At 39.8% G+C, this 121896-nt stretch overlaps 3 protein-coding genes across 3 annotated transcripts in view; all 3 read right to left on the bottom strand.

Annotated features, from left to right (window-relative positions):
• Window positions 1-889: 889 nt before the first annotated feature.
• IPO8 (importin 8) lies at window positions 890-48070 on the bottom strand. The gene is made up of 25 exons (XM_030469096.1): window positions 47925-48070; window positions 39241-39322; window positions 36987-37143; window positions 35619-35777; window positions 34594-34750; window positions 33503-33592; window positions 32637-32731; window positions 32004-32088; window positions 29393-29527; window positions 28463-28562; window positions 26662-26738; window positions 25366-25482; window positions 22517-22606; window positions 21683-21848; window positions 20945-21105; window positions 20376-20501; window positions 18354-18420; window positions 17643-17768; window positions 17054-17151; window positions 15953-16048; window positions 14241-14461; window positions 6963-7168; window positions 5263-5496; window positions 4469-4585; window positions 890-3764 (listed from the first exon to the last, which is right to left on the bottom strand). Exons 1-25 carry the CDS (start codon window positions 48006-48008, stop codon window positions 3667-3669), a joined length of 3144 nt encoding a protein of 1047 aa, XP_030324956.1. The 5' UTR covers window positions 48009-48070; the 3' UTR covers window positions 890-3666.
• An 8296-nt stretch (window positions 48071-56366) lies between these two features.
• Window positions 56367-89790, bottom strand: CAPRIN2 (caprin family member 2). The gene is made up of 21 exons (XM_030452837.1): window positions 89721-89790; window positions 88221-88483; window positions 86238-86300; window positions 83484-83570; window positions 80793-81031; window positions 79416-79498; window positions 77657-77821; window positions 77094-77137; window positions 74970-75815; window positions 74044-74085; window positions 69383-69514; window positions 69114-69201; window positions 68453-68508; window positions 67910-68029; window positions 65996-66106; window positions 65215-65367; window positions 63128-63311; window positions 60527-60712; window positions 59307-59407; window positions 58500-58566; window positions 56367-57084 (listed from the first exon to the last, which is right to left on the bottom strand). The coding sequence occupies exons 1-21, from the start codon at window positions 89767-89769 to the stop codon at window positions 56516-56518; spliced, it is 3648 nt and encodes a 1215-aa protein (XP_030308697.1). The 5' UTR covers window positions 89770-89790; the 3' UTR covers window positions 56367-56515.
• Window positions 89791-118358: 28568 nt separating this feature from the next.
• Window positions 118359-121896, bottom strand: part of SINHCAF (SIN3-HDAC complex associated factor) — a 5768-nt gene continuing 2230 nt past the window's right edge. Inside the window, exons 3-5 of the mRNA XM_030460604.1 lie at window positions 121000-121126; window positions 119597-119747; window positions 118359-118722 (exon numbers count right to left, since the gene is read on the bottom strand). Coding sequence (XP_030316464.1) covers window positions 118560-118722; window positions 119597-119747; window positions 121000-121126 — 441 coding nt within the window. The 3' untranslated portion in view covers window positions 118359-118559. The remainder of the gene's footprint in view (window positions 118723-119596; window positions 119748-120999; window positions 121127-121896) is intronic.

Raw genomic sequence — 121896 nt, 5'->3', positions numbered from 1 at the left:
AGGAAGGGAAGGAAGAAAAGAGACTGAGTACTGCTTTGGAAGCAAGGCAGTTAATCATTCATGTTGTCTACAATTCCTTTGGCTCACAGAAGTCTCAAGACAGACTCTTGCTTTATAGTAAAAAAAAAAAAAAAATAATCCTTTACAGTTCTCCCTTCTCTCCTCTATAATGTATGATGTAATCCAGAGTCACAAACAGGCTGGACTTCACAGGCAAAGGGCACGTCCTTAAGCAATTCTTTTCACTGACATCCCTGCAGGCAGCCTCCCCCCCTAAAGCAAAGCAGCTCACTGTATCATTTTGTACAACATTCTTAACACATTTTGACTTACATTCCCAAAGCACAGTTATTTCAATAACACTGTGCACATGAGGGTTTGGGGGAATTTTTGGTGTTTGGGTTTTTTTTTAGTTTTTTCCTTTGCTTGATATTCTTCACTCTTCCTGGAGCTGGCCACTTAAAGATTTTTCCTTTGCAATGAAAGCAAAGCAGGTACTTGAACTTCAAAAGAGAGAGAACAAAAAGAAGCAGCCAAAAGATGTGATCCTTTCAAGAGTGACAAAACAGTGTGTGCAATTCAACATCCAGGATCAGTTAATTTTATCTGAAAGAAGCAGCTTATGCCATAAATTAACATTTGCTATGATTACCTACATAATGTTAATTTCCTATGTAAAGCTCCCATGATGCCCCTACAAGTCACCTTCACACTTTGAGAACACAGGCATGGGGCAATATAGGTCACCAGTTATCAACCTTTGTTTTATTTTACAATACATTCACAATTCTCTGTACTTCCAATGGCAAATACAGCATGCTTGGTTGGCCAGTGCTGGTATCTGATATTCCATGATTACCTTGGCTTCAAAGTGAGACAGCAATGCAGATTGGTGTTGCTCTCCCTTGAATGTAGTTATACAAAGCTGGACACAGCTCAGAAAGAAATCCCTAAAATCCATTACCTATTTATGATCATGTACAAACAGATATTTATCATGTTAAAAGAGAACCATATGTTAAAGTGGAGGCTAGAGCCCAGTAAATCTTTTTGGATGAAAACCCTTTTCAAAAAAAAGGAATAAAATAATTAACATTTGCTTTTGCCAGTAGAAACATTTGCTCATGAATCTCGGGGGAAGGGAAGGGCATTTAACCTTTTTACATGCCATCCCCTCAGACATCTCTGACCCCCAACTGCAAAACAGACAATAAAGATTCCTGACTCCACACTGCTGATTAAACCCCTTGTAAGAAACATCTGGATGAAATTTTCTTGGCAGTTGATTTCAAAAGTACACAAGAAACAGAACTAGGGAGCAGCCATAGTTCAGCTGAGTGACACAAAGATGATGCTATGCAAAAGCAGATTTTTCCTTCAACACATTAACTCTTAAATATTAGCTTGTGACTGTGCAAGCAGCCTCATTAGCAGAAAAAAAAAGTAAATCCCTCTTCTACGCTGCATACCAGTGTAGAGAAGGCAAATGGGCTTTAGAAGTAGCCCAACTTGACAATTTCTTTCTTTCAAATAAAATAGTAAAGGGCTTAGACAGTTTACCTGCCTAATACTTAACTTCCATTGACAGGTAAGAGACGTCACCCACGTCCTTAACTTCCAAAAAAGCATTTAAATTTATGAAGGATTTCAAAACCTCTATGGTTTCTGAGAAGCTCACCAACAAACCACACAGAATCCCCTTCCTACTACCTCAGTCAATACTCCTCCAGGCCTAAATTACCAAAAATTACCTATAATTTGCATTTGAAATAAGCATCCATGATAAAGGATGCCCCAGGCCTCTACTGCTTTAGCCTGCCCAATGCAGCTCAATGGATTGTTCCCTTTTGGAAATGCAGACCTTGGAATTCTCATTTTTTTCACATCCACCAGTCTTAAAAGTGAGAAATTTTCACTGTTGCTATTAGTGAGTAGCAGCAGTGACAAACCTGCATGAACCAGGCCAACTCTGCAGCTGCTGTTGGGGGCTGGGGGGGAAACCAACAAAACCAAAGCAGCATGAGGGAACAGTGCCAGAGGTACTCTGACACAAAGGTGCAGGACAAAGGAAAGCAGCAGGTAATGTTCTGCCCACAGCTGCCAGGCTGAGAAAATGCCAGGGAATGGGGCAAGGAATGGGCAGAGACACTTTGGCCTTTCTGAGAAGCAAAGGTCCAGAGCACTTTGGATTTATCAGACTGAATTCTAATTACTCTGACATATAAAAAAATGAAAGCTTCAGCACAGTGCAGGGCCAGCAATCTGTAATTTGCAACAGTCACTGAAAATTTGGTGGGGTATGGGAGGGACTTAAGACTTTTCAGTTGAGGCACTGCTCTAAAGACATATACTATCAGTATGTGCTTGAAATTGCTTGGTAAATATTTTTAAGTTCTAAGGAAATCAGTACATAGAGACAAAATCTGATCTAAATATTTTATCTCCAATCCAAACCTTACATTCTAAAGCCCCCCTGCTTATACTGGCTACACCACTGTGATCCCAATAGATCTAAAGGAGGGGTAGCTATTCAAATTACCACAGCTACCAGTCTCTCACTAAATAAACATATTCACAAACATCTTGCTTGGTGTGTTTGAATTTATGAGAAACCAGTCTTTGAAACTGAGGGAAAAAACCTGGTAGACAATAAAATTTCAGCATGGGACAAGAACAGTCAGATGGAATGAAGACCAGAAATTCAATCACAGAAGCATTAGAGTAGGAAGTAAGTTTGGAGCTGTTTTTCCTCTGAAAAGGTAAACAAAATATTGTAAATATTTTGTACCACCATTATTCAGTTCTATCGCTGGAATGGTAATGAATTAAAAAAAAAACAACCCATAAAATAAGTTTCTAGAAACCCAAGTAATATCCAATATTCATCAAAAATAATGGAGATAATAAGTTGTCATGTAGAATATCTGGATACAAGGGCCACACCATTTGTCCAGGCAGGAGGTAATTTAGGATAGATATCTGCCACAAGTGCAATCATAACTCAAGCAAGGTGATTTCACAGCTACGAGAAATAATTTAAGACTATTGCATCAAGGGAAAATCTGCAATTTTAAGACCATTTGGTGTAACCAGCATATGCTTTGCAGCTCTAACAGACACCTCTGCTCGTTTGTCTGCACCAAACAGGGAAGATGAGATAATATTCTGAATCCAGCAATGTGTATGCAACCAACAAACAATTAAACAGAGTTATAAAAAGCAGGTGACTGGAAAACATGGAACCAAGACTTACAGTGTATCAAGAAATGTCCTTTCACTTAGAAAAATGATAATGCACTCCAGCATCCATTTGTTCAGGCAATCCATGTACAACAGAAGGCACTGTTATCCATACAAATCTATCGATTCTGCACAGCAAAAACCTGAGAAGTGCAACTCCATTAGATGCAGCCTGGCCCCTCCCAGTCATTCAGGTTCCTTGAGGACAAATGTTTCCTTTCAGTCCATCAAATTATAAGAACACCACAAAAATTTGTACATTACAGTAGCTGGTTAGAAAGACCATTCTGGTGGGGGAAGCACACTGCTATTTTCCAGAAAACCTTCAGCAGCATTAAATTACCCTCCCCTATCACTCAGAAGTCACGATGATTTCAAGAAAATGTAATGATGAGACCCTTCCCATTGACCTTTGCAGCTGATTCTTCAGTTGCCACCAGGAGTACCTCCAGCAAAGTTAAATGCTGTGATCAGTCCTTTGTTGTCAAATGTGTAGCCACTTTGTTGTTCTATTGTCTTAGTCTCTAGAATTCAAAGAAGGGAAAATATATGAAAAATAATCAATAGAGAACACTTCTGCCAAAGCAATACAGCTCAGCTAAAAAAAGCACAGTTGTGGAAAAAACTCTTGGTGGAGTCAAAATGTCATTCTCTAAATGCAGTGACAGTAATGCATTACATTCAGATTTTCTCTAGATGTATAAACATACACACTTCTACAAAAGAGCTGTGAAATTAATCCTCTGCAGAATCAGTCTATGTTGCACTATTCTGCTTACTTTTTTATTAAATCTGCATTTTTTTTCCACAACGCAAGCTTTCTTAACATAGAAAACTTTGCACTGACTGTGAAGGCAATGTTAGCAATTTAAAAGTTAGAAAATTGTTAAACACATAATAATCTACAGTAATCTTCATCATATGACTGGATGACAACTAGGTATTGCATTAATTGGCTCTTCATTTCAAATGTCAGATTGTGCAAAACTAGTTTGTATTCTATTCAAAGATCAATACATGTCAATGAGAAGGCCACTAATTAGAAGCAAGAGTAATCTCTTTGAGTAACATTCACTTCCAGGCAAGGGATAACATTAAGTGCAAAATCCCACCCGTCCTTCTCACGAAATGTTAATTAGCACAGAGATTTATTCCCTCTGTTTTTTAATACCAGATGCAGTTCCAACATCCCTGCAAGAGATCCGATGGCCCCAGAGAGGTGACTCACGTGCAGCATTCCGTCGGTGTTCTGCTAATGTATAGATTTCCTGCAGCTGCTTCTTCTGATCCTCACTCAGCGGCGCTGTCAGGGAATGGTACCAGGCTGCATCTCGGCTCTGCACCGCTGCCCAAACAGGAATGGATGGAAAGTGATTATCAGGTTACCATGCAAGCTAATTTCAGCAGAAATTGAAACACGTGGAATCCCTTGTTGGTTTTAAAAGAGCATTTGTACTACAAAACAGGTTCAGTATTCCTGTCAGTTTTCTTACCACACAATCCCTACTGTAATAGAGGCAATCCATTTGGGGGAACTTAATTACATCCTGTGCTTTCTGAAATAGAAAGTTAACCATGAGGCCATTATTCATGGACAATGATGAAGTGAATCTTCTAATTTAAAACTCATGTCAAAACTAAAAGGAAGAGGGTAAGTCAAACAGGAAAGGCAGAATATAATTTCTCCATTAGGATTTTAACATATAGAAAGCGACAAATATTTTTCTATATAGGAGTTCCTCTGGTGACTGAGTCCCACTTAGTTAGGCTGTGATTGAAAAGTTCTGAAAGAGAACATGAAGAGGATTAATTTCTGTCTGTGCTTCCTACCATTTGTTTATTTGCAGTACTTGTAAGTCAAAAAATCTTAAGACTAACATGAGAAAGCAAGATCACATTTTCCAGTTTCAATAATGTAAATTATTCCTTGTAACACAAAGAGGGCTTTTCACCGTGATCACCATAAACATCTCTGAACTATTTCATCATGTTATATCATTCTGCCAACTAGCAAACACATACCTAAAAGTGCTTGTGTAAAAAACTGGTATTCATCAACACCATTTTCAAGATCAAGAGGTGTGCTGAACCCTTCAAGAGCAGTCTCTTCCAAAGCATCTTCATCCCAGTCATCATCATCATCATCTTCATCCTCTTCCTCGCCACCTCCACCACCACCTCCTCCTCCTCCACCATGGTTCTCTTGCATTGCCTGGCTCACTTCATTTGTCTCCTCCTCATCACTCGGTATCTCTTCTGCAAAAGCATTGATGTGTTTAGTAAAACAAAGTTTAAAAAGTATAAGGAGACTGGCTTAAGAATGAAAAACAATGCATCTAGGTTTGGGCTGGAAAGGGGATATTCTGTTAACGACCTTCCCTCAAAATCTTAGAACTGGGAAAATGAAGCTGTTAAAATGTTTCCTACTTTCAAGATCAATTAAACTTTTGTTTCTAAGTACATCTGGAGAATGTGAAAATGCCATCTTTTTTCTTCATTTATACAGTCATAGTACAATTGTAGGATGGAAATTTTCTGAGGAAATGTGTCTTAGGCAAAGTGCTTCATCACAGTAGTTTCAAAATTATGAACAAATAGAGGCTTGCATAGACTTCACAAATTACCAAAAAAATAAAACAAAAAAAGAAAATTGGATGTAGACCAAACATCATTTGATTGCTATACTTCAGACTGCATTTGAACAAACTTAAAATAGCATTTTTTCCTTAGCTTTACCTCCCATTTCGCTTCTGAAACAACTAATACAACCTGAATAAAATACAACTCCAATGTGCAATTCTAAACACTGCTACTTCCTAATTAAGGAGAAATATTTCTGACTTACAATCAAGATTTTAAAAATTCCCCTCCATTCCAAAACTTCATCTTTTTCTCTTATTTCCTCTTATTAGAAAGAATAAAGGGGACTGTATCTTCACCATGCAGGGATTGAATTAGAGGACAGAAACTTGAAAATTACTGTGCTCTTTCCATACTGTACTCCTGCGCATTGAGAGTAACTCTGTAATTCCATTACTGAAGAATCATGTGTGAAATTTGAGTGGATTACATAACCTGCTTACATCCAATCTAATTTTCAGACCTCAAACCATCTACCTCCTGTTCCAAGCCAAATACAGCCACACATATCTGCCTGCAATGCTCCGTAAAATTCACTCCCCACAATTCCCTCCAGAAGCTGTTCTTTGATGTTTTTTTTCTCTTTCAGCAGACACAGCAGTAAAAAGTTTGTCTATTCCAGGAACCTCAGCTGTCTCACACCCCACTTTGCAAATCACAAAATGGACAAAGGAGACTTGCTAGAATTTCCTTCAAAGTTCAGCCAAACGGGTCTCTCAAATAGATGGGCACTAGGAACAGCTTCTTTCCATGGAACGAGAATACAACCACTGCAGTCCTGGAAAATTCCTGCTGCCTGCGTGAGAAGACAGAGCACATTCATACCCTTGAAGAGCAGACTTGCAAGCTTTATTGTTACTCTTAAACCAATACCACCTTTTCATAGAGTGTTAGCTCTTACAAATTGAAACGCTTTGATTATGTTTGGGGAGGAAAAATCAATTCCTAAGATGATCTTTGAATCACCTAGTAAGCCGAGCTATTTTCAGCAGACTAATGAGTCTTAAAAACGAACTGCAATTTCTTACCCCCTTTAAATTAAATCCAGACAAAATCCACAATGTGAAAAGGGGAGATTTTACCATTATCTTCTGCAACGTGTTTTTCATCTTTAGCATGATCCTCGTGTTCTGTGAGTTCTCGTGAGGCGCAAACTTGTTTTAAGCCCAGGAAGAGGAGGAGGATAGAAGGGACAATCTGGGCAGCCACAGCATCCACTGCAGGAGGCCGGTTCTGCAATTCCATTAGGATGCTTAGTCCTATTATGCACATTTTTCTGTCATGGAGTCTGAAACAAACACACGCTTGTTAGACAATGGATTTTTCACTGCAAGGATATGTAGAGAGTGGTGCTTGACACGGCAGAAGACAGTGTCACAGGGACTACGTTCAAAGTCCCCAGACACATTCTTTCATTTGTTTTGGATGCAAATCCCCCACTGAAAAGTTCTTGTTCATTAACAATTAAATACCTTTCACACACCAGTCAAATTCCTGTAACAACTGTTTCTGATTACCAAATGCAAAGTTAGTAATACCAAATAAATACTTTTTCATAATTATGTAGAATAACTTGTCTTTAATAAAGCCTTTAACACAGAGTAACATCATTAAATAGGATGGAAAATTAATTTGCCTTGGCTTCAACAGCAATACAGTTGCAGGGATTGAAATTAACAAAAACACTATTAATGAAGAGTAATGACAAACACAAATGCATTGAATTGCAGGGTGCATTTATAGAGTGCCACAGGGCTAGCTGTATCTAAACATGTTTATTAAAAGCCCATCAGAAAGGCTGTATTATGCATCCAATTTCTGACTATTACTTGAGACACATTGGTAACTACAACTCCCTGCAAATGCAGGGAAATAATTCCACTGTATCAAGAGTATCTGTCAGTACACTCAGAAAGGGAACTTACAAGTGAGTAGACCTTCAGTAAAACAAACTATAGATAATTGAAGGGAAAGTGAACAATGAAGTAAGTAGCAGCAAGATTTTTATGTGTCCATAGCCAGGAAACTAGGTAAGAATCTATGCCTTTAAAAATAAGAATTGATTTTGACTTTTAGAAATAGCAGTTATTTGCAAACAAGACAGGGAAAAATTCTCTAACTGCCTCTGCAAACACCCTCTGGATCTCCTTTACTGGAAACATCAGTAGTATTCAACTGTCCTTGACCATTACAGTGTTTTTTTTCTCGAGGGCTTGAGAGGAGCTTGTTTTGTTTGAACAATGCAATTTGATGATGACAGATTCTGTGCAAGCCTTCTTAAGACAAGGAGTTCCAGAAAGAAGATTCAGCAAGACCTACAGAAACCAAGAAAATCTCCATAGCTGACAGAAAATGGCCATCCTCCAGATTCCTGGTAGATACTTCCATTACTGAATCAGTTTTAACTTTGAACTTAAGAGAATCCAAGTTGAGAGAGAAGAAACTAATAAGATGAGCATCACAGACTGCAATAAAACTTACAGGGTAACAGCCAGCTCAATCCATCACTTCAAAAATTGCTATAAAGACACAATTTTAAAAGTGTTTACAATTTTATTACCAAAGATCACGTATAACATGTTGATGAACATGCTAGCCTTCCTTAAGTAATACAAGTGAATGTGTATTACAGCTTCCTGACCTTCACATTTTCTTAAACAAGGCTGGGGATCTGGAGGGATTTCATTACACCTCCCACATTGTTAGTCCTGCTAGCACTTAGTAAAGTGATTCCATTCTCAGAGTAGTTGACAACAACAATAAATTATACATGACCATGTGTAACACTATGATCACATTCTTCCAAGAAAAACAAAGTCAACTAGCAAAACAAATGACATGCTTTGTCGTGTTGGCTTTGGCTGCTCCATTACATGTGTTGAAAAATGGACCAAAACTCAAGTAGGTGAATACTGTCCTTCCATCACTGCTGACTGTAATGCCTTCTTTTCAGAAGGAATGGGGCACAAAAGAGGGCATACAAATCAGGCAAGGAAACTGAGTCACAGGAACAGGGTCTGCTTTCATGAGAAAGAATTAAACCCCTTACTCCTGTTAGTTTATCAATGTTGAAAACAAGCTCATCACCCTTTGCCCTCATGCCAACACTCTGAAGACCAAAATCCAAACTAAAGATGACGCCACCTATGAACAAAGCACAACTTTTTTTGGGACAGCTCTCCCTGCTGCAAGTATCAAAGGAAAGAACTTGCTCTACCTCCTCTTTTTGCTAGCACCTTTACCCAAGTTTGACCAAAGCTCTGTAATCTATGCACAGGACTTCTATCCTGCATCTTGACACTGAGAAGCCATGAAATTTCTTCAAGGCCCAAATGTATAATGAAGCAATTTCAGTGTACATGTGCCAGAGTAGTTAATGACATTTGGCATTACCTTTTATAATCCATTTGGAAAAGCTACCATTACACAATGCCAATCAAAATTACAAATTACAATTACAAAATACAACACAGTATAATTAAAAAAATAAAAAACCTTAGTAATGACTGGCTTAGCTTCATACTAAATTATCTTTTCTGCACAGCCAACAAAGGTGCAAGAACCAAGTGCTGCTGTTTAAAAGGGAGTCACCATCAGGAAATGATCCAAATGGCCAAAAAATACAAAATATGTGTCATGCTCCACTTTCAAGCTTGCAAATGGAGAAGCTGTAAGAATGAATACATCCCTTAGAACATGCACGTTACTAGAAGGCCCAGCATGACAGCAGAAATCAAGGCATAAAGCCATCAAACCACCTTTAGTGAACCTGAGCCAAAAGGAGGCTTCTTCCTTCCACCTGCCAGCAGAGCCAAACACAGGATAAGCAATTGCCTTGTCTGAAATTCGCGTTCTAGGACACCCCAGCTGTACCACGCACTCACAGAATGGAACAAGCAAAACAGCGTTTTATTCCATTTACAGATTTTCATAATGGCAAAGCAAGGTTTTGGGACCACTCCTCTGCTGTTAAAAGGTTTGTTATTTCAGCACCCTTCTGTCTGCACATGGGAGCCTGGATTCCATTCTCCTCAGTGCTTTGTTCTTCGAGATGTGTACTTACTTGCTCAGCTCCACACCACAGTCCTCCCTAACAATCAAGGACTCTGTTTGCTCCCCCAATGGTGTATCAAGCCTAGAATGCTAAACATGCAACACATGGCAGTGCAATGCACAACTCCTAGGCAAGTCTATTTTTAACAAGCTGCGTGTGGTCTTCATAATGTGCAAGACCTTTTCTTGCTAATACACTTCCTTCCAATACAGGACAAAAAGATCTAAGAATCTTTTATATTTTAAAGCGAACTGAATGTATTTCTAAAGGAAATAACAGAGCCTTTACTGGTTTGCTGTGCTCCTTTATGTGAGGATCAAGTTGCTTTCTATTACATCAATACAGTTCCTGGACAAAGTGCAAATAATTAGCCATTTCCTTGTAGTTGCAAGGTTGGAACCAACCCTGCTTTCCGATATGAGGCTGGGATTTCATATGCAAGTCTGAGAATAGTACGATTCTAACTATTTAAACTCCTATCAAATAAACCTCCCTATTCACCTCCTAAAAAAATAAAATCACTTACTGAGGTGTTTTTTTTTTAAAGCAAGTTTAAAATAGTTTCCATATTTTTAATAACATGGAAAACCAGTTACTTATCTTACTGCAACTGCTTTTCCTCCTCCAAGATGTATTATTCCCATGGATTTCATCTCATGCATTCAAGAAATGCTCATTCTTTTGGCAAAAATCACTGGCTCCAGTCTGAGAGCACGCAGACACACACAACCCTACTGCTGGCACAACAGGACCAATGGGGAATAAGAGCTTACAGAAGCAGAAGGAGGACAGAGAGGTGTGAGATTCATCTGGACAAAGAATCTTGACGAGGCACTGTTACCACTAAGTCACTAATTCCCTGCATGGCTGACAAAGAAATGGCAGTAAGACTGACATGGTCCTTCACACTTGGACTGACTTTGATGTTCTACAGTTTCCCTAGGATCTGTAAATCTCTCAACTGATTTGAATTTAAGCCTAAAACTTCCTCTTCGTGGAGAAGAATCCAACTGTAAACCAAAGCAGCAGTGAATGATGGGTGGTGAGAAAAAGGACTGTACAAATCAGAGTGTACTTCACTGATGAAAATGCAAAGTCTGCAGGGCATTGACCCAAGAAAGGGTTTCAAGAAAGGCACATTTTCTTTTTATTTCTGTCTTTTCCTGTTCAGTTAGGCCTCTCAATATCTGGCTCCCTTTCAGATGATGACCCTTACAACTGGTACTTCAAAGGAGTCTATAGGAAAGATGAAGACAAACATTAATCAGGGCCTGTAGTGCTAGAGCAAGAGGTAACCATTTTAAATTGAAAGGATGTAGATTTAGACTAGATAGAAGGAAGAAACACCTTACAATGAGGGTGGTGAAACACTGCAACAGGTTTCCCAGAGAGGTGGGAGAAGACCCATCCCTGGAAACATTCAAGATCATGTTGGATGGGGCTTTGAGCAACCTGATCTACTTGAAAATGTCCCTCTCAGCAGAGGTTGGACTAGATGGCCTTTCAAGATTCCTTCCAATCTGAGTCATTCTGTGGTGCTAAACAAACTGCCTTCTAGAAGCAGCTGAGGGAAAGGAAGAAAGTCCCTTACATCACATCACAATCATATCACATCACAGTGCCTGAAGACAGTACTATAGCAAAAACTCCACAGCTGAAAGCCACATACTGGGGAGACAGCACTGAAAGAAGATTTTTAGACTTAAGCAATATTATAGATATTTATTTCAGTGTTGGTAGCAGCCAGTCAAAGAGATACATTTTAATTTTCTGCTGCCCTTCAAGTGCAGTGTGAACAGAATCTAGTGGGATGACATCCGTGTTTCATTTTCACAGGCTTTGTCAAATTTCATCTCAGCTCTGCAGAAGTTATTTGAACAGTAGTAGGAGCAGCTGATGCTTTTTGAAAAGCCACACAAAAAACCTGAAAGTATGCTGCTCACTGGAGATCTTGAAGTTGGAGTCTAGTCAGATCTGTGGCATTTTTCCCCTCTGGATCTGGCTGGTTTCTCATTCAAGGCTCCTGAATGAACTGTTTAAGGCTATAAATCTGTTGCCTTTTTTATTTCTTTTAAAAAAGGAATGACAAGTTTACCACCTATAGGGAATATCATCTTTCATACTGTCTCTGTATGCATTCAGCATTTGGTATGCAGTAGAAAAAAAATGACAGCACAAGGAGCTCAATCTTGAGAACTTTGCTTCAGCTGTAAAAAGTAAAAAAACCCCATGCATAGAAAGCTTAGAATGTCTTGTTCTTTTCTGAAGTCAGTAAATATAAAAATAATTCATTAACTAACAATACGATTAGCACAAGTGTGAGAGAGGTAGACTTAAAGGTGCCATTTTTCAGCCACTGGCATGCCAAAAGAAATGAGGGACACTGGGTCCCTCGTGCCATCTTTGTCACTGATTCAAATAACACCTCTAATTGATACGGTGGGTATTTACGTTAAGATACAGCATTTGCTGTAGATATTTTGTATACGCAGCAGGTGGAAGTCAGAACACTTGTGATAATATGAAGTATCATTTTTGCTATAATGAATAAGAGACACTTTAACCACTTTTTATCTCTTTAATTTAGAACTTCTAAATTTTTTTTTCTTCATGGAGAGACTGCTATAGTAATACTTTCAAATTGAGACACAAATGAGGAATCTGCACAAAGCCTGCATACATGAAATCAGTCAATATCTCTTGTATCTCCAAGTGATCTTCATTCCAGTAGAACAGCCAGAATTAACATGCAGACCTGAAATAAGGCAGTCTATGCTGCAGTTCCACAAAATACTGCACTTCTATCCTCATCTCACTGAATTATGTACTTAGAGGAGGGAGGAAAACAATTTTTACCATGTATACTTGGTATGTGCTTTAAAAATACCACAGAGGACATGCTGAGAGCAAAACCTGCATATGCCAGTTGGTTGTTGATTGATATGGATTCATTATTACTGTTATGAAAAAGGTAATGAAGTGCTATAATGCACAACACACAGTTCTAAATTCAGGATGGACTCTGAGAAATAATGAAGCCCTCCCAAGATGGCAGACAATTCTGTTCAGGGAAGATTAACTCAAATAAGAATTGTTATGGAGAAAAGCTGTTCGGATGACTGAGGAGTGGATAAACCATCTATAAGAAGCCCCCTAGAGACTTGTTCAGAATTGGAAAGACAGGACTGTACCAGTAGGAACCAGACAGGAAACCTAAAATTTGGAATGTATCTATGGGTCAAGAGCTGCCTGTCTCAGCCCATCCTCATTCATGGCCTGACTCCTAACACGCTGACACTTCACTTAGTCTGTTGGTATAGACTATGCACAGAGAAGACGTGTTCTAAGCCCATCTGTACACCTGCAGGCAGATGTCAGCCTCTGATGACAAAACATAATTCACAGCAGGAAGGTGAGAGGTAGCTGTTAACTACATCTGGCTGTCTGCTTTGCCCTTAAGTGGATTGGAATTTCACAGTCAGACACATCTCAGCTGAGAGGCAAGCACTGTCAAGCACTGGGCTTCCCATCCTCCCAGCATCAAGTGCAGGCTGAGCTATGCCATGACAGGCTTTGTCCACATTCATTTATTTTACCAATGTTCATCTCTGGCCCAAGTTCACACTAGTGCAGTGTACCCACATGTTCAAGGGAGGTCTGAATGAAGTTTAGGTTCAGGGGTATGCTGAACAGTCAGTCCATCAGTGCCATAATGATTAATATGCAACTTATCACAAACAGCTGACAGGGATTAAAATTGGACTGTGGGACTGGACAGAATAACTTTTTTTTTTTTACATTAAATAGAGCAGTTAAATATAAAATAAGTTAAATATAAAATAAGTTTTTATATTTAATAAGTTAAATATAAAATGAAGAACAGAAGATATCTGTACAGTGTTTCAGAAAAAGAAGCTAACATCTTTCTGAAGTCTTGCTGGTCAGCTCTGAATACTACCCTCAATGCATGCTGGACCTTCTCTTGGAGAAGCAGACAGTTTGTGATTAAGAATTTTAAAAGAATTCTCAAAAATGTATGTATTATAACCTTGTATCCTCACAACACAGAAAGTTAAGCATATAGCTCAACACAACCTGGAAAAGTTTATGGACATAAGTCACCTTTAATGGCATCACAACAATTAGGCCTGGTGTGGACTACTGTAACCAAAGACTGAAAGTCTTTCACCAACATGACTAGAGATATAAACAGAAGTGAACAAAAAAAAAACCAAAAAACCAACAACAAACCAAATCGAGGACTTTTAAAAGAAAAAAAAACCACAAAACCAACCACAATGCTTACCCAAGAAAACAGTCTGTGTCATTCATCCACTGGTTTATGAACTGTGCAGTGATGGGCTCAGGATTGTGTGGAAATCTGATGTTTTCCAAGGTGTGCAGAAGTAGGTCAGGATTGTAGTAGAGTGCAGCTATGGCAACCTGAAGACACATGGTACGAAGCTCACTTGTTTTCACTCCTCTGGTTAACCGCTCCAGAACAGCCTCCACGAAGAGTGGAATACACTGGGCATGTAAATTTAAAGGAGAAAGAAAGAAACAAACAAATGAGCATTATATATAGGATCACAGAAGCACAGAGTATCAGGTTGGAAGGGACCTTTCTTGACAGAAGTACAGCTACCAGATTATACAAAAGTTTAAAACACTTTTATCAGAACTGATCTCCAGAGTTAAAATAAGTCCAGCTATAACCTGGGAACCCATTCTGTTCACTTCCCAGTATAACAGCATTTTAAGCCTCTGATTACATGCTTTTAAATCTTCCCCAACACATCTGAGCTAAAAATTGCCAATGTTATTCTCAGCACAGAGGAGAATATTTGTGGCCACTTGGAAGAATTTGTTCTAGCTGGTATAAGAGATTTAGAAAAGAAACCAAAGTTATTCTCATCTTTGAAGAAAGATACTCAGTAATTTCAAAACTAGCAGGTCTTAAAAATAAAATTACCCAAATATGCTAGAAAAAGATGTAATAAAACGTAAAGTGATGTTAAATATCTTACAAAGGTATGAAATGAGTGAGTTTATTCAGGTAAGAGCCAGTATACAAATTTCTACACAAATAAACATCTAGGTATATTTCAACATGCAGATTTATGCCTTATGATAGTTTAGGAAGCATTATGAATGTTTTAGATTATGAGTTCCAGCTCAGTGTGCAACTTTTGTAGTTCACAGAGTTGTGAAGCTCATGTAAGCATTCCAACACATACTTATTTCAGTGCAAATGCATATAATTCACTTCAATGTCTTCCAGTTTTCTTTTAAAAGTAGAATCTTCCAAGGAACTTTATCTCCAATGACTTGAGTTCTACATTAGTGAAGTTAAATTAGTTTCAGTGAAATTAACTGAAAAATTATCACTGAAGACTATGGATTGAACTATGGCAACATCAAATATGGTATGCTAAAGTATTTTAGGCTGGAGTGCTATGCAAAACATGAGACCAGAATTTAGCCATTTATAAGAAAAAGACTGCTTAAAAGCATGTTCTAAGAAACTAAGAAATTGTGATTGTGATTTTTCCAGCAATCACAATCCAACCACACTAAAATTCTTCACTTCCCAATGCACCAAGTAATTAAAAAATATTAAAAAGGACCCAGTTCAAATTTCTTGGAAAAGTAACTTCAGTAGCTGCATATGTATAGTTAACCTCTCAGCCACAATAATTTTACTTATGTATATTTTGCATGAAAAGAGAAATCCTACTTGAAAAAAAAAGAAAAAACCACAACCCTGTACACCATACTCTATATCCTTATCGTTCACTCTACATTCACTCTGTCATGCCCAGTAACCTCAAACACATCAAAAATCAACAAATCAACTAACCAAAAAAACATCTTACAAACTCTCCTCAGCTGATTTACTTCTTCCTACTTTACTTCTCCCTATTTCCACTCTTTACTTTTACCTCAAATTCTCTCATTTCAACTGCTTTTCTCAGGAATCATATACATAAAAGAGAAAACCTGCTCAATATATATCACCTGGTCAATACCCCGCCCTTTGCATTGAAGAACAATTACTTCCAGGAGTTTGGCTGCATGGCACTCTGCATCTTCTCCTGCATCTCCTGTTAATACCTAAAGAGGATAACAATTTAGTTAACCAGTTATTAATCACTAAAACAACTTTGAAAGCAAGTGCACCAGTACCTGCATACATCAAAAACTTCTACATGGCATGTACGTATCTATTCATGCTACATTTTGTGAGGAATTTAGACACATAAAAAAATTATCTCTACAGGACCTAAACAAGGATAAGTGGCTAAAGATTAAATAAAAAACTTAGAGGGAATTCCTATAGTTCTGTTAGTATTCTTCACATGTCATCTCCTTCCCTTTTTTAAAGGAAATGTTACTTATAAAAATAATTTATGTTTTCCAAAATTTTTTTTTAACTTCAGTTCTAATAGACACTAGCAGATTAAGAACCTGGCAAAGTGAAGTCCCATCTCTAGGCTAGGTTCTGATTAAAAACCAAGATGTATGAAATCACTATGTGAAACCACTTCTTCTCAGTACTTTTCAACCCTATGGTCAGTGTCAATCAAACCTGACAAAGAAGCAGAATTCACAAGCATAATCAAATTCCGTAAGTTACTTTAAAAAAAAGCAGGTAGGCAGGTGCCTTACACTTTAAAATGCCCAAAAGCAGGGAAAGGCAGCAGAGTGACCTCATACTTCACTATACAATACGGAATCAGCATAAAAGAGAAACATCATAAAAGTAGGAAGAACTTCAGATGAGTTCTCACCTTAGCTGACAGCTAGAGAATGCAATCACAAGATACACTTTACATGGAAATCAGGCTTCATTAATTCCTTACTTACCAAAATAGCTGTTTCATAGGAGAGAGTCAAGACAAACAGCAACTTTCTCCCACACAGCTCTGTGCATGTAATGTTTTAAAAAGCACGTCACTTTAAAAGTGTGAAGGTGCTATGTGTACTCAGAACTGAGCCAAGACCAAATTTCATTTTGTTCTGAAGTGACTGGCCACCACCTGGCATGTGCAGGTTGCTCTGCTACTCTGAGTCTGAAGCACCAGTGATAAGCACAAGGGTAAGAATCAGAGGCCTTACCTTTTTACACATGGCGTAAATGATTTCTAAGTGCTTTGGGTTAGACAGTAAAGTATCAGTGTCAATGGTCACATAATTATGCAAGAGAGGCATCATATCTGCAGAAAAGGGAATGCAAAACAGAAAAAATTATAAACTCATCGATGAAAGTGCTAACCAGTGAGGCTACAGTCCTGTAACAGAATTCATTAACTCAGATTCTTGGCTAAAGTTGGAAATTCAAACTCTGAAAAAGTCTTTTCTAGCAAAATTCTTCATGAAATACACCACGTAGGATGCGTTCTCAGAAGAGGAAAGTAGAACAGGATTGTGTTTTAATGAATTAATTTGTAGTTTCACATTTTCTACTTCAGCTTCCTCTGAGTTCACGACCTCCTACAATAGCTGATCACACCGACAGATTTGAACACACTTGTCCTACTTAAATATGCTCCTCTTACACTCCCACACTAAACAGACGGTCAGGGCATGACTCAAATACATGACAATTTTAAACCAAGGCACTAAATGGAAGCAACCCTTATTAAGGTGGGTTTTAGAGATGAATTCCCAAACAGTGGAAATACCAATAGAATAGAAGTGATCATACCTGCAAAGTACTCAAAGCAATCCTGTTGGAAAACCTCATACAGAACGCCTAAAAGCTGCCACATCTGAGGTGAAATCATCTGGCATGTCAAGCTGTAGGCCAAGGAGAGAATTTCTTCATAAAACTCTAGAAAGGAGAAACAATTTGAAGTAGGGTGTTTTAAAAACAAAGTTAGCTTGCAAATACCCTGAAATCTGAAAAAAAGCAATTGGTAACTAAATCAATAGTTACTAATTATACTAGCAGTAAATAGTATATATGTATAGTATATATATATTTATATAACTATAGCTATATATATAGTTACTAATTATTATTACTAATAATATAGGGCAAACTGGAAAATGCTCTTTTTAGATGGGACTTATGTTGGAAATAGTTGCAATAACATGTGTAATTTTTTTTTTATAAATGCACACCAGAAGGACATATTGGCATCATATCAAAGACATTCTTCTAAATTATTTACTGGAAAACAATTTTATTCTCTCAACCCCTGTATTTTCTTAAAGGCCTTACTGGTTTCTCCTGATCTCTTCTGGTTCACAAGTCATAACTGAAAATTAATGTATTTTTTTTCTTTAAAGAAACACACACACACAAAAGAAGATTAAGTTCTCTTCAGGATGATAGTATGGTTTGTAATAATAGAAGGATTTTGTAAATGCAAAAACATGTAATGTTTTTCTAAGAATCATCACTAAAACATACCAATAACATGTTTCTGTAAAACAAGACCAATGATCTGTAAACAAATGCTCTCCAGCTGTTGAGTTATCTGAAATAAAAACATAAAGAAGTTTATTTGAAAACATAGAAATGCACTAATTTAGTCAATGTATTTGACTTAGTCTAAGAAGTTCTTCAAAGCAAAAAGGTCTTTATCACTTTTTAAATGCTGCATTATTACAATATTACACAATACGGTCTCACAATGTTAGTACTCAAATTTTAAATAAGGGTATTGCTTGAAAACTTGTCACAGCATTTTCAATTTTTTAAAAAAATAAAATTAAAAAAATATTATTTTATGGTTGTTCTATGGGTTCTAGCAAAAACTGTATCTGTTGTCCTGCCTGGATATAAAGTAACACTGTAGTCCAAGTGTTTGAGATAAAGCGTCTGTCCAAAATCTTTGAAGTAGAATAGATTAAAAGGAAGAAAGGGAGAGAAGATTTTGTCTAAGGTCTATGGAGAGCTTCCCAGAGTAGGCTCAGCAAGAGGAATGCCTGCAGAAACTGGGAGCATGTAAGTGTCCAAGACAGGATTCAGCCTTGCCATGTTGGACACAGACACTGTATTTATGAATTAAACTAAATCACAAGCAGAACTAAATTGATACATCATAAGCCTAATTAAAACAAGCAAATACAGAAAATTGATGTAATTACTACAGGTCACCCATTCCAGACATAATCTTGTAGGATATCAGACTTTCTGGTCTAATTCTAGCAAACGGATGAAGTATGTTGATGGAAGACTCCTCCACTTACCAACAGACCCTTAACTCAAATGTTACCTTCTCCTAAACTCTCCCCATGCTTAATGGTGACAGGAAAATTAATTTCTAAGGACTTTTCAGCCTCATGTATCATTTCTATAACATTTAGATCAATTCCAAAATTATTTAAGAGCCTCAGATGAAGAACACAATATTTTAGTTTGCACTTCACACAACAGACAAGCAAGCCACAAAGTTTATACCAAGAATCCTCAGCCCCAAAGGTTTTTCTAGGCTAAAACTTGAAGATCTACTTTAGACTATTATTCCTGGTGCTCAGCTTAGCTACCAGATTTCATTTTAGGTTTCAAAAGATGCAGAGGCTTTTTGTGAAGAAATGAAAGATGTTTTGAAATCCAGAAGGACAATACGGCCTTATGAGAAAATAATTAGTATTTTAATTATAAGCTTCGTTTAAAAATTTCAAACTTACAATGAAACATTCTTATTTTACATCGAGAAAACAGAAGAATCTGGGACACAGAACTTCTGTGCCAACTGAGCTTAAAGTTACTGAGAGACTTTGCCTCTCTGGTGAGTCACAGAATTTCCTACCTCAGTCAGCCCAGTTACTATGAGCAGAAATACAGACTTACATTGCACCACAACTGGGAAACTAATTCCTAGGAATTCTATTCAAGAAACTGCTGGGCAAACAACAAAATATGAGTCACCAATGTAACAAATCAGCCTTATGCAAAATATTCAGGTTTAGGTTAGATATCAGGAATTCTTTATTATGAGGGTAGTAAGACATTGGAAGAGGTTTTCTAGGGAGGTTGTTGACACTCCCTTCCCAGATGTATTTAAGGCCATGTTGGATGAGGCCTTCTGCAGCCTGGTCTAGTGGGAGTTGTTCCTGCCCATGCATGGGGGTTGGATTTTGATGCTCTTTAAGGTCCCTTCCAACCCTAACCATTCTATGATTCTGTGATTTCTCCCTAAAATTCATTTTAACAGCCTGTAATACAATTATCTGATTAAGTGTTTATCAGAATAAGGGCTAAAGATTTTACCTTCAGGTTATAAATTCCCCTTGAAGATAAGAGCTAAACAGCTAACTGGGCTTTAAATTCAAATTTTTCAGAGATGACTTGGTATTAACTCATTTTTCTGCTGTAGTAAATGCACATTTATGTCAACTCAAATGATGCAATATACAGAGAAGTGCCTGTCATGTATGAAAGGCATGAGAGAACAGCAGGAAAAAAGACAAACGAGAAAAATCTCACCTCCTTGTGATCTTCCACAACTGTAAGGATAGTATCAATTGTGTGCAAGATGCCCATGGCCATAACTGTTTTGTCTTCCACTTCCTCATATTCCTCACTCTGAAGTACTTTACCAAATATTTCAGCCTGAGAAAAAAAAAAAAGAGCCAATTTGACATTCAAGAGCAAACTCACATTTTTAATTTCTCATGCAAACCCCAGAAAGTAACAGCAGCAATGCCTTATCTCTAAGAGCTGTCAGCACTGAACAAGATGTTCCTTACTTTTGAAAGGGGAAAAGAGAAAATTAAAAATCTTCTTTTTTTGAGAAGTCTGGCTAGGTGAAATCATCTGAAATGTTAAATATTAGAGCTTGGCTTATTAAAACCAGTGACAAAATTTAGTATCTTTGAGAAATCTGAGGGTTTTAAAGATGCTCCATAGAGGAAAAAAAAATAATAATGTGAATACTATAGAGGGATCTTTACAGAGAGTACTTTAAACAGTGTGCACTTCCAAGAAGTTAATGAAATGTTTACAAATTGGCCATGTGCTTCTGACTAGAATGCTATTTTACTGTTGCCTCTTACCAGATGCTGAGTCATGTCTATGGCGATAGTAGCTACTTCCTGACTGTACTCACAGATCATCTTCTGGATTACATTAGTAAGATCATCATTTTCTGTCTCTCTAACAATGTGTAAGAGCTCCTGCATAACTGGCCTTACATAAGGCTTCACATATTCCTTGGCTGAAAAAAAAAACAATTGAAACTAGGTTAAGTCAACCATCCGTGAACACAAATTTACAGTAATGACTAGGTAATTGCTGACTCTTGAACCAAACAATTTTGTAAATCTCAAATTGCTAAGAAAAACCCCAAAAAACCCCCTGTAACAAGTAGATTAACAGAATAAATAAACTGTACATTTACCACCTGCAATACTAAAATGTCATTTACAGCAAAAATCCACTGCTTTGGGGGAATATATACCCTCATGCTCATACAGCATTTGTTCTTAAGCATACACACTACTTCACTTTAATAAAGAAAACCCAAGACAGGTGCTATTTACTTTATTCAAAGAAATATGTTGATTCTAAGTTCTTTTGTTCAGAAAACTGCCCTAAAAACTTGAAGTCACAATTCTGGGATGTACACAGTAACAAATGATCAAGTTAAGATGTCTAAACATGAGATGTTCTGAAATATTTATCTTTAAATTACAGCAATTCTTACGTAAATCTTCACCAACATCCTCATCTAAGAAATAAACACAAACAAACAAAAAATCAGTGTACACAGCTGATGAATACCTGTAGCTTACCTTGCTCTTGGTTGCTTATTAATGTCTGAAGAGCTATTGCTGCCTCTACTTTCACAGGCATTTCCTTATCATCAATCAGGCTCTTCTTTGCCAACTCCACTGCATTCCTCAAATTTAGCTCATTGTGAAATTTCAAAGCACTGAATGAATGAAGTACCCAACAGGACTGAATAACAAGAACAAAAGGCAAGTTAAGGACTACTGCAATTTTTAGCATTTTTTAACCAGTTCAAACCCAGTGTTAACTATGTCTCTGTTTTCATGCATTACTTTTTTTCCCCTCCTAATTATGGTGTATTCCTACAGGAAATGTAACAGTTTTTGCACCCAAGCAATTTTTGGGGTTTTTTTGCCCAAATTCCAATAAATTCAGTATCTACATAACTGGAATTCATAGTTTTGTCCCTCCTGGAAAAAAATATCATAACAAAAATGAAGGTAAATTAGCTGTTTGTTTATGACTGACATGAGCACCCTCAGATCTTCACCAAGCTAAAATCAAACTGGCATTATCTACTCTGTGGAAATCCTACCTATTCTTCACAGCCATCCAACGACTCTCATAACTGAGATCTGCTAATGAAAAATGGTCACAACCACTGCTCAAATTCTCCAGTCTGATTGAAGAGGTAAACAATAACACAACAGACTTTCCATCAATTCATTTAGCTGACAACTCATTTTTTAACTCAAAAAGGCTGAAAAATGAACATACAAGGTCAGTATTTGAAATTTTACTATGTATTTCCTTTGTTTCTTTCATTAACATACATAATGAAATCAAACTGAAAGAAATATGGAAAATATTGACATTGATGTAAGTGGTAAACTTACTCTAGCTCTGAGGTACCCCAAGTTAGACATGAACAATGGAAATACATGATTCTGTAACATCAGCTCCATTTGATCCCTGAAGACACTCTTCTGTTGGTGTAAAAAAATTCAGTTTTGGAGACCATTCAATTTACATATATCATTATAGCAAATAACTGATTTCATATCTCAACCACAGGGAATAAAATTATTTGCCTATGTAGTAAAAGTTAAAATAAGCGAAAGAACTGTACATATTAATGTTCAACTCTATGTTACTCATTACAACACTGTATACTGGCATTTCATTGTCTTTAAGCAAAATTATTCCAGATGATTTCTGTTAAAAATTAATTATGATCAATTACCTAGTACCTCCAATCTTCCTACAAAGGAGTACATTCATATCTGCAGATAAATATAAGCTTAGTATGAAACGGATCTGAGTTTCAAATGACCTGCTGTTACTGTAAGCATCAAAACTAATTATTTTATCCACTACAACAATAACTCGCATCTTTTTTCCTGTTTCTTAATGAACTAAGATAATTCCTTTGTGATCAAAATCTCTTTGGTTGGAGAAGTATACTGGATGAAAATTTTCTTTCACTACTCAAATCTTTCACTGACAAATCCCACAGTATACATAGGAAGCCAGGATGGTCAGCATGGACCATCCTGGGGCTTTCCTAGCATCTATAGACCCAGGATACTAGAGAAATTATATTCTGGGAACTGTGTTACTATCTAAAAGAATGTTTCATTGGTTAAGATAGGAAGAAGGTGAACAGGGGCATTCAATGCATTCAACCACAAATACAGGTTGGTAGGAGAAAGGATTGATGGCAGCCCTTAGGAGAAGTACTTGAGGGAAATGACAGACCAGAAGCTCAACATGAGCTGCCAGTGTGTGCTTGTAGCCCAGAAAGCCAACCATGTCCTGGGTTGCAACAAAAGAAGCACAGACAGCAGGTCAAGGGGGGTGATTCTCCCCCTCTACTCTGCTCTTGTGAGACCCCACCTGGAGTGCTGTGTCCAGTGCTGGAGTCCCCAGCATAAGAAGGACATGGAGCTCCTGGAATGTGTCCAGAGGAGAGTCACCAAACAATCAGAGGCCTGAAGCACCCCCCCTGTGAAGACAGGCTGAGGAACCTGGGGTTGTTCAGCCTGAAGGAGATTCCAAGTTGACCTTACAGCAGCCTTCCAATACCAGAAGAAGGCCTACAAGAAAGGTGGGGTAGGACTTTTTGCACCTGTGTGTGTAGTGAGAGGACACAAGGCAGTGGTTTTAAACTTCAAGAGGGGAGATTTAGATTAAATATTAGAAGGAAATCCTTTACTGTGAGGGTTGCCCAGGGAGGTTGTGGATGCCTCCTCACTGGAAGTGTTCAAGGCCAGATAGGATGGGGCCCTCAGCAACCTGATCTAGAGGAAGGTGCCTCTGGTCATGGCAGTAGGGCTGGAACTAGATGATCTTTAAGGTCCCTTTCAACCCAAACCATTCTATGATTTTATTATCACCAATGCCTACATCCTTTTTTCCCCACACTGATTCCCCAGCCTTCAGAGAGGCAGATCAAGAGTTAAGCAGACAAAAAACAGAGAGAAGGAAAAAGTATTCTACCTAGTACACACAGGGCAGAGGTTTGCATGTATTAAACTGGAACCACTCTGGAGAGCCAGGTAGCTAAGGCAAGGTGTGTCTATGAGCTCCTTACAGTCTATACCTCAGTCACCTCACCAGCCAGAAAACACTTACAAAGTAAGTATTTTATGCAGAAACACTTCATGGAATTTTTCAACCAGCCAAATCCCAAACAAGAGATTCAGAGTTGAGACAAGTCTGCAGTGTCTGGGGATTATTAATCTCCTTTAAAGTATAGTAAAAGCTCATGTTTCAAGACTGAAAAGATTCAAATGGGAGCTGTATATTGGAATAAATCCCTTTTTCTCTCAGGACAGATATAAATGGCTTTTGAAAATGCCAGTCTATATGAAAGGCTCCTAACAACACAAACAATGCCTCCCTCTTTCACACTGCTGTACTCCGGCACAAGGGTTACAATCCAATATAATGTAAACAAATTTAGGAACAGTTACTGATGTTTTGGGATTTTAGATCAGACAGTGGATTGGTACCTTAGCTAAAAATAGATGGCAAATGTAGGCAAGATGTTGCTCGTAAATGTACATCCTGCACAGAGACACCACTCACATAAAATAAATTACTTTGAAAAGGAAACTTCCAGCACAAGGCTGCCATTCTTACATTAAAAGTGATGACTTTTTGGCAGTTACTTTTGACATGGAGAGAGGGCAAAAATGAAGGAAGGACAGAAACTCTGTGCTCTTTCCATTTAAACTCCCAACTGGCTGATGAAATAAGACTTAAAGGCACACACTGCAGGTAACAAAGCTGGAAAGTTAGACAAAACATTCCTGCAACATGGTAAGTAAACACTTTTCTGGAACCAGAAGAAGCCCACAATAGTGCAGGCTGTTGGGGGTGGGGAGTGTTGTTTGCTGAAGAACCATAGGCAATGTTACTGATGGAATGCATGTTTGCTTTTTTAACACCCTTTTTAACATCGGGAGAGGACCAGGAGACTGTTCTGTAGCAAACAAACAGAGCTTTGGAGAAACTTGAGAAGAAAAATCTGCCTACAAAATGGGACTATAAAACCCAGGAAAGAATGTTAATAATTTTAAAGAAACAAACCCTCACATTCATATTGCACAGCACGATCTCTTTCCAGACTTTATAAACATGGCTAAGGGGTAGCCATGCTTTATATGTTAAGATTTTTTTTATTGGAAATGGCAGTTGATAATAAGAATTACAATAATTTTTCACTTCTTTATCCACTTACCTTCAGTAAAATATCTGCTAGGGATCCTATAACATGCAAAGCTCCATCTTTTTTCCTTGGGTCAATGTTTGGCTCTGTCAGAATCTGGTAGCAATAAGCCATCATTTTTGGTAATACCTACGTGAGACAGAAAATACACAATCTCCTTTTGTCAAATTATTTTAATAGCATTGTTTATGCTAAAAAATTCATATGATGTGTTAAAATAGAAATTTTATGGGGCTGATGCAAGTGTGAGGCACTATGTGCATCTTTTCATAGTTAAAATTCAGAAGTTCCTTTTTCAAACTTTTCAGCCAAACTTGTCAAACTTAAATTAATATCCTTGAAATTTCACACTAGTGATAGTAAATAAGGTGCTTTTGGTTTTGCCTTGAGGCAAATCAAAAAAGGTGATGAAAAGGGAAGAGGCTCAAACAGTACCTCACTCATTTTTTTTTCCCTTAACTTCTCTTCTGGCTTGTCTCACACATATATAAATAAATATGAATGTATACATAAGTGTATAAACACATGCATATTCAAGAACAGCTTGGACTAAAACCTCATAAACTTATTTTAATCTGTTGATTTTGGCAGTATGACATTTTTATGTTCTCAGTACCAATTATGAAAATGAGAAGGTTGGTGGGGAAGGACTGTTTTGACAATAAAGCAGTGGAAAGGTCATAGGCTATTCCACCTGATGTAAGGACTGTGCTCTTCTCTGAAAACACATCTGGAAATGGAGCTCCATGTTTACTAGATGTTGAAGCAGTACCCAGAGAAAAAGTCTGCAGCTTTACCAAACCAACCTATGCTTTCCAGGGCTTGTCCAAGTACTTCCTATACTGTAAGTATACTGTAAGTATAGAGAGATCTACAAAAAAGTTATGCCCTCAGCTAAAGAGCAGTTGTATGAAACTGGTTTCAGTCTTGCTAATTTCAGTGCTGTCAACAATAGCATCAGTGAAAATTAGTAAGAATCAGGGTCACTTTTCCCACTGCTACAGTTTGGGAAGCTCAGAACAGTCCTGACAGACACTGTTTGTAAACTTGGGAAAATACCAGTACATCCAGTATTACTCAGTTCATATGTGGCAGGTCAATTTTAAACCTACAAGAGGAATTCAGATTTATTTATACATACACACATATTTTAATTCTCCCAAAATTGATAGCACTGAGCCTGGAAAGAGTAAACTAAACATTAGCATGTAGATTCTTCACAATTAGCTTCCTGCAGTATCTTCAAATTTAAGGGAAAATAACATTACTAAGGAAACTTCAAGTAATTAAAACCCACTAGTTCCATACCTCTTTTCTCTTCTTTGCAGCTGTATAAAGGAGATTCTGTGCTGCTGTGGTAGTGGATGCATAATCCTCAAATACATCTAACAATTAAGAAAAAAAGAAAAAAAGCCAAAAAACCATATTTTGCTTTCTGAATGAGCCTGTACTAAAATTTTCATAAACCACCTTGGTTTTGTGATATCACAAAGTTAGAGTGAATACATAACCTCAAAACTAATGACACAGTTGTCTTCACTTCATGGTTAAAGAGTCAGACCCAAGGCTTATGTCATGCAGCTTGTGAAGGCATTTACTTCTTGCATTTCAAATCTACTGAACACTCATCATTCCCTTTATTAGGAATGCATTATTTATTCATTAATTCTCTTGAGACCACGTATTTAAGGAATGAAAAAAACTGGCTTTTTTAATTAAAAACACTATAGGAAGAACAACAATACATTCCAGTACCATCTGCATACCATATGTACACATTTCTGGCTTGATTTTATTAAAACCTCATGGGAAACTTTTTGTATGCAAAAACTACTTGGATCTGGGGTAGCATGAAATCTGCTGAAAGCTGAAGCTTTTAGCTTCACTCATTAAAAGAAAACCTCCTTTAATCATATTGAAAACAAAATGTATATTTTAGGAAAAAAATCTTTGCTGTCATGTTTTAAAGATGTTTTAATTCAAACATTCCTACACAGATTTAATTAAATGTAAAGATCTAAAAAGGTGATCCTGAAATGGGGTCAAAATTGCACGTGAAATTGTCCTGAGAACTTGAAGACAAAACATGATTAAGAAATACTACCAGACTACTGGAATTCTTATTCCAAACCCTAATGTGTCTCACTAAACTCCAATTTAATGTTCTTTCCTGCTTTATTGGTTTTTTTTACTTTCCACAATGTAACTTAGATCTGTATTTAACTGTCTCAGCTACATATCCAAATAGGATTCAGTATTCACACAAAAAGAAGTGAATTCATACAAGAAACATCAGCAACTTATTTGTACCCCAGTGATCAACTATGGATCTGGATTTTTTGTGTAACAACTCTCCAAATTTAAAAAATTACTCCACAAGCATTTAAATTCTATTTTCATATTTATTAATCCCAAATCAAGTAATTAAAAACTTCCAAATGCTATGTATCTCTGTGGTGCCTGGTTTACAGGGTTTTCTTAGCTAAATTTTTAAATTATGCTTCTCTTTTTCAATGACATCTTTTAATAAAAGTAATTATTCACAATATAGTCCATAATGTAGACATACATATATATATATATATATATATAAAATAAATATATAATATATATATTATATTCACAAGATTTGCACTACATCTTTTGATATATTACATAAATCTAATCTTACAATTTAGTAATAACTGGCGAATAAAATGTTGAAGTCATTAACAATTTTCAATACAGAAAGAGCAAGTCAGGCCTCTTCTGGTCAAAGTGAGAGCTGCAAGAAGCTGCAGACAACTGGCACACCTACAATTCACCATTCTGAAACTGGCATTAAAAAGTGAACAAGCAAGTCTATTTGCACTGAGCACATGACAAGTAGAAAAAAAAAAACAATTAGGAGAATTAGGAGAATTTTTAGTTTAAAGCTAATAGCCAAATGGACAAAACTCATTTGATCTGCCTTCTTCCTTTAACTACAGACTGATGAGATTTAAGAAACAAAAAATTTCTTCTTCCTACTGTTCAACACACACACTAATAATGTGGTCAGGCTGTTAATTGGGACTACATCATATAGTTATGATGAATGAAAAAATAAATGTTAAACACAAATATTTACCAAATTTCATACGGATATATTCATATGGATCCTCTTGCCAGAGCTCTTCATCCTCATCTTTGTAGCACATTAGAGAGAATATCACTTCTTCTGTTATACTCTAATGTTAGAGAAGTCAAATATACATAAGTACCCATAAAATCAAAGTCCAGCACAGCTTCCCTCCACTGTGCACTCCCTCACTAAGCCTACTTTACAAAAGAGTAAAATTCTTTAAACGGTGCTCTTTTATTTTGGCTAACAGAAATAGGCTTACAATATAAATACTTTCCTTCTGCAACAGTCCCAGACAGCAGTAATTACATGATCTATCTTTATAATAATACAGTAACACATGCAAAATATACTTCGGGACATAGTCTATAAACAGCAGAACATCACATTCTGGAGAAGGATCTCACCAATGTAACACTTAACATGAAAATGGATTCGAGTCCTTCCACTTAATCATTGGCTGGGGAACTTAAGACATGAAAAAATAAATTAATGAAAGTCACATCTCACTTTTCCTTACTTCATTTATAATAATACATCCTAAAAACAGAGTTCAGTTCCCCATAGCTTATAGTTCCCCCCTGTATCTGCACTACCATCAACTATGAATTTCCAGGTTCCAAATTCTGAACACTTTCTAGAAGTCAAAACATTATGACTGTCAGGCAAACTTAAAAAATAATTAAAGAAAAGAACTTATGGAGCAGAATCTTTAATATGGTTAACAGTATTTGAAATCAAATGTAGTCATAATACTGGAAAAAAACCCATACTGAACATTCATATTGAAACATTGTTTTTTTTACCCAAATGGATTGCTTCTTGAAAGATTCATGAAGCCTTCTTTAAAACTGCAAATTGGTGGGGTTTTTCAGTTTTTTTAAAAAAATCAATCTGATGACTTGCAGTGTTTATAACTGGGTTTTATACACTGACCTGGATGTGTGGCTTCATTTGCTTCCATGTTACGGAGTGAATAACCCCTTGGTTCAGATAATTTAATATTTGCTGAAGAACACGTGGAGCAACATAGTCTTTTTGCCTGTACTGGTCTAAGATTCTTAACAGAACCTAAAGAAATGACAAATTGGTATTTTTAAATGAAGAATGAAAAAATCTCTCTTCATGCATAGACATGCACCTCTTCAGTGGATGTACATGGACAGATTAGTTTTACAGCAAAGTAAAACTACTAGTGGTACTAATCAATGTAATGCCTTTGATCCAACAACCAAATATCTAATCCTGCAGGCATTTAACTGTGCATCAACTTTACCACCAGCCTCACCATGTGATCACCTGTGACTGTAAGCCAAAGACACACTTCAGTGTTCACAAGCTCACAGTTTATACATGCCTTAAAAAAACTTGGAATAAATAAGGAAAAGGCACAGTGAGCTTTTCAAACTGTTTGGCTTCTAAACCTGTTAGTGGTATCTGCTCAATTTTTTAAGGACAGGCCCCTCAAGAAAAATTACTTTGGAAGAACAGTGATAAAAATACAAAAAGTCAACTAGAAAAGAAAAATGTGTTAGCACATAAATCTCTGCATCAGAAGAGATACAAACCCCTTAACTTCAATTACCTGTTGTAATTTTCAGATCACCTAGCACAAACTATTACAAACTCTGTTACACAAAGCTTCCTTAATATAATGCTTCCTCTACTAAGGAAAAACTACAGCACAAAGCCCTTATCTGCACTAATGGCAGATGAACTATTAAGTGTTGACAAGTGTAAAGAATTGGTATGTACATGAATAACAATAATATCAAGGGCAATGCATAGTAAAAGATGGAGTTATGTATTTTCAGAAGGAAAATTCTGCTTCACAATTCTAAACGATAGCATAATAAATCTTATTTTCAACATAACTCTTTCAGTAGGAGTACCAAGTTTGACCTTAAGTCTTTTATACAATATGGTCCTTGAGTAAGAATTGTCTGTATCTCCTATAGACCCTAGCATGACTACAGCACTTAACAACTAATGTAAATTTCACACTAGAATTCTTACTAACTATTCAAGTAAAGAAGACAAACCTGATTTAAGAGCCAGAAATGGAAGAATTGTGCAGATTGGTCAGTTCATTTATCTTGAAAGCTAAACTGCTCTCTGTTCTATACCCTAATCTCTTAACAGACAAACTTACAACAAGTATTTCAAACAACAGCTGCCCACAGGATTCTATTTTTTACTCAGGAGTTAAACACAGCACATTGTTTAGAAGAGATTCTAGACTGTTTCCCTTTTCATTCAATGCTTACAGCCTTACCACAACAATTCCTCTCCTTAGTTCTTAACACACACTTGCACAGAATGAATACACTGATGGCTAAATTATTCTGTTGTCACACTCTATGGAGAAAACCAATTTTGCTTTGCAGACAACCCTGGTACTTTGAAATCTTGTTTAAATTTAACCTGAAGTGACAATAACAGCCTGGCACCCAGCATCAAAGACACTGGAAATTTAAAATGCAAGAAGCTTGCAGATGCCATGTCAGGGATATTTCATCTGGCAGCATGCTGGGTAGAGCCAAATATTTTGGAAATACACATTATCCAAGCACTTGACACTTGGAAAACAGCATTCCCAGGTGTTTTTCAAGGTTCACAGGCGAAGAGTCCAGAATCATGAGCAGAAGAGTGTACTGCATTCTCCTGGCATCTTATGAGCCTGTTTGGAATATGGAACCCAAAAGCCTGGAGACTCAAGAGCTTTGGCTAAGCCAAAAACCTGGGAAATATCACTCCCAGTCATCTCACATATGGCAGGGTGAATGAGAAACAGGAGGAGTTGTGCCAAAAACATCTGAGTTTGGAAGCCAGCACTCTCAGTGTTTTCAGGCATGCAGTTGCTACAGCCACTCCACCAAACCTGGGAGATGCTGGAAGCCTGAATGCCCCCATTTCCAGGGGGCCACAGCTGAGCTGGTTGAAGAACACAAAAAAACTTTTGACAAGAATTGCCTCCCTTCTATGTAACTTTATCAGAACTGCACTGTCTCCACAACACCATGTTAATCACAAATAGTTGGCATTCCCCAGCAAAAATAATTTCCTTTCAAACTGTGAATTTATGCTGTACTTTCATAAAATATGCTTTCCAGGAATAAAATAACTTTTATTGCTCTTCTCCAGACCCCTTCTAATCTGCTTGTACCTTCCTGAAATAAAACACTATCAATGGATTACTTTGCCTAAGCTTGTCTACTGAAGACTGACCTGAAAACACACCCTTCTATGATATGAGGCCTCTGTAGCAATAGTTTTTTCTTTCAGCTGTATCTAGGATGTTTATTCATGGTGATGATGATACTGGTTTACCAGCACTCACCTTTTCTGAGAATTTTCCTGTAGCACTTTAAAAAAAACCAAACATTTGTACAGCACTGAGTTGTGAAGAACTTCTCAATCACTAAAAGGAAAAGTTGCCTGACCATTTTTATATAGATGAATGAATTAGATATGAGAACACTGTTGAAAAGCAATACATTTATGCAGCCAGTATGATCTAATTCAGAAACAAATGAACTGTACTTACCTGTTGTATGCCCACAGCATAGGTTTTTAAAAAAAACTCTGAGAATTCAAAGTATTCTTTTGTTACGTTTCCAGGACTTCCATACCTTTCAAAAGATGACAACACAGATATTAAACTTTGGAGAAGTCTACAGTGTCAGGAAAACACAGCACTTCCTAAAATACAAAGGACCCTGAGTAGTCTTCCAGCCCCAAAGGTATTATCTCCCACAAGTTCCTTTAAGCCATTATTTCCCATATAATGTCTCACTTCCTTTTTCTCTTCTTAGATTATCATAAGGTACAATATTACAGCCCTATAACTATAGCTGCCATTTGTCTGCAAGCTCTATAACTTCCATGTTTATGGCTTTCTTTTCAAATCTGTCCCTGCCTTTATATTTGAGAATGTAAAGCACTTGTAGCTGGACATAGTAAAAAATAAAATAAAATAATTAAAAATGTACTTTTTCCTGTGGGGTTAGCTTCTTATCATCTCAGAGTGTCAAATCATTTCACTAAGAGCTCAGACCGGTGGAAGGCAGCAAACAGCAGCAGGAATAACTTCTTCAGTGACCAAGAGCTGTTAAAATTGACTGATCTTGTCTAATTGCACCTGAAGTAATGTTACAGTTTTTTGTAACCAGTTTGTTACCGTTCAAAGAGGCGAGCTACAATATGCAATGCCCACTTCTTGCATTTCCACCACACCAGCTCCGGTCTGTCATCTTCATCAATTTGCAAAGTCTCCTGTAAATAAATATATTTCTTTTAAATTAGCTACGTGTATTGTTGAGAGAAATTATGCTTTATACATTCCTTGCTGAGTAAACTAATACAAATGCAAATTGCTGACTAAATCTTTGGTTCTATTAACAGTTATGTAGCATTTGGGAACCCTCAAAAATCTTCACTACTCCATATAACTGTATATGTGCCAATGCCTATACCTTAATTTTCAATATTATGCATATTTTTAAAAAGAAACCTCCCACATATACCTGAATACTACACAGTAGCTTGCACTCTGGCTTAAGAATTAAGCATGATACTAACTCCTTCAAATATATACACCCTAACCATATATTAATGCAAAATATACTAAAAGAATACTAAGGTTGTGAAATAAATTTATGAAAATCTTAGGAAATGCCAGCTAATATTTTACACACACAAACAAGAATTTAATTGCTGTTTTTATTTTGTTCTTCAAGAAATATGAAAAGGTAAAAGAAAAAGAGGAACAGAGACAAATTATGGGATTGTGATGAGCTTTTGATTCTTGTTTGAAAGAAATTGGCTGAAATATTTGGAAACCTCCAAAATACCCCTAACTGGAGTTTACATGGTGTCACTACTCCAATTAAATTCTGGCAGCTCATGCGATCTTCCCATGTTTCTGTCAGAAACACCACTTATTCCAAGATTAAGAATCTTAAATAGTTGCCATCTTAAAAAAGAGCTCTGTTCCTCAAATGCCAACAAACAATTATCAGAGGTCTTTACAAAACTAAAACTTACAGGAGGTACATTTCTATCAATGACAGTACGGAAAATCTCCATCCACTGGGTCATAGTCTGGTTATTCACCAATTGCAGAGGCAGTGCATACTTAAATAAGAAAAAAAAAACAAACCACACAGTCATGAAATACTGATTTTCTCTGAAAAAGATATTTGTTTCTACAGTAGTTACGTTATGAAGAAGATGAGGTTTTAATTAAAATTAATCAGGTGAGATAGCAATACCAGTCATAACCTTCTTAGGTTCACAGCTAACGCTATTTGAGGGAAGTTCCCTGGTCATGCTAACTCCCTTTCTGTCTTCCTCTACTTTATATCAGCTCACCTAAATTTTAGGGACCACAGTAGTGTCCATAGTATAGGGTCTGGGTAACTCAATAGCATTTTGTAAGTGAAATGGACTCCTAATTACTACCTAGCTACTATCTAGTAAATCTTTCTTCTCTACGAAGTAGAGAGAATATTCAGGCAATTTATTGAAAAGTAAAATAGGAACTTGGGACCTTTTAAATCCTCCCCCATCTAATAACAAACTATTTTAGTTTTTTAACTCCCAGTAAGAATTTTCAGGCTGCCTCTCATGTAGGATCTTGTTTTGTTTCTCATTCTATGGAAGTACCTCCTCACCAAGCTCATCCCAGTAAAGAGTCAAATTCATCTCTGTAAAATGCATATGTGACAATGAATAATTTCTGCCAGCTCTTCAGAAGATGAGAAATACCACCTACTGACGTGCACTATTTGACAATTATACTACAATATCCACTACTGACACTTTCAGAGGCCAGCTAGCACAGCCTAGATATCCATACAGTTTATATCAAAATAGAAGCATTTCTCTAGTAAGCTTTCAAATAGGATGTGCAGAAGTATGAAGGTTCATTAAAAATTTAACTTAGGGGACCATGTGACCAGTTTTTAAGTAGAAAAACCTATAAAGATAACATTTATAGAACGGGTATTTATATTGTTCATTATTTTTCCCATTAAAATTGTTATTCCTATTCAATCACACCCGTAAGTGTACTGAAAGGGGTCACTGTGCCCAGCAAAGTAAAAGTTCTGGTTTTCCTCAACAGAGATGCCAACCTGAACAAGAGCATAGAAGATTTTTAAGATTTGTTTCTGAAGCAGTACAGAGTAATGGGAGTTATCAGGCAGAAGCTGGATCATCTGCTGCTGAATCCGAGGCAAAAATATTTGCATTGCGGCTATGAGAGGATCTCGCTCCTCTGCTTTTTTGTATCTGCAAAGGAAACAAGAACGTTGGTTCCAGATCTACACACTGCAGATTCTAATGCCTATTCCCCACCAGCAATTAATTTCCATACCATAAAAAAATTTAAAAAATTAATACAGAGCACTCACTCACTCTTCCCTCCTCTAGCCCCCATCAGAACAATTTGCCAATTTGCTAACCTGTAAATGGAACAACAACCCAACAAATGTCACCTTCTATAAATGCAGCTACTGGGAGAAAGAATTAATTTCTTTACTACTGAATTGTGTGTAACAGGGATTTCACTTTCTCTGACGTTTATATGAAGGCCAAACCCAAGCTGGATGCTAAACAAATAGGAGTGACCAGCCATTGAAAGGGAAAGACAATTCCTATGTTTAGAAAAGATTATCTCTTTCTCCATTTACATTTCTTTTGTAATATTTATCAATATGTTTCTACCAGCAGAGTTTTTTTTTTTAATGAGAGAGCTCACTACACTTCTCCTAATGTATGGTTTGTGGATTTAGATTTAGACTATCAGGAGGATGGTACAGGTAACAATATGCAGTATGATAATATGACAATTTTATAATATGACAATTAATATACCATATTAATTACACAAAAGTAGAAAATAATTTTTATTCATGCATCCTGCATTTGGGAAATCTTCAAAAAAAAGAAGTTATAAACATGTAAGAAATTTTTCAAAGGTGGGTTAAATCAGATCAAATATACAAAGCCTCACTGAAAAAATGTCAGTTAAATCATACAAATTATTTTTCTATCTGAATTCCTTTTAGAGCTGACAGTGCTCTTAAGAATATCATTCTCAGTAATCAGCTGAGACTAAACGTACTGATTCCTCATCTACTGAGGGACATCAACTTACTCATAAGTCTTCACCAGCTGATATAGGCACAAGAGGCTCCCAAGCCAACTCCCACTGTTCTGAGACTGCAAGTAGTAGCCTATCTTGTCTACCACAGCTGTCCAGTGGCCAGGAAAATCATGTTTAATGATAGCACGGAGGCACATTGTCAGCTGAGCTCTGTAGCAGGAGGGAAAAAAGAAATGCATTGTAAGTAAATAAGATCATGGCACAGTGTTTAATATTAAAGGATAGATCCAAAATATTGGTTGGTTGGCCACAATACACACATTACATTATTAAGCATCACCCAGATTTTGATAGCACTAAAAGGGAAGTGGCAGAGGAAAAGCAAGAAAAAAAAATCCCAGGTGATTTAACTTTAAGGAATAAACTAATTTCAGAACATTTTAGCTACTTTTCTCCTTTCCCCCTCCCTCTGCACACCCATCAGTGGAGATGTGTGACAAGAGGAGTCCCTCAAGGATCAGTATTGGGACTGCTCTTGTTTAACATCTCCATCAGCAATATGGACGGTGACACTGAGTGCACCCTCAGCAAGCTTGCTGATGACACCAAACTGTGTGGTGTGGCTGACACACTGGAGGGAAGGGATGCCATCCAGAGGCCCAAGCATTCCTGGCAGGTGTTTGTCTAATCTATTCATAAAGAACTCCAGTGACAGCAGTGCTATTGCAGTCTTGGGCATTCTGGTGTTGGTGGGTTTTTTCCAAGTGTTTAATCTCAATTTTAATCTGTAGTCAATCAGTCCTCTTCTGGATATGACTACTGACGAAAAAAAAAAGTCTAGAACATCTACACAATACAGTCTAATCCTATTGTATCAGCCTCACTAATTAGAAGGGTGAACAGTCAAAAGACTGTAGCCTGCCTGTGAACCTTAAGTATTCTTCCGGCGAAACAAAAACATTTCTTCAATCTTTTAACATCTTAAATCCATGAATGCTAATGCACATTTAAATACGGGGATTACATGTAAAAAAAATGCAGAAGTAATTGAGAGAAGGGCTACTGGAAAAAAGAAAACAGCTCTTGGGCAGTTCTTCTCTGAATGGTTAATTCTGTACTCCAGACAGCCCCCTATAGTGTCAGCCTTGGATCAGCCAAACAAACAGGCTCTCACTACAGCAAGTGTTGTAAGACACTTTAAGCCACACTATAAAATGATATATCACATCACACCACACAGCTCTTAGATGGGTTACTACATTTCTAAAAAACAAGTGCACATAAATATGTTGAAATGGATTATTACTGCATTTTCAAACCAAGTACTTGCATCACCTCCCAAGAAACCAAGATTCTCACATTAACTACACCCATACTAGCAGGTCTGAAAACCTGAGCTATAGGAATATCTCTCCACACCTCACTAAGTCAGGAGAACGAATAATTCCTTCTACAATGTTATCACGGATCTGCTGACGATCATTTTCATGAATGTTGAATGGAAATACTGCTTCTCCAGGGGGTGGCTCACGGTCTGGCCAGTACTGTGTCACCATGTTCTTCAGGTAAATGGCAGCTAAGGATAAACAACAGGGAAATAATAATTTAATTCTAATACATCTCCACATTACTTTGCGCTCAGCCTGTGGTAAAGTTGACATTAGAACAAAGAGCTGAAAAGACAACTGAAAATGACTGCATGAATTTTTAATAATTAGAGACACTAAGCACAGCTGAGCTAGAAAAACCTGGTTTTTTATGATTCCACACAAACAGAGCAGGGTAGTATTTTAGTCAGCTTCTATCAAGGTACATTCTTTATTATAGCAGCCTTCCATATGGATATAATATTTCACCATTTTAAGCAAGCCAACAAAAATCCAATTACATGCTTTTTTTTCACCCCTAAAAAAAACCTATCCAAGCTTGGTAAGTGAAGCTTTGGAAAGCTCGTGTAAACAAATCATTGCACATGCAGATGGGACACTCTGCTTGGGGATATGCCCAGTATGAAACTGGCATGTGGCCTACCTTCTATTCAGCCAGAAATGTTTGTTGTGAATTCCCTAAGCTTTATCTCACTAGTAGGATTTCCCATAATCCCTTAGAATTGTTCCCCTCTGTCTCACATGAAAAACCATGAAAAATAAAGTTAATCTTCAGCTGAAAATAAAGCAGCATTTGTGCCTCAATACTAAAATGCCTATAGGCATTCTTTAAGAAATGTAGGGAATATGGTGTGAGACATTAAAGGAGTGTTCTTAATAAATTCTTATCCTTGTACTATTCTGGTTGCTTGCTAACTAGGGTTTTAAAATATAAATAAGTTATCCTTGGGTAAAATCGTTTTTCTTGGTGATGACAAATTACAAAGTACAAAAATATGTACTTTGTAAAATACTTTATAGGAGCACAAGGAAAAATTGGGTTTGTCCATGACTTGCCAGAATACTCAGACAAGAAACAGGTCCAGAAAGACCAACCCAAGATGTTAATTTATTTTACTCTTAGATCTTGTTGCTATACAAATTCTTGGCTTTTAAAAAATTCCCAGGGAAATCTGTGGATTTCCAAATATGATTGAAATGTATTTTTCTATTTTATACTGCTACTCTGTAAAAAATAACAACTAAATAAACACTGAAAAAACTATGTTCTATATATTTTTTTCCCTGAAACACATTCTCACAAAGTGAGAGATTAATTTATAAAATTGACAGACAGAGTGTAGATTAGGCATCAAACTACAGAATGGTTTAACAATGCCATTCAATGCTGGATTATCTTTGAAAAAATCAATGCAAGCATGACAAACAGCATATGTCAGCATGCCTCAGTGCACTCAGGGGATTAATAGGATCTGTATGAAAAAAACAACAGTGCTTCTATGGGAAATGCTGTTCCATAGGATAAAAACAGAGCTGTGAACAAAACAGCATTCATGATTTTTTTGAAAACACTGAGTATTTTCTGTACCTGTCAGAAAATATTGTATAGGACCAGTTAAAATAGGTTCTGAGAATTTAGAATCTGATCTTACACAAATGTTTACCCAAAAGTTAAGCGCATCATCATACCTGAACTCACAAACACAGCTGTGCAATCTTTCCAGACATGCTGAGACAATAAATGTGTAATTTATCAGTGATGTGACCTTCCTCCATATCTGCTTTTGTGAGTGGACACCACAGATACTGATGAAACACATATGGCTGCCCTTGACCTAGGGAACTATCAGGTTTTCTCATTTTTCAGAAACTTTCATTTTTCAGGAAAAGGGACTCAAACAGAGAAACATATTCAAATAAGATGCCTTTTTTTAAAATTCCCACTTGTCTTGTCATCACTATTTCTTCACCACCAGGAGAAAGAATACCTAGGGCTCCCTGCAACTCAGTTTTGAGTAGAGAACCTTCTCTTTTTGTTTTTGTCTTAGTATAACAGCAATCCAGTAGGGATCACTACAAACACAGGGAAGCCAATGCAGGACTCTACCCTATACCCATGGTTTGACCTGATCCTCATGTAGCAAAGAAACAGCAAAGATAGATCCTTTCAATTTCCACATTCAGAACAAAGGTGAACTTACATTGCAACAGCTTGATACCTGGTTGAAATAACTATCAGAATGACTTTCTAAGTGAAAGAAAGAGAAACAAGGAATTACTCTCACCTGCTTGACGCACTGGAAATTCAACTTGATCTGATACTATAATCTGCAGTAGACTTGGTGCAAAATTGATGATCTTATAGGACTGAAATACATGTAAAATACAGTTAGCAAATCACAATGCTTAAAAAAGGCTGTATTACCAAGAGCTGAATGAGAAATACAAACAAAGAGTTTCGCAATGTTCTTTGGCCCCCATCATGAAATATGAAAGGTTTTAGCACTTGGATATTTACCCAGATCTCTAGCAACCCGAACAACTGCTTGTAAAAGCTGATCATATGGATGGAACAGGTAATGTGACAAGGCTTTCTCTTAGACAGTAGTGAGAATGAACATTTAAATAATTCTGAGAATGTATAATGAGAAGCACTACATATCTGTCTTTGAATTGGCTTGATAAATCAAATAGATACTGACATCCTCCATCAATACACGATTTATTTGTGAAATTGATTGTGGTATAACAGCAATACTGCATTTTGAAGAGAATAAGAAAAACATTTAAAATTATTTTCAAGTGTAAACATCACCTACATTAGCCATACATTACACAGCTATCTGCATCTTAACAGAAAAAAAAAAATTGGGGAAAGACATTAGAATAATAATTTTTAATTAAAGTCAAACACAGATAACATTTCAAAACCAAAAGCCTTCCTGGGAACTTTTCATGCACTATATTAGCCATGAAGCTGAAGAATTTCAAAGAGAAAACAATGTTCACTGAACTTCTGAGCAAAGCATGCCAGATTTAAAAGATGAGAAAATCTGATAGCATTATACTCCTGTCATTCAGCAGGAGTGCTTCGACGTGAAGAATTGTTGACTCAGCATGGTGCAGTTACTGCTAAGCCTTGGCAACATCACAAGTTACTAGTAGGTCAGATCTTCCATCTCATAGATCTGTGTGCTTTATGTTCAAAGAGAGATGTTGCTTGGGGCTAGATGGCAGAAGCTTTCTGTATTTAATCTTTCACAGAATTGCTTTCAAAATGGATTACACCTGGCAGTTCTGTGGCTGTTTCCAGAGCTGTCCTTCAGGTACAAGTATATTACATCCTCCTGTAAACTTTGCCTCATTCAAAGCTGTGAAATAAGAGGTGCACAATGCTCTTCATGTACCCAGTTTCCTGATCTAACATTTCCATAATGAGGTGAAATTGCATTGCTTTCATGATACCTAAGTGTAACAGCTGCATCACAACACTACCATTCAATAATTTTGCCAGATCACTTAACTTTCTGGCCCCCATTTCATTCATTATAATGATGGTGTAATTCTAACCTCCTCCGTGTTCAGACACTCATTTGATGTTTATAGCATAATGTGAAATCTCAGATAAAAGCAGTAATGGCAAATCAAAGGCATACTCTCCTGTAATTCCCTTCTCTATAAACTTTAATTATCCATAAGAAATGCTCCAAATAAAGTAAAAGCTGCAGCAGACAGCAGAGGAACTCCATTCATCTACAGACATACCAAAATACCAGCTTTACACGTCAACTGTTTGAAGTGAACTGGATTCCAAAGATCCCCTTTTAATCAATATTCTGGGATCTAAAGTTTGCCTTTAAATCGGTACTGGACAGAATCTCTACAATATTGGTGGGTTCTGATGCAGCAGGCCACAGCATCTGCCTGCACTCAACACCCAAATCTGAGGGAGATGAAGAAAGCACGAGGATTCCCAGCAGCACAGAAAACCAAAAACGTGCCTAAACTCTAATCGTCCTGTTTCGTTCAACAGTGCCAATAGGCTGTTCTCAGATCAAATCTGCACACAGCTTTTATCACTACAAACACACTGATTAACAATGCTTTGTTGTTGTTTTCCTGCAGCAATCCTAGCAGTATCATATTTAGGGTGAACACAGTGATTACAACACAAATCATTTCCCCTTTCTCTGTGCAAACAGCTTTTAGTCAATCTGCACTGAAGTCACTGCTACCCCAGGGAGCTTTATTGGTACCACTGGTGCTGGCATACAGCTGCTATCCCTGAAGTTTTGCCAGGATATACACAAATACAGTCACTTGGCCTGCTCAGCAGGATTGATGAGAGGATTCTCTCAGCAAACGCCTGGAGTGACAAAGGACACGTTGGGCAGAAAGTACACACAGTGCCTCAGAGGGGGTCCCATCCCTGTCGGAGAGCTTCTTTACACTTTACATGCTGACACCTGAAGAAACCGAAGGGACACAGTATCATAGAATCATAGATTTGGCTGGGTTGGAAGGGACCTCAGAGATCATCGAGTCCAACCCTTGATCCACTACCGCTGCAGTTACCAGACCATGGCACTGAGTGCCACATCCAGTCTCTTCCTAAATATCTCCAGGGATGGAGAATCCACTACTTCCCTGGGCAGCCCATTCCAATGTCTGATCACCCTCTCCATAAAGAAATTCTAATATCTAACCTAAACTTCCCCTGGCACAACTTAAGACCGTGCCCTCTTGTCTTGTTGAAAGTCGTCTGGGAAAAGAGTCCAACACCCCCCTGGCTACACCCTCCTTTCAGGGAGTTGTAGAGAGTGATGAGGTCTCCCCTGAGCCTCCTCTTCTCCAGGCTGAACACCCCCAGCTCCCTCAGCCTCACCTCATAGGCTCTGTGCTCGAGTCAAGCTCCCAATACATCCTCCTACTCTGTACTATTGTCATTACCATAATTCCCATTATCACAGAGCTTCGTTTTCCACTCAATATCAGAAACATGAAAGCTGGAGAGATCAGCAGAGATTGTGTGCCCATTTTTGGAAAAAAAAAAAAAAAAAAAAAAATTCTGTAGTATTTGTTAAGCTCAGATGCCATCCTGCTCACTTGTGCAGCAACAAAACCAGTCAGGAAAACTACATGCTGCTTGCAATTTTTAGAACAGAGGACTTTTTAAAAAGCTGCATGCAGCAACATTTTTCCTATACCAGCACATTCTCGTTTGTTTAGTTGTCATGCTAATTGTGATCTTGGGACATATCCTCTCCCTGCTTGGGAAACCATACAGCAGGTTCCTGGACACCAGCAGGTAAAGCTGTACAAATCACATGAACAGGTGCAGAGCCGCTGCCAGGTGTGCACTGTATCAACAGAAAGAGACAAGGAGGAGACCTCAGGGCTGGAAGAATTCAGCAAGCTAGTTATTTACTACAGCTGCACCTGAATTTTTACAAAGGGAGAGCAGGAATATTGTCAGTCCCACGGAAGGGATGGAAAGCTATCTGCTGAGTTGGAAGAGCCGTGCCCAGGAGCCGCAGGGAGGCACCAGATGGCTGGGAAAGACCTTCAGCCCAACTCCTGTAACACAGCACCCTGCTTGCTGCAGTTTCTGAATATTTATGTTCACAATTGTTGATTGAATTCACGCTGTTGTGAGTTTGTAAAGGTGTTGATCAGCAGGGACAGGTGTTTATTTTGAAGGATAAAGTAAAAGTTTCTGAAAAATAAACTTTCACTGACTGCTTCTAAAGAATGGTTACTTTAAAGCCGTGTAAAACATGCTGACTGCTCTGCAATCACAGACCAGAGCATTTATGCTAAGAAATAATTTAATTTCCACTGGGACTGAGGATGGGATACAGCAATGTGTGCAAGGTTAACAGCTAAAATGGGAGAGGCATACAGCACTGGTAAGACACAACTAGGTAAATTTACAGCAATAGAGAAGAGATGCATGTGTCTCCACAAAACTTGTTCTCCCATGTCCACTGCCTCAGGATTTGTGCATTGCGGCTGTACAGCTTTCTGCATTGTACTTTCTCCTCTGGCCTATCACATATTCTCCTCCATCTCAGCATCACAGCTACAGTCTTCAAAAAAACCTGAGAACACATAATTTTTTGCCTATTTCCTTTTCTACTTGACAAGCTATAGAACAGATGACACCCAAGAAAGGGTCACTGAAAAACAGCAAGATGAAGATCACATGTAAAGGACTAGAATGCAAGAAGAGGTAAGCAGGAAAAAATATGTAAAAATTTCCCCAAATAGATCCTACTGGAACAAATACTTTCCACATCTAACATTCAGATATGGCTCCCAGGTTATCAGGCATTATGTACAACTAAACTAATTGAATATATACAACTAAACTAATTGAATAATAAGCATTACTCATGTGCCTTATTTGCCACTGCATTTAAAGCCCACAGCAAGCAACTGCTCTATTAACACATTTGTCAATCACCTTCCTATTGCACTGATGGCAACCACGGTGGCAGTACACAGTGCACTGGAAGGCACTTCTCCTGCACCACTATCACAGGATAATCCAAGACAACAGACAGAGAAAATTAGAGCCTTCCCTCAGGTTCTGCAAGCAAAGCCAAGACCATCTTTCTTCACAAGCAGTAAACACCTATTTCTCTGTGCCTCTGAATCCAAGTATGGAATGTAAAAATTGCTGAAAACTCAGGGCACTACATCGTTGTTTGCAAAGACAAGCACAAAGATGAGATTTGTACCTTGAATACATGTGCAATTAACTTTTTAAAAAAGCTTACATACATTTGATCTGAATCTGGTTTACGACGCTTTACTTCCTGTTTGCTCTGCACTGAAAATGTATTACTTAGAAATTTCATCACTGTTTATCAAACTAGGGAATATTTTTGCAGTTGTTAGTAATATTTTCTCTCTTGGTTTTTACACTGTCAGTCAGACAGCTGTTAAACTACAACTTCAAAAGACACTTTCTTCTTTCTCTGTCTGCAAAGGTATTGTTTGGGGAGGTGAAAAGACACAGTATTTCCATACACAGTGAAAATAAGCCTGCCTAAGAACCTACCTGACCTTGTTTGCTGTGTGGGTTCTGCTGCCAGTATCATCCACTCTCAAACGCTGCTTTCCTTAGAACTTCTAATCATGCAAATCAACTTCCTCCTCAAATTGGTCTTCAATACAAACACCTGAGATTCCTTCCTCTGTGTACCATAAAGTGCTCATTGTCACTTAAGCTCCCAACATACTACTTCAGATAGCTCAACAAAGATGTGGAAGATAAAGGAGGAAGTCAAACATTACTCTGAACTCTTTGGGGAATTTTTTCTCACACTTCTTTTTATTCTTCCAGCACTGCTACTCAGTTCCCATCAAAGCCGAATTCTACTTTCAACGTTTAAAAACACAGCTATATTTCAGCAATTGTGTTCTTATTTTCCCCTTTTTAACAGGGCAAAAAAATGCATTACAGCAGCTTACTGCTGTATCTGAATTGGAATCAGAATGACTTTGTATGCTCACATCACTAGACAGTACATTCCAAAACACTCCAAGAAGTGGCACATGAAAGCAGTATTAAGCCGTTAAAAAACTAAACCTTGCACCTGATGTTGGTGGGACAGACCTAGCAAGAATAACAGCCTAGAACAGATACACAGAAATTGAGTATCTTTCTTCATATAATAATTGACTATTCCAGTAAGTACAGTGTGATTGATATATATGAACACGAAGTGCACATTGATTATGATGTGCTGGAGCTGAATTAAAAAATGCAGGGGGTGGGGGAAGAAAAAAAGAGAAGGATGGAAGGATGTGTACCCAAAGAAAACCAATAGGCTAAAAGGGAAATGACAGCAGTTACACAACAGAAATTACTAACCTGGCAGGAAACTACTGCTCTCATTTATCAAGAATCACATTTCAAAGAAATCCCACACTTAGATTTGTGTTCAAGTCACTAAGAGAACTTTGTTGATGACTCAGAGGTAGCATGCACCATCCAAGGAGAATGATCAGAGTGGAGTAATAGGACAAAGTACATGCTTGTGCACCCTGGGATAATAGCAATTTCTCCTGAAAGCCTGAAGAACTTTCCTAGTGAGGAACAACCATAGGGTTAAAGAAACTCAGTATATTAAGTAATATGCTGGCATTGGGCATGATAAAGATAACCATAGTTTTAGGATGTATCAAATGAGGTATTAGTGAGAGTGGAACTTTCTGGAATGCAGCAAACTCAAATGATCGGATTGTACAAGAAAGATTAATTCAAAGGGACACACGTGAAGAGCTTGTGCTTTCCTATTACTATATCTAGTAAATTCAGTTTTATGATAAGGTAAAGGAAACACAGACTGTTGAGGCCAGTAGGACTGGCCTTTGAAAAAATAGAGAAGGTATGAAGAAACATAATCAAGAGGTAAGATTGGCACAGATGGATAGAAATTAATTTCAGATAAAAATTAATTTCAGATGTAATGCAGCATTTGTTTCTAGCTGCAGAAGAAAGGAAATTCACAAACAGCCTTCCAACATATATCATAAGGACAAAAAAGGGAACCTTGATTCCATTTCTAAATGCAGTTAGATGATAGCCCAGGAAGCAGATAACTGATTTAGCTCTATTTATACACAGGTGCATGAACATACAGAAGAGGCATTTTCAAACATGCTGGGACTTTGTACAGGTAGGCAAAGTTTCTTTTATTTTGACTCCATTCCCCAGGCTCTACACTGTAAGCAAGTTATGGGCTTAGGACTATTATGGGTTGTGAAAGACTGTATTGGTAGAGGCAATGAGGTGCCTACAGAGAAGTGTGGCATTAGTGGACTAGCAGGATTTATGGTCTCTGGGAAACTCCTGTCAGTATTTGGATCCAGACTTGAAAGCAAGTGTACACAGCTGGTGGGCTAACATAAGAGACTGATACCCATTAGTGTGTATCAGCAGCAGCATCACTTCAGCTATTGCATAGAATAAAGGTGACCCCTTGCTCTGTTTGGCCAAGTGTTGTATTACCACTTCAAGCACTGATTGTTGGAGAGTTTTCTGTTTTGTTAGTGGATTAGTTCCTTTGCTAGAAAAAGATAAATGCCAGAAAAGCATCTGGATTCCAGTACTTGCAGGAACACAGTGACAAGTCAACGCTATCATTAGATACACAAGAGTCTGACATGTCACTTTGAAGTCTTGCTTCAAAAGCACTGAAAGGCTTCAAGATGTCAAAGGCCCACATTAAGCCACATTCCTCAGGAGCACTTTTGTTCCACTCATCCAGAGTCACGTCAAACCCAGTGCATTAAGTCAGCCAGATACATCACGTTTCATCTAGTAACAGGAAGCCTGTACAATAATAGGTATGTCTTAATTTCAAGTACCATTTTTATAATGGAAAAGAAAAAAATGTCAGCTATTTAAATAAAAATCTGTATCACCTTCTGCTCCCAATAAATATACTTGCACTCTTGACTAAAACCTGTGTCTTTCATGAGAACTGCATTATCATCTACCACTTGAACTAAAAACATTTTACAGATCTCAGTCTTAAAATGCTTTCAAAACTTTCCCTGAAGCTTCACAGTACTTATTGGTGGTGAAAATGACAGTGTTAGGAGCAGGACCAAAGAATCCAGATGGCTGCCCCTTTGTTTTGAGCCTGCCAAACATGCAGCAGTTTATTATTCTAGTTTTGACTCCTGTGTAACAGGCTGCTTACAAATATTTATAATGTTCCTCTCAGGCCTTACTAGCTGGGATAAAAATAGGTGCTGATGAACTTTCAAAAGTAACTACGCCACATAAAAGGTTCTGCATTTTATCTAACTATTCCCAAGTACATTCTCAATGTCCTGTACTTAATCCAGTGATTTAGTAAAGGAACTTGCCAACTGCTAAAGCAAGGATTAACTATATCCAAATCAGGAGTTTTTCAGTTGCCTAAATAGAAAACTAAGCTGGAGTAGCAATCCTGAAGCAGCACTAATTCCTGACAGTTCTCATTGACCACTACATTAATACCTCAACGCAACCTAAAATCCCAGTCCTCCAACAGAACTGATCAAACATTCCACTGAAGCACAGGGGTTCGAGCTTTACTACTAGTGTTGTGCAAGGGAACTTCCTTCACATGTCCCGATCGAGGTCACCGTTTTGATTCAGACACTGCCGCTGCATGAAGCTCTTGGGATGCTGCGGTAAACACCACCCACAAAAACCTCACGTGCTTCCCTCTAAGTTTTACCAGCTCGCTGCCGAACGGGGCAAAAATGACCCCCTCGAGGGTCACCGCTCCCTAACCTCTGACAGAGCAACGGAGAGAGGAGAGCAGAGGGCAGCTCTCTGTGGTCACGCCTTCCCGCACCGCACACCGACCGGCACTGGATCGCCGCGCTTCGCTCCGGTTCGCCCCGGTTCGCCCCGCTCCCGGGGGTCACAAACCCACGGACAAAACCGAGCGACGAGAGCAGCGATCCCGCCGGACACGGACATGGGGGCCGCCGCGCTCATCGCCCGCCACCCGCAGGCTCCGAGCGCCGACGGGTCCCGCAGCGGCACGGCACGGCACGGCGCACCCCGGCCCGGGGGTCCCGGCAGCCCGGGGGAGGCCCTGCCTCCCGCTGCCAGGCCCTACAGCTGAGAGAGCCCGGGCAGAGCGGCCGCTGACAGCCGGCGCGGAAGGGCCCGCTCCAGCGGGGGATGCTACCGCCGGCCGCGGCCCCGCTTGCCGCTGCAGCCCGCTAAGGGGGAAGGAAGGCAGAGGCGGGGAACTGCGGAGCGGGCGGCCCCGGCGCGGAGGAGTGGGCGCACCCCGACACCCATCCCCTCACCCCCCCAACACCCCCGACCCCAGCCCTTGGCGGCGGGGTCCGGCGGCCCCGTGCCGTGCGGCGGCCGTGTGAGGCGCAGCGGGGCGGGGGCGGGGCAGGGCCGCCGGCGGGTCCCGGCTGGGGCCGTCCTCCCCCTCACCTGATTAAGCTCGTTTTCGGCGGCGATGCGCAGCTTGGGGTCTATGGTGCCCTTCAGAGCCTGGATGATCCTGTTGGGATCCATCTTGCCCTTCTCTCGCCGGCAGGCAGCGCTTCCCTGGGGGCAGGAGGAGGGAGAGGAGCCCTCGCCGCTAGCACTGCCGCCGCCCCCCCGTGCCACAGCCACAGGCTCCCGGCCCCCACACCCCCCCGGTCCCTCTCCGCAGCCATTCACCGGTTTACGACAGCTAGGTATCGGGAAGCGGGCGCTGCTTTACGGCCGCTGCGCCTCCTGCTGGCTTCGTGCAGAAAGCGGCCGGCGGTGGCCGCCATCTTGTTGTACGGACGAGAGTCAGCCCGGAGGAGCCGTTTCCGCGCCGCACCCCTGTCAGGGCCGCCATGTCACGGTACGGAACGCAGCCCGTGGTAGCTCGCCTCGCACCTTGCCCGTGGGGAGGGAGCGGGGAGGCCGCTGTCCCCACAGTGCGTCAGTGGCTGCGGGCTCCTCCACTGCATACTTCGTATCGCCTGTTCCTTGCTCCATCCCAAACCGCCGCCGTCACGGCGATGGGGGAAAGCGCAGCGCCCCGGGAAGCAGCGGGGCCCGGGACGGCTTCGCCAGTGTCCAGCGCTGCTGCCAGGCTACAGCTGAGGGAGGCGGAGGGACGCTGCTTGGTGGCCCTTTGTGGTACCTGGGAGTGAGTGGCAGCGCTGCCTGAGGCACACCAGACCCACAGACATTTGGTTGTCCAACCCACGGGATGGATGCTTCGTAAGTAGATTTCTGCTCTAGGTTTGCAAACACATACTTTTCATTGGTATAAAACAAAACCAAAAACACACACAAAAAAACCCACCCCAAAACCAAACAAAAGAAACCCCAAACCAAACAAAAACCCCTACTTTTCCTTAATACTTGAATCCTTTTCCTAGTACTTTCCCGGCTTTTATACCAGGCTTGATCAAACGGGTTCAAGTTGTGCTGGTGGAGGTTCAGCTTGAATATAGGAAAAATTTCCAGACTGAAAGAATGTTGGATCATTGGAACAGGCTGCCCAGGGAGGTGGTGGGGTTGTCATCCCTGGTGGTATTCAAACAAAAAGGTAGACGTGATGGTTTGTGAGATGATTTAGTGGTTACAGTGGTGCAGGACTGATGGTTAGACGTGAGGATCTTGAAGGTCCTTCCCAGCCATGATGATTTTATGTTCTGTATTTGCTACCACGTGAGACGTTTGCCCAAGAATTAAAGCGAGAACACCAAGACTGAATGGTGGCAATGGTCAAATTGGTGGTGGAGAATCAACATTACTTACCTAAGTTGGCACCAAAGGTGTGTGCAGATGGGACAAGAAAGACCAGCAACATGCAGGAAGACAGAAATTTGCTGTGGGGTGCTGCCTGAAGTGTAGAGTTGGGACACACATTATCATTCCTGCTATGCTCTGAGAATGTTTCTTTGTGTTACTTGTCCTCACCATTACATGGATTAGTAGACACTGGAAATGGTTTGCATCTCTTAATGGTGTTTGTGTTTGAAAGTGGGTGGAAAAGTGCTTACCACTCAGGTTTTCAGAGATAAAAAACCACCACATCTTACTGCCAGCAGTTGTCCAACTGTGATTCTCCACCCCTGTCATCCTATTTTATCCTTAATTCCTAGAACTAACGGAAGATTTAAACAACCATGGAGATGTAAAGATGCCTATCAAAGCTACAGTTCACAGGCCAACATCATGCCAGAAAAACTTCATGAATAATATGATCTTAGTGAGTAAAATCCTTTGGCTCCTCCTTCAGGTGATGTTTTACATAAACATTTACAACCCAGAGAAAGCAGGAAGAACAGAAAGACCATTTACTATGTTCTGGAAGAGCAAAACACAAGGGCAATAACAAGATCACCCCTTCATATATATGCCTTAAAAATACAGCTGGACAGTATGTAATTTGCTCATTGTAGTTACAGTATATAACAACATCTCTCATTACTACTCTCCCATTATGAAAACAGCAGTACTTTCCACAACTTACATACCCCCTGACCTGTACTGAAGGATATCCTTCTTAACAACACACAGGAGTGCCACTCGTGGTAGGGTTATCCTTCTCTAGCCTCTATGGTAATACCTACCACAACATCTTTACTACCACTAAATAATTTAAGTTCCTAAATTGATTACAAAGAAAATGTTAGAGCAGCTAGTACTATAATGATTCCATTAAAAAAAAAAAAAAGGTCCTTGAATTGCTATGCTTGTAATTAAAAAATAATCTAGCTCAAAAGTTAGTACCTGTCTACTTAGTGTTTGGAAACTCTGCACTCCTGTGGTTTTCATGAGTTGAAGTGCTGCAGAACACCTGACTATTGTAACTCAAGAAGGGTCTGTCCTCCAGTAACACAGCTCCATGGCATCTAGCAAAAAAATACAAGCACTTTCACCTTTTAATTTCTTCTTCTTCTTAGAAGCAGGCTTGAGTATGTTCAGTAATCATAAAATATAAACAAAACCAGTGTAAGTGAAGGAAGTATATACTGTCAACTATGGTGATTCTTTGTAATTTTCCCATTTTGGTTAAAATAGCAAATAAAGCATTCCAGTGAAAACTGCCCATTTTAAAGGTCTTGAAACAGGTATCGTACTCAAAGCAAATTACAAAAAGATTTGTACTACTTCCTTTTTCCAAATTAGCATGCTATAGACAGCTTAAAAGCAGTTCTGGTTTACTCTCTTTCTGCCTATTCATCTGTGGTAGGAAAACTTAAAAGTTACAAAATGCTTTTGTTGAAGGACTTCAGTCTTGTGGAGCTGGTTATGTAGAATGTATCGATAAAGAACAAAACATGCTTTAAGTGTATTTTTAACACCTTTCTAAATTTTTTCTTCATAGTTTTATTGCTCTTACCACTTGTATTTCAAATGGCTCTTTTAAACACAGAAAATTCACTACAAAAAGTGGCAAAAGTTTTACACCTGAAATTTTGCTTTCAAGACCTCCTTTTTGTGCACACAGCCATCAATGAGGCAATGACAGCAGCTCTCCGAATCAAGTAACATCCAGTTCAATTATGCTTATTTCCTTTGTACCCTCAGCAGTGATTTCATTGTGGAATTACTGGCCAAAGCATTTTAGTATACACGTGTGCTGGGTTTGATATATACCTGATACTTCTTTCCATAAAACATGAGCCTCCATAAATACCAGTGGCCATGTTATTCTGAAAATAAGCTTGGTCACTAACTGAAATATCTTTATGTAACTTCAAAATACTTATGAGCAAGAACCAGCATGCCTTTTTTGTTAAAGATTCTGTCACTATTTTTGGCTTCCCTTACTACAAAATAACACATCTGAAAATTAATTGGAATTTCAAAAGAAAATTTAAAAAAATCTCTTTTACTACTCTGCCAAAGAAAAAATCTGAGATAAAATAGATAATATTCTGAGATCTTTTTGTCAGCTAACACTGCTGTTGAGAGAACACCCAATTGAAAGAGAAGTGAGATAACAAAGTAGCTAAAAATAAGTAAATCAAATTTGCCCAAGCATAAAAGTACAGAAAAAAGGATAGCAATTAAAGGGAGGTGGGCACATATGGGAAAACAGATTATTATTGTTTCAAGCTTCAAACTTCTTCAGGTGCACTACAAGAACAGTTTTGTGAAGTATTCAGAACAAGCAATCATATTTTGAAACTCAGTGGCTGAAATCAAGGATTTTTAGAGCAATGGAAGTTTTACTTCACGGAGAAATAGAGCAAGTTTCTGACAGAGTTGCTATCAAGGTAACTTGATTAAGTTCAAGATCTATGGGAGGTGAAGACAGACCCGGGAAGCCTTATGTATTGCAGGTTACTTAAAATGAGCCCTTTACTTTTGGTTGCTCTGAAATTCAGGCAGTATTTTAGCATCCATTTTAGCTGGATGCTGTGCCACATCCTTTCTGCTGGCATAGAACAACTTGTTCCATTAGCACACCAAGCAAGTTCCTGATTGTAAGCTGCAGTTAATGACATACTCATGGAAAAGAATGAGAAAGAAGACAATAATCCTTTCTGTAAGATGCTGAGCTAAAAGTGGTCCAGTTTTCAGTACAGGATTTACCTCATTGTAGTAGGTGAATGACAAAGTGATTGCATCCATACTTTGCATAAAGCCTTCATTTCTCACCAACCACAGCCCTTGCTCATCTCAGACCCAAACAGTCCAAACGCTGCATGAACCTGTGCTGTCTACCCAAATTAGTACTTAGCAATTTTTTTTTTAAGTACACCACCACCTGGAAATGCTCAGTCAGCAGATACAAAGTCACAAGCTTTTTCATTCTTAATAAATTGTTTATAGTTGGGAGACAAGACACAAAATGAAGTTGATCAGAGACCTGTGAACAAGTGCATAACTCCAGTTAACTCCAGTACAACAGGACAGTGACATTCTCTGCATCACCGCTGTAGCCTGGAGGTTTCCTTAGCTGCAGGAGATCACCTGTGACAATTCTGGCAGATCATTCATGGTCTCCTCTCACCTCCACAACCTGAAAAAAACACAAAAGTCACAAATCCATTTTAACTTCATGAAAACTTTGCCATGGTTGAGCCCTGTGAGTAGGTGGCTCAGCACAGCACAGCTGCTCCTCCTCCCAGCCCTCTCATCCTGGTGGTGTGGAAGAGAGAACTGGGAGGGCAAAAATGAGAAAACTCTGGGTTGAGATAACCATCGTTTAATAAGTAAAGCAAAAACTGCACACTCAAGCAAAGCAGAAGAAGGAATTCATTTATCACTTCCCATCAGCAGGCGGGTGTTTTGCAGGATGGAAAGCTGAGTCCATCACATGCAACAGTTACTTGGGATGTCAGGTGCCTTAACTTGGACATCCCTCCTTCTTATTCATCCAGCTGGGACTGGTGAGCACTTTGACTGAGGTACTCCTTTGGTCCAGTGGGATCAGCAGTCCCAGCTGTGTCCCTCTCACCTTCTTGTGATCCCTATCCCACTCACTGGCAAGGCAGTGTGAGAAACAGACAAGGCCATGAGGCTTGTAAATCAATGCTTAGTGCTAACTTCAGCATTCCTACTTTATCAGCAATCTTTTGTTCAAAAATTAAAAACATAGCACCTTACCAGCTACTCTGAAAAAAAATAACTATCCCAGCCAAAGCCAGTGCACCCTCTCATTTCAGGGTTATTTCAGTATTTCATAGCACTCAGACAAGGAAACAGAAATTGCCCCACTCCAAATGAAAGATGAGTGTTAGTTCCTTACCCATGTTGCTTACCTTCTGCAGGCTGCACAAGATCACTAAACCAGAGAAAATTTAGGTGGTAACTAATTTGTATAGCAAAGACAGCAACAGGAAGCTAGCAGAACTATGATATCCCTTTGCATGTTTTAATTAGATCTGATTATCATCATTATAGAGTTGAGGCATGTTACCTAGTGAAACAATTTAATAAACTTTGTTTTACAGCTACTGAGGAGAAGTGCTGGCAGGCAGTATTTCTATCAAGTCTATACCAGTGTAACCCCAAATATTTTCAAGCTGTGAAACTCAACTGTTAAATGCTTTGCCTCAGAAGAATAATATGGATCTAGGTCTTTAATCTGGACATACTGATGCAGATTAAAATTGTACCAGTGAGTAACACACTGAAATGGTTTGAAATACTTGGAGAAGCTTTAAAAAACACATCAATCTAGAAGCATAAAGAATGAGGTATGAGATAACAGTAGCCTAGTGTTTTGCATTATGGGAAACCATACTAAGTCATGTTGTTAGGTATATTGAGGATGAGAACACAAATTTTCTGCTGGTGGATTTTGGCCAGGTTTTGGTGCTTTGGTCTTTTAAAGTTGCTTTTTTTTTTTTTTTTTTTTTTTTTTTTAAACACAGCCTTAGCAGACAAGTTTCAGTACTTTTGAGTCACATCTAGTCTCTAAACTTTTATGATAGTACTGGTTCCTGGTTCCATTGTACTTACATGCCACTTTGTAAGAGGTGAGCTAGAGCTGTGTCTGTGGCTCTGACTTGGAAGCACAAGTACACAAGTAGTTATAGGCACATAATTTTAGAAACCAACAACTCTAGCCCCAGTACTACATGAGAAACCTATTGGATATCATTGGTTATATTTTCAGTTACTTTACAGGAAGAGAATTGTTTGAGTTGTTTTGGGTTTTTTTTTTAAATAATTATCAGGGAAAGACAGTAGATATTTTATTTTAAAGTAGCTGATAATGTAGACATTATTATGATTAGACATAATAATGTAGATATTATTATGATTCATTATTATGATCATGTATTCACTTAATATGGTGTGTTAAAGCCATGCATCGTATGATTTATGGTCAACCTTGCTGCTGGAGAATAGCACAATGATTAGATCTCATTTCATCTGCAAGATGTAAACTAAGTCTCAAATGGTTCCAAACAGTTGTCCAGATTTGATTAAACTAGAGCATTGTAAAAACCTGTGCTTCATGTATTCACTGTAATTGTATCAGAAGCTGCCAAAGACCAAGCTCATTAGCAATGCTTAAAAGTATTGGTAACTTGTTCTTAAAACAAAGAAATTCACCATACAAGTACATGTGGCAAAACCAGGTAGGATAAACTCTGTGCTAGAGCAAGACACCATCACTGAGGCAGGCTGAAGCACAAGGGTTACCCTGCTCAGAAGCCAGCCCTACACAGAAAGCTCATTTATTTAATTATCCCTATGCAGGCAGCATGGGAGAGGAGGGACTGGGTCAGTGCTCAGGACATATGAAAATGTAGTTGCAGGTCTGTTAGAAAAGTAATTCCATTTGTCCACAGCTGTCAAGCTACTGCAATTTTATCTAAAATATAACCCTATTATAAAAGTTAAACAGTTTCAGAAAAAAAGTATTATGTAAACTCCTGTCACTTATGCCTTGAGTGTTCCAGAAAAACCCTCTTTATTGGCTGAAGTCAGAATCAGCACATTTAAAAATAAAAATACAAGCTTAAGTATTCAATGGGCTTCACATTCATCCCTACAGCTTTATTCTATCTAAACTTGTCTCAGAACTTGCTAAAGGAATTAAACTAAGAAAACTAAGACTTGAGTATGATCACCCTGAAAATCTACATGAAACAGAAATCTAAGCTTGGAGTAAAACCATGATCTTTACAGCAGTAACTTCATGAAGTCATACTAGACAACATATATTAGCATCTGCATGGCAGCAGGGAAGAACTGATGGAAGTTGAGAAGCCAGTTACCAAGAAGCAGCAGCTTTGTATTAGATCTGCAGTATATTCCATTTCAGTTTTTATTTTCATTTAATTTAACAGAAAGCTGAATAGCTTTTATTTTGCCCAGTTCTAGTTCTAATATACTTGTCAGGCTTTTGCTCTAGCTACCATAGTACACTGAAAATACTTTCCACTGCTAAAACAAATTACTGGAGCCCTTAATAGTAGAAAGAGCTTGTGGTTATACAAAGACATACATCATGGCTCTTCAGTTCGGGTCAAGAGATTGCTGAAGACTGGTGGCACTGCCTGCTTACCTGTAAGAAAGGAATTTCATAAATGCTTCCTAGTACTTGTATTCAGGTTTAAAATGCAAGCAGCAGGCTTCAACTACAGATACCAAGTTACTCAACTGTTCCCTGAAAGGAAGAAGTAACTTGCATTGTAAGCCATTTCAAGGCTCTCAAGAATAAAGTCATGTTTATGCTTCAAAAAGGTGAATTTTAAGATACATTGCAGCTGAATACCACTGTGAGCCAGCCAGCCCTTCAGTGATTTTCAGGTTTAAGAATTTCAGCTGCATTGCTACTAGAGGACAGGTGATGTGATGCGAAGTGCTCTAGGTGGCCCTGCTCTGGCAGGGGGGGTTGGACTAGATGATCTTTCGAGGTCCCTTCCAACCCCAAGGATTCTATGATTCTATGATATGATTCTATGATAGGATATCTATTTAAAATAATTAGTCCTAATGAATTACATAGCATTTCACTTCTAATTTCTTCACCTTTGTTAGGAAGGAAGCAGATACATAACAATCTTGTATTCATTTCCATCAATGCAGCACTCTTGAGAATGGCAACAAACAAGTACTAAATGAACAAGGAATCCCATTTGAACTGTACTGTTTACCCTGAATTATTTCACCTTGAAGACCAGCTCTATGTGTTAGGATGCATGCACACCCCACATCAGGAATACCCTCAGTTTGTTATATTTTAACAAAGACCACTGGCAAGATTAATACTAAAATGCATATTAACTTGTTTTATTGAGGCACAACAAGGCATTGTGAATAGCCCATACTTGAGGCAATCAATAGTGTAGTAAGCTGGACATTAATACAGTTTAGGGTAAGTGCAAACAATATACATTCACAGCTTTACTAGCAAGGCTACATCACAACTGATAAAGTGCCAAATTAGTGCTGATTCAGTACCCCAACTCCATGATTTCACCTTGCACCAGGACCATCATTCCCCTCAATAATGGAACCACTTATCTTCTATAAAGTCAGTATTAAGTGCAAAGCTAATCCCACCCCCATCCACCAAAGTGTTTGGAGTAGCTCTTTTGTAAACATCACACTGGATTTTAGTCCTGATAAAGGAGGTATCCCGAAAAGGTGGAGTATTTCCAGCTACTTCCATAGATGGCTCCCCGGTGCAGACGCAGCCAGATCTGATCTCCCTGGAAGAGCTGCAGGACTGCATGGTTACTTGCTGTTTCATGATCAGGAGCCCCATCATTTGCATAAGCTGACACTAGGACCTCTTCGTTCTTCATGAGATTCACATACAGGGGAACATTTACAGCCAGTTTCAGCATGTGGAAGATGAAGACGTAGGTACCATTCACTGGACAGTTGAACCTCCCAAGCTGGATATCAAAAGTTTCTCCTAGGTTGTTCAGCAACAGATCAAACACAATTGGCTGGTCTAGTGTTCCAGGTGCTAAGTTAGATGTTCTAGCAGCTGAAAAGGCAACTCTCATCTGCTGCAGGAGTGGGTAGACGTGCACTGGTAGTATGGTGGCAGCTTGGCTTGTCACTGGCACATCAACAGGGGTGATGCTGCGGGAGTCACCCTGCCCAGAGTCCCCACTGTTAAAGGTTTCACTGTCTCGTTCAGGACTGCTCACCTGGGAGGAATCACTCCACCCTGCTGTTAAAGACCATGAGCAATAATAAGTATTGTAGCAGAAGCAGCATGCCCTTAAATCAGCAGGCATAATCTTAAGCAACAAGTGTATGGGCTTTGCAACACGTTTGCCTTCCAGTTACAGAAAAAGGACCCAAGTGAGGACAGAACTTTGAAGCTGGTTTACGTTTATGACATGTTAAGTTATGGTACATCTTGCTGAATTGAACTACAAACAATGACTTCTCTTGTTTTTAAAGTAGAAGAGAGAAGTACCTCAATAACTTAAGTATTTGCCACATACATAACCATAAAAAAATGTGCTAACTCCTAAGAGGAAAGAAAATGTAATTTCTGAAAAGAAATGACCAAATTACCAAGACCCAGGTAGTTACTTAGTCATCCTCAAGACCTGAAATTCTACTTCAGCTTACCTCAATACTGCTCTTCTGGAGTTGCATCCTTAGTCATATCAACCTATGACACTAGAATATTTTAATTCTGAAGAACCAGAATTGCTTTTAAAAGCTTTCTACACCCTACTTCCCAAAATGAAGAAGTTTACTCTTCAAATATCCAGGTTAACAGTCTAGATTGACAACATTATTAGATCAGAGAAATTTAAAGCAGTCACCCTCAAGCTGCAAACCATTATTTCCACTGCAAAAGAAGCCCTAAGATACCAACTTGGTTTTATTGGCTTAGTGCTAAGGAATCAGGTCAGTGCTAAGGTCAGCTGTTAACTAACCACAGCCTTGCTTTTAATTCTCTTCTAAGGTATATTCAGAGTTCTCTCAGACTGAGAGGATCTGCTTGTCCCCAGAAGCTTCCACATGCCACGATTTCCCTTTATTCTTCAAAGTAGCAATCCACAGTTTCTATTAATCTCACTTTTCACTGATAGCACTCTAAATCCATCTTTTCCCAACATATGCAGTAGGATTAAATAGTTTTTTTCACAGCTTCTCAAAATACATGCTATTCATGCTTGGATTCAAACATTGTCTTGTGTATTTCTTTAGGTTTCATTCTCCAGCATGGAAATATAAGAAGAAAGCTGTATTTCCACACAAACTACTATAACATAGAAAAAGTTACCTGGCAAAGTTTCCAGGATCTGACAGCTTACCCAGAATCATGCAATCAAAGGAAGAAGCAAAACAACATCAGAACCACCCTGTATTTTTCTAGTCAGTTTGTGAAGAAAATTTAGTAAGGTGCCACTATGTCATGACTGACATGCTACAACAAATTGAGAACAGTGAAATTAAATCTGCAGCTATGCACTGCTGTGTAAGAACAGTCCTTCAGCTTCCATCTAGCTTAATTTACATCAAGCTTGATTTCTGTGGCTGCCAGTATACTTTTATTCACTCTTCACAACACTCCACTTGAGCATCTGCTTCATCCAAGCACCTATGTACCACTGGGTACCTTACCTCTTGAATTTGCTCGAGGACCACTAGTTATCCCTCCTCTTTTATAGCACTGCTGGTAATTAACATCCTGAAAAGGAAAGAAGTATTAGCAAGATGGCTATAAGCAAATCTGAAAACAAGCATTCTTTCATTTGCATAAGTAATTCAAGCTGTAGCATAGACAATGATGAAGCTCAGAATTCAGATGTAGATGAACAGTCTTATTTATGGAAAATTTACTTTTACAACAGCTTGCATGAAATAAGAGCTACTTCAATGCCAGTTCTAGCAAGGTTCTTCTGAACAACACATTCTGTTCAGTTCTTGAAGCAATATATTAAGTCTCAGGTCTGTCAGAAGTCCATGAGTCTGAAATAAAATACATTATTTTATACAAAGCTGAAGACCCTCCCCCCAGCAGGAACGTTTGCTTTCTTGAATATTTTTTGGGATTTTTTTTTTTGCCTAACCCCTTTCTCAGCCAGTCCATTTAGTAGTTCATTGTTTTAGACTATAGAGACATGTACTGAGAACCACCTTTAAAAAACATAGTAAAATTGGCTACTTATACTACATCCTATTTGTAATTTGTTTGCATTTCAGAGATTCCCTTCACACTAAAATAAACCTGTCACATCAACATTACCTGTCTGAACATACTTGATATTTTAACTATTGTTTACTGTTCAAAAGTGTTTTGACTAAGAAACAAAACCTCTAGCTTGTAAGGCATAGTTGACCTGTGAAAATAATGAGAAGCTGCAGTATTATGAGACTTAATTCCTGTACAGTGCTCAAAAGGTTACTGCAAACAACGTGAGTACTCACCCTCTGAGAATATGGCATCCCAGCATAATCTCTACCAGGGAACTGCAGCTGGCCATAGCTGCCATTAGTTATTGAGGGTGAGCCTCTGTAAGCATCAAAACCTGTTCCAATAAAATTGATTAGTCAGTATCCTTTTGTTTACAGCACAAGTCCAGAATACAACAAGAGCTCTCTTTTGGCAATTATAATGTGTGTTAACATGTGTAATTGCACACCTATTTATGCATAATTTGGAGCAAAGTTTCTCTACTCCTATAAAGAATGCATTTCATTAGCTATTCAGCTATTTCATCAGCTATACCCACTGTTTATCAAAATTAATTTATAAAAGTACAACATCAGACCTTACCAATTGCCTGTGATTCTAATGGGACTTCACATAACAGCTGAAAAACATGCTACATCCTGAGACAGGATTTAACATAGGCTTAAGATATTTTCTTTTGCTATTAGAGATGCTTCACCATTACATTTTGACATTTAGATGCTATTATATCTAGCCTCTTTAGCTAATAGACTACTACTAAAGTGGAGTTGCAAACAATTTAGTACCAGACACTACCAAAGCTTTAACTGCTGTTAAGTTAGAACTATACAACTCACTGTCTGGTACATATTCCTACAAAGTACTGAGCAGTCTCAGTAACTGCAACAACTATCACAGACTAAGTTCCCTTGCATTCCAAAGTGGAACAGGCAACAGATACCAACAACCTTTAGCTAGTGTCTGCTTCAAGTCAGCTGAAACTTCCTGTAGTACTTCAGTCAGTAGCAGGATAGCAATTTATTTGCAGACCAAATAATTTTCCTCTTAAAACTCTTCAGTTAAACCAGAAGGGTTATCCACTACTGCCAACCTCTCCTCCATCCTTGGTTCAGCTGATAATATTAAAGTCAAAGCTAGCCAAAGAGTAACTTGTTTGGGCAAATACTAAGCAGTAACTTGAGAAAGTACTTGCCCCAAATGTTGGCAAGACTGATACCAAAAAGAAAATGTAAAGTTTGGAATTATAAAAGAAATAGCAAGCAGAAAAGTCTATACTATTAATTTAATAACCTATTATTTCTTTCATAATCCAAAAAGCTATGAAACTGCTCTGCAGTTCAGCTGACATCCAAAGTATAAGGACTACAAACAGAAGTCAAAATAGACTTGTAACTGGAGATCTTATTTCTGTGCACATTACTCTTAGAAGTCTTAATATAAAAACTGAATTTACCTTTGTAGCCACCAGGGGAACGATATGAATTAGCCAGTGACCTTCCACCTCTTGCAGATCCTCTGACAGACCCACGGCTGTTAAGGTAAGGCTGAGAGGGTCTGGGAATAACATTAGTCTGTGCTGGATAAAAGGTAAGGCTACCATTGCTAACAGGAACAGCTCCTTCAGGTTGATAATTCACTGCTTAAAACAGAAAGTACAGATTAATTCAAAACTTTTAGAACTGTAACAAGTTACCACAACTAGAAGGAAGCAGTTCAGAGACTAAGATGCTCTGAATATCCTATTCTTGGGACCCTTCATTACTCTAAGTAGGGATCCCCTCCCCTTTGTTCTGTGGAGTGTAATGCTTGCTGAAATATGCTGTAGATGGCCCAAGCCCAGCGTAAGCCCCTAATGCATTCAGCTACATCCAGTTGCACAGCAGCAGAGCAGGATTTAACTTATTTATATTCTTGATGCTGCTAGCAAATCAAGTAACACCCAATTCAGAATTTTCACACAGAACCAACACTTGTATTAGCAAGACCTCAGTGGTCTATGTGATAAATAAGACCACCTCAGTGTTGGCATCCTTCAAAATGAGACAGACTCAGTCTTACCTAGATATGCAATAAGACAGCTGTAGAAAGTTGATACTTGTGTTCAAGTCTCTTCAGACATTCCTACTGTATGTTATTAGGCAGTTCACCCCCAAGCAGGTATTCCAGAACACTATGGTTTAGTGGTTACTTTACATACCTTACAACCATGAACATGTTTCCACAGGACTGCACTTTGTATCCTTCTAAAAGCTTAAAACTGATCCAGTGTGACATTCTAACCCCCCTTCTGAAGTCTGTGCAGAGCCACTGCACAAGACTAATCAAAAAAAATCAGGATGTTACATCAAAAAACTGCAGGCTGATCACCTGTAGTCAATGATAAGGAGCATTCAAGCTTAAAGTTTTTTTGACTGCTATGTTTATATTGTTCTTTGGAGCTCTTCTTGTGTCCCACTGACTTCACATAGTGTGGGTCTATTCCTACAATAATTTCAAACAACAGTAATTTTAAGTGAACTTGAGTCACATGATTAGATGAAGTCCTACAAGTCCAGATTCCTGTCAGTTTCCTCTCATCCTGGCACCTGTTTCAAGCAAATTTAGGGGCTAGTCTCATTTAAAATTTAGTGTCAGCTACACAAATTCACTTGGTACAGTCTCTGAATATCAAACAGGTCAGTGTGTTGAATATGAAGCTTAGTATTCCTCAGGTCAGACAGACCCAACCAGCTAATGAAGTCAGCCTTGGTAAGGACTCAGAGCTATATAAAGAGAAGTAAAAGCAGGATTATCTTTTGCTGCAGGTTGTGCTGTCATCAGCTTGCACCTGCTTCAGACAAAAAGCACATGCATGAACAGTTCCTGCAGCTCAGCTGATTCAGTATCTCCCTGAATTACAGTAACTTGTGACCGAGACCTCCTAGTTAGGAAACAAGCCTTCTTAGGTAACAAACACATGACAAATTTAGGGCCACATTAAGAACAACTCGATCTGTTACATTTTTTTAATTACAAGAGGGTTCATTTAGATGAGGTATTAAGAAATTCTTTACTGTGAGGGTGATGAGACACTGGAACAAGTTGCCCAGCGAAACTATGAATGCTCACCACCCTGGGAGTGTTCAAGGCCAGATTGGATGGGGCTTTGAGTAACCAGGTCTAGTGGGAAGTGTCCCTGCCCAGGGCAGGGGGGTTGGAACAAGATGATCTTGAAGGTTTCTTCCAGCCCAAACCATTCTGTGGTTCTATGAACTTCAACATCACAAGATACAGCTGGAGTGATAAGCATGAGTGGCAGACATGATCTGTCAGCAGCATCTAGAATGCCTCTCTTAGCTCTTACACTAAGGTGTAACATTTACATGAAGAATGTGGCAAGTACCTGTACAATCAATCAAGATCAGTCATGCTTTACAGTCATTTTATTGTGAGTTTTAATTTCAAAGTAAAGATACTAACCTGTTCTTAAACAAAAAATTTGAATCCTAAACAGCTCCTAGATGACACATCTTAGTTTGTAACAGTTTGTACCAGTAGCACAAAATACTCATCACTTTGGGCAATTCACTCCAGCACTGAAAGCTTATTCTGGCTTTCTTATTTAGCATTCTGCAACTCCAAGCACTACAGCAACACTCATGTCTGTCAGAGGCCAAATTAATGGCTCCAAATGAAGTGTTTCACCACTGCTTCAATTCCAAGCAAACAGTTGTATCAGAAGTATCAGTGCAAACATGAGTTTTCCAGTGGGTGGGAAATCCTTTTATCAGACCTATAGGGAAGGCTCTCTCTATAACTAGTACAGAAACCAGTTTGAAGCAGCCTTTCATCCTGCTAGCAGTTTTGAAGTTAAGTTTACATACCACAGCACCAGCTAAGGTTAGACCTGAAGTAACCCTGAAGTTAACAGGTGCTGTATGACAGTGGTTCAGAATGTCACTGAGTTAGAAGAACCTGAATACACTCACAGCACATTTTAATAAATTCAAATACTATTATAACCTGAAGAACTTCAAAGACTACTTGAAACAGAGACACAAATAACAGTTCTCACCTGAAGACAGAGGTTCTTGTGAAAGAGAGCTTTGTTCTGCAACATGAGAAGATGGTAACTGGCATTGAGGAGGAGTCTGTGTACTTGCTGTGGAGTAACTCTGGTTATATCCTGATGAATATGAAGAATCCTCTTTAATTTCCTGGTCTTTACGTGGAGGCAGTGGTGCATTCACTTTAAATACCTAGGATATATTTAAAGAAAAGTGCTTAACACTCCCATCTAAAGTCTCTGCCTAATTCCACCACCCTGCTATGATGTGGTTTACATCCATATGCCTAGATCAGTTCCTAGAACACCAACTGTCTCTTAGAATGAGGAAGACTGGTTTAGAACCCATCCTTTTCTCAGCAAGCTTTTAGAACTTACTCTTATTTTTATAGCTACTGCTCAAGAAATGTGTCTTGACTGATCATAGCTGCCATGTTTGATCAAAAGTACAGCTACCATACTGTAAGATGTTTTACTTCTATGGGAACTCAACTGCTGGATTGCCTTTGTCCTATGCCTTTGACCTGAAGACAGTCTGTACTGAGAGGAGATTTCATGTTTGGGAAGAATTTGGGTCTTTATGCCCATCTTGGGATACCTGGTGTAACACGACTATTCCCTCAGATAAATACCATATTAGATTCACTTTCATCCCTTTAAGAAATTGAGCCTCAACTTCCTAATTTCTTTTTTAAGTTACTTAGGTCACATGCTTACTGTAAGGGAAGAATCTTGTAATTCAATTTTTTAATGTCTGAACAGTTGGGTGGTACACAGATATTAGTTAAATCTACTCAAATAGAGTTTAGTCCCTTCAGCAACCATTTCCTTATAGTTAATAACCCAAAATTATCAGAACTGATTTTGTCAAGTGACAACTAGTAGCAAGATCAACTAGCAAAGAAGTCTGAGTAAAAAGATCTAAATTTTGTATAAAGACCTTCGAGAAGTACCAAGTCTAAAGGTGTATCTAACTTTTTTCCACTACTATAAACTGTCCATACAGACCAGGGCAAGATCAGCTACATCTAGATCCCAGCAAAACTTCACAACTTGACAATTCTTGTCATTTACAGAAGTCTATGAATATAAGAGGAAATTAACATTTATTTTTCAGGGTCAGGAAGCTAATTGTTTCCTCTAGCAGGCCAGCACAAGACCCACTTATGACACTACTATCTGTATCTCAGTACTGCAAGATGCAGATAGTCTTACAAGCTGTGGAACTGTACTGTACATTTGTTAAAATGGAAAATGCCTTTGAAGAATTTCAGTGACTTCTTTTCTAAGCTTGCTGTTGAGCAAAACCATTAAATGAAGGTTTCCAGCAACTTCTGAACAAGGTATCATAGGATTAAATAAGTACATGAAAGTGAACATGAATAACTGAGAGGAGACCCTTACTCTGAGTCCCTCTAAGCCTGTACTACATATTACTAGACAATAGCAATGCTTTAGAGAACATTCCTATGATGTATGGCCTGAAAAACATAACACCTATTTGCAAGAAACACTATTCTTACCCTGTGGGGAGTATTCCCTACATATCTATATTGAGTACTTGTTAACAAGATAAAGACTACTATTCAAGGACATATTTTCCATGATTCCAGGGGACCAACTTTTACTCCACTAAAGCAAAGACTTTAAAAAGCAGCAAGACATTTTTCAGGCTTCAGCAAGCTTTTAGTCCTAACAGCTATACACTTGAGTATTCCCTTTCCTCTGCAGTCTATTATTTGAAATCTACACAGAAGAACAGTTTAAGGAGAATCCACTTTACCTTGGGGCACAGCTATAAATCTCTTGATTTCAGGTCTGACTTCTTAGTTCCTTTAGGCTACTAAGATATCCCCATATTAGATTTTGGGACTATGTATACAGAACAAAAGCAGGATCTCTGTTCTTAGATGATGTGCCTTACGTTCTGAAAGCACTGGAGAAGCAGAATTCTAATCTAGGCTTGCAACATTAAAACATCAAAATGATCTACTAAGTTCTCTACTCCATCAAGGGGCACCAGTTCCCCAGTATTAGGACTAAGTTATTACCATTAATATCAATTATTTGTCTGTGGCCCCAAGCTGCATACTTACAGTCTGCATAGCCTGAAAGGGAGCTGCTGTTATTGTAACAGAGCTGCTACTTGCTGGAGGAGACTGAAAGCTTTGTGCTGGTGGTACTGGAGACATGGAAGTGCTTGAAGTAGGCAATGGTGACTGTGGCTCACTTGGGAGGGGAATAGTAGCCTGAGGGATGAACAAATGTCATGAAAGGTCACTTGATAGGTATCAGACAGCAACAGAAGCAGTTAATTTGTTCTAAAGCCTAGACTGACAGAAGTCAGCGGTTTCTACACGATGACATGTGGACATAGTAAAGCCACAAAATAGCTTTTGCTTACAATTTCAAATCTTGCTGTGCATTCTCAGCAAACAGTACTTCCATTGCCCTCTCTGCTGATTAAGTGAAATGGTGCCTCAGCTACTATACATACTACTCATTGTAATAATTTCACAATGAAGAGACATTAGCTATTTTCCCCACCACCAAGGAAACAAAGTTACTTCTACTCTGTTTATTGGAAGGTGATTCTCTACCTGATATGAAAAAAGTCACTTTGCTTTTCTAAAGGAACTCAGGAAGTTGCCTTTTTTTCCCCTCCCAACTTAATCAATTATGTTTCAGATTAGAAACAATGCTGAGTTGCCCAAACAAGTATTAACCAGCATTAAGTCTCATCTGTGCAGATAGCAAAATGAAGTGTTGATTTAGAATACCAATACTTACAGGAATCAGATGTCAAAAGGAATATAAGACACTAAACACATTCCAACAACAAATGTATCTCACTTACCTGCATTTGTAATAGCTCACCTGGGCAATTTCAATCTTCTTAGGTATCAGTGGCTCAGAAACACATGAACTGGTCTGATATAGTGACTGGGAAGTGTATTTTTCAGTCTCTTGAGAAAGCGATGCTGATGCCTAAAAAGCCATACATGCACCTGCTGTTACAAGTAGTATTGCAGAAAGGACAGAAGTCTGGTAGAGCTGACACAGCAGTGCCTAAGTTGAAACTAGGGGATTTTGAAAGGCTGACAAAGTCCAAAGTAAATGTAGTAAATAGAGTAAATAGTCATCCTAGCCAAAAGCTTCAAGTAATTAGCTGTAGAGAGTCAGACTTAGATTATCCTTCCTACACAACAGGCTGCACAACAAGCCCTGCAAAATCAGATGATTTTAAGAACTGTAGATTGCCTCAGGCATTTATTTGCAGTGACATCTGTGACACACACATTGAACTATATGGGAAGACATGCCTGATGTTAAACTTCTGGTCAGCTCTGTCAAACAAGCCTTCAGAGCCAAACTCTGGTTTGCCTTTTCAGAACCTGTGCACTCTACAGTTAAACTTAGCATTTCAAATGTAAGCTAAGAGTTGATGACACTTAGCTACACAGCCCAGGACTAAAGACTCTGTACCGTTCTTGCTATGTGCAGACAGAACTGCACTTGCATACCAGAAGAGTGCACTGTCACCATGGAGTGTGTTCCCTGGTTGTGCTGGGACCAAACAAAGCTGATGTACTGCTTTCCATGGGAAGCAAGACTGGAAAAGAATACCATCACACTTTCAGCCTAAGGTGCTAGAGATACACTGGGCACAAGTAACCCTGATTCCAAAGAGTAAATTTACCAAAAAAACTGGGAGCATTTAATAAAATGTTCCATGTATCATGTTCCACATGATAGCACAGCACAAGTCTTCTGGATACATAATAAACAGTAAAATTATTTAATCCTTGTCAACACAAGGTCTTATGACACTGTACAAGTAAGAGAAGGTAACAAGAACCAGGTCAAAACTGCCAATTCAGGAGGCAGCAAGACTATAATACCCTTGTCAAGGCTGTTACATTCAAGTATTCAGTATACTAAGGAATAGTAAATATTACATACACAATATACTAACAGCACATATATCAATAAAAACTATTTTAAAAGCATGAAAACTTCCCCATTACAATGTACATACACTGTTTTAGAATCCAACACATCAGACCCAGCTCTGAACACAGCAACACTTAGCAAGAGATACTTAAGACCACAATCTGCATAAATTGAAATACTTAAGCTGTAAACAATATCAGAACACTGAGATTAACTGCACTTTAATACAGTTAAGAAAGCAAAGACCAAGGTTCTGGCTGAACATCAGGATACAAGATTTCCAGTACTTCTTTAGTTAGTGCTTGAGAAAAATCTGTCTTCAGCTTGCACTGAAGTCTGCTATTTCATGAGAATATCCATCCTGATTTATGACCCTCTGTGCTGTCATTAGAGGGAGTATTCTACACTACAACCAAATCAAATAATTATGCTGCACATACACTGCCATACAAATATGTACCACACATTCTAGCATGCATTTTTCACCCCACATCCTTCCCTTTTCAAGAGTCAGATAGTTTGCTTCGCATTCATACAACATTAGAAAGACTTTTCCCAATCAATACAATGTATTGGGTTGTAGGGGATACTAAAGATGATCCAGTTGCAACCCCCCTGCATGGACAGGGACACCTCCCACTAGATCAGGTTGCTCAAAGCTCCATCCAGCCTAGCCTTGATGCTCTACATAATCCAGGATGTAGATTCTACTAGTGCTGTTACTTGCATTCTGTCCCTGAATGCTGTTAAGTTATTCAGGAAAGACCCTTCCACAGTTTTGTTAGGACTGGCTAACACACAGGTTTTTGAATGCCAATGAAGGCAAGGGTATATTACCTGTGGTGTCACCTGTGGCTGAGGTGTCACCAAATCTTCAGTTTCAGAGCCAGAAAGAGCTGGATCAGCAGATGCTAGGGAAGTATTGGAACCACGCAGTGTCATGGATGAAGCAGCAGCCTTGCAGGTAGAGAAAATTGAGATAAGGTTTTGAAATATCTTAGATATTCAGTTTCACTGAAACTCACTTTGGGCATTTCCAAAAAACCTCAGAATGAGGCAGGAGATGAAGCAGCAGCAGGTTCTCCTGCACACACCTCTGAACTATGACTTGAATCTATGGGTTAAACATTCAAACTATTTCAAGATGTCTTCAGCCTACTGTTTTGCTTTCAGAAATTTCTAACATTTGCTGCTACATTTCAAGCCAAAGGGCAGACAGCTTCATCAGCATTTGAGTAATCTTAGTAGTTTGCTAATTTAAGATACATGGAATTTCTTACAGAACTACTTACAACAGGAAAAAAATTAACACTAAGCTGATTCTAGTGAATAATGCTTATTATTCCTTGGCTAAAGCTCTGTTCTTTAACTCCTACTTACTTGAAGGGGCTGTTGAAGAAAATCACTCTGACTTGGAAGTTTCTGTTCTTTTGAAGCTGTAAAAAAAAAAAGCATTAATCAACATTAATTTTTCAATTTAAACACTAAATACAATTTCAGTGAAACTTCAGGTTTTTTTGTAAAAGAACAGATATTCTATACCAAAAGTATTCCTACCAGAGATACCCACTTCCCAGATTAAAAAAATTACCAATAAACTGGGTAATTGTGTTTTACAGCCCAAGAGTCACCAAAAAGGTATAACATGTCCCATTGTAAAAAACTCCATTTTTCTAAGTGCAACTAAAAAATTGCTCTTCATCCTGAGCTCATTCACAGCTTATGTCATATACATTATATCTAGACAAGGTTATTACACAGATACAGCATGCCAGATTTATAGCTGGGTGCATATCTGCATGCCAGTCAGCAATTATATAAGCATCCTATTTCCAGGCACACACACACCAATTTAAGCCACCTCCAGCAACAAATAAGGAGGTAAGCTGTTCAAGCTGCTTGGTTTTCAGTCAGCCATTGATATTTTGATTGGTAATTATAATTAGACAAGCTGTCTTCACCACACCTACTATCTACAGCCCAAACAAAACCTGCTAATGTTTGCAAAATGTTACATACAATTTACATTTACATTACCTACCTACAGGGCTACTTGCTGGAGTAACTGAAGGTGGCTGGGATGAACCAATGGCACTTGGTGAAGCTTTATCAAAATCCAGAATGGACTCCTTTTGTAAAAAAGATCATCAGTTGGGGAAAAAAATTAAATTCTAAGTACAAATGAAACACTAATTTAACAACTTTAACTAATTAGAGCTAGTTCCATTCATTGGAAACACACACTGTCAGCACTGTCTTCCCTGACTTAGTAAGAATTGAAGCTTTGTGCTACAACAGAGAAAAACATACCTGCATGAAGTTGTAAGTCCCTTGTATCTGAGTCATCAAATCCTGAAGTTTTTCCCTTCTCAATACTGGATCTTTTGGAAGAGTTGAAGTAGAGCAAAATTCTGCAGCTGGCTGATGTACAGGTTTAGGCACCTAATAATAAGAAAAGATATTAAATCTAATACTGGAAAGCAAGACAAGCTGCCTTATCCAATGTACTTCTAGAGTAACCTATAGGTTTCAGACACTGTCAGCCAGGGAATTCTGTGCTAATACTGGTATTTCCTGAAATACTTTGTTAAAAATCAGCTTACTGTTGCCACAACTTTTTCAGCCACAAAATTCAGTTCACTCAATTTCTCAGTCAAATATGCAAAAGACAGTAAAAGTTGCCTGCATTTAGTACAAAATGAGGCATCTCCATCTAGAGTAAACCCACATATTTAAGGTGAACACCAGAACAAACTGAAAAATCAAAGGTGTCTCACTCAATGTTTTAAATATATTTCCTCCCAGTAGAAGCCATGTCATTAAGTACAGATCTTTTATTAAGACGTCATTTCCAGAAATTCTGAAAAAACTGCACCCAAGAGATATATTGCAAACAGGCTAATCAGGATTAAACCCAAATGCATCCACTAACAACCCAGACACTCTTAAAGCACCAGCTCCTGCATAAAGTATTAAACTTTTCCAAGCTTGGTGTGAAAACTATCTTTGTAACTATATGACTTCTGTGAGGTCTTATTCCTTGATTGTTGCAGATTGTACCTCAACAGTTCATTGCAACTGATTCTCACTTCACTTCCAGAGGTGGGAATGTTTTATCAGACAACAGGCAAGTCTAAGGTATCAGAAAAATCACAAGAGTAAACTCCTTAAATATCAGAGGCTCTGTTATGTACAGAATGACAATGACATTAGCATGTCTAGATAGTTTAACATCTTTTGCAAGCAGCTTAAGGAAGAGGTAGGCTTGTTGTAGATATTTTTAAAACAAATTTTGGTGAATCTCTGAAGTTTTGCTGGTTTTATGCTTAACTATGCATTCAGAGGGGGACAAATCAAAAGACATTAAGTGGTTGTATTATTTCAACTGGCCTGAATATTGAGACACAAAGGAACATGTGAAAGCCTTTACTTTCCTACAATACTAACATTTGTCTAAAAGAAGGGTTACTATTTCAATACACTGTGCAGTTGAGTATTTGTATGAAGTCATTAGATTATATGGCAGAAGGATTTGTGTCATGACACTCATAACACTAAATTCAGAACAAATATATGAAGTGCTCTTTGTCTAGTGTTAGGACAACAAGCCCAAATATACTTCCATTTTCTCTTCAACAGTTACCTGCAACTCATCACTAGCATTTACAGAAACTTCAATAGCATGCACAAGGAAGAAGCTTATAGGGTTTAGTGAGCTTCACAAGGCATAATCCACATATATGCAGGACATCATTAACTCTGAAGGACTCAGTTTCTAAAAATCCATGGCCTAGACACCTACTTGTTGAGCTCTAAGTTTTATTTTACAATAAAGACAGAGTAGGGTAAAGGTGTACTCTTCTAGCTCTAAAATAAAGTCTGATGCACAAGCACTACAGTTAGCTACTGACTATCCAAATTTATATTTTTGTATAGATTCCAGTACTGAGAAGTAACTAAAGCTATCAAGGACCTAAGTGTGGGACAAAAGGTACAGTTGAATAAAGTTAAACCTCAGCAAATTTAAGATTCAGATTCCTAGCACTTTAATCTTAGTCCATCACTTCATTAGACCTCACTTAAAAGCAGACTTACATTTTAAAAACACCTACTGTCAAAGTCAATTCATTATAGGTCAAACTGATTAATGCTTCTATTACTCTTCCTCCTCAATATAGTTTACCAAGATAAAATTACACTACCATATGAGTTCTGAATGTTTGCAAATGGGTCACAGAACCTTGACACTTTGTCATCTAACCAGATCATCTGGCAATACATGAAGCTATTAAGACTGTCCTCTAGCTACATAAGTTAGACCTCCAAATGCAAACAAGTAAATAGACTTAAGAGCATGGAAGCAGAAGAGACTGCAGTGCTTCACTTGTGGTTGCAAAGATGATACAAATCTTCCCTATGATTTCACAACCTGTTAGTCTTCATTTCATCCCCCAGCTCATACTCTGTGCTGTATGCTGGTAGCATTCTGTACTTCAACTAGAAGAGCCAGCATACAGAGTTACATACACGGTATTAGGGCTTTAAGTTAGGATTGAAAGATGGAGACTCTCCACTGCATAGAAGTTATTTTCTAGTTCCTGCAGATAGATATTAACACTAGCCAGAAATAACTGTAGTGATGTTCTCATACTGGTTTGCTGGTAGTTAGGTGTTCAAAATTAGAATATTTAAGTGCAATTAAAATAACATTAAAAATAATCAAATTTAAAATGCTTCAGGTTTTATGCCTTTATAAAGGTGATGCTTTGAAAAAGAGCAAGTACATGACATCCTTAAGATGGTTTTAAACCAGGTTTTCTTTCTAGCCAACACTTAAATGCTGTTTCTGGAAGTCATTACAAGCTTGTGGCAGATTCCAAGTTTGGCTAGCTTACATCAGACTTATACATGCTGAGATCTCTTAACACTAGTGGTTCAAGCAACATGAATCTAAGTTTGACACAGCACATAAGTTTAGGGTTTAATTCATCCTAACAATGTTTGAAACCTAGCTTCACTGTCTGTACATTCAGCAAGAAGTATTCCAACATGTATCAAGAGAATAGGGTAAAAGTAGTGGGTTTTAGGACCTGTTAAACCATTGCAAATAAACCTACATAAAGGCACACTGCCAGCTTTGGAATTTTGTTAGTCAAAGTGCTATTTATATACTAGGCACTCCTGTTAAAGCTTGATTTTTATTTTAAGACTGAAGGACTACTTATACATAACACTAACATACATTTCAACCACCTCATATACTAGTAAAATTCTATTCTATGATACAGAACCTCAATTCCTCTTCAGGTTTGCCATCTGTGGAATATTCAATGAGCTGGAATGGTGATACCTACACTGTAACCCCAGCAGTGATCACCAGTTGTACCATGTAGATATCCATCTACTTTTTAATCAGGGCAGCATTCCCAGTGGGAATTAAATGGCCCTGCATAACAAAAAGCCAAACTGTTCTTTACAGCACAAACTGAGCTCCAGCCAAGTTTACTGGTCCATAAGAGTGGCTGAGGGAGCTGGGGCTGTTCAGCCTGGAGAAGAGGAGGCTCAGGGGAGACCTCATCACTCTCTACAACTCCCTGAAAGGAGGGGGTAGCCAGGGGGGGGTTGGTCTCTTTTCCCAGACGACTTTCAACAAGACAAGAGGGCATGGTCTTAAATTGTGCTGGGGAAGGTTTAGGTTGGATATTAGAAAGAATTTCTTTACGGAGAGGGTGATCAGACATTGGAATGGGCTGCCCAGGGAAGCAGTGGATTCTCCATCCCTGGAGATATTTAAAAAGAGACTGGATGTGGCACTCAGTGCCATGGTCTAGCAACCGCAACGGTGGTTCAAGGGTTGGACTCGATGATCTGAGGTCCCTTCCAACCCAGCCAGTTCTATGATTCTATGATAAGTTGTTAAACTGGAATAACAGTTCAACAGGTTTTAACTGTTTATTCAGCTCACTCAGCTGTCTTAGGTATTGCAATTTATAGCACACTATGTTGAATCATCAGATTAAGATCACAAAACTGAACAGCTTATTAAAAAGATGTCTCGGAGCTCTGAATTATTTCAAGGGAGTAGAGGCTGATTTCAGCCCCAGAAGCCTACCACGGCCAGATACCTGTACAAGGTCATTTTTACATTCTCCCTAAAAGCAAAATAAATTCCACTGTAGCTCTGCATTGTCTCCTTTCTTCATGTTAACAAAGGCAACAAAGTTTCATTATCTTAAGTAGTTTAAAATATGGCTCGTTGCTCTTTATATTCACTTCACAAGTTAAATTAAGACTTTAAAAAGTGGTTACTGGAACCAGATAGGCTGAGACTATGCTTGTACTCAAAATTCATTCAATGTATGTTTGGTATTAGGATTTGTCAGGAGGTACTAAGCAAAAATACAGGGAGCTGGTGTTTCATTATGGTATACTATAAAAATCAAACTTTGAATACTTAAAAGAAATACACTCTTTTTGCTTAAATGCATAATCTATCTCAAGCAACCTTACATTCCAACATGCAGTTTAGTTTAATTTGGCTGACCCACACACCTGCACACTACTATGAAGATTCCTGGACAGTTTACAGATCTCCAAGTGATTGGAGACCCTCCTTTTCCCTTACTGTATCAAAGTAAGAGAATCCACCTTTCCATCCTATACAAAAATAAAAGCCCCATCTCATTTGGAATCATCTTGCTTTTAAGCTTTATCTGACACCAGAAATTCCAAGGCATATTAAAATGCTTGAAAATAACCCAATATAATCTGATAGTTTCAGTTACAGGAATGTTACACATAATGAGTGCACAACACCTACCTGTGCTCAGAGCTACTTATCGTGAGGCTACCAGGTTTTGCACCTGTACCACCACCACTAGACACAAGTTTGTACTCAGCTTCAGTGTAAAGATGAACCAAGTTGAAACACCTTAACCCCATTTTGCTACCCAGTGCTGCATGTTACCTACTCTTTTAATTTCATGTTCAATCTTCTGTTTGCGATCCCGCCTCTAGGCACACAAAAATGTTTTGGTTATGTCAAGTTTACTGACAAGATTTCAGCTTAACCATTTGTTATGAATAGTAAGGGACTAATAGATTTCTACTTTCTTGCAGGAACAAGGTAGTAGTGCTGACAACACTGTAGAGAAAAACTGCCCAGTTGCCCATATTCTCTTTCTGAAACCTAAATCAATGCCTCTTAATGGCATAACTGATCTGCTTTGCATACCATCTTACTGATTTTCCCAGTAAGAGAACTGTTACTACCCAAATCCAGGTGAGAAAGAAGGTAATGTAACCAGAGGCTAGCAGCCTGCTCAGCTGTAAGCTCTGCAATAACTTTCATTTTACATTTCTAAAAGTAACTACGCTATTGTTACTCTCCAGGACAGCAGTATAGCTTGTGCATTCATCTGGAAAAACATATTTAAGCCCCTGTACGGTTGGTATTGCTTCATCTAGATGTTAGATCTCTCTTGAATCAGCAGCTATTTTAATCAAAAGCCTAAAAAATTACTGAAGTGCTATTTGCATGCAGCCACCGACAAAGTATTTGATCCCTGGATGAGTCATACCTGCTTTGTATTGATAAGAGCAGACAGAGCCAATAGCTGGGGATGAACCAAGTTAATTCTTCTGTCTTATGCATGCAGCAGTTATTCAAGGCTCAAACACAGCAATACTGTGTTGATGTAAAAAGCAAAGCAGACCATCTTGCTACTCAAAAATAAAGTTTAACTGCCAGAATTATTTCCCCCAAGAAAGAGTGAAATAGGAGGCTAAGTACAGGCCTATAAAATGCATCTAATAAAGCTTCTGCTAATAAGTAGCTTTAGTCCAATACACTAGCAAGAAAAGCTTATGACAGGTAATACTACATATGCCAACTCACTTCTTTGGGTTCCGTATCAAACTTCTTTGGCCCCATCTGCTCCTTTGGCCCAACACTTGCAGGTCCCCAGGACTTCGTAGGGTTCTGTAGCTGCTGTGATGGCACTTGCTGCTGCCTGTCAGCTTTTTCCCAAGCCTCTCGAGTCTCCTGCTTCTTTTGCTCTGGCTCCTCTCTAACATGTGCAGCAGCCCAAGCCTTCACAGGCTCCTGCTTCTTTTGCTCTGGCTCTTCCCTAACAGGGATTTCCCATGGTTTCACAGGCTCTGGCTTCTTCTGTCCTGGTTGCTCCCTAGTTTGAGTTACCCAAGGTTTTGGAGATTCTTGCTTTTGTTCTGGTTCTTCCTTAACTTTGGTTACCCAAGGTTTCAGGGACTCCTGCTTTTTCTGTTCCTGCTCTTCCCTAACTTTTGATACCCATGGCTTAGGCAATTCTTGTTTCTTCTGGTCCTGCTCTTCCCTAACCTTTGCTACCCAAGGTCTGGGGGACTCCTGCTCTTCTTGGACACGTGCTACCCAGGCCTTTGGCACTTCTTGCTTCTTCTGTTCTTCCTCCTCAACATGGGTCTCCCAAGGCTTTGTAGACTCACACTTCTGTTCCTCCTCCTTAACATGAGCTTCCCAAGACTTCGGAGACTCCGCTCTTTTTTCTTCTTGCTGCCTAACATGAGTTTCCCAAGGTTTAAAGGTCTCTTTCTGCTTCTGTTCCTGCTCTTGAATATCAGCAAGCATTTCCCAGGACTTTGGAGGATCTTGCTTTCTAGCACACTCAGCTTCCCAAGGTTTGGGCTCTTCTGGCTTCTTCTTGACAGAGTATTCTGCTTCAGGCAAATAACGCCTGTTGAGAAACTATATAGACCAAAGAAACTTAATGGCTCCCAAGAAAACATTTTGCTACTACAGTTCAGGTCATTTAGGTCACAGAAAAATTAACTAAAAGCAGAACACAGATAGTCTAAGCACTGGCCATTGAAACTATGTGGACAGCCATGGCTTTCTCCTACAACACTACAGGTTAGCTTTGCTAATCTTAACATGAAACAGTCCTGAACAGCACAAGTGAAATATACTTGATGTGAGTTAACCATTACTCTTATCCTCCATGCTAATGGTGTTCCTAAGCAGTAACAGTATCAAGTTCAGTTGTGATTTTCAGAGGCAGCTCTCCTCCTAGTCATCTAAAACACTGTGGGACTGTATTAGTAGACACTCTAAGTGCTGCAGCACCACCTTACACCAATATCTTCGGTTATTGGAGTTCCAAGGGGCCAAATATAACCATTAGTCTTAATGGAGTTTAAATACTAAAAAGTCACCAGTTTCTAAGATAATAGTATCACTAGACTTCAACCCCAGGCTGAGTTTACTGGCAATACTTTGTCATAAACTGGAAGCAAATGTGAAGCAGAGAATGTGCAAGGCTCACTGTCTGAGATTTTTCCTAACAAGTCACCAGAAAAGCTTTAGAGTCAGGTAACAGCACAACCAGCAGGTTATAAAAACTTGTTCTGGAGTAGACCCTCTAGTGGGATTCCTGGGCAATAGGGATCCAGCATATTAAGAACAAGGATCTCCACTTAATGGACATGCCCTTCCACCTTTTGAAGCAAGTCTAAAAGCTTTTATGCTATCAAAGGTTGAAGCTTGAGTACTCAGAAGTCCAAAAGGCTATTGAAACAGATCTACACACCCCTATGAAGATGAGTTTGTCTTGGGATACCTACTTTTCTGACAAACCAGAGCAAGACCTACATCAGTCTCAAGCCCACCAATATCAAGCCTACTGCAAAAGCTTAGTATTCAGAGGCAGCTTCAGTAGAGGTGTATTTTCTCTACTACACAGAACACAAGATCATGGTTTTTGTCTTAAAGGCTGATGCTTTGGTTTACTCAGGGAAGTGCCAAAGCATTTAAGTACTGCTTCAAATAATCTTACCCCATTTATCCAAACATACTCCAGAGAAACCATGAATTTGAGGTTAGAACTAGGAATGCAAACAGTTCTTTTTGCTTCTACATAACACCTAGGTTGCTGTTCAGGCTCTTTAAAAAAAGGGCTGAAGAAACGCAGTTGTTTCTGATAAGTTACAGTAATAAAGGAAAGCAATCAGTAGTGGAGTATCTTACCTCCTGTGGCTGTATTTCAGACTTCATGAGCTCCATAATGGATTCTAGAGAAAGAAAGTTAAATTGTTTCAATGAATGAAATGCAGAAAGACATACCAAACAGTAGCAAGTCTTTAATTCTATTTAAGTAGTAGTGCCAATAGCTAAACCAGATATTCTGAAGGCTCAGCTTGTTGTTCAACATGCTATTTTTTAGACAAGGTTTTACTTTGACTCAATTTTACATTTGCAGGAAGCTGAGTTAAAGAAGAAACATTTTGTAGTGCCCATAATTTGGTTATTGTACTATGTAACATTCCCCATACGAGACAATTCTCACATCTTCAATATGGCAGCTTACTCAGAAGGCAAAAATATCCTATTATATATATATATGAACCAGACTTTTTTCTACAATATTAGCCAGAATAGGGCTGCAATACTTGCAGGTTCTATTTTAGTTACTACATTGCAAACAAGTTACAGCACAGGATTAAGCTTAGCATCAAGCTATTCAAAGCCAATGCTCAGTTCAAGCTTATACCATCATTACAATACAGCAATTGAACCCTGTAATACTCCACCTGGTTCTTTGACAGGCTCTCCTTTTGACATCCGTCTTGTTCTCTCAGATTTTCTATTTACTTCTTCTTCCAATTCTTTTACTGGGACACTGGTGCGAGGAGTCGGGATACTTTCAAAGTAGCCAGAGTCTAGAAGTTTGGATAACAGGTCCTTCATGTGTTTATCTGAAGAGTAAAAATCCATGAAGACATGAAAATTTAAAAATTAAGGAGTATTGAGATTACAGAGTTAGACTCCTTGATTCCTCCCTTTATATAAATTGCAAGTTGTCCAAATCCACACACCTCACTGAGTTACAGCAATAACATTTTAATGGAAGTATTTTTCAAACTGCTTTATGTATGAGATGAAAATATCTTTGCAGTCCACAGGTAAGACTGCAGCCTGTGTTTAAATGCACACAAGGTAAACACTGAGCCATCTGGTCTCCTACATACCTAGAAAAGGATTTGTTTACCTTTAGAAACTAGGCAGAACTGATATGAAAAGTATGTTGGGCAAATGATAGCATAGGCAAACCTAAACAAAGTGACTGCTGACTACCCTGCAAGGCCCCCTTCCCAGTACAGAATGGCAAATCTCAGAAGATAAAATTAAGAACTGCAAAAACAAGCAGGGGGAAAGAAAGCAAGAATAAAGTTAACATGGTTGAAGCCAAATTTAACTGTGTACCCTTTCCAATGAGGCCTGTCCAGTTCCCTTATTTTAATCAGAAAAACAACTTAGAGTAGACACAAAGGCCTCAGAAGAAGCAGTGATACTAGAAATTGTTTCAGAGGGGCTAGAGACAGGGCAGCCTCGAGAACAGGAAGAACATTCAGCAAAAGATCACTCCTACCAGTGAAAACTACATAAACAAGAATAGTAGATAGAATTTAATAAAGTTGACTTCCAAGGCAATGAATGCTAATAACATAGACAGCTTTATCTGAAGTTCAGCTTGCACATAGGAGGGAAGACTAACATCAAGGGGATAGACATACTGACAAAATAGTCCTAAAAGCTTAGATTATAGTAAAAAAGTTACAAAAAACTGAAGATAACTAGGCAACTATTAGGTCATATCAACACAAATACAAGGCTAAAATTATCAGCTTGTTCCACTACAAGGCCAGCTTGCGCTCCATCCATAACTACATGAAGACTTAACACTTAGCTGTCAGTTCAAGTATCTGTATGTGGAAATTAGGGTACATCAGTGCTCTTATCTAACAGTTTAAATGGCATTGCTGTCAATGACAAATGAAAGATTACTGCCACACAACCATTACAAGGCTGGAGTAAATGGGACAAGCAAGATCTGTTTGCAATAGAAAAGACACTGTAGTCAGACCTGAATTCCTGCAGGGGAGACAGTTCAAAGTGGGACCTTCAGTCTGAGGCCATGAAGCTTTGTAATGCACATCAGTATACTCAAGCAAACATTTCATGGCTGGGAACAGAGGTCCCCCATCCAAAGAACTTCCCCCTGCTGGTTTTGTAAGGTATTCATGCATCACCTTTTTTTCCTACCATCATTTTTTCTCAAAAAGGTGCAGGTACATTGGTAGAAGAACACATTTTTCCAGGGAAAGATTTCCTGTACTGTTTTGATCTATACTTAAAAAACAACTTAGAACAAACAGCAGATCATCCTTGAATCACTGCATTAACACACGCTTAAAAGTGCTTTGCTTAGTAGCCTGTATATTCATTTTAAGATATTTAAATAGCACCCAAGTTTAAGATCTAAGTTATTTCTCTAGATGAGACACTCACATGTTGTTCCAACCACAGGTTTCTCACTTCCTTCTAGAAGGTCCCAGAAGTAAAGAGATGATTGTTCCATCTGATCTTCCACACTAAAACAAATGAGTTTTACCAGGTAGAACCACAGTCAAGATCAAGTCTTGTAGTATTCCAATAACCTCTCATTTTAAGGCACTTTTAGCTTTTCTAATTCAGGCTGTATACAGAGTGAATCCTAAACTCATTATCTACTACTGAAAGCAATTCAGCTGTGTCTTGTTTGTACATGATTCAGTCTAGCAAATGTAAACTCTTTTGCTGCAAATTAAGACAGATTAGGGAGCCCAGCTGTCCCACAATTCCAAGCCAGGACTTCTAGACTGGAAAACAACTGCTGCTTCATCAGCTGTTCACCTTGTTTATTGGATACACATGCAGGGGCAACCATCAACAGTTCCTGCCACTCTGCTAGTTATTGGGAAGCTTTGACAAAGGTTCATGATCCACTCCACATTCTCCAGACAATGGATATTAAAGTCCACCATGATGACATTTAGTATCCCATAGGAAAGGATTATGCTCCTTATGGAAGTGTAATATAGTAAGAATTAAGCTAGGAATAAAGTTATTACACTGTTACAAGAGACTTATTTTGTGGCTTTTTGTAAGCAGCTGTTATTTAGACATTCACTTACTTAACATTATTAGAAGTTTTAGGAACTTGTCAGGCTTGAATACAGAAATAATTACTCCTATCCATAGTGTTTCAATTTCCCACCCCATAACTTTTTCCATATTTAAATACAATTCTTACTGTATTATCTTAAAGTATACAGGTTGTTGGGCTAAACATAAGCCACCACAGAACAATGCCAAGTTAATACTGACATATACCTGCTGACAACCTAGTACCTTAAAATATATGATATTCAGAACAGAGGTATAAAACCTTCAGTCAGTTTTTTAAAACTTCTTCAAAGCTAACAGCAAGAGAGTCTCAGGACCACTTTACATTCCTTTGGAAAACAAGCATATCTGGATCATCACGTGAATGGAATTTAGAACAGTTCTCCTGCGTTCACCACACTTTTAAAATTTCATGAACCTTAGAAACAGCACACCAGATTCTGTTGTTTATGTTTAGACTGGACTATTCCCCTCAGTTCACAAGGAGACATACAATGGCAGGGCTTGTGTGTAACATTCACAACCGAGACTCATCACTGCAGCTTTTCTTTAATACTCAGAGTGAGATAAACTTGCTACACTCCTAGCCTCAGACTAAAGAAAGTGTACTGAACAGAATTCTAACTAGTGTCAAAAACATTATTTCAAGACATGGCAGTCTGACACAACTTTTACTGTAATGAATGAAGCCCATCAGCTAGACAAAAACCTTTAACTTACCTCAAGTTCTCATTTCTTTCTGGACATGTCAGTTTTGCAAATCTTATGAGGTAGTCTAGTTCTTTAGAAGGCAAGTATATTGCACCATTCATACCACTTTTGAAATCTTTCTGAACATGCTCTTGAGTGAAGTTCTGCAACACATACTGGACTTGAAGTATTGTACGCAGCTTTTTCTTCTCTGCTTCAAGCTTCAACAGGCTCTCCCTTCGCTGAGCCTTCCTCTGAGCCTTCAGCAGCTATTTCAATACATTAATTCAAGAGTTAAACAGCGGGTTAGTAACAGGATTCCAGGATAAAACACCTCAAGTTTAGTATTGATCATCCTATGTTGATCAAAATAACTAATTATTCTGGGTTAGATGATCTTTCAAGCTTTTCCTCCAGAAGCTCTCCCCATTTATCTACCAAGTCTCAACTCATCTAGCTTTAAGTCAAACTGGATATTGGTAACTTCACTTCTGATATGCCTTTATGATACTTAAATCCTGATTAGGCCTGTTAGTTGCCTCATTACAGCTTTCAAAAACAAATGCAAGGAATTAAAAGAATTGCTACCAGTGCACAAATCCAAGCCTAGCTGACCTTCAACAATAGCACCACTAACTTCATGTGATAAAAGTGGTCTCAAATTTCTCATGGTGAGACAACCACCTTTTTCCTTCCAAGTTATCCAATTTAAATGACACTAGAATCCTATAGTTACTCCTGTTCTGCTGGGGAAAGACTGAAGCCTTCATTAAATAAACAACAAACACAACTCACAGAACACACATAGCCCTCAGGCAACTGAGGAGGAATTATGTACTAGTAGAATTATGTAGAAAAAGCTATCCAAGTGACTGCAAGAACTATGAATAAGTAGTTTTCTAGAATGCTCTGTAAAGGATATAAGGATGTTGCTGCCAGAATGGCCCATAGTGTTCCAGTAATGGGTATTGTCTGTAGAATCCATACTGGGAGAAGTGGAGCCAAGGGAAAAACCAAGTGGGTTAGCCATTAAATTTAGCATAAATTAAGAAGAAACATGAACAGGTAGGATTTAATGCTGAATTACTAAACACACCTACAGAAAGATATACTAGGTCAGTCCTTCATTTCTGGTACATAGAACATGAGCAGCTACAGAGAGGAAAACAGCAAGCAATCTAAGATTTACATACAGCACAATAGTTTATGTTCAACATAGAAAGGCTGAGAAACAACAACTGCTGGAAAGGCTCTTGAATCCCTGTTCACATAATACTTTGAGAGATTTACTGCACTAGCAGGAATTACTACATATGCAAGAAAGCATCTCTAACAAAATTGTTTGGGTCTCAGTCGAAACTTAGACATTTTACCAGTCCTCCAGCATACTAAAAGAGGCATGAAATAATGCCACAGCTGTGCCAGTGACTAATCATGTTTAGCACCCTCAGCACCAGCATGGATCCCATCTTTTCATAACAAAAGTATCTGCCTGAGCCAAGAGACCAGTTTCCCCAAAAACACTTGCTTACATAAAAATATAGGTAGTGCTTTAAACCCTGAATAAATGCCTAAATGTAGCACTAAATCCATGACTTGCCACAAGCAGAGAAAACTACAGCAGAATAAATGACAAACTCGATGAGCTTCAGTAAAATTTTACTGAGAACTGTAATTCTCAGTAAAGCCAAAGTGATTTAACCCCAGCACTTTCCCTCACTGGAAATATCAAAACATTCAGTTTGGAAGGGATCTTGGTATGTCATCTAGTCTGGCCTCAGGAACAAAGGTTGCACTGAATCAAGACCAAATTGCTTGAAGCTTCATACAATCAGGTCTTGAAAAGATCCAAGAACAGTTTCACTACTTCTCTAGGCAGTACATTTTAGTGCTCAATCATCTTCTTAGTGACTATTTAATGACTAATTTGAACCTACTACTTCAGTTTAGGATTATTCCTTCTGCTACTACAGCAAAAAGCCAGCTCCATCCTTTCAGTAAACTCTTTGGTCTCTGAAGGGCAATATTGCACCTCCTGTCAAGCCTTCACTTCAGCAGGCCCAGCATGCCCAGTTCTGTCAGGCTCTCCTCTCAGGTCCCATGCTCCAGCCCCCAGCCATTCCGAGGCACACCACTGGACTCACTGAAGTTTATCTGTGACATTTGTGTCAGGCCACGTGACCAGAAATAGAGAACTGGTTAACAAGTACCAAATTATCAGTTCTCCTTAATCTATCAGTCCTCAGTCTAAGTCCAGCCTTCAGTGCTCCAGGGATACCCTTAACTTTTTCTCTCTGCTGCTCAGAACTACCCACATGTCCTTTCCAGTAGAGCTGCTCCCCCATATGTCTGCACCTATGCAGGGGATGAGTCCACCTCAGGCACAAGCTACCAGCAAGATGGTTAACTGTTTCAAAACTAAGTAAACTGGAGTTATCAAACAATGCTGAGTTCAAATGACTCAATTTACTTGGGTATAAGCTCTTGCAGGGATACACACTGAATAACCATATTGAGGTCAGTGTTACACAAAACTCAATGTTTACTCTGCTCTAGTCACTACAAGACAGTTTAAGCATATTGGTCCCTCAAGTTCCAAGATTGAAACTTCCTAGTATTCTGCATATTGGCATATAAAAGTAGCTATTAGAAGAGGAACAAGTATAAAACAAACTTTGCACTTACCTCCTGACAACATAGGGAAGAGTATTTTATACTTACATCTTGGCTAAGTCCAGAAAAAGTCTTCTGAAGTTCCTTGGCAAATTCCAAGTTGTGTACTACTTCATCATATTTCTCTACTGCCTCCTGCAAATTAAGATAAAAATCTATTTTTGATGTTTAGGACTACTGGTTGCATCTCAATCCTGTTGTAGTCACCTTCTCATTGAGAACTACTCATTTTGTGTATACTTCTCTGAAACTTTTTTTTAAAAAAATCCTGTCTGTAACTGGCACTTTAAATTTAGCTGTCTGAGTACAAAGCCAGCTCACATCACTACAGATATCCTACAAATTTGTCTTCCCAGGCAATTTCTTGTGCAATACTTGATATTCTAATACTGAAACAGGAAAGCCTGGACACCAGTTATTTTTCCTTCTGCTCCCATAGGTCAAAAGGAGTAAGAGGTAAACAGTTGCTCTCACACAGTTTATCAAGTAACTTAGGAACTAATTAGCAAGTTCACTTGGGAGAATGAATTCTAAGACCCCAATGCCCACACATTTAATATGTAAGGAAGACTCAATTTAACACCAACAACTTACTAGACAGAAGGCAGTAATTGTGCTTTTAACCATGCAAATCCCCAAGTGAAACTCCCTACATGAAAACACCAAGAACAGTTATGACCGCTCTGATGACAAGCTATAACTCACCTTGCAGGAGGGTAATAGCTTTCTTTTGTCACACCTGTTATTAACATTCTTTAACAGCACAGTGGAGTAACAGTAATAAGGGAACTCTCCTCAGCTTGCAGAATAGCACAATATTGCCAGGAAGAACATTCAACTTGCTGAAAGCTCATTTTTGAAACAAATGTTTCCTAAAGTAAGGCTAGCACACACAGCAGCTCTGACAGGCACCATAAATAATTACAATTTACTCCAAACTGATTGCAAAATGAGTTCATCACCAGATGTGCACTTCTTCCTTTGTGTGATAAACAATGAAAAATATAGATGACATCAAGTTACATTAGAGCTCCACTGTATCACAGTCAGTCAGGTTTCTTTAGGTAAGTGTCCAAAGTATTAAGCTCTGCTCTAGCATCAATCACCAGCTCCTGGTATTTGTATATACATTAGGAAATTTGTATCTGAAAGGTACAAATCCAGCATTTTTGTTGTATCTTAACTCCTGAAAAAAAAGTGGTTAAGATACAATAGTCTGGACTAGACTATTAGTTAATACAGAGTTCATGTGTGTTTCTACAGTAGTCATCTGAACATGGAACACATGTGATTAATTAGCTCACTACCAAGCCTGAATCTAATTCCTCTTCTTAGAAGCCTGAGGTATCCCAGGGAAATTGGGATAAAATACCAATACTTAAAAAGCCAAGCTCTGCTGAAAGCCAGTAGCCACATTAATTGCCTATAAATTTTCTAAAATTAATGTTGTTGGATGCAACAGTGACAGAAGAAAATATGTTGTACTTAACACCTAGGATCCAAATTAAAAAACCCACCTGACTCTTGCCCACCTGATTCCAGGTTAAGGAATTTAGTTTAAAAGAACTAAAAGGTCATCCTACTTCAATTCATCAAATTTAATTCTACTTCTGTACTTGTGATGGCAAGAGACTACATTAGATTTAATAGTTGTGATGAATGATTATACACTTCAACAGGTCTACTCTACTTTTAAGTAAGAAGTTATCACTTCCCCTCTTGCCCCATTTATGTCTAGTTCTTATTTACAAATGATTCAGAGTAAAGAAACAGCATTTGTGTTCTCATATTACTGTGCTGTGATAAAGCTAACCAGCCAATGAAGTATTTTTCCAACTGGTTCATTAGTGGGATCTGCACTACATAGAAGTGCCAGTGCCCTTTATCACTATTATGTACGTTTTTAAAATGTGACTGTTACCTGACTAGAGCAATAAACCCCTTGGATTAAGTAACACTGCTCCTCACACACACCTAAGCAGCAATAGCTTTCATGTTACAAAAACCTGGTTTCAGCTCTAGAATCCATTCTAGTGCAAGACAGAAAAAAGCCAGAACCACTGCTTTAACATCGGACAAGTTTAAGGTCACTCCACAAAGTGCATCCCATTTGTTGAGGCATTCCAAACTCTAGCAACCTTAGGTACAAAACAGTGTTCTAGGAGCATTTGAGAGTGCTGGTAACTCCTAGTCATCTAATAGCAGCAACAAAAAGCCACAAGTATTCTCAATGAAGTCATTGACTCCTAGACAGATTTTTGTACTAGGGAAGCCCTTGGATCCCGTGCAAGTTAAACCAGTGTCTTCCTTGGTACCAACAGGGGACTGTTTATCATGTACATTTTAACAGCTACTTCTAAACAACAGGACTCCACAGCCAATAGGCTATTTCAACTAACATCTATTAATGAAGAGGTCATGAGGATTAATTAGCTACCCCAGAAGTCTTGAGGTTTGTGTTTAAACACTTCAATGCCTTGTAGATAAGCTGCATACTGACACCTCATCAAGAAAAACAGTCCAGGAGCACTGAAGCTGGAACTGTACACAGCAAAGATAAGCAAGGACCTTCTATGACTTCAGTACATAACATGAAGGCTAAAGTGGGAGACTTCAAGCCTGGGGGCTCATCATTCAGCTTAATTACCAACAATATGTCTATTTGGTTTTGTGAAAAAATACTAGTGCAAGCCTGCAGGCATTCCTCTGTAAAACTATACCACCATGACCATCTTCAGCACACTATCCCTTCTGACACATTTGAAGACTGAGACTGCCCACTCCTGCATTAAGCAAACTTACCAACTGGTCTTGATTGAGGGCTTCTCCCTTCTTCAGGCGATCTTTATAGTCTTCTAATTTAAGCTGTAGGAAAATTTAAAGTAGTTTTTTTATATTGATTTCTGATGAATATGGAGTATGGCATACAAGTCATACCCATCGTTCTTTCCATATTTTACCTCCATAATGCAACAGAATAGGAATTTTACTCTCCTTTTCAGAAGAGATTAACATTAAAAGTTTAACCAAATGAAAGGCATCTCAGTCTCCAGGACTGCCTACTTCCCTTTCTTATCTTTGATCTTTTATTTCTTACTCACTACCTTCGTTTTATACAAGTACTAATGCATTGACCCTAGATCTTTAAGGAGCTCCAAACACATTCAGTGCCCTCATTTTAAACTAGTTTTTTTTAAGATTTTCCAGGTAAATGCTGAACTTTAGCCATTTATTCTTGAATAACTCTATTTAAATTTTCCAGACAGTCTTTCAAAATCTGGCTTCAGTTAAGCTATCACAATTTTATAGCACTGTTTTAAAAAGTGAATTACTACATTTATGGAATAAATAAGATTTCTAATATACTGCAAAAGGTCTTTAAAGCTGATGTAAACTATACAAAACAAAACTATTAGGTATGACAAACTTCTTTATAAACACAAGTAAAAGAAAGAGGAAGTTGGATATTATTTCATTTGTGTATCTTCTCACACAGAATTACTGTTACTATTTACACAGAATTACTGTTACTACTACCAATACCTACAGAAGCCTAGAAATAGGGATATTTCTTATTCATTCTATTAGGTCACACTTTCATTTGCTGTTGAGGTCATACTGTCATTCACTGGAAGAACCAAAGATACTTGGGAAATCCACAACAAGCAGCTTCCTGGTACCTTGGTTAATCACACTAGGAAAACATGCTTATCTGGCACTATTCAAAGTTACATCATGATGCATGACATGAGACAGCAGTAATACTGCATCTACTGCAGGTGGATCAAGTCCCCTAGCCACATGGCTAGAACACTGATCTATTCCCTCTTCACTTCCCAAGACATAACAAAGCTTTTCAGAAATTTAAAAGCACAACATATTCATACTTCTTCTTTACCTGTAATCCTGCCAAAAGTAACTGCACCATTACTTACTTTCTTACAGAAAATAGCATTTTCCCAATTAATATTCATGCACATAACCTTCAGTCACCCACTAATCCACTGAGAAGTCTTAGAATGCAAAAGCCTGCAATACCCACAATATTTTAGGTGTATCATTACATCAGTTCTTACTAACACTGCTCTGACCCCCACCCTCCCATCCCAGAAAAGCACAATTCAAAGCAAGAAAGCAGGCACTGGATACTTTGTTTAAAAGCTTTCTAGTGAGTAACAGTACTTAACATACACAAGTTTTTTGCAAAATAAAGTGCAATACATACTTACTAAATTTGACATTTCCATGAGTTAGAGGGAACACTGTTCCTAATTTCCAATGTTACATGCATAACTACATCCTAATATTAGATGCATGCAATCAATAGAAGAAATACAAAGATTTCCACAAGGCTATAAGCCACCTCCAAATCCAAGTCAGTTTTGAACTGATTCAGTCTACTCGAAGAGTATCCCCAGTTTTTATGACCATTCAAATTCTTTTCTTAATAACTGGACATGCACTGTAAAACTGGCAGCTGAGAACAGGTTTATAGGGAGCTGCACTCCTGATTCCCTTAAGCAATAGTGTTACACTCATACAATGTCAAATGCAAGTAGCCCATCTCAGAACATTAAAGAATACCACTCTTAATTACACGGGAATAAAAATGATAAAAAAGCATTAGCAAAACCACATTTAAGTCCTTTCACAGGTTACTTTAAAAACCCATCATACTACTCCCCATAGACACACACCACATAACCCCAGCTATTACACAACAGGTACCGAGTTCCAATATTAGCAATTTAAATACATGGCATAGCAAAGAAAAACAAAAGTTACCTTCTTTTTCTCAATGTTCCTTATCTTATGCTTGAGGCAGATAAGTCCATTATCAATGTAAGTCTCATACGCCTGGGAAGGAGAGGCTGCCGAGCCGAGCGCAGACTGCAGGGGGCTGGAGAGAGGCTGGCTCTCCCCAGACGGGTTCACCTGCTGCTTGGCCGCCTTCATCCTCTTATCCTCCCCCTCCTCCGACCGGCCTGAAGGTGACGATGGGCGACGGAAAGGGGCTTGGGAAAGCTGCACCATTGAAATGGATGGAGCTGCATAGAAACGTCGTTTATTTAGTTCTCTGTCGGCCGTCCTCTCCCTCCCCCACCCTTTTTTTTTTTTTTTAGATATATCTTTTCCTCTCCCACATTCAGAAAATGAAGCCACAGAATTGAACCTCAGACAGAATTCATGACCATCTTTCACTCCCCTCCCTCCCCCTTTTGATATATCTGTAGCACGAATTTCAAAGCAAGGCAAACTTTGTATTGTTCAAGTCTCCCCACCCATCGAGACGCCACAAAATCTTTACATAGGCAGAATCAGACAGCACAGGGGATGATTCCAGAAACCCAATATAGTGCCCATATAAAACTAGGCGGGTTTCCCGCAAACATCACCCACAAGGGAAAAAAAACTGCAAGCAAGCAATTGCAAATCATGCCGCCAGCCTCGCATCCAGGCTGCAGCCTGAATGAAGATTTAAGAGTAGCAAGCCTGAAGGCATTGCCTCTCTTCTTTTCACTCCCATTAAATCAGTTTTAACCCTTCATGACCTTTGCAGCAATCCAAGCAAGAATTTACACTAAGAACAGATCAATTTAAAAAGTGAAGAGAAAAAAATGCTTAATAAGGCAAGCAGCACGCTGTTAGAAAAGCATTATTCTGCATGAAGAACTGATCTCTGCTAACACCCACCCAAAGAGACGTGCTTGTGCCATTGCGAGACACCAGCTTTGATAGGAGGGGCTGGGCTTTAACCTTGAACAGAGAATATCTGTAAGGAGATGCTCCACCACCCTCACCTTCAACTACTTACACCTGCTCCTGGAAAGCAATGACACCACATTTCTGCCTCCCCGCCAGCCAGCCAGCCGGGCGGGCCTGCAGCGCATGACCCCAGCGGGCACCGACCGCTCACGGCGAGGGGACAGGGGAGAAGAAAACCTTACACGTCCCCAAGCCCCCCGCTCAGCCCTGCCGCGACCCACACCAGCAGCCGGGGAGGTGGCTCCGCACCCCACCCCGCCGGCTCCCAGGCCCACAGAGACTGGAAAGCGGGGCCATCCCCTCATCACGCCCTTGCCGTGGGCTGCGAGAAGGAGGGCACAGCCACCGCCGCCGGCCCCTCGCCCCGCAAGCCTCGCCGCCGCTCCCTGAGCGCGGAGGAGGAGGAGAGGGAAGGAGGGAGCAGCTGCAGGCTCCCCCCTGCCGGCGTCACCGTCTACCATCTCCTCCTCCTTCTCCGCAGCCGGTCCCGCACTGCCTGACTCCCGCCTATCCGCTCACCTCGGTGCCCGCACACGCTCAGGCCCGCCCTGCCGCCCGCCCCCCGCATGATATAGCGGCTGCGGAGGGGCGGGACGGGGCGGGACGGCGCGGCGGTCACCGCCCGCCTCCCAATGGCCGGCACCGCCTCACCTGCCCCCTCTGCCTCCCCGCGTCACGGCAGGCGGGGCGGCGGCCGTAACGCGGGGCGGGAGGCCGATAACCGCCAGCGGGCGCGTCTGTGGTGGTGAGGAGGGGGAGGTGGGGCGTCTGCCTCCCTCGCTCCCTCCCTGTGAAGGTCAGGGAGCCCCACCTGGGGGAGGACACCACATCCTTGTGTCAGGGAGTGTCTGGTGGTACACCCGAGGCATCAAACTCCAAGGCCTGGTGCTCGGCCTGAGGTTTGCGTGGACACGGCGCCCAAGCGATCGCCCACAGTGGGAAGTGAGGAACAGGGTGTCCTGGGAGAGCGCAGCCCGCTGCCTGCTTTGTGGACCGTGATGCTATGGCGTGACACCACCCTGTGCCGTGCTCTCCGCCCGCCAGGGAGAAGTTGGCAGAGGTGAAGTGAGGATCTGCTGTCCAGTCGTGTGTATCGCTATGGCCTCTCAAAAATAGTTGGCCCAGGACGGGCTGGCTTCTCTCTCCAGGCAGCTCTGACAGAAGGGTCTTGTCACCCCGGTGCGGGAAGATCCTCGCCTCCACCTCTTCCCGGTGCCGGGCACCTCCACACCTTTGTGTAGCGTGAGTTGGGTGGCAATGGCGCAGTAAGTAAGGTTGGTCTGGGTCATTAAACCCAGAGAGAAGGGCTCCTCTGGGCTAGTGCAGAGCCCTTGGAGGAGACTGAAGGGACTATGGGTCATTTTGTGTAACAAAATGTGTGTACGTCCTCAATAAATGTAGCCCAGTCGTGCAAACGTTTGCTAACTGGTCAAAGCTCTTACATCTATTGAACATTGATGATAAAATAATCACAACCCCCCCCAAACTTTTGTCAACCTCTAACAATGCAATCAGTGCCATACAAGGTATCTGAGGTTGGAAGATTAAAAAAAATAGACCTTAGAAAGACCAGAGGACTAAGCTGCAATTAAGTTTCACTGCTTCTCTTCACCTCAAAATACAATGACTAACAAGTTAGGAGAGAATGTGAAAGTTGTGAAAATTATTAAAATATGGGCATTTTGAAAGAGGAAAAATGAGTTCTAAAGTTGGGTCGTGAAGAGGGGTTTTACAGAAAACAAATGGCTCTCATGTAGCACACAGAATGGATGAGAGAACTGGATAGGAAGGGCTCATCCAAAACAAAGATTGTATTTAAAATAAAAACAAAAACAAGGGAAGTGATTCAAACAGTAGATAGAATCCACGGATCACTGTGGAATCAGATTCAGCCATATGGAACCACCTGTAGCATCCACAATCCTGCCACTTATTCTGGTTTAATCACAAGTCTCCAAACAATTTTTCTTGAAGTCTTAGCTCCTAGAATAAGGTCACTTTGTGAGGCTGGTTCCTATCACTGAGAAGAAATCCTTGCAAATAAGACACAGCTTGTGTCCAGGATCAGCAATGTACCCTGAAAGTCCTTCTAGTCCATTTCTGTTCTTTGTGTGGTTTTCTTCAAAGCCAGCACTGACAGGCTAGATCTTTGCAAAGTAATTATAAAAGGAGTGTTCAATTAATGCATATATTCAAAATGTCACAATTAACGTGCAGACACCTGGGACTATTCTATAAATCATGATTATGGCTGGCAGCCTATAGTGCACTTTTACAGTTAGAAAATTGTATAAAAGTGAAAAAGGAAGATTCATACAAGCAAAATCTGCATTTAAAATCAAAAGATATTTGAATTTCATAAAAAAAAAAACCAACAACCCAGAATAATTATTTGAGGCTGATGCTATATACATTTATCATATTTGTGTGTAGTCACTGGAGTACTTTAAAGAGTGTTATTAATGCTGCAAGGTCAAGTGCATAAAAATTAGGAAATGCCAGGATTAAGAGCAGCCTAAATTAATTATTTTAATGTCATTTTGCAGATCCACTGTGAGATCATCTTTAAGTAGATGGTCATAGTTTATCACAGTCTAGCCACACATCGATCACAGCCACCACGTCCTAGACTCTCACTGTTCCTAACCCAGGGGTCGGTGCACTTGACTCCAGCATCTGAAGGGGATCACACTGTAATGGCTGAAGGAAAACTTTTTGTTGTTGTTGTTCATGTTTGATTCTGCTTATCCCCTCTGACTGGGACTGCCCTCGTTTTTCCCAGTCCCACTCTCATTTTTGTTGCATTCTTATTTCTACTCCTGAACTCCCAGCTAGGTCTTTCTGCCCAGGTCTGCATGCTCTCTGAGTCACAGGCTCCTCTGAGAAGCAGTGTCTCCTTTGCACGCTGTTCCAACCCTTTGCCTTCCAGCTACTTCCAGTTTTCCACAGCTGACTCTTCATACAGCCTACCAAAACCCTTTCCAATCCCAGTGGCATCCAGTATCACCCTGCCTCCTTCCAGCTGCTGGGCCAACCCTCAGCTGGTTGTGGTGGAGACTGAGACCAGGTTGCCACTTTCATTCCCTCACATCCCTTTTATTACTGCATTGTGAAACACCAGAAACTAAATGGATATGTAGGATAGAATCAGCTGCTTGTGAACTTTAGAAGGGAAAGACAGGCAGTGAATGTGCTGCAGAGTTTATACAGTGCTGGACTACAGAAATCATGGAACACCTCTCAGAAAGGACAGCTGAAGAATTCTGGAGTCACTATTGGATGAATAAATTAGATTTCACAAAGAAGAATTAATTAGGCAGAATTGCACCCAGTTTATTGGAAGAACCTGGAGGATCTTAAGAAATGTGTCATTGCAAGGCTATGATGTGCTGCACAGACATCCTGTAGCTACCTGTCTGCTGTTCAGAAACCAAAGCCAAGGAGTCTGGTGAAAGGGCACTTAATGTCCAGCATTGCAGTACATGAGCTGCTGCACACCTCAGTGGCTTCTAACTTTCACAAATGCTTCTTAAAGATACAGTTCTCCCTTTACACTCCAGCTCCTTGTCTTCTGTGTTGCCTTCACAAGATCCTAGTCACAGTTTACTTGCATAGAAACTTTTTCTTCTTGCTTTTTACATCCGTGTTCCATCCTGCCTAGCACACTGGTTCACATTCCTGCTTTGCTTGTGCAACCAGTGCCAGGCACCCTTTCCAACTTCCAGACTGTTTTAATGTCCTCACTCAGTCCTCACCTCACCAGGATTCTTGCTTCTATTGATTCCTTTCCACTCTCCTCATTTTGCTTTGCCCCCTGCCCTCACTCTCTGTATTTTCATTAGACATTTTATTCTTCCAGAATTTTCAAGGGAAAGAGGAAAGGGAACCATGAAAGCAAGAAGAAATAGTTACTGTGACTGGAAGCAGCTTAGTAAAATTTCACCTAGGTAGCTCCAGGCCAGAGCATATTTAATTAAAGCCCATGCTAACACCTTTAAGATCTGCAAAGGAACTGAGTTTCACTTCCTGTCAGAAGCACCTTTGGAGAACTTACAAGTTCAGTTGAAAGAGCTCTCTGTGGAGTATGTGCCAAATACTTGCATATAAACATATTGCACAAAAGCCCCTCCTTGACAGCAAAGTTGAAATTCCTGTTCCCAGGCTTCTGGAATTTCAGTGAAAGGTCCTGTAAAGTGTTGGCTTTTTCAGTCTCATTCTTGAAAATGGCTAACCCAGTGGGTGTCAGCAGAGTCTGAGGTGGATACCTAGAAAAAACTCAGGTGGAACTGAAAAAGCTGTTAAAACACAAGCATATTAAAAAAAAAATAAATTGGGAACTGCTGGCCAGCCTTAGGACTAAGTTGTGGTCCAAGTGGTGCAAGTAGCAGCACCTGCTTTTGTTAGTTTCTCTGCCCTCACTCAGGACCTCATCAAAACTCAGCTGTAAGAGAGGAAACATTACAAAGCAGGTGTGTGTATGGGACTACTTTCTCTTTTCTTTTTTTTTTTTAATTTTTATTTTTATTGTGAGTGAATAAAAATTTTAAAAGAAATTTACTAATTTCCAAGGTGAGATTAAAAGGAAATTTGCCCATAAAAGTTTTGCAGTAAGGACAAGCACATGAAAGTGGATTCATTATTTGTTTTATAAGCATTTCTTTCACTGACCCTATAAAAAAACTTTTCCTACCAGGAAGTCTTGGAAGTTGAAGTTCACACCTGTTCTAGTTATGCTTTGAAGCAGCTAAACTTTCCCTGTCTGCAAACTATTTGCAGAGAATGGTCAGACTGTAAGGCTTGGAATAGTCAGTGTGCTCTGCTGTTAGTACTGCCCTCATTTTCAGGGTGAGAACCATAGAATCATAGAATTGGCTGGGTTGGAAGGGACCTCAGAGATCATCAAGTCCAACCCTTGATCCACTGCCACTGCAGTTCCCAGACCATGGCTCTGAGTGCCACATCCAGTCTCTTTTTAAATATCTCCAGGGACGGAGAATCCACCACCTCCCTGGGCAGCCCATTCCAATGTCTGTAAAGTCTGTCCTCTCAGTAAAGAAATTCTTTCTAATATCCAACCTAAACTTCCCCCGGCACAACTTAAGACCGTGCCCTCTTGTCTTGTTGAAAGTCATCTGGCAAAAGAGACCAACCCCCCCCTGGCTACACCCTCCTTTCAGAGAGTTGTAGAGAGTGATGAGGTCTCCCCTGAGCCTCCTCTTCTCCAGGCTGAACACCCCCAGCTCCCTCAGCCTCTCCTCACAGGGTCTGTGGTCGAGTCCCTTCACCAGCCTGGTTGCCCTCCTTTGGACCTGCTCCAGGACCTCGATATCCTTCCTGAACTGAGGGGCCCAACTGAGAAGCCCCACTATACTCATACTTGTGTTTTCAGTGATTCTGCTGCTGAACACATAGGCAAAATGCTTAACTCAGATGCAGAGGAGATAAAAAGAAGGAAGGTAATCTATAGGACAGAAGACTACCCTGAGTGATAGACTATTGGGGAAAGCTTGTAAATTTGATGTTAAAATATTACTAAGCTTCTAAAATTAGGCACTGAAAAGTTAGGATATGGTAGAAGTATTTTTTTCTTTAAACCCAATATTAATTTAATTAATTTTGTGTCTTTCTGGTGGCATTTTGATAAATTAACGCATTTAGAGTATTGTGTTCTGCATCCTTTTGTTCTGTGCCTGGCATGGATGTGACCTTAGAACAAAAATGGATTTTGCACTAAAAGTTGTCAAATACCTAGTTTTTGCAGGATTTAGCAGACTTAGAGTGAATAAGCAAAATAACTACAGGAAAAGATGTGTTTATGGATAATGCAAGTGAACTCTGACCTTCAAGCTACATTTATTGCTCTCTCTGCCACAAGCTCCTGAAGAACTTCACATGGTTATGATTTTCATTTTCTAGATGGCTTAGAATCTGCTTGTAGACATGGAACATTCACAGCTGCATGTAACATAAAAAGGGAGGCTGCTTTGAATGTAATATAGCCCTTTGCATACAAAGTATTCTGGAGAACGAGGCATTTAGTATCTCAGATTACTCAATAACATCCATGACAGTTTCCTGGTGTTTTAACTTGTGCTTGTGGAAAAGAGGGATAATCCCACCTCCACCATTCACGAGAATGCTGATAAAAAAGCTTCCCAGTGTATTTCCCCATTCAAAAAACAACTCCGTTCCCAAAACATAGCTTTATTATTTAGTTCTGCTAGTCTTTGGAGAAATGTTTCATTCCCCTAAATGTGAGGGAGAGTTCTGTGATGGGAACAGTTTATTACAAATAGGAACTGTAGAACTGCACATTCTCACCATTCTGCACAGGGATTATCTACATGATAAGATAGATGTGTTGCCTTTATCTGCTCCTCTGGCAGAACCCAGATAGTCCAGTGCTTCTTTGCTTCCCCAAAAGTAGCTATAAATTGCTCAGTGACCCTGTCCTTCCATCACAGCCCTAAAAAGCCCTTAAATGCTGCAGGCCTCCATCAAAATGATCCTGTTGTTTTGTATTTCTCTGTTAGAGAACTTTTTGGTTTTTTTGGCTACATCTCTTGTCTCCATTAGTATCTTCCCAATTATTTTTTACAACCTCAAACATCTAGAGTCCTTCTTTTTCAGATTTCTGCATTCTTAAATGAACACATTTTGTTCTCACAGTTACATTTACTTGTCCAGTGACTCAGCTGTGGATTCTTAACTGGTAATGCCTCTGGTTTCTGTGTAGCAGAGGATCTCCTGGCATCTCAGAAGCATCAGCCTCTGGCTGGGCTGTAATCCTTACCACCATGAGTGCATGGCTCAAAAATGTTTAAGTCAAGTGGGTCTTAAAAATGTAAGACTTGGTTGTTTTGGTTTTTTCTTTTCTAGATAATAATGATCTTAGAAGTTTTCATGCCTCTCATCCTATGACCAATAACCCTAACTCCTCCAGAGAAGCTAATGGATTTTTATTATTCCCAGGGAAATACTAACAACAGATTTATTTCCTTCTTTTGCCACTTTCCCTTTGAATCTTACTATGTCACAGCTACATTCTGAGACTCAGTTAAACTTCAAGTCAGATTTCAGACTACTGCACAATACCTCTGCAATCTGGCACCCTACTCTGCATTGTTACCCAGTATATTGGGAGGAAAGAAGAAAAATAGATCACCCCCTGTTTCTGAACTTTTCTCATTAGGAAGGATAAATGACGGACAAATTGGCATTCCTGAAATCTCTCTGTGACCTGAACTTAGGGCTTAATTTCTGTGGCTTCATTTTTTTTTTTTTTAATTCTGAAATTAAAATTTAATTCTGAGCAATTTCTTATGCAAGATGTTAGCACCTATATGTAAGTAAGTAAGAGGGGCAGAATTTGGCAGCTTCACAAAGTGCTGTTGTACCTCACAAAGTGCTATTGTAAAGTTCAGTCAGAATAAAAAAAACCCACCCAAATTGGTTAGGGAAGGAAGTTTGAAGATGGCAGGGATTTTTAGCAGGTGGCTCATTTCAGTAATCTGTGTTCCTGTAAAAACTTAAAATATACATTAATTCATATGTTATTTATGTGGGAAGTTGTTAACATATGTTTAAAATACACAGTAAGTAGAAATTACAGGAAAAAAAATCATAAAACAGAGACCCAAATCAGCCCTCAGATAGCTTTAATAAAGTAGAGAGGTATTTTTTTTAAACGTGCATGCATTTACTTAATTTTGTTGACCATTTTCTCACCAAATAAAACCTTCTCAGGAAAGATATCGAGGTCCTGGAGCAGGTCCAAAGGAGGGCAACCAGGCTGGTGAAGGGACTCGAGCACAGACCCTGTGAAGAGAGGCTGAGGGAGCTGGGGGTGTTCAGCCTGGAGAAGAGGAGGCTCAAGGGAGACCTCATCACTCTCTACAACTCCCTGAAAGGAGGGTGTAGCCAGGGGGGGTCGGGCTCTTTTGCCAGGCAACTCTCAGCAAGACAAGAGGGCATGGTCTCAAGTTGTGCCGGGGGAAGTTTAGGTTGGATATTAGAAAGAATTTCTTTATGGAGAGGATGATCAGGCATTGGAATGGGCTGCCCAGGGAAGTAGTGGATTCTCTGTCCCTGGAGATATTTAAAAAGAGACTGGATGTGGCACTCAGTGCCATGGTCTAGCAACCGCAATGGCGGTTCAAGGGTTGGACTCGATGATCTCTGAGGTCCCTTCCAACCCAGCCAATTCTATGATTCTATGATTCTATATTAATCACATGAATGTAAATAAACACAAGGGTAAGCATTTGCAGGATAGGGCCTCTGTTTCTTAGAGACCTCTGATGATTACTTGTAGAATTCAAAATGAAAATAATTTTTATTTTCCTATTTTTTCATAAAATCCAGGATGCTTATAAATTTGTATTCTAAAAAAATCTTACATTTTCATTGCAAACATGATTTTCTTAGGTTCACCAGCAAATAAATTGCTCATATCAGTAGCTTTTCAAAAATATCATAAAAATATCCTTTTCTCAGAAATAGGAATGTTGTTGGCAATTTATAACAGGGCTGAACATCCCAACAATTTCATAAAACTCTTAGCTAGCAGGATGTTTATTCAGAGATCCTGGCAACTTAGGTTTTAACACTTTTTATGCAATTAAAAGGAGTTAAGTATTGGACATTGTTTTAATTACCTGCCTCACCTAATGGCCATTTTCATCTACTCTCAATATTTGTTATGAACAGTAGTTCAAACACTGCCTCTTAAAATGTCTGCACTGAAACTAATCTGGTTTTCTCTTACCTTACTATGGTCTGATACTAGAAGTAAGCTTTCACTTGAACAATTTGATTAAGTTTTTGTATGTTTATTTTGGCCATGTGTTTGGACATGGCCACCTGCAGCCACAGGGAGTACAGAATGCAGGTGAGCTTTCAAAGTTTTTTTCTTTGTTCAGGTGTTGCAGGAGGAGCCATTCTTGCTCCTGAAGCTCGACGAGCTGCTGGTCTCTTCCAGGACTCCAGCCACCACACAGCGCTTCCAGGGTAGAAGTGTAGCAGGAAGAGCCTCTCTTGCTCCAGAGGCTCGACAAGCTGCTGGCCTCTCCATGCCTCGCACCAGAGTGAGCTGAGGTCTTCTCTGTGGGTGTGTGTTCCACCTTTATTGGCCCCCTGGCCTTGCGCATGCCCAATAGGGGCCTGTCCTAATCAGGCACAGGTGGACTCACACCCACTCACTGGCAATTCGAGGCACCTGATTTATCTCGTCTCTCTACATTCAGGTCTCTAATTAAGCATGGTCTTAACTTGAAGCATTTGAGTAATCCCACTGACTTCATTAGGACAATATACTCTACAAATTTAATTTTTATTAAAAGTTCATGTTTAAAAGAATGTTGGGTTGGTTTGGTTTTTTTGCATTTGCTGTTCTTCCTACTCACAAGAATTGTGATTTAATGGGGCAGTTCATCTTCTTAAAGAGTAGCAGCAAGTGCTTCCTTGAAAAAAACACCTTGACAGCTTTCCAGCACTGTATTTTTATGCTAATGAAGTATTGGCCTGGAAGAACTATACTTAAAGTGCTTGTGAATACTTGTTTACTCTCTGTATTATTCATATAATTCAGATACGTTTGTATTATTTTTTTAAACTTATGAATACTGAGATCCTGTTTAAAAATACTAAGGAAAAAATAAAAAAAGGAAAACAAAAAAGCTAGTGTTTCTGCAGCACTTTCAGTGTTCCAAAAGAGGGTTACAAAAAAGCAACAAATAATGTTGGGAAAAGTATACTGCTGCTATAGCCTCCTAGAGCCAATAGAATATGAGGAATGTTTTCTAGAAACAAAAAAAACCAGAGCCAGCTCCGAAGCTTGGCAGAATAGAACAGTTTCTGTAAATTGTTTGCAGTTTTCCTGTTTTTCGAGCAACTGTACACTAGTGCAACTGAAGGCAGAGAGCTGAAAAAAATCTGAAAACTGAAAAAATCTGAGCCTTCATTCTCCACTCAAGTTAAGGGCAGCAGAGTGTTTTCAGATCCTCAGAAAAGCAGACCAGCTTATATTATATTCCTACACTGCTACCACTGCTGATAAGAAAATAGAAGAGCCAGAGGTGAGCCTGGAAGACAAACAGAGACTTAGTGACCATCCTACAGCTTGGAAGGAAACCTACAGAAACTCAAACAGTGCTCAATCTTGAAATCTTCTTTTACAATAATGCTGAAAGACAGCATGAACAGATGTGATTATCTTCATGTTTCAATGATAAATAAATATGAATTCATTTCACAGACTAAAATGACCCAGGCAACTCTCAGCAAGACGAGGACATGGTCTCAAGTTGTGCAGGGGGAGGTTTAGGTTGGATATTAGAAAGAATTTCTTTACAGAGAGGGTGATCAGACATTGGAATGGGCTGCCCAGGGAAGTAGTGGATTCTCCATCCCTGGAACTATTTAAAAAGAGACTGGATGTGGCACTCAGTGCCATGGTCTGGGAACTGCAGCGGTAGTGGATCAAGGGTTGGACTTGATGATCTCTGAGGTCCCTTCCAACCCAGTCGATTTTATGATTCTATGATTCTATGACCTCAGCTGACTCAAGTGTCAACAGCCTGATACACAGAGTGGTTAGCACAGACTGAAAAAAAAAAAATCCCTTTTGAATGCTGCCCTGCCTTAAACACCGAGGTTATTGTCACCAGCATATCAAAAAATCACAAAATCCTGGGCTATGCTGGATGACTGGACCACAGCCATGCTTCCCAGGCCTCAGAGTCCTTTGGAAGAACTTGAATTATTCAGTATTACAGGGATGTGAGCTGCTGTGCACTAACCTGATTTGCACTTGAGCTTCCTTCCAGAGGTGGTCAGTTGGATGCAGCAGGGAAGAGGCTGGGAGCATCCCGGCAGAGGCTGTGTGACTGGTGAGAGGATCAGATCTCACATGCAGAGCTTAACATCCTTCACATCCAGGATGTGTAGGCAGGACTTCTGGTAGCCTTAAACTGGGCAGGCAACACTGTAGCTAAAAGCCTGCACTTCCAGAAAAGATGAGGAACCTGCAGCTCCCTCAGGTGTTTATCATAACCAGAAATACTCCCACACACTGAGGATAAAATCTAAAGCTCCTGGGTCTGTAAATCTCTGTTCACAGGTTTATCTTTAACAACATAAGTAATCCTGCAGGACAGCATTCATCCTTCATTGAAGCCATAGGAAATATTGCCATGGGCTTCTCAGAGATCAGTATTTTGCCCCTCATTCCCACCTTCCTTCTTGAGTATTGAGAACAGGCCTAAATTTGACATGCACACTAAAAAAAAATTCCATCCATATTTGTATATATTTTATGAGAGAGCTTACATTAAAAAACACTGTAATGCCTACCCATGATGCTGCTCTTAGTTCACACAGCAAAGGGTTTGCTAGTTTCAGCTTTGCATTTTCATAGAATCATAGAATTGGCTGGGTTGGAAGGGACCTCAGAGATCATCGAGTCCAACCCTTGAACCACTGTTGCGGTTGCTAGACCATGGCACTGAGTGCCACATCCAGTCTCTTTTTAAATATCTCCAGGGATGGAGAATCCACTACTTCCCTGGGCAGCCCATTCCAATGCTTGATCACTCTCTCCGTAAAGAAATTCTTTCTAATATCCAACCTAAACTTCCCCTGGCACAACTTAAGACCATGCCCTCTTGTCTTGTTGAAAGTCAATTTTAGTTTGCTCCTGTTAAAAGTTTCTTTTATTGTATAGTTCAAGTATATAATGCCATTACAGAAAGGTCCCTAGAACAGTGGCTGACTGTAGCTAGGTGGATATTTCTGCTTTATACAGGGAAATGGAATACAGAAACATACGGTAAAAATTTAGAGAATCTTAGGAATCCATTAGAAAATTCATTACTCATCTTGATTTTATAAAGATACTCAGATATGATGGCCATACAGATTGCCAATGTAATTTATAAATTGTGTTTTTTTAATTATTTGTCAGTGTCTCACAGGCTGAGTCTCAGACTCTTATTTAATAGCTGTGGGTTAGCATCTGGATGAGGGAGGGAAGTCTAACTCTTTTTTTTTTTTTTTAAATCATCTGCTGGTTAGTTTTATGATGTTTCCTTTTCTATTCCTCTTCCAAATTTTGCATTGTCCTTAGGGGTAACACCTGTATCCAACATTTTTTCATTGATGTTTCTTCTTTCTCATAGCCTCAGCTATCTGCTTTCCTTCTTCATCAGACAATTACACAATATGAAGTGTGTAGCATGCAGATGAAGTGTTGTGAAGGAAAGGATGTCTTGAACTAATTATTTGGGGAGATATGTAACAATGAACTATTTCTGATGCTGTTGGAATAACATATGAAATAAATTCAGTGGTCTGACTTTGCCATTTTGCATATGATAATGGCAAGTTTAAAAGCAAGGTCTTAAAAAATTATGAAGTTGATTGAAATTATTACACATTTATTTTCTACCTCATACATTAATGAGAGTTGTGACAATGATTTCTAAATAGATAATAGAGAATAGTGAACTAACACATGCTTTAAAACTGTGATTTGAAAATTTCCTACTTTCTTGCATTGTCATGAGGCCTGTTACTTGCACATTTGATTTCCTTCACATACTTTTAGCCTAGTGAATGATTACAGTTACTAAATGAATGCACTGAATACTGAATTGTTTTTTATTTTTATTGCAATCTAGATACTAGGGCAGGTATAAGCGATGATGCATGTGGGATTTTTTCCAAAAAAATGTTTTATTTATTCTGTTTGGCATCAGTTTTCAGCTAATTTGAAAATTTAAATTAACATACAGTTTACAACAGTTGCCAAAAAGACAATCCTAAAACCAGAAATCTCATTTTCCCTTGTGTTGTTTTGCTCAAAATAATGTATTTAAAAGGTCTATGGCTGAAAGTATGCTGCTGTGGCCAGATAATACCCACAATAAATTTATATATGTTTTGTTATTTAGATTATTTTAAAATTATTTTAGAAAACGTGAAATACAAACAGATTTTGAAATGTATAGGTAAAAGTTCCATGGGTTTCAGGCTGTATTATTTGATTTGCATGTCCAGGATTTGGGGAAGAGTGGGGTTGGGTGCAGGGATGGCTTCTATGAGAAGCTGCTAAAAGCTTCCCCTGTGCCTGGAGAGGACAAGGGGAAATGGTTTCAAACCCAAAGAGGGAGATTTAGGTTAGACATTAGGAAAAAATTCTTTCATTTGAGTGTGATGAGACACTGGAAGCGGTTGCCCAAGGAAGTTGTGGCTGCTCCCTCCCTGGAAGTGTTCAAGGCCAGGCTGGATGTGGCCTTGAGCAACCTGCTCTAGTGGGAGGTGTCTCTGCCCATACAAGGGGGTTGGAACTACATCATTTTTAAGGTCCCTTCCAACCCAAACCATTCTATGATTCTACAACTGCATCCAGTGGAAGGGAACCACACTGCAACAGATCCGGAAGAACTGCAGCCTGTGGGAAAGACTCACATTGGAGAAGTTCATGGAGGACTGTCTGCTGTGAGAGGGAATCCAGAATCCAGCAGTAGAAGTGTGAGGAGTCCTCTCCCTGAGGTCGAAGTAGCACATATAATTTCTGATGAACTTACAGGGTTTTTTTTATCCTGGTCCTCTCAAACCAGGACAAACCCCCCCATTCTCCATCCTCCTGCACTGCTTGGGGATAGGAGGTAGAGAAAATCTGGAGCAGAGTTCAGCCTGGTAAGAAGGAAGAGGAGGAGCAGAGGGTGTTTTTAAGATTTAGATTTATTTCTTATTACCACATTGATTTGATTGGTAATAAATTAAACTAATTTTCCCCAAGTCAAGTATCTTTTGTCCATGATGGTCATCAGTGAGTGATCTCTCTCTGTCTTTATCTCAACCCATGAGACTTTTGTTATATTTTCTCTCCCCCGTTCAGCTGAGAAGGGGAGGGATAGGGTGGCTCTGGAGGGTCAAGCCACCACAGAGAGGATCTCAAATATTGGATATTCCTTTACTATTTACTCTTGCAGTATTGCCAATAGCCATTACTGACAAGCTGTTTTACTTATGTTGATTTTAAGATATTTCCATAAATATTTTAATAGTCTGTGACTGACACCTCTAATTCTCTAGATATTTAGAACTGGGTATGTGGCCTGACCCATCTCACAAATGGTTACACTGTAGAGCTACATTGTGTTTCCCGATTCAAGTCCTAAATACGGTAGCTCTAAAGTTGGCTACAAAAACAAGAACACTGGAAAAGGCAGAGTAGGAGTGACAGAAGAGTATCAGTCCTATGATGAAGCCAGAACTGGGATGAGACCTTCTCTGTGCACTGCTTTCACTGGGTTTCCCCTCCCACAGCCTTCTCCATCTGGAGCTTTGCCTGTGGGAGTTAAGTCAGGACAAATAGCTTGTAACAAGCCTGTAATTACTTCCTAGACAGTTACATCTCAAACAATTATTCTGTTTGCCAATGCACAGCCACTTAAGCCCTTACAAAATTGTAAAAGTAAAAATACAACCCACTGACTACCTGCTTCTTTTATTTCAGTGGGCTTGGAAGTGGTTAAGGCAAGCTGAAATAACTCATTCTTGTAACACTGCCCATTCAGTGGGAAATGTGATATTGTTATCTTTATTGTATGTTTAGGTATATTATTGTAACACCTGAATAACTCATGCTCTCTGACATAGATGCAATAAAGGGCAAAGGAACTAATGAGGAATAAAAAGAGAAAGACAGTTTGAAGTTGTGAGGAAGCTCTAAAGCTAGCAAGGACCTTGGGTAAACTCCCCATCCTGTTCTCATATATGTATAACTTACACTATTGCTGCCTTGCTACAATGGGGCCTGCTCACATAAATACTGATTTACTATCTGTAAATTTTACATGTACATTTACAGACACTTTAAAGGCCATTTGTGTTGTCAGTACAGGGTATTGTGACCTGAGTATAAACAGAAATCAGATTCTTGGTCTTTCTTAACTTTTGAAATCACTACTTGTCTTCAAAGACTGAAAAAAGAAAAAGTGAAACAGAAAGAAGCAGTTTTCACTTTTTTCCAGTTTAGACAAGAGCAGGGCTGACAGCATAATTTCTGAGCTCTCTTCTCACTAGTTTTGGCCAATAACTTGGCAATAACTGGCCAAGCCACTCTAAACAAGCAGACAGGCAATAATTTACAGTTTAAAATCCCATCCACATTCCCATTACAGACTAAAGAGCTGGGAGGGGACTCATCCTGGGTCATGGAGTGGATTCCCCTGCTGCCACAGGCAGCCAGAAAGCATAATCCTTCATATAAACACTGCCCTTTTATTTTGGCCAGCTCATAGGAACATAATCTCCAAGTCAGAAAACCAAGAGAATTCCATCTCGTGGTTCACAGATTGCAACTTTGCTGCCTTTCAACTAATGCAAGCAATGAAGGAAACAATAAAGAATTAATATGAAGAGACTTGACTTTCTTGATTTTACAATAGAAAATCAAACCTCAACTATCCACACAAAACACTACCAAAATCATCTTCCAAACTACACAGTAGAAGTTTTGCCTCCATAATTTCCTCTTCGCCCTTCAAAGCCTTCAAAAGTCTGAAATAGATTTTCCTGCGTGGATATTAAATAATTCCTATTTAGTTTTAATTTCTTTTCTGTTTTCCCTGCAGGTAGAAAAAAGGGTCTGAGGAATCTAAACAGGGCACTGTGAATGGAGATTTTGCTCCAGGGAGGACACATGGGAAGCCACCTGCCTTCAGACTCTTACTCCAGCGGATCTGTGCTCGGCTGTGGTGTTTTCTCCACAGCCCCATGGTCTATATCTGCAGCTCACAAGCTCCCCATCCAAACCTGGGAGCCACACATGGTGCTGCACAGAGCACTGTTCACACAGACACAAACAATAGCCCAGGGTTAGCTTGTGTAAACGCTGAGAGGAGGTGCAGAGGGGATGGGCTCTTCCTGCCTTCAAAATAGGAGAAAGTGCCTGCCTAGCAGTCAGCCTGGCTCCCGTGGAAAGCTGGCAAAGTAGATGAGGCTCCCTCTCTGCTGACAGAGGCCCTCCAGAAGGAAGAGGGACAGTGGATGGCTACTGTCTGCTAACACCACTGAAAATTAGTTCAAGTCCAAATATTTCTCAGGTCTTCTTTTATTCCACCCTCTCACTTATCTCCATGTGCTCTCAGACCTCCCCTAAAAGGCACTGTTTCTCTCACCTGCAACAGGAAACCTGCATTATACTGGTGCCACTGCTTGTATTTACAACAACCAACTTTCCCTTCACTTAGAAAAACATATTCTTTTCCACTTCTTCCTTAGGAGCCACATTTGCTCAGTTTTCCTGTATTGAAATCCAATTGGATACTGTCTGTTCCAATTTTCCACTTGCTCTTTGTCTTAAATATTAAACTTGTACCAGAGTTATCATCTACTCCCACAGGTGCAGAGCCAGCAACAAAAACTTTATGATCAGCTATCAGTCAGACTTCAGAAGTGTCCCCAACAGACTAGGCAGAAATGACAGAAGCATTAAGAGACAGAGAAACATCAGGACTGAAAGAGATGAGAAACAAAGAGAAAGCAGGGGCAGGGGAAGATGAGACTAAGAAGGTGATCTTATCTAGGGAAGCTAGTATATAACATGATTAGTTTTTACTCAGTTGCCCTTTCTAGTCCATGACTATATTTTTAAATTTCTAGAGCTTTGACTTCTGAAGATTAAAAATCACAGAAAAAGGAGCAAAGGGGTTCCTATATCCCTGATTTCTTTCGATCCAGCATAAAAGAGGAAAACAAATATGCTGCCCCTCCAGGATATAAAAGAGCTTGTTAACTCCAGTAGTTCCTATGCAACAGCAGCTTCAGGAAAAACTGCCTATCTTGTTTCCTCCTCTCACATTTCTGTCCCTATCTATGGCTGCCTCAGCTGGGCACTGTGGACTGAAGCACAGTGGGCACCCCTGGGCACTGGACTGTGCCCCTGGGCAGGCTGCAGCATGCAGCACACTGCAGCCCTGCAGCACACTGGCCACCTGCACAGTGGCCACCCTCTCCAGTTACACCCACCTGCACTGCAGGCCCTGCCGGGTCCCCCTGTGAGGCTCTTTGGCACAGAGAGTCCCTCAGAGGTGCGGAGGGATTAGACCATGAGGGTTTTGATAAACTGGACATAAAGAGGAGGCTTCATTCACTGTTAATGATTTGCACAGATCTAATTAGCTCCTCGTGAACTCACCCTGTGCCACGGTTACAAGGCAGTGGCCTTTTTGTAACAGATTCTGGCCTTGGTTTGCTCTCTGAGTCCCCACAAGGTGGCCTTGCCATGAAAGCAGTCTTTGTGAGGAGACATTAATGACTGATCCACCTGGATTCGACCCACTGCCTTTTCCCAGTTAGTAAAGTTCCTCAATCACAGGGCAGATCTCCTCATACTAGACAAAGCACTGCTTCAGTACCAAACTGCTGTGGAATGCCACGGCCTAATTAAGGAACTCCAAACAAGTAGCAGCAGAGCACGGCTGTGAAATCTCATTGAAGTGGAACAAAAGCTGTTGATCCTAGATATGGCGTGTCTGAGAATCAGCTGTAAAAATTCACAGCCATTTAATTTGCATCTGCTCTCAGATGAAAGAACAGGGTCTTTTGACTCAATTTAAATGGCCTGCGTCCTTGAGAAGGATTGTGGCTCTTGATCCTTAGTGGGCTCTGCAAGTGGTAGGTGCCATGCATGCCTCCTGCATGTGCAGCACTTTCAGTCCTAAAAAAAAAAAAAAAAAAAAAAAAAAAATCACAAAAAGTATACCAGCACTTTAGGGGCAATGAAGAATGCCAGAGCCTCCTGATCTATCAGCAAAGCCTACTTACTATTTTATGATTTGAAGTGTACTCTCTTTACAGCAGAGTTGAAAAAAGACTGTCTAAGATCTGTTTCTCTCACTGTTACAGAAGAGCAGAAGTCATGGTCCCTGGTTAGCTTCCTTTCAGACAGGAAGTGAGCCCAAAGACCATCTTTTAGAGACAAGTACCAAGAGTAAAACAGTGCCAGATCAAGCAGAGTCATCAGGGAGTTATTACTCCCTAGATATCAGAAGGTGACACACTCATGAGCTGCAGCATTATTGATGACTAGGGCACCATCCTGTTTCATAGTTTAAATACTTGGAAACAGACCTGGCAGCAGGGAAGCATGTCCAGCATCTCTAGCCCAGCTTCTAAGAAAATTGGCCGCTGTATGTACCATCTTGCAGTGGTGCTGGGACCATGGCCTATTTTGCTGTGGAAGATGGCCAAGTGAAATGCTGCTCTCACAGCTTTACAGGGCCACCACATACTGACAATGAAAGCTCCACAGGCCAGCAGTACCATGAACTGAGCTGTGGCTGTCACGGAAAGATAGACAGAAGCACCATCCACTGAGCTTCTTTCCTTACTACATGATCCTGCTAGCACTAACTCCTCAGCTTCTCTCATAGCCTCCAACTATTTTCAGCGGGCCAAATATTAAACTGATGGCACCTGGCTTGGATCAGCCAACGACACAGAACAACACTGGCTGACAAACAAGCCCATCGCCTCTGTATCTTGAATCTGCATCACATTGCGGGGCTGGATGGTTTACTACTTGCCTGCTGGGGGAGCAAGTGTGTCATCTGGGAGGAGTGCAGCTCCTGAGGTGATGCCTTCCACCTCTACGCTGAAAGCACTGGGAGAAAGTGTGTTAATGTTCTGCTTCACGGGGAATTACTGTTTTGAGTTTTTCTGTAATTATTTTTTCTAGTAATAAAGAATTTACTCTTGGGAATATTAAGGGTGCTTAGTATCGCTTTTGCAGTGAAAGATTCCTAAAAATCAATGCGCAGGTAACATACACCCTAAATTATGTAAACTAGCCTAGAGCATCTGAAAGTTCAGGTAACTCCATAGACTTACTTGGCAGGGACTCTTTTTTCTCTTTCCATCATATGGTAGTAAACTTCAGGACTAAAGCCTGGCTGATTTTGTCCATCAGGTTGAAATAAATCCATCTTTTAAAATACTGACAATATAAACCTCTATGCTTTAACAGTTACCCACATTACCTTTGAATTCAGCAGTAGCACATTTGGGATGTGATTCCTCTGACTGATTTTAGATCACAGGACAATTCAGAATGGAATCTCAGGTGATCTCTAGTCAGATGTGATCTAGTCTGATCTTTGGTCAGATATGAGGTCAGACCAAGCTATTCAAAGATTTGTCCAGTCTTGTCTTGAAAATCTCTAGACACGGAGGCTACAACAGCCTCTCTGGACAACCCGTTTGACTGCCTAACTGTCCTTATTGTTTCACTTTATCCTTCTTACTTCTTATTCTCTCATCATGCACCACTGCGGACAGTCTGGCTCCATCTGTTTGCTAAGCTTGGGAAAGTTGTTGCTAGGTCTCCTCCTAACCCTTGTCTTCTCTAAGCTAAACAGACCTAATTTCCTCAGCCTTTCCTCACAAGGAAACGGGCAATCTTGTTATCCCACTTCCAAATTTCCTCCAATTTCTTAATATTTTCCCTTGCATTGGTGGGGTTCAAAATAGCACACAGTATGCAAGTATCCACAGAAGCCCTTGTGACCATAGGCAGAGGTCCTGTGTGCTGCCTCTGGGCAGGGTTGCCCAGGCACAGGGTGACACTTGCCCTCCTGCCCTACTTGAAGCTGCCAGTTTTGGGATGTGCACGAGGAGACACCAGCCCACCCCAAAGGTAACCAACCCAGAGCTCAGTTCCTGGAGATCAGAGGAAGAGACCACAAAAGAAGAGATGGCAAAGAAGGGACTGGGACATGCAATCAGTGCTGCTGGTAATTTTTTAAAGGTGTCCTTATTTATTTAGGCAGCATCCTATAACCATCTTTTCAACCTGCCCCCAGTGTTGCAGCTGCTATTTTAAACGTGTCCCCTGTACTATTTCCCAAACCCTTGTGGTGCCTGAGTAATATACCCTGGAGCAATGAAAACTGCAATTATGGCTTTTTATGCCCTCTTGCAGTTTATACATTTTCAAATTACTCTACATCCTGTTTTACTTCATTTGTCATTAAAAAAGGGCCAATTCTATCCAAGCTAATAAGACTGGCATTCTCATTAAAAATGATTCATTTGTGTTTGAAGAGGCTGTTTCAGAAATTAACATAATTGGGAGGTTTTCAGTTTTTCACAAGTGATCATGAATTAAGAAGGAAGGTTGTGAGGTTTGTATTTTGTCTTTCAAGACAGCTTTGCGGTTGCATCCAAGGGGCAGTTAGAAAGTGAGGAGTTATTTCTTCATAGTTTTCAACACAGCCTCACTTTTGGATATTCAAATATTTTCAAAGTACCACAGAATTAAAAAAAGAGAAGAAAAAAAAAGTATATAAATATCTGCCCATCAGACCACTGAAATGATTTTGAAAGAGACCTCATGGTGGAGAGGGACATCAGGATGGCCTCTGTTTGGGGACCTTGTGCACATCCAAAGGAATCCTCGTCTGGTGCTGCTAAGTCATTTAAAAATTATACCCAGGGGTGTGCCAGAGCTTTCCAAGGCAATGATCCCTTTGTAGTTTTGAAACTGCATTGTTCATTCCCTTACTGGTCCCTCACATTGGACATTTCCTATTTGCTCATGAGGTGGGACCCTGAGAACATACTGAACTGAGCTCAGAGGGGTTCCTCTAGCCATCTCCATCAACTTAGACACTTTCAAAGGATTTTCTACTGAGGAAGCAGGCACAGGGTGTTTTCAGGATGACCCTGATCAATGCCATAAAGGTGTTTTTGAAAAGTACCTAAGAGATGGATTTCTGGACCAAGATGGGATTTTTGGGGTATTTGCTAAAATTGCCTCCTTTAGATAATGGTGCCTAAACTGAGATGGCTATAAATGAAGTCTAGCAGTACAAGGGAACATGCAGGTTGTAGAGCTCTGCCTTTAGACAAATTGATTTTATCCTCAGTTTCTTTACAGTGCAACTAAACGCATTCATGATAATCCTTGCTCTCTCTTAGGTTACTGCAAATACTTCTCTATATGAGATTTTGAGGGAGGTAATAGAAAGATTTGCTAGGAAAGTTTTATCTCTAACTATGAATGCATGTGTAAATCCTGGTTTGGCAATGGATTTTCACCTAGCTGCAAACATTTTTTGTTTAATGGCTGCTCACTGACTTTTTTGTGCTAGCCCTGCAGACCTGTCTGTTCCATCTCCATCCTCTTTGCCTGCTAAAAAGGCTTTCCTATCTTTCAAAACAAGAGACCAGGCTTCTGATGGGTCCTCAGTATCCATCAGGACTAGACCTGCTTTAAGGAAAAAAAAATCAAATACACAGTTGCTAATTTGCATTTCATTTAGAAACGTATCAAGTGTGCACATTATAAAAAATTTCACTAAACCACTCTTTAAGCAAAGCAAATTCGAATTAGATTAGATTAGATTTTTGGGACTTTGCTTTAACTGGAAATTTGACTTTAGTGGTGATAGTTTTAAACCTTAAGTAGCCGGTGTCAGCAAAGAGGTGAAATTTTTTTCACCATGAGAAGAGTTTATGTGAAAACATGCAAGAGATTCTAAATTAAAGTGTTGCTACTGGGCACTGCTGTAATAATACAAACACTTCTGCATTTTTAATTTTGTCCTCCCTTCTACATTGATGTAAAGGTGTCAGGGAAAAAGATGTGGTACAAGACAGGAATTTTGGATTATGACTTTCAAAAATAATGGAGTTTTTATTATTTTATTACAGAGCTTCTGGTCCCTCCAATTAAAAAAATAAATACTGCTTATTTCTGATTTTTTCCCTAGCATCTCATACATGTCAAAAGCCAGATTGTAGCTAGGGAACAAAGAGTGTTATGGTAGCACCAGCATCTTCAACAGCTTACTTTTGCCTGGATGACACTCAAGGAACAGTGTCCAGAGGAAAGAAGAGGCTGTCCTGTAGAAGGTAAGAGCTTGGCAAGGGTGCCAACCCAAGAGTAATCATGCAGGTGACTGGGGAACAAAAATGGAAGGAGAATTTCTATCCAAAGGAGAGACCATGTAGGAATGGTGCTTGGAGAGTTTCAGTTGGTTTGCTTTTCTTGTTTCCTAGGTGGTCATTTAAAGAACAGCAAATGATAACCAAGCAAAGGGTCTGTGAAGGTGTGAAGTCTGGAATTTTACTCTCCCTCTCAATAGTGAAGATGCTTAACACCCTTCAGGAAATGGCAGACATCTCAATTTCAAAATACTCATCTTTAAGTATTTTAAAGCCTGTCTCCTTCCGCCTCAAGCTGCCCTCTAGAAGTATAAGGCAACTCTGGGAAGATGCTGGGGGGAGATAGAGAGGGAGAGAGAAGCTGTTCTATAGCTATCACACACACTAGCTGAAGTTATCCAGAAAAAACATCCAACCATTTCCTTCCCTGCCACACAAGTTTTCACAAGCTTTTCAGCAGACTGGAAGCACTGCTCCTTTCCTTATGCCCAAGTAAGTTCTTAGAATGTAGAGAGACAAGACCAGGCCATGCTCAAGAAGGAACTTTGATGCTCTGACCTGCCCACCACTATTCCAAACACCCGCACATCAGTCACTCAGAGGATACAACACCAAGCCTGATGGAATAGTTGGCATCTTCTAGTGTCCAAAGTCATGATGGTTAACTGAGGACAGCCTTTGATTTGGGTTGAGTGTCATCTACATTCATAATGCTTTCTGCTCAAGAGCCTTGAAGCCATAAGGATGCTCACAATAAAAGTTACATAAGGAACAACTGACCCTCATTAAAACAGAATACAAACAAATAACTAAACTGCAACATGGTGTCACTTTAGCTTGCCAGCATAAGGCTCTGAGGCAGCAAAGCATCTCCTATAGCCTTGAAGCTGCTGTCAGAACATCTTAATAGCTACCACAGGTGTACATCTAATTGTGACAGTGTTACTTATGGCCACAGTGGAGCTTTTATGAGCCCCAGTTGGTGCTCTTGGTTATACAAACGCTCTGAAACTCACTGTGGCCAAAGAGGCTCAAACTCTGCCTCTTCCTTGGCTTCTCGCCTTCGCTCCACTTCTTGCCCCTGAGAACTCTATCTGGCCACTCCTCCTCAGAAAGAGTCCCCACGTCCAGCACTCCCCCCCCCCACCAGAATGCCCTCAGTTCCAGCACACCAAGCAGTTTTTCTTCACAGACCAGAGGGTGCTGAGACAGATTAAATGCTTTGCTGAGCCACACTGGTGCAAACAAAATAAGAGCCGCCGCTACCTACATGATGTTCTGCCTCTATTTCCCCAGTTATTTTCCTCAGGGCTTATCACATGGTTTTTCTAGGATCTTTTCACAGACTTTACTGAACCTGGTCAGCAAAGAAGAGTGGTGAACAGCCAAGCTCAGCCCTCTGCAGCTCCCAGCCCCAGCTGCCTGGATGGCTTCAGATCCCTGCCAGGTGCTCAGAGCCCCACAAGGGCACCACGTATAAGCCAGTGACAGCACAGCCATTAGGCTTTCTCAGGCAAAAACATTTTTTTTCGCTCATTTCTTTGTCTACCAACTCATCTGGTCCTGCTTGTAGGAACGAGCGAGCCAGAAGGAGGAGGTTTATGCTCACGGCAGGCCGTAGTAGGTGCAGTATGGAAAGCCGAACACGACCGGGGTGACTCACTTTTTATCAGTGCCCCAAGAGCAAAGCGGCCGCGACCGACAGAAACTCGAACCTTGCCAGTCGGGCAAGGGACACGGCGTGTAAAGACCCGGACAGCCCGGCCCTGCCTCACGGCTCCGAGGCTGAAGGCTCCGCCGGTGCCCGGCGCTCACCGTGGCCGGGCCGGGGGTACCAGCGCCTCCTGGCGGCCCCTGGGAGAGCCCGGACCTCGCCCCACCGCGGCCCCTGGCGAGGGGAGCCGCACCCCAGCCCCGAAACCCCTCGCAATGCCGGGCCACCGCCTGCCCCGCACACCCAGAACCCCGCTCTCTCCTTCCCTCACTCCCCAGCGGCGGGTACCGGCGGTACCGCTTTGCCTCCCCAGCAGCCGAACCGCTTCGTCGCCCCAGGTTTGCCTTACCCGCTCTCGGAGGAGCTGCCCGCAGTCACGTACCCGGCGTGGCGAGGCCCCGGTGAGGCAGATGCCGCGCTGAGGGCTGTGGGGTCTTCACGGCGGTGTGAAGCTTAGCAGCACCTGTGGCTTTGCCAGGAAAACATGGCTTGTGGCACGAAAAGACCACAAATGCTCTGGCATGTTGTAAGCGGGCCGGCTGCTCTGTAGCGGGTGCTGGTACCACCGGTGTCTCCCCAGTGCCCTCGGGGACCGAGGCTTCTAATCCTCCTCGGGAATGTCCACATTACCCCCGGTACCATCAGGCCACGGTGCAGAGTTCAGCAACACACCTGCCCCACACGTTTTGGCAGCCCACAGAGTGCCCGATTTCCACATTTCTCATTCAGAAGTCTTACCCACAGCAGCCATGCTTCCTGGTCCATTTCCAGCTTGTCCCAAGCCTTTGTTTGGCTGCAGCAGAGACCCAGGGCCAGGTCCTCACTTGAAACAGCATCTGTGATGAAGTCTGATGCCAACAGTGATGGAAAGAGCTGAGCAGGATGGTGACAGGGGCTGTTCCCAGGCCCAAAACTGAAAGCTGGGGACAACTAGGCAGTCTGTCCCTTTCCAGTCCACCTTCTGCTAGGCAGAAGGGCTATGGCAAAGCAGATGCTCACAGTGCCCTGTAGGGATAACTTCACTAGGTTACATTAGAAAATATCTTCCAAATAATTCTAACTAAATATAAATCTGTATAATAATAATATAAATCTGATTTGAAATTCTTTATGATGCCATTAAATTTAGTGTCACATTCCCTTCAAATACATTCAGGATTTGGAATTACGTGGGTGGTTTGTGTTACCCTTTTTTTCTCCTGGAGTATGTCACTTCCTCTCCTCCTTAGGCCTCTAATCATGTAACTCACCTGTCCCACACCAAGAGTTCAGAGTCATCTCAGATCAGCACAAACAATGGCTTTCCAGCAAAAATACCAACTGCAGCCTCCTCTCCAAACCACAAAAGAGGGCTTGCTTAAAATGCTACATTTACTACATCATGCCTGTTCACAATCAAATCATTACCTCAACAGCTTTACAAAACCTCTAGTTATCCCCCAAGGAAATTAGGTTTTGGTTTTATATACTGTAGACTGTTGATATGGAGCAAGGCAGCAGCATTGCTCTGGTGCCACTTCCACTGTCTGAAAAAGGGCACCTGGACATGTGCTCCCTTCTTCCCTTATCAACAGATTCCCCTGGGGAAGAAACAGAAAACAGGGGCTGCATCTCTGATTCTGGCAGTCACAGGAAAAGGTTTGCGAAATACATGAGACTGCTCTTACCCCTTATCTGGACAACTTAAAAATGACATGATGTTCTACAAGAACTGTTCAGAAGGAGCTTTTTTTAAACATGATATTGAAACTTATTTTTACACAATTTCAGAAGAGTCTTAATGGTTTAGTTGCTACAGGTAAATGGCACACAGTCATCTTCTTAGAAAGCAGGTTCAGTGTTGCAGAAGTCATATAGAAATTGCCACACTGTACAAACCAGAATAAAATTACTCTTCGCGCTGCACCATACAAAAGCACATCTGCCCTTTCACTGCTTCACCAGCAGTGCTGGACTCACCTCAGGCTTTGGAAACCATGGGTCTGCTCCCTCTCCACTGGTGACCACCAGCAAAACACCTTGTCGCTTACCTTGTTATTCTCCTATTTTGAATACAACATGATCCTCTGTAAAGGATCTTTATAATGCTTGCACTGTGAAGTACTTCAGCAGATGTCACACGTGTCATTGTGACAGCTGAACCAGGTGAGGCACACAAGGGATTTACCCAGGATTTTGCCTTCTGATTTAACTTGACATTACTCTGATGATGCCAAGCCATGCTTCCCCCATGTTCCCATAGGAGCTTCCTGCTCCTTTAAAGCTGTAGCCCTCCATTGGGTTATCTGCCTCACAAAAAAAAGCTCTCTGTCCATCATCACGGGTGTTCTCAGCACCTAGAGGTTACCCAGGCAATACCTGTAGTCACCGGCATGCAGCAGCAGCAGCATGGAAAAGAGACGGAAAAGGAACTCATTATTTGAAGCTGCAGAGTGGGATACATACTAAGTATACTTGCTTTAAATCATCTCTTAGTGCTTCTGCTTCTCTAAAGTGACTTTACATGGAGCTTTTTATTTTAGGTAAATTAAACTTGTGCCCGAAGTATGTTTACGCATCTACAGAGGATTATGTAAATATGTCCCAAATAGATGTTATTGCATTAAAATCACGTGGTCTTGTGGTCGGTCTATGCAGAGCTTTCATTGAAATTATTTCTACATGAAGGTCTGGATATCATCATCATGTTTAATTTATTAGAAAATAGCCAGTGTATCAGCAGGAATTAATCAGCCTCTCCATTAAAGTCCAAAATAGTCTCTTGCAACAAGTCAGCGTGCTTAAGGTTGCAATGTTTTCCCCATTATCAGGGAATAGTTTCAGTTACTCACTGTCATCTCCTGCCAGAGACCTTGCTCCCACCAGTCTGCTGGAGCTTATCCAGCTGACTACGCCTGTCGTGGGAAGAAACACTCCAGGCTCCAGCTTCAGGAGAGGACCACTGGTTTCTTCCACCGCCTTGGCTGGGTCTGGAAAGGGACGTTTCCACATGCTGTCAGCACCAAATTCTTTGACACTGTTGCTTCAGCCAGCCCTTGCTAAATGCTGGTGAGCTGGAGAGAGAGAACAAGCCCCCCAGGAACACCAAAAGTCAGCACCACCCATTCCCAGTAAAGAAAATGCCTGATGCACACACGGTGCCAAGGGAAAGCTCTGTGATTCTGCCCTGAGACAGCTATCATAATAAACACAATCGCCTTCCTTTGCTCTGCTCTTCTTTCCAGATTACATAGGAACAGAATTATGCCACCCCTCAAAAGCAAAAAACCAAAAAAAAAGTCTTCAAGTCTTGTTCAAATAGAAACATGGGTTGTATGGGCTGCTCCAAACACTAAGTTTAATTAGCAGAACAGAAATTAAACAGAGAACTTGTTTATTTTCTAAATAACTCTAAATTTATTCATTACCCTAGTAAAAAAAAGTTTGGATTACAAGTGTCTGAACAGTATAAAAGTACAAAACAGGCTCCATAGATTTCTAATACATTAATACAAAGTGCATGACTACATACAGTTCATTTTGCATTACTACCAGGAATGGAAGAGGTGGGAGGGAGTAGGGGAAGCAGTCGGTGGTTGAAATCTAGCAATAAATAAATAAATACAGAAGAGATGATCCGTATCAGAGCACATCCTGCCACCAATACTGCAGCCTTAGGTGTTTGGTATTACTGATGCTAAAAACACAAATTCATATGAAAGCAGGTGTCTGCAAAACCAGCTAGGAGTCTTGCTCAAGCCCTTGTTAGACATGACCAACCTAGTTAAGCCATTATACAAGCAAGCATCCATTTTAACTATGGTCAGACTCGATGATTTTAAAGGTCTTTTCCAACCTAAATGATTCTATTTGGTTGCTGATGAAAGGAAGGCAGGCAGCTTTGTCCTCCCTTCAAAATTTCAGTTTAGGAAAAGCAAAGTACAACCAATGAAAGCTCTAAGCTGTAAGGCTGTGATAAGTCAAAGCCCTGTTTCCCCTGATGGTCTCTCCAGAGGTTGGCTTATCCAACGGAAGGAGAGTAAAAAACATAAAAAAGAAAGAAAAGCTTTGAGGGTAGAGGCTCCTCTTAAAACCTGCATATCATTCCCTACCTATATTTGCATTTGCTAAGCATTTCCATTTCAAGAAGTGAGATTACACAGAGAACCAGTCCTAAGCCCTACCCACCACAGTATTATGCAGATGACTCTCACAAAAAGGGAAGCTTGTAGCAATCTGCTGCAGAATATCCCAAAAGAGTAATAGTAAGAAAAATCCTCCCTCCCCCACAAAAAACAGAAGCAAACAAACAAAAGCAGAATTCCCAATTAATACAAGTTAAACCTTCATAAAAAAGGATCAGGAAGCAATTGGGAACTGAAACTAGTACACTCTTCCAGGAAGCTGCTTCCACCCTAGAGGCAAAGTGGAGTTTGAAGGAGTGTCAGAATGGTTTGCACACCAGTTTGCCTGGAATCTTTTGATCATGTATGCAAACCTATGTAGCTGCCTTGATTCAGTACAGCACCATTCCTAACAGAACTTTTCATATTCAGTATTCACAAAAGCATTCGTCTGGTGGTTTTTTAAAAACAAATTAACAAAAAAAACCCCAACAAAACAACACCCCAAAAAAACCCCCAGCCAACCCAAGCCCCAAACACAGAGAAGTACTGCAGGGAAAGGGCTCCAAAACAGTAATCCTGAATCTTGATATAGGGCTTACAATCAGATTATGTCCCTGGACCAGAGCCTGATTTGCTTTGCAAGGGGTTTGGTTCTATGTCAGGTCCAAAACCAGCAGAAGTCTGGTCTGTGGCCACATTTCAGCTGCATTAGGCCAACAGATAGCAGTTATGCAGTTTTGGCCATTATCTACACCTCACTTGGCCATCAAGATGTCTTCTTGGTCCATCTCTCATCACCAGTTGGTTACTGAGGGAAGCCCAGGGTGTCTGCTGCTGGGTTAGAACAAAGTAGCCTCCCAGTTCACCATGTTCAGTTCTTAAGTAGATCTTCCTCCTTAGCTAAGGAGTAGAGCTCTCCCACCCCTTCTGAAAAGCACTGTATGTTGGGGGCCTTCTCAGGTAACTACCACTTGTAATAGCAACGTCTGCAGTTTACCAGTCTGTCATATAGGAGGGGCGAAATATTTGTCTTTGTTACATCAGTAGTATAGGGTGAGATCTCCACACCTTTAAAAATATATATTTATACAACTAGAGAGGTGACTTAAACATTTCTATGTATTAGTTCATCTTATTGACTCATACATGTCTAAGAATGAAATATGTTCTTGGGGATTTAAGGAAGATTACCACCCAACTTTAAAAAAAAAAAAAAAAAAAAAAAAAGCCTTACAACCACTGCTCCTTTCAATACAGAAACCTGAACTACATATACTTTGATTTACAAAACCCCATCCTCATGTTCACTTGTGAAGCAAGGAGGGAGGGAAGATCAGACAACCTTGCAGCAGCATTCGGCTTTGCTAAGTGTTCCATAGCATCTTAAATATTATGTACAGTCTTTCTGAAAAGATACAAACTGGCTTCAGAGTTTGTGGAATTGTAGCAGTAAAACCCAAAACAGTTCTAGGGAATAGTCTTTTGGCAGCATAGCAGGTGTCCAAAGTGAACAGTCACTTTTCTAGTATTTTTCCAGAGAATAAGAGGATTTGTATAACCTTCTGCAGCTATTCAGTGAAGTCACCACTCTTCTTGGGGGGAGACTGTTGGAGACTGTGGTCCTTCTTGTTCTGGCTTTTCAGTGGCAGACTTCTTATTGCTACAGCAAGGCTTGAAGAGATGAGTGTCTATGAGGACTTCCCCAAAACGCCCTTTGTAAATAATTCCACAGCAGACCTTTTGCCTGGAAGAAATGGCAGGGAGAGACACAGATGGTTTGTGTGTTTAGAATATACAAAACTTAAAGATATGCTAAAAATCAGTTTGACTCGAGACATTCCTTTTCTGAGCCTCCAGCTCAGAGGACAGGAGGAAAAAGGCTGCTCAAAGAGAAAACAAGTCTGTTTAAATCCACAACACTGCTTTGGGAAAGAAGACAAATAAGAAAAACATACCACCAAACAGATGTCTATACAAAACTAACTCTCCCATTTTGCTTCCCAGGGAAGTTTCAGATACATGGCCATCTGGGCTGAAATAACCTTGACTACAATGGACAAGCAAACACTATTTGAGAGGAGGTAGCAAAGTCACAACAGTTTCAACAAAGCAATTAGATAAACAAGGAATTACTCTGTCACAACAGGCAGTAAAAGATAAACTCACCACCTCCCAGAAAATCTTGTGGTTTTCCTCCCACTACAGATCTGACTTTTTCTTTTTTTTTAATGACTACCATAACAAGTCAACCAAATCAAACAGTAAGTTTTGCTGTGAAGCTGAAAGCACTGTTGTACTCAGTAACACACAGCATCTAGAGAGAGCAGTTTTAAGGCAAGATAATGACATATTAGGAATATTTTCTGTTTCTCCACAAAATGCAAAAATATTTTCCAGCAACTGTATTAGTATTTAGGGAACTGGAGGAAGATAGCGGAAAATCTTAAAACACATGACATTTCTTTCCAAGAAAAACAGATACTGTGCAACTCTGACTTAAATTACATTTTTAAAATAAATTAAATTCAGCAGCAGCAAATTCCTGACGAAGCAGAATCAAGTACTGTGTACATGAAGTGAATTGCTATCTGCAGAGCACACATTCCATTGCTTTTTACCTTTTCCAATATGTGAGATCTAAAAAGGAGAAAACTGGTGTTCTGCTGGACCCAGCGTTCATTTCTGTGTCAGAGCCATCGTCAGACTGGTTACTGTAACAGGGTGACTGAGCTGGAGAGGCACTTGAAGTGGTGCTATGGGCATCAGAATCTATAGAGGAAAGAATAAATCCAAGAATCAGGACACAAATCCAGTGACTCATCCTATTCCTGACTTGTAAAAAATTGCATGCTGATTGGGAAGACATTTTTTTTTTAATTAACAAGAAGCAATGATAAGTAATTTTTCACTTGCCCCTTCTAGATTTCAGTAGAAACTATCTGTCAGCATTTGGGAGACAGACCTCAGAACTGGAGAGGTCCTTGTAGACAAGGGACTGCTAAGAGGTCCAGGATCAGGCTCAGTTCCTGGCTATCAGACACAGCCTGCACAGGCCACGCTTTGGACAAGATCCTAATCTCCCTTGGCAACCCTGCAAGATCCTTGAAGATGATGAGGATCTGTGCTTCAGACCAACACGTTCTCTCCTGCTGTATATCTTCTCTCTTACCCATTCAAGTCTTGCAAAGCTCTTCTAATCAGTGCAATGGGTTCAGACAGTACAGAGCTTTTGCTGGATCGAGACTATGAACCATGGATTTAGTGCAGACACACACCCTGAGAGGGTTTACTGGCCTGCCTTTTAGTTATAATCTCTAGCACCTAGAGCAGCACAAGTAGATTAACTAGAGCATGTTGAATAAAGAGATAGAAGGTCTTTGGGTCAGGGCCTTTACTCATTTCTTCAGAAAGCTTTACCTTCAGGCCAAGTAGGATAAGAGAGACAAAACACCAAGTCAACAACAGTTAAGAAGCCAGGAAGCTTGCTTTAGAGGAAAAATCTGAAGTACCAAAATATGTTTAGAACATAGCTGGCAGATGGTTTTCTTACAAAGCTATGAATATAAACCTATTTGAAGAGTCTAAATAAATGCTAGTGCAATCACCAAGACCAGCAGAGGAAGGCGTAAGGTGGAAACATGGTAGGAATTTAAATGAGGGGTAAAAAAAGTAATCTAGGATAAATAAATCAGTCTAAAGACTGATGGTGGTATCAACAGTACAGTGGACATAGTGCATTACTGAAAAGCAGGGTAAAAACCTCTTCCAACTTCAGAGTCAATTAGGGTCTTGCCCAAGTAGTTTATTCTTCACTCATTTCCACATGAGACATAAGTGACAACTGCCCACACTTTCAACCCAGGCTCCCCACCCTCCCTCATTGCTTCCTCACCCATCTTGCAGCCCACTGTGCATACAAGCTCTTCCCTCTCATTCCACACCCTCCCCAAGCCCTCAGAGGAAGCAAACTATGTTAAGGAAGACCAAATTTTATTGCCAAAATCTCTTTGAATCCACTTACTGTGTCGCTTGAATTCCTTTTGCAGTTTGCTGATTTGATTGCTCTTTATTCTGCTTCCAGAGAGAGTTTTCATTTTCTTTGGTTTCAATGTTGTTTTAAGACTGGGTCCAGCCCTGGCATCTACAACCTAGAACACAGAAAACACATGTATCATACTTGTGCATCATGCTCAGACACTGCCCAAAACAAGGAACCTGTACAGACCTAGCTGAAGGTGTACAAAACCAGTTTAGTTAAACAAAGGCAGTTCTGTGCAACAACATTATTATGTTTCATTTAAATCTGGTTTATAAGAGGCTGAGCCTGTATGAAAGTGCAGCTATTTAGTACAAAAAGCACATGCCTTTTAACATTTGCCTTCCATTTAGTAGACAACAGGTGCTTAACCCATTATAAGTTCAGTTAGGATTATCTACCAAGCATTCACCCTGGAGTTTGATTATTTTTTTTTTTAATCATCAATCTAACTTTTAAATAAAGCGAGCAGTAGCAATTACCCGAGTTCTGACTCGCATTGCCATCCAGGCTTCCTGCATAAAGGTTATAACATACACAAAAAATCCTGATCATCTAACCAGCATTAGGCCCAAACTAGATTAGATGTATGAAAACAGAATATATGAGTGGGAATAGCTGTGAGATATTAGGTACTGCAATTATGGGACTAAACCACTTTGATTTATGTGTTGCTTGAGCAAGTCACCTTGCTTGTTCAAACAATTAAAAAAAAAACCACAAAAAACCCAAAACCAAACACATTAAGGAAGGAGTGATCCATTTTGGGTAGAGGCTAAATTTGAACATTTTGAGTGTCTTAAGAGACTTTTGGACAAAATTCTGAGATTGTGAAAGAAAGCAAATACAAGGTAAGTTAGTCTGTGACTCCATCCTGGACTT

Source organism: Calypte anna, chromosome 1, assembly GCF_003957555.1.
Source record: "Calypte anna isolate BGI_N300 chromosome 1, bCalAnn1_v1.p, whole genome shotgun sequence".
In the NCBI taxonomy this organism is placed as follows: domain Eukaryota; kingdom Metazoa; phylum Chordata; class Aves; order Apodiformes; family Trochilidae; genus Calypte; species Calypte anna.
Note: the sequence above shows the minus strand (reverse complement) of the source record. Positions and strands in the feature narration are given on the sequence as shown.

Coding starts and splice junctions, on each gene's coding strand:
- IPO8 (XM_030469096.1), bottom strand. CDS start 48,008: ATGGATCCCAACAGGATCATCCAGGCTCTGAAGGGCACCATAGACCCC. Junction 34,751..35,618: donor CAGCTGGTGAAGACTTATGA/GTAAGTTGATGT, acceptor TTTCCTTTGCAG/ATACAAAAAAGCAGAGGAGC. Junction 22,607..25,365: donor TAGCAGATATTTTACTGAAG/GTAAGTGGATAA, acceptor TTACACCAACAG/AAGAGTGTCTTCAGGGATCA.
- CAPRIN2 (XM_030452837.1), bottom strand. CDS start 89,769: ATGCGGGGGGCGGGCGGCAGGGCGGGCCTGAGCGTGTGCGGGCACCGA. Junction 86,301..88,220: donor GGAACATTGAGAAAAAGAAG/GTAACTTTTGTT, acceptor ATTTTCCTACAG/CTTAAATTAGAAGACTATAA. Junction 59,408..60,526: donor TTCCCCTGGTGGCTACAAAG/GTAAATTCAGTT, acceptor TTATTGGAACAG/GTTTTGATGCTTACAGAGGC.